This window comes from Rhamphochromis longiceps, linkage group LG9, assembly GCF_057381845.1.
Source record: "Rhamphochromis longiceps isolate RC_006_pf linkage group LG9, R_longiceps_female_GT1.1, whole genome shotgun sequence".
Lineage (NCBI taxonomy): Eukaryota > Metazoa > Chordata > Actinopteri > Cichliformes > Cichlidae > Rhamphochromis > Rhamphochromis longiceps.
The window spans coordinates 30,239,839-30,382,980 of NC_140565.1; the positions used below are offsets into that span (position 1 = coordinate 30,239,839).

The 143,142-nt window shown below is 41.2% G+C and overlaps 1 protein-coding gene across 4 annotated transcripts; it reads left to right on the plus strand.

The window, feature by feature from the left end:
- Positions 1 to 15,411: 15,411 nt before the first annotated feature.
- Positions 15,412 to 111,995, plus strand: LOC146662517 (cadherin-20-like). 4 transcript variants are annotated; one of them, XM_085419201.1, is made up of 13 exons: positions 15,412 to 15,728; positions 51,665 to 51,762; positions 86,022 to 86,325; positions 89,929 to 90,223; positions 90,526 to 90,645; positions 95,875 to 96,042; positions 97,481 to 97,668; positions 98,088 to 98,341; positions 105,232 to 105,368; positions 106,913 to 107,034; positions 107,289 to 107,406; positions 109,315 to 109,566; positions 111,451 to 111,995. In XM_085419201.1, exons 3-13 carry the CDS (start codon positions 86,107 to 86,109, stop codon positions 111,969 to 111,971), a joined length of 2,394 nt encoding a protein of 797 aa, XP_085275327.1. In that variant the 5' UTR covers positions 15,412 to 15,728; positions 51,665 to 51,762; positions 86,022 to 86,106; the 3' UTR covers positions 111,972 to 111,995. The 4 variants fall into 4 exon arrangements, with proteins under 4 accessions (XP_085275327.1, XP_085275326.1, XP_085275325.1 ...); XM_085419200.1 differs by lacking the exons at positions 15,412 to 15,728; positions 51,665 to 51,762 and adding exons at positions 78,118 to 78,477; positions 83,788 to 83,923; XM_085419199.1 differs by lacking the exons at positions 15,412 to 15,728; positions 51,665 to 51,762 and adding an exon at positions 78,118 to 78,477.
- The last annotated feature ends 31,147 nt before the right edge of the window (positions 111,996 to 143,142 follow it).

Genomic DNA, 143,142 nt, shown 5'->3' on the forward strand with positions numbered 1-143,142 from the left:
TGATGACACTGCCGAGAGGCAACATATACAAATTAAAAAGTACAGGGCCTAGAACCGACCCTTGAGGCACACCACATGTCATTTTATGGATCTTAGAGGAGCATGTATCCATACTCACCATAAAAGATCTGTCAGAGAGATAGGAAGTGAACCAGTTGTGTACAGCACCAGAGAGGCCCACCATGTGTTTTAGTCTGTTTAAAAGAATAGCATGGTCTACTGTATCAAAGGCTGCGCTTAGATCCAGTAGCACCAGGACTGAGAGCTTTTGGGCGTCCCAGTTACATCTAAGATCATTTAAAACCTTTAGGAGAGCCGTCTCTGTGCTGTGGTTCACCCTAAATCCAGACTGGAATATCTCCAGGATCTGTCTATCATTGAGAAAATCAGTAATCTGAGTAAAAACAAGTTTTTCTAAGACTTTACTTAAAAATGGTAAGTTGGATACAGGTCTGTAGTTATTAAAATCATTACAATCCAAATTGCTCTTCTTCAGAAGGGGCCTCACCACCGCCGTTTTAAAGGCAGCAGGGAAGACACCCAACTGAAGAGAGCAATTCATCATGTATAAAAGCTCAGCCTCAAAAAATCCATAAAGTGTTTTAAAGAGTGAAGAAGGGATTGGATCTAAAGGACATGTGGTGGGTCTCACTGTGGAGAAAACTTTCTGAAGGTTCTCAGCATTAACCAGGGCAAAGCTGTCCAGTGTCTCCTCAGGTACAATCGAGCCCTCAGATGTGTTTACAATCATATCGCGATTAGATAAAATATCAGATCTGATGGCGCTGATCTTTCCCCTGAAGTGGTCTGCAAACTGCTCACAGAGCGAGTCTGTGGGGGTTCTTTTGGAGCTTTTAAAATCAGGGTTAAATAAATGATCTATGGTGGAAAAGAGGACCTTGGGATTATTTTTGTTATTACTGATTATTTTGGCGAAGTATGAATTTCTTGACTTCCTTAATGTATTATTGTACATTTTAAGTTGCTCGGAAAATATTTGATGGTTGATATTATTTTTATTTTTCCTCCATCTCCTTTCTGCTGCCCTGCAATTTCTTTTGAGTTTTTTGACTTCTTCGTTTCTCCAGGGTGATGCATGTTTTACGTTAATCTTTTTGGTGGTGAGTGGAGCAACGGAGTCAAGGCTTTTCTTCAGTTTGCTGTTAAAATAACTAAAAATCAAATCGCAGGGTGCAGGTAAAATCACAGGGGGGCATTTGACTAAAACCCTGGTAAAATTTGCAGCCACTTCAGAGGTTAGATAGCGCCTCCTCACAGTTCGCACTGAGGTCTTCCGCTGAATAAAACCGGTGATGTTAAAAAACACACAGTAGTGGTCAGAGACAGCCAAGTCAACAACAGAGGACACGCTGGTGGACAGCCCATGGGTGATGACCAGGTCCAGAGTGTGTCCTCTGTTGTGAGTCGGCTGCGTGACGTGCTGGATAAAATCCAAACAGTGAAGAATGTTTAAGAATTCTTTTGTTGCAGGGTCAGAAGGATTATCTATGTGCAGGTTAAAATCACCGGTTAAAATTATCATGTTATATTTTGAGTGTATGTTTGTTAAAAATTCTGAGAATTCCTTGATAAAAGCAGCGCTGTCTTTAGGTGGTCTATAAATTGTGACAGATAAAACTGGAGGGCTGCTGAAAACAATAGCATGGAATTCAAAAGTGGTAAAATGATCAAATAAAATTTGTTTGGTGGTGAGTGTGTTGTTGGCTAAAGATGCAGTCCCACCACCTCTCTTACCACTTCTAATAGAAAAAGAGAAATTAAAATTTGGTGGGGAGGCCTCAGTGAGAACAACTGGTGCATCCGAACCCAGCCATGTTTCAGTTAAAAATAAACAGTCAAGTTTATTATCTAAAATTAAATCATTAATAATAAAAGACTTGTTCGACAGAGAGCGTACATTTAAAAGTGCCATACTGATTGAGACTGGTGGATTATTGACAATAGAGTTGAATGGATGTTGATATTTTTGAAGAGGCCGGAGGTTATTAATGTTTTTGGAGTTACTGGATTTATGATAATTCTGTTGCTCTCTGTTTGTGATTATGACGGGTATTGTGTTGACTGTGGGAGAGAAAGGTCCTAGTCCAGAGTTTTGTGTATTACTGTTAAAAGTGGAACAAATATAGGAGCTGGGACCAGGGGAACATCAGTCAGTGGCAGACAGTGGCGATGTGCGGGAGTGCTGTACGCCAAATGCCAAATTGGCGGACAGCAAACGGCGTCCCCAGGCGTTGAGGTGGAGCCCGTCTGCCCCCAAAAGATGCCTCCTCTCCCAGAAGGCATCAAAGTTGTTAATAAAACCCACGCCGTGGGAGATACAGGCAGAGGAAAGCCAGGTGTTAAGGCTGAGCAGCCGGCTGAAATGGCCTATCCCTCTGCCACAGGTGGGGGTGGGCCCAGAGATAAAAGCACTCACCTGCAACTGACCAAGGAGGCTGAAGAGTTCGAGGAAGTCCAACTTCAGCAGCTCAGATTGCTGTTTGGGGATGTCATTGGTGCCGATGTGGATGATGAGCCGGTTAACCTGTGGGTGGGAAGCCAGAATGTTGGGAATTCTGTCCACTATGTCGACAACAGTGGCTCCCGGGAACGACAGCGTGAGCGCCCCCCTCATCCGCACGTTCCTGACGATGGAATCCCCGAGGACCAGCGTGGAGAGAGGAGGTGCCACCGAGGGCTGTTGGCCATCTGAGACGCCCGCGCCGCGACACCGGGGGTGTTCAGATGGAGATGCGCCAGCCGGACTGCGTGAGTGACTCCCAGGTAGCCGCGCCGTGGGTCCTCTTCTCCGAGGAGCCGGGGTAAAGCACAGCTCTCCGCGGTGGGTTTGCACCACAGCGTCGGGTTGCCCGCCGCGGCTCCGGGGGCGTAGTGGTGGAGATGGCGCAGACCTCAGCGACACAGCGGGATGGCGAGGGCTAGCGGTCAGAGGAGGAAAGTCCACAGGATCCAGGACATTGAATTTATTCTCCAATACTACCGCACCGGAGGGGTAAGGGTGCGAGAGACGGATCCTCCTGCCCCCTCTGCAGCCACCACGCGTCTCAACCATGGTCCATGGCGCTGGTTGGAGTGGAGTGGAGCTGACCAGAGCCTTGGGTCTGGCCCCTAGCTGAAACCAGGAGTTCTCGTCCTTGGCAGAAGCACCAGCGACGCAAGTTGAGAGCCTGTGTTGACTGTTGGCGGGATCTTGGGACACAGCAGCTGGATGGTGCACTGTGTCGGCTAGCTCAGCGCTAGTAGCGGTGGTTTGAGCTTTGCCAAGGAGGATCGTGTCAAGTTCGCATTCAGCCCCCTGGATTTGGTATAGCGTGGATATCCTTTGTTCCAGCTCGATCACTTTTTGGCTCAGGTTGATGCAGCTTTCACAGCTGGATGTTGAGGTAAGTGGTGCCATTCCGGAATCTCGTACCGGCGACAGCGTCAAAAACAAAAACAGACACTGCCACTTTAGCTTACGTTAGCTAAAAAGTCAGTTGTGACGCAGCAAGAAAAGAGTTTTCAGATCAATATCCAGCAAATGCAAAACCAAGCTTTCGTCAGCCTTGATAACTTTTAGCCGAGCAAAATATCACAGATCCGCACGGAGGTTACGGTGGAAGTCTACCTCCTCTTCATGTGAAGACTTATCGAAGTGTCTGAAATGTAACATTCCAACTTCCCCCTTAGTGTGTTTCTTGGGCAGCTTAGATAATGTCACTTCAGAAAAGAATATCGCCCATATGGTTTTCACTGCCCTATGCATAGCCAAGAAAACAGTCCTCATGAACTGGAAAAATAAAAATAACCTTAATTCTAACCAATATAGAAATTATCTATTAGATTACATTAGTCTTGATACAGCTTCTGCCACCACATCAGATCAATTGCTCTGGGCTCCTTTGATCAGCTCCATCACCTAGTGGGGGTGGGGGGTCATAGTTTGGTCCCGCCTTCACTGTTGTGATTGGTGTGGGGGTAGGGACAGGCTTAGGGCGTCGGGGGGTTCCCCGGAGGCATCTTCCTTGGGGGGCTCAACCCGGGGTAGCGGTCACGTCCGGTTAGGGGCTCTGTTGGCGCTCAGGTGACTGTTTCCTCGCGGCTGCGTGCAGCGGGGCTAGGGGAGGGTCTGTGCTGACGGACGTGGGTTACTGACCTGGTAGCCTGGCTGCCCCTGGGTGGGTCCGGGATGGGCGTGAGGTTCTGGGGGCGCTCCGTCTCTGGGCTGGGGCCCGGGCCGGGCCTCGGGGGCTTGGGTCCTGGTTGGTGTGTTGCCGGGGTTGTGGGCGGGTGGGTGCATGGGGGCCCAGCCCTGGAGCAGGGTGCCGCCGGTGCATCGAGCCACCTGGGGGGCTCTTCAACTGGTGGGGAAGATTGTCACATCTTGCAGGAGCTTTCCTCTCCTCAGGGGCTCTCTCTGCAGGAGGGGGAGATACAGGAGAGGTGGAAGAAGATCTCAGCCTGGGTGTTTATTGTCTTATGTAGTCTGGAAGAAGAGTGGATGGTGGGGTGGGTGCAGTTTTCTCTGTGGTGGGGTTGGGTGGACTGTCCCGGGCTCTGTGGGGCCGGGAGGCGCTGCTGCGCTGGGCCCCGGTCTGGATGGGCCTGGGCCCCCTTTCCCTGGCGGGTCGCGGAGTATGGGGGTGCCTACTGGGGTAGGCGGGGGAGCTGGCCCCAGGGAGGGGTCACTTGGTGGTTGGTGGTTGGTGGTTCTTTGTGTCCGGGGATGGGCGTCCAGGTACACACCGGCTCACTCCTTGGTGGCCGCTTATCGGGGCCTAGGGCCTGGGGCTCGCTCGGGCCACTTCGGAGGTGGGGTGCCCCCGGCCTCTCGGCCTGGGGCTCGGTCACTCAGGCACGGCTGGCTGCCGGCGGAGCTCATGGGCGCGTCACTGCAACTCCCCCTGGCTTCTGCTCCGTGGCTGCTGAGTGAGCCCTCATCTGGGACTCTCCTCAGCTCTTTCTGGGACAGTGGCGCGGCTGCCCCTCTGTTGGTCTTCCTTGGTCTCTTGTGTTCTGGGGGCCTCTGGATGTCTGGAGTCTTGATCTCCTCCATACCTGCTTCATACCCTGGAGGACGGGGCTGTGGCCCCCCCACACCCTCTAGCAGATCATTACATGAAGGAACCTTATAAAAAAAAAAAAAAAAAAAACAAGCGCGTCCATGCTCACAGGTGTACACACGGGTGATCACACCCACAAACTACACCCTTTTTGGCTCCTACCTCAAAGCACACTGTGTTCTGTTGATCTTATGTGCTGCACAATAATGTTTAATATTTAGTATTTACTGTCATATTCCCATATATCATTGTGATGTTGTTTATTCTATTACTCTTGTTCTCTTCTGCTTGTTTTCTTTTTTCTTTCTCAGCAGGTGACCCAGGTGATCGATATACGCATTTTTTTTTCTTCTTTTTTTTTTCTGCTCATTCTGTTGGTTTTTGTCTTTTGCCCTTCTCCCCCGTCCCTCTTCTCAGCTGTTTCTCTTTCCCTCTTTCTTTCTCCCCTTCTTTCCCCCAGTCAAGTCTGTCCCGTATTCAATAAGTGAAAATAAAATGAACAATAAAAGGTGAATCAAATGGACCATTACGGCAAGGCTGGGATGGTCAATTTGGTAAAGTAAATCCGTTGGGCATCTTTCTTTGCCTTTAGACAAAAATTCTGATGGCAAAAGAGCCAAACGGGACAGGCAAAAAAATAAAAAAATAAAAAAAATAAAATAAAATAAACTGTGAAAACACTGGATGTTTTTCTGTTTTCATTAATATGTACCTTGAAACTTTTTGTTGTGTATTTTTCAAAGCTTCAACACTCAGTGAACAAGAGCTTGATTTGACAGGTTCTGCACAGAGGCTTCTAACAGTAACAAGGAGCTGAATCAAGAATCAGACAGCCAGGACCGGCAGCCACTGCACATGTCCATCACAGAGAAAATGGCAGCTGGCCCAAAAAGCCGCCGTCAAAACGCCAGCCAGTCCCCAAACATGCAACTGTCACGAGGAAAGAACTACAGCTGACAATTAGGAAGCTATCGTCATTCCCAAATCATTCTTATATGAGATTAGCCAGTGGTCCAGAAACAGAGGATGGATTTTAACCAATCATGTTCAATCATTATCGCTCACTGATGCTTCACAGAAACTTTAACCACCTGTCAATCCCGGAGATTTGGTCATCAACCACGACACCCTAGGGGCATCTGGCACATCCTCAGTGCTTCCTCCATGTGACTTTCAGGGAAACTGCAATGTCCCTGCACAGCGGGCAAACCAGCAGGGAGATGTATGATGTCATTTAATACCAGCCTGATCTCTGCACATCTGCATTAACTCACAGAAGATGTGAGAATTTGAACGAACAGCTTTATGTTGCTCAGCATGTTTTCTGTCTGGATTGATGATGCCCGATGCAGTGTTGTGTCAAAATACTGGATTTTATGGCGACAGTCAACATAAATCTCTACAGTGGAGTGCATCTGCAGCTACTGGTGACGGGTGCCACAGCACACAAGTTGTGGTAGGAGCAGCAAACTTCACAATATTCAAGCCAATCAAAGAAATGTTGATTTAGAGTTTTTAGTTTTCAGTTGTTGCTCATCTGCAAGCTGCTTTGGAATATACCTCCACCCCAGATCCTTCTGCTCACACTGTGCCAGACTTAATTAGTATCATATCTGTTGACAGCAATACCTTCCGTTTTCAGTATGTGAGTTTTGCCTATGCTCTCTGAGCCATAATATAAAATGCAATAAATCAAAATAGCTTTATGTATACAGAACTTCAACAGTAGCTCTGACGACAAAAGCCAGATCACTTTTGTTTGCGAGCTGAGACCTTGGAATAATCAGCAGAGCCCCCTTCACCAATCTAATTAAACACCCAGGCACAAAGGATTTATAAGTTATTTATTTATGGGATAAGCTCATTGAAAGCTTTAAAATTAATTTGTGACAGTTTAAAATCTTAGTGTACGTTTGTCACGGCAGGAGTTATGTGGTGATGTTTCTTGGTGCCAGTTGAAATCTAAACATCTGAATTAGCTGATGTCAGGCAAGTGAGCTTTGACTGATGATGTGGTGAAAATCATTTCAGGTTGAATGAAGACTGATTGGATGACATTTAAATTTTTTTTATAAACATACAATTTTAAATTACTGGAGAGGAAAACAACAATTTTCTTTTGACTGTAGTAGTCCGGCATGAATACAAGACACACACTACAGTGAATCTTCAGATTCTAATTGATACTCTTTGACCACTACAAAATCTCTGCTCTAATAAAGGCTTTCGGTTGCTTCTGACCTTGTTGCATTGTAAGATCTTAAAATAAATAGAGCATGCAATGTTATGAAAATGTATGAGCTGAGCTGAGAACTTCTTGCATTGTTTTATTCAGAGAAAGTTTGTGAAGCCTGAAGAGGGAACCCTCTCACACAGGACACGAAAGAAAACGAACCTTCAAAGTAAAACTGCAAACAATCAAAAAGACATACTAAGAATGGAGACAAGGAAACACTCAAGGAACAAGGCACAAATCCTATGGAAGATACATTTAGGGAAACACTAAGGGCATTAAATCCACAGGAAATAACAATCTCAAACTGTGGTTTCATGCACAAGCTGAAGGGAAATAACTCTAGAAAACGTAAGATAAACGGTAAAAATTCTAATTCAGTGAGTAGCTTCTGTACAACTGTAACAACCAAATAAATAACCTTGGGCTCTGTGAATAAGACACTTGAGAGTTTTTTTTTTCAAATACATCTTTTTAAATTAGTGAGTAAAAATGAACCTTTTAACAAAGAATCAGTGCCATCAATATTGAACTCGTCCCCTGCAGCTCTACTAAAGTGAAGAACAATTTATAGTAGTTAGTAATAGAAAGCCTCACCAGTGAGTTCACCATGATCGGTCGTTTGGAGTGGAGGTCGTTTGGAGTGGAGGGCCCACTCCTGAAGAAATTCTATGACTCTGTTGTGGCTTCTGCTATCTTTTATGGCGTGGTCTGCTGGGGCGGCAGCATCTCTGCTGGGGACAGGAAGAGACTGAACAGGGTGATCCGAAGGGCCAGCTCTGTTCTAGGATGCCCTCTGGACCCAGTGGAGGTGGTGAGTGACAGGAGAACGGCGGCTAAGCTGTCATCCCTGATGGACAACATCTCCCACCCCATGCAGCAGACTGTGACAGCACTGAGCAGCTCCTTCAGTGGGAGACTGCGGCACCCACGGTGTGGGACGGAGAGATTTCGCAGGTCTTTCCTCCCCACTGCTGTCAGACTCCATAATAAAGACTTTAACTGATCAAGCACACACATCCATACATATGCAATAATACTAAGTGCAATAATCCTTTCTGTCATCGTTGTATTTTTACTCAGTTGTATATAGTATTTGTATTCTATTTTTATCTTATTGTATATTTATTTTATTTTATTCTACTGTATATAGTATTTTATTTTATTCTATTCTGTACAGTTGTGTACTGTATTTATTCTTATTGTATTCTAATTTTTGCCTCATAACTTTTGCACTGTCCACTTCCTGCTGTGACAAAACAAATTTCCCACGTGTGGGACTAATAAAGGTTATCTTATCTTATCTTATCTTATCTTATCTTATGATCGGCAACTTTTTCCAAATAGTTTAATATTGAGTTAAGGTAAGGTTAAGGGTTAGGGTTAGGGTTACCCTAACCCTAACCCTTACTAAGGTTCTTTCAGTCAGGTTGATGTTTGAACTTTGATGGGGCCACTGCAGCACCTTGAGTCTTTTTTTTTCAGCTCCAAAACAAGCCCAAATCATCACCCGTTGACCACTGTGCTTGACAGCTGGTATTAGGTGTTTGTGCTTATATGTTGATACGAACTGTGGCCAGAACCTCCAACTTGGTCTCATCGTTACAAAGATCATCATTGAAGTCATGTGGTTTATTCAAGTACAGCTTTGCAAACCTAAGTTGTGTTGCTATGTTCTTTTCAAGAGAAGAGCATTTCTCCTAGGAAGCCTTCCAACCAAGCCATCTTTATTTTTTCGTATTATTGTACTGTCATGGACTTTAAGAAGCCAAGTGAGGTTTGTAGAGTTGTGGGGTTTTTGCAGGTTCCCTGAGTATTGCAGAGTCTGACCTTGGGATAAATTTGCCAAGAAGGTTGCCGACTGTCTTGATTATTTTTCACTTAAGAATAATCTTGATGAGCAGCAACAATCATTGTTGTCTGTCCTGTTTTGTTGTTGTTGTTTTGCATTTTGTTGACACATACCTGAATACTCCAGACCTACAAACTGCAAAAACGTCTGATTTTAAAGAGGTGCGCACTCTCGCTGATGATCAGGTGCATTTGATTAGCAGCACCTGGCTGCTACTTTTCAGTCCTATGGAAGCTGTAGGGGTGTATTAAGTTTTACACCCTTTGCTTCCACTTTTGGATTATTTTGCATGAAACAACACTGTTAAATGTCACGTGTTACTATTCATCTGAGATTAAATTATTATAAATCCTATTTAATTATATGCACACAAAAGGTGTACTGTCTTTTTACATCACTCTATATAAATATCAAGTAAAACACACACTTATGTATGTATATATATATGTATATGTATATATGTATGTATATATATATATATATATATATGTATATGTATATATATATATATATATATATATATATATATATATATGTATATGTATATATATATATATATATATATATATATATATGTATATATATATATATATATATATATATATATGTATATAATATGCTTATTTCACACTTTCTTATTTTGCAGAAAGTCTCTGCCTACCATTTCATATCTAGACTACAGTATTTTGAGACAAGTTAGACAGACTCCACAGGTCAGGGTTAGGAAAAAATGTCAGCAACAGTGTGAGAAAGATATAGAAAATAACCCGCTCTGCCCTATATTTAATGGCTCCTCTCTTTGACACGTTCTGTTTCTGAAACTCTTGACAGCTTGCACCAGCATCGTCTTCATTTTGCCTTTTTTCTATTGCCTTTATTCTTTATCCATCTATATATCTATTATCTATCTATCTAGGTCTTACTTCTGTTCCATCGCTGTCTTTGTGTCTTCCACGCTGCTCTAATTGTTTTCCCACCTCACTCTCCGGGGATGTGTAGGCATGGCCTTGTTATCCCGGCTGATCGATGTGATTTATAGGTTTAGGGAGCGAGACATGCAAACTTTCTCATCTCCCGGGGATAAACCGGGGAAATCAATCACATGCTTTCACTTTGTGTGGGCCAATTCAGACCCGAAAACTACTTTCTCCAAAGACTATCAGGGAAGCTTTTCAAATCAAGCTCTTTTCTTATCCCAAATACTCAATTTAATAATCGTACTCTGAGCTGTTTTTTTTTTCCTTTTTTATCCACATCTGCTAAAAATATACCTTTATTCGCTTATGACTGAAGCACATTTCTTTCCAAACGTACCATTTTGTGATTGTCTCTACAGTTCCGCTGATTAATATCCTCATGCAACTGTACTTTGTGCTAATTTGCTATGATGCAGTTGGCCTTCCTAACATTATCGCTTTGGCCCTCATGAGGACAGCAGAATGTAAAATACTGTAGCTGTGGAGAAATAAATCCACCAAGGTTGGATGATAACTGCTGTCATTTTTTAACAAACATTTTTTTTTCTTTAAGGAGCTCGGCTTCATTAGAGAAAAAAAAAGGAGCATCGCAACTGAGTCAGGCACACATCGACTGTAGATTTGCAGCTTGTTTTTTTTTATCGATCTTACACATGACTCAGGCTGATAAAGGCTTCAGGATACAACAGCACTATCACATACTGTATTGGATTAAAGATGGTGGGATTTTTTTTCTTAAGTCTCTCTTGTCCTCGATAATGCATCACACTGAGTACCTGTCAGAAAGGTATGTCAGATAAGCCACTGGATCAATACCAAACAGTTAAGCATTCAGAATCAGCCTTTAGGCTCAGCAGAAGAGTTGTAATGTTTGATGCACGTACTAAAAAAAAGAAAACATCCCCATCAAACTCAGCAAACACTTTAAAGAATATTAGAAAATAGGAGGCAGAAGGATGAATATATGTCAGTCTGATTTCAATCTGCTGTATATTTTATTTTTGTCAATGCTTCTGCAGTAAAACACAGTAAATGTCTCAGTATGGCTTTGCTGAGAAGGAGGAGAGGTGCAGACACCAGCACATAACAGAGCGGGCATCAGAGACCAACAGCCATGATTAAGTCGGGCATAGCATAAAATTTGCCTCCAAATTTGCTTGCAGGCTGTGTGTGCTTAAATACTTGACATTTGCCAATTGGAAGTGTAGAATAACTTTGGCTTTGTGGCCTGCTTAAATTTTTTATCCAGGCTGATTATGCCTCAAATGAGGAGAAAATCTATAATATTCTTTTCACATTTGACTTTTGTGACCATTTGTAAATTTGAAAAATACCAAATATTGACATTCAAGCTTGTCAGAATATAGCCTATGGCTCATGTGTCTATATATAAGCCAGGTTTTAATAATAATAATAATAATGATAATAATTTTGGGAACTAAGCAGAGCCGAGACTTTAGTCCTTCCATAAGCAACAAGTACTTGTTTCAGTAATGCTGCTTTATTTGAGCTTTTCCAGGTTTAAAAGAGTGAAATCTAACAACCACACAGCATGAAACAGGAGACACAGTTAAGTGGAATTTATGGTCCAGTGAAGCCAGTGGGCTCGCCGTCCACTCCACTCCAGGGCCTGTCCACCTGCCTGGAGTGAGGTCTGTAGTCAGATGGAGCCAGTGTAGAAGTACGACCGGTCTTTGGGTCACTTTGCTCGAGGTGTAGTTGGTCGCGGAGAATATCGAAATTATAACACACAAAGAGAGCGAAACCGAGAGATAAAAACAATGAAAAGTGTCACTGCAGCTGCTTTCTGTACTCGTCGTGCTTTGCTTTGCTTTATGATCTTTTAAGATATTCAAAGGTGGTGGAGACCAAAATAGAGCAAAACCTAAAGTTTCTATGGGTTTCTGTGTGAACAGAAAATTAGATATTATAAGTTTATAAGATTCTGCTGCCCTGAAGTGAACAAAAATAAATTCTTCTTCAATAAATCAAACACTTTTTGTCATGGGGTATATCTGCTTTTTCAAAATGCTTTCACAATTAACTTTGGTTTTCAAGCCGTCTCCAGCTTGTCGTTTCTCTCTTTTGAGGCATCATTGATTCTCCAACATGCACTTTCACTTTGTTTGTTACATCTGCACGTTGGTGGTAATGGCTTGTTATAATAGCTTTTGATGCCATGCAATTGATCAGTCGAACTAGGATTTATGTCCTATTCAGATCAAGTGGGATGGATGGTAGAGACGGAAAGGATTTCCATGTTGTTTGTCTAAACATTATATACTATGTGTTGTGCACAGACAATACATCAGTTTGGATATACCAACAACAACAAATCTGATGTGAGGCACTCGCAGTGTTTGGTTTCAGGTATTTGCATTGCATTACATGCCACATTGGACACTTTGAAGGAAAAATTTGCTTTTTAACTTAAGGAAACAACATTTACAAGTCAAAACCTGCTGAAACTACCATGACTTCAATGTGCGGTATAATCTTCAGATAATGGTTCCAGGAAGTTATCCATAAAACATGTGGAAAGCAATGCATATAACACGTGAGCTGCAGCAGAACCCTGCAGTGTGTATGTAATTCATTTGCTCCTGCTAGAATTATGTGTCAGAACACCAGTAAGCTTAAATATTGTGAAAATTCCCAGACAATGTGAATAATGTTGATTATCTCTAGAGAATACCAAAGTCAACTTCCTTGTATTAATCTTGTTGTGGGAGAAAAAGTCAGGTTTAAAGGCCTGAAAGTGAAATTTTGATGACCAGACTACTGAGGGAAGCATCTGTGAAACAGGCGAGACTCATGGTGACAGTAGCCCAATGAGAGAAAAACTGATGACAGGGTGTTACAGGACCTAGAGGATTTTCTGCTACCATCTGGTTGACCAACATGACATGGAACACTGCAAATGTTTTGTCAGATGGTGCTGACATCTCATAGATACAACTCATAAGGTGTTCTCTGGCATCTGTCCCTCGACACAACAACCAAAGAAATGTCAAGAAACTGGTCCATTTAAAGGCTGGAGGGGTGGCATTGAAGTAATTTGCATGTTTTGGGTTTTACACTTTTCTTGCTGTTTTCACTTCCCTTTTACTGTCACAGTAAGGGTTAGGCATTAGGCACCAAAAAATTGCTGTAAGTTTTGAAAAGCATTTTGTTTTGTTTTTTTGTTCTCAAACATCCACCCATAGTGATTAAATGTGATGCTAAGAGCTCATTTTTTGTAAACATTGATTTGTGATGAGTTGGGCGTGAGAAATTTATCCCGGTATTACCAAAAACAACATTTAACACTTTAGGGAGGAGGGTGGGCTGGACTGCCAGTTACCACAGGCAATCAATAGGTATTGTTCATTGTCATGTTGGATACTCGTACTACAAGTTTCAAAGAATAAGGTCTCAGATGTATTTTGCCAATACATCTGCAGGAATATATAGTAGATTTGGCAGTGTGGTTCTATTCTGTGGTCTAGCATGGAGCACATGATGCAGGGAGTATGTTGACACCAATAATCCAATTAAACAATGTTAATTCTGTTAATCTGGATGCAATGGTTTCAGTAGGAGAAACATTTTATCACTTGTCCAAGTGACCTCTTCAGTCATCTAGCTTATGGTTACAATCAAAACCAGCACCATTGCATCACCCGTGCTTCTTAAATTGAAACCCATTGCAATACAACCAGCATAACATTGCATGAGGCAGGAAGAGTATCAAAGACCAGATGATGTATCAGAAACCAACAACACTGATGCTGATTAAGTCAGGTGGAGTATGAAAAGAAGAAGGTGAAGGTCAGGTGGGTTGCAAAGTGGCTTGTAGGCAAAGGAAGCTTAACTTGGCCAACCTTCTACATATACGAGCTGAATAAATTTCTGAGACTAGTTTTAGAGTTTGTTTTTTTACACTTGTGTCTATATAATCTCAAAGAGAAAATCCTTAATATGGTCATTCCCAAGCTCCCAAGGAGAAGTGGAGAGGAAGGTCAGCTTAAATAGAAAGGAGCTAAAAGGTCTGGCTTCAGGCAGTTAATCAGCCGATGAACTTCACCAAGGCTTAGTAGACAATAAATACGATAATAAATTATTGTTTTAAGCTGGGACTCGTGCAAAGCCACCCTAGTAGAGACAAAAATATAGACCTAAAAATAAGCATGCTTTAAGAACACCTTTAACAATACCTTCGTTTGTTAGTGGGAATGAAAGCTAGGAAGTGTATTTGCTGGAAAGCTAAGTGCAACACAAAGATTTAAAAAGTCCCTATAGATGACAAAAAGGGCAACAATTGCTGCAGCTGCTGCTGTTATTGCTGTGGCATTGGTATCTGAATCTAAAAGGAGGTGTGTTTTCAAGCGATGTATAATATGATGCAGAACGGGCCAATGCCATTCAAAGTACAGCAGCAGAATTGTCAGCGGGGTTAAGGAATTGAAGCTGCACTTATCTCCGGTGACTTGACATAAATTGATGTAAGACTTTAAATCCGGGACTTCTTCAGACTTTGATTCGGAGGCATATGACGAGCTCGGCTTTCATTTGACTCATCGGAAACGCTTCTGAGCCCGCGGGGACATGAGCGGTTTGATTTTTATCTGTTTTCCAATGACTCAATACCTTCAATTAAGCCCAATTAGACTTGTTTAAGGACAGTTAATTATTAATCAGCCAAGGGAGAAGCAAATATTTACTTATTCATCATACATATTTCTTGTTTTGTTCATGATTATTTTATGAACCAATTTTCTTATAATGTGGAGTCATGTGTGCTGCATTCTAATGTAACAGGCTGAAGTCTGCTGGGGATGTTCGAGCCGCAATCCTTTAACCAAGCTTCAGACGGTCTGTTGATAAAACCCAGTAAAGAGAAAAGACCACAAAGTTAATAGACTATCACTTCCCCTAAAAAGAACTGATTGTGCTGCTCAGGGGGGTCACATACACAGTGAGAGGGGTTGCAGCCAATGCGAGAACAAAAGAATAAAGTGGGGAAAAGTGAGTGGAGCGAAAGAGTGTATTTTGAGTCCTGCGGGTTAATTCAGTGCCTTTCAGCCTCAATTGCCGTGTCTAAACATTCATGAGCCGTACAGGGATGGATGAAGGGAGAGAGGGAGGGAGAAATGAGGGGAATAGATGGAGCAACAGCACAGCGCTCAGACACAAGAGGGAGAGCTGTGTGTGAGCTCATCCACAGCGCTCTGAGCAGGTAGAGCGAGCACAGGACACAGAGAGAGAGCGTGCAGGAGGAGGAAAGTGAAAGAAGGAGAGAGAAAGGGAGTCTGTCTCCTCACCTGAAGATTACTTTGTCTCACACTTCATTCACCCCGAGTGCTGGAAGGAGCAGCGAGGTAGAAGCTGAGTTCATCAGGAGTTGCCAGCGCTTGCTCTCTGGTCTTTTTCTTTTCTTTTTTTTAAATCCCCTCTTGCCTGGTTTTCCCTGCGCAGGGGGTCAGCTGGACTTTTCTCTGCAAGAAAAAACCCACAGTGGAAAGACTGAGATAGAGAAACCAACACGTCGGGAGGGAAAGTGAGAAAATTGCAGTAAATCCCAGTGTCTGCGAAGGAAAAGAAGTTCAGAGAAGCTCCAAAAGGTAAGGATTTTAATTTATTCCTCTCTTTTCCAAATCGTCTAATAAAAACATAATTATCAGAACAACCTGTAACAAGGTAAGTCAAATCCTTGCATTTTAAGAGCTTGTGCAGAGTGTGTCTTTGTGCAGTGGGTGTGTATTACAGCCATCATTTACGGACTTCGAGGAGAAGCAGCAATGTGCACTTGCGGCGGCAGGAAGTTGACTCAGGAGGATGGGTTAATAATACAAGAAAAAGCAGAGGGACAGCTCGAAGTACAGTGACAGAAACAGGGGAAAAATACATGAGTGTGAAGGAGAGTTGAACTGAACGACTGAGAAAGAGAGAGGGGAATAGGAGGAGGAGGGATAGAGAGGAGTGGCGGGGGCTCGCTGGCAGCCAATTCAGTAACCAAGGCAGCTGACATGAGGGAGAGCCAACAGGGGGACAGTGGGATTTCTATTTTTCACCCTTGCTGAGATACGCCGGGGCTCTGCCAAGTCCCCTGCCTCATCCCCCATGGATAAAGATTCCATTGTGTGCTGCTGTGACTGAATTCATTAAGCATCTACATGTACTCTCCTCTGGCCGCACTACTCTCGTACGCTCCTTCCTCTCTCCAGCTTATACTCACTCTACACGACCGCTCCTCCTCTCTCGCTTTCATTGTAGTCTCAATTGGCCCAGCTCAACTTGTGTTGCATCAACAGTTGTATTTTTTCCCCCAATGCTCTGCAGTGGATGATACTGTGAACACAATTTTGCCAAGAATGACCCCAAAGTTTATTTAAGCCTGGCTTCAGGATGCCACATGGGGTCGCTCAATGTAGGTGGGGGGTGTGGAGTGGGGGGCATGGGAGATTTATTAGATGGCAGCTTGGGAACTTTGCTGGCATTAATAACAAGAGGGGCTGTGAAATCCTGCTAAAACATGAAAGAATGCAACATTACAGTGGCTACCAATTATATCAGTAACACCTTTATACTACAGTGGATCACATAAGTGTGTTTTTGTGTTCCTTGGTCTTATTTAGCTCATGTCCACAAAACTGCTTTTGTTTGCTGTCATCAGTTTTTAGCTTATGTCTCAGGGCAAAAGCACCAAAACGCCACGTGATGAAAATAGCAGATTTACAAGAGCTTATAAATAGATGTAAATGAAAGCTAATGCTGTTCTGTTTTTTTTCTGGGTGTTTGCATTTGCTAACAAACAAATCAGTGTGTTGCTTGCAGCTCGTTTGTGCTGCCCCCAAGTGGACAAAAAGCTTGTTGCTGTAGGTTTCGGTTGGTGTTTTACGTTTTTTGTTACGTTTTGCTCATTTGTGTGGTCAACTCACACACACACAGAAAAAAACAAAACATTATTTGATAACTGACCTAAAGATTGCTATTGGTTGTCAAGTAATTGGTCCGAAAGAAAAAGATGAGTTTGCCTGCCAGCAAGCTCACGCTAAGGCTAACAAGAAGAAATTCATTAAATTTAGAGAAAAGGCAAAACAATGCACTGAATTAAAATTTATCTAATAAAAAATAGTCAATAATTGAGCTCAGAGCTGTTTTATCATCCCAGAATTGTTTATGGCAGCATATACATTGTGGGCTCTTTTTCTGCCAAGCATGCCATTTATTTTCTTCTACGCACTTAGGCTAGTCCCCCGGAGTTTATGTTAATTTCTCAAACTTTTATTCGACCCCATCTCTGACTTTAGGGAATCTTTAATTAGTTTCTAGAAGCAGTGACACTAGTGATTCTTGACAACATTAATTAAAAATTGTTTTTCTTAAAAAAAAGTCACAATTTATTCAAAAGGTCACGCTGAAAATGAAGGTACTGCTTCATTAAAAAGGAGAACGATTGAAGTAAGAGAAAACACAATTCAGATGTTGTTCACTTTTTGTGCATTAGCCTTTCCCTGCCTTTCTCTCCACACTGAAGACCATGTCATCACCCTTTAGGTAAAAGGCTAGTATAGCCTTTATGGGCTCCTTATTGTTTCCAAGTTGTGAGGCGCTTCGCTTGTGGTGAAATCAATAGCCCAGTAAATTCTTAATTGAATGACTGCAGGGCTTGGAGCCTGATGGTGCTTTATGGGCTACCAGAAGGCGCCTTTGAGAACAGACAAAATAACAAGGACCCTGCTGGCATTGTTGTGGTCTGGGAAGCAATGTCATGTCAATCAGCCAGGCCTGGCAGGCAACAGCGGCTGTGGGACGGCGTTAGTGCTTGTACACCTGCCATGTTATGCTTGAGTTGAAGCGGGTGTCACTTTACCTCTAATTAGCTTTTCTTCCTTTGAAATACTTTTTATGGCTCATTTGATCATCACGCAGTACATTTCAGTGCTATTTGACACCGGGGAGCCGTGTCACAGGTACCGCTGCTGTGATCGAAGACAGAAAACCGCCTTTGGGTTTAAAATTTGGAACACGACCAGATATGTTTCGTGCACAGGAAACACCCGTGTGGTATTGTGTGGTGGTGCGGATCCTTTTGTCATCTGTCTGAGCTACGGATGGATTGTCTTGACCTCGGGGCGCTCGCTGCCACTTCAGCAGAAACAAAAGACTACGATGCACACTTTTGGCCAATTTGTTAAATGTCACACTCTTTTAACACTGCAGTTTTTCACCCATCAGTTTGTTAACTAGTTGGGATGAGACAGTTATATGCAATTTTTAATCAAGTCCAAATCTTCAAATATTTTCTTTATTCGGAATAAAAAAGCTGTTTGCTAATTGTTTTTTTATTATCCTCAACAACATCATCATCATCATCATCATCATCATCATCATATTGTAACAAAATAATTCCTCAAATCTGGGATAAATATAGTATTGTATAGTTGATGCATTAAGTAATAGCATGAAAACTGGTATTCTCTGAGCCATTCTTGCTCAATGGCGAAGAGCTCTTTTGGCAGAAGAGCTGCTCTGGTAGTCATAGAGTGCTGAAAAGCTTATTTCATGCGGGTCCTGCGTGAGCCAGTTTCTGCAGCTAGTATCCAGCATTAGTTCTCAGCTCTCTCACTCTCAGCTGCAATCGGCCAGCTAGAACAGGTATGAAAACGGGCAGAGCTCCATTTGCTTCTGGTGTTTATTGCTCATTGCTAGTCGTGCTGAATATCAGGTCATGAACAAAAGCTGCAAACTTCAGAGAAACTCTAGGCAGCAGAGTCTGTCACGACACCTCTCCTTCACATATTTAACACACTCCAGCGATGTGCACTAAGTTGCTGGGTGTTATCTTTGAAAGTGAATATTGCCCGTTTTTGTGGGCTGTTTACTGATCTGAACCCAAAAAAGGGAAAATACTAAAACTATTCATTTAAATGTGTTTTATGTTTTGAACCAAATATCCAGAAACCATAAAATGATGAAAACCGATTTGGTAAATGGTGTTAAAACAAGGCTCTTTACTTCATTCTTTAACGGCAGAAACAATAGAGCTCACACCGGTACATTCAGATTTGATGCTTTAGGATATATTTGCTAACTTTGTGTTCATTGCACTTACCAGTACATAGCCTTATCCATACCAGCCAAGTGCAATAATATGCAAAAACTGGAAATATCCATAGAAAACAGGCTGATGAAAACCAGTTTCATTCAACAACCTCACACCGGCTGCGATTAAAAGAGAACATTTTATAACAAACTGTAGCAAAGAGCAGGACTACTTATGCTTTGGAATTTGCATTTTCTTTACAAAAACAGTCACAATTTACAGTTTAGACCCTGAACTCTAAAGTAGGCAAAGTTTCTCGATATTTTGTGTCCTCGTTAGCTCGATTGGCACCATGTAAGCAAAGAAATTATGTATTTCTTAAGCCACACTGGTGTGCCTTGACGCACCATTGGGAAGCCACTGCATGAGGGGGCACAGCTCAATTGGAGGTCAATCCATAGCAGGTGTAGCATCTTTTATGTAAGGGATATCATGACAGGAATGCAATAGGAGCTTGGTAGCACCCGCAGCATCCATACGACAAACAGCTACATGAATATATGTGTAAAATGTTAATGCTGTATATATAAAGTATACACATATAGCGTGACTACTCAATGGCACACAGGAAAGCCTGACTTATGTGGCAAACATTTATAATAAAACAACCACGATCAATACTGTAATTTACACCACACACACTTTTTTTAAAGCATACCACTCAACAGCACCGTTATCTGGAAAATCAACAATGATCCAATAACAAGCATACCGCAAAGTAAACAAACACGAGACAACAGCAGCTATGCACTGGCTGTTATGAAAGCCCGATTTAATAAATAGCCATCCATGAAATAGTCTCGAGCTCTACTGATTTGTCTCCCGAATATGATTTCTCATTTGTCCGGTCTCATATGTGCTCATTATCCTTTTCCCTTTATTTATAGGGTGAAAATGGCCACCTTCAAAGGTTGAGGCCTTGGTGGTGGATCTATTTACACCAGAGACTCAAGTTTAAGTCTTCAGATTTCACAGATGTTCACACTCCATTTGCATTGGGTTTTTTTTGTTTGTTTGTTTTTTAAAATATATTACAAAATAAAAATATGTCACTTGGTTAACTTTAGGCATTAAAAACTACAGGGTTAGGTTTAATATAGAAAAACTACCGTATTTTCCGCACTATAAGGAGCACTTAAAAGCCTTTAGTTTTCACAAAAATCGACAGTGCACCTTATGAATGAATTCTGGTTGTGCTTATTGACCTCGAACCAATTTCAGGTGGTACACGGCACTCAAAAATCTGTCAAAAACGTTTCAGTACGACTTTGGTAAGCTATGAAGCCGCACTGCTTGATGGATTGTCAGAACATTACGGCTACCGTAGTCAGGAGCCTCGCGGAGTAATCTGGGTCCAAAACTCCGTCTGCTTCAGGTCCCAAAGTCAAACAAACACTGCGGCATCACTGAGAGGTAAAAACTGCCTAAATTCTTTCATCTTTAACAAAATGATCAGTGTTGCTGCTTTACCAGGTGTAACAATTAAGTTTAACATTCAGGCATCCGTGAAAACAGGATTTATTAAATTTGACGGAGTTAGAAGTTAGCAGGAAGTTAGCTCGCTAGTTTCCACCTAAACATGATATAGCATGTTCTGACTGAGAGATTTCTGAAATAATTAAAACGTACAGCTTTGCTATCACTTCCAACATAAATGAAGACAGAAAACTAAACAGCAGTGACGTTTGTAGGGTTACGGAAGTTGGGCTAGCTGGTATATAATGATGTGCTACCTGATCGCTAGCTAACACAGCTTTGTTAGCATAATATAACCAGTGAAGCTGGAGGATGAATGCTAATGCTTGTTTCGCTTAATGCGCCTTATAGTCAAGTGCGCCTTATTGTCTGAACAATACAGTAGTTGGTTGAAAGTCACTAGGGTTGGTTTTGGCACAAAAAATTAGTCGGTTTGGCAATAAAAATGACATGGTTATGTTTAGGCACTGAAACTACCTGGTCAGATTTTGCAATGAAAACTACTTTTGTACAAGAAATTCCTCTGTTTATGCATTACAAGGACGTAGTAGATTTTGCAATTGGAAAAACTTTGCTATTTCTTTACGAAGGTCTTCTTTAAAACCTAACAAAGGTACTTTGGCTGTAATAATGTGGACTAAAAATGGCCCTTTTTTCGCTTCATTGAAAAATCCCAAATCGGCGTTCGGATAGATATTTACAGTTGCACCTAACTAAACCAAAATACAATTTGCACTGTTAAACATCCATCCATCCATTCTTTTCCACTTATCTTTATCAGGGTTGAACCCAGGCTGGAGCCTATCCCAGCGATCACAGGGTGAGAGGCGGGGTACACCTGGTCTGTCGCAAGGCTAACACAGAGAGAGAAACAACTATTTACACTCACATTCACACCATTGGCAATCTAGAATTACCAATATCACTTGACAAACTACATGAAAGTGGTTTTATTCATTGGCTTCTCTGAAATAAGATGTGGATATGTGGTTCTCTTTGATCACTCCACACTCTATGATCACTTCACATCCCCAGAGACTTTGGACAAGTTAAACTTGGTGCTCTTATTCAAGTTAACATTTCCAAGTTCAGTAACTGTCAGCTGACAGGTTGACAGTTGACAAGGTTGTGCTGACGTTGGAAATGTAACTTTGTTGTTGGCTACATGTACTGCTACAGTTTCACAAAGACGTTTTTGTTAGAGTTTCTGCTACAACCAGTTCTGCCCGGGGAGATGCTGTTACTGTTTCAGCCATGATTGCTGGAAGCAGTTGTGCATCTACACCTGCTTATGATTTCAAACAAATAAGCAAAAAAACTTTAGGACCTCTGTTCCTGCACCACATTAGCAGTCAGAACCTGCACATTGCCAGAAGCATCTGTTTAGCGGTTAAAGAAGAGGCACATAGTGAACAAATGGACTCAGGCAGCTAGAAAGTACAACTACAATTTAAACTGTCAGTGCCAACACAGCTAATATAGCTCTGCATCCTTAAAGAACACCTACAGCAAGTAATAAGTCCATTCCCATGGTATTCAGAGTTTTTAAATACAGAAAATATTCTCACTTTCCACCTCAGTGTATATACACTGCTATATTATCCATCGCTTTGTGCCACATGTGTGCACACAGCTGATAGTTTGGTTGTTCATTGGAACAAATTCTTCAATACCTGATCATGCACCAAAAGATGCAGGTTTTCATTTCACTGAGCTGGTCCTGCAGCTCCCTCCAAACTCAGATGGTGAATTATTCCATGCCCTCCTGAGTTAAAGAAAGCAATCATGTTTTTTTTTTCTTTCTTTTTTTTCTGGGACTGACTCTCAGGCAGTGGATCTATTTAAAATGAGAGTTGCTTACAGTAATAGACAGAAACACCTCATCTTGAAAAATTAATTTGAATTGATTCCCCGTAGTCTTTCCCCCCACTGGTCTGACAGGGTTTTGAGAAGGAAATTTTCAATATTCAAGGCCACATGTAAAAATCAATGTCTAAATGAAGCTGATCGGAGATATGAGCTTTCTCTCTCAGTGGTCCTCACTGGAGCCAGGAGGGAAAACTGAGCACATAAACTTTCCTTAACTGTTACATTGTAGAGCCCGTAGAGCTGTTTTCACAGAGTGCTTGATAGATATTAATCAAACATTTGAGCATTTGTGAACCATATCCAAAGCCCACATATTTAATTCAATTCAGTTCAGTTTTAATTATATAGCACCAAATCATAACAGCAGTGCCTCAAGGTGCTTTATATTAAGTTAGAGACCCTACAGTAATATGTGATGTTCAGTATGTGTGTTTCTGGCTTTAGCTAATATTAGTTGATATTAGTTAACAGTGTTGGTCAAGTTACTTGAAAAAGGTAATCAGTAACTAATTACTGATTACTTGCCCCAAAAAGTAATCCCTTTACTTTACTGGTTACTTATTTTCAAAAGTAATTAATTACTTAGTTACTTAGTTACTTTTTTAAAACGTGATTTACAACCTGAATAGGTAATAAAGCGATAGATCTTTCAGCCCAGTTCTACTTTTTCTGCCTAATCCATCATATAAAATGGAATCAAATGGAAAAGTATCATTTTAAAACTTGTTTTATTAGTTTTAATCTTTTAACTTTATGCATCAAGCAAAAATTAAATTGGATTACTGCCCATCTCTGTTAATATTAAATATGCATGTTTCTAACATTAGCTAAGTTTTGCTAATGATAGTCAAAATGTTTCTGGCAAAATGAACATAACGAAGAAGGGCAATCACTCAAAGTACACCTGACAGAATTGTAATTTAAATGGTGATTTTTGAAATAAAACAAAATGTGAGTAAAAAGAATCTCAACTTCTCAGCTTCTATGTCTATATTTTTATCAGTTCATTCTAATGATGTCTTCTGGAAAACAACATTTTGAGTGGTATTCAGGGTACTACAAATCCCTATGAAAATCCCTATGCAGCTTCCTTTTACCTTTAATTTCAAGGTGAGTGGCAGAATTGGGAAGATAATCATAATATTTCTAAGTCTAGTTAGAAAAACACTGGTGGGGGTTTCAGGCTTAGATCATGGAGTTTACAACACAGGCTGGTTTATGAAGAGCTCTCACAAGGGATAAGAGTCAACAGGATGATGTCAGACTGGCTTACTAATGCCAATAGAGGATTTGAGGAGACCATCACCACAATGAAATTTCACAAGTGTAATTCATGCAACAGGAAATGTGTTCACTGTAAACCTGTTCAAACATCCTATCTGCTCAGTTATCACACTCTGGATTAGATCATCAGGAAACAAATAAAACACCTAAACTATAATCTACAATTTCATCAAAAGCAAACATCCCCTATTTAATTTTTTAACAATCCATCTTACAGGCATAGGGAAAAAATAAACAGCCAGTCGACCTTCAGAGAGGGCCAGAATGATCATCGCATTGCTTTAGGAACATAGTTCGACCTTGGTCCTGGCAGACAGTGATTACATTTTATTGGCCCCGAAAAAAGGAGCCCGATACTCACCAATGTACTCTGGCTGAATAAAATGGAGTGAGATGGCGAATGAATTATAGTCTCTGGAGTTGGTGTGCTCCAGTCAAATTTTTCTCATAGCAGTGGAGGGGATGAGCTACCATAAATCTGACCCAGACATCCATTAGGTTTCTGTACTCTGCAGTTCTCAGCATGGTGCTACTCTCTGTGAATTTCTGGTGCATTTTTCCCATACATGCAGTACGTAGTGTGCTCATATGGCTGTGCTCATTTTGCTAATGAATTACTTGAATTGTTCGTTGACCACTTTTTGGATTCAATCCATAGACTCATTTTTACAGAGAGAGAGACTAAAGTAAAAGGAATCCAAGGACACTTGGATAATTTTCAAACACAGACCCGTAGAAGACTAAATGCTAACCAGAGTTAGAGCGAGATCTCTAACACTACAAACAGCATGATGCACCACCAATTAGCCAGCATTTGAAAATAGTAACTATTTACTGTGATTTGACACACAGCATGATCAAAACTGATCTAGTCTATTAAAAAAAAAAAAAAAAAAAAAAGCAGGGGCATGTTTCACCAAAAAGCAGCAAGAGCAAATTCCTGCTCCTATCATAATGCTTCATTTCTCCAAAATGATTTAAAATGTACTAAAATGTACTGCAATACATGCAATACATTCGAACTTTCAAACATTCACTCAATATGATTTGGATTTTATCAAAAATACATTTAGATGCTGTGTGTATAATTTCCAATGGACTTTTAAAAGCAGGAGCTAAAAATTTCTAGATGACTTGGAGTAATAACCATAAAATAATGGCTTGGGTTTATACCAACTACTGAATGCCTGGCAACCTTGGGGTTAAACTGATCACCCACAAGATATGTTATTTATTTAAGAGTTATTTTTCTATATAGAGAACAAAACACAATAAAGATGTCAACCACAAACATAAAAAATTATGTAGCTTCCAGAGTGAATTCCTTAACCTAAAGGGTTAGAGAGCTGTGATTCTACAGAAACGTGATACTAAATCACATATCTAATTTAGTGAATACATAAATGTTTGTTGTATAACTGGAGATACCAAATTGCATTCACATTGTATTTTTAGCAAAAATTCTGTAAAAGTTCACAAGTTATTAGTGTGCTTTGAGTTGATATAGACGCCCAAAACTACTGAAGTCTTTCTTGGCTCATGGGTGAACTTTTCATTAAACACGAGAGGCAATAAAAAGAAGATTTATTTTCTGAGATACATTGTGCTGCAACTGAAGCTGTTTTCACCTTCTTTTCATGTCCAAGCTTGATGTGAAACTTGTTACTACAGTCCTAAGCATGAGAACATTTCTTTTTGCCCGTCATCTGTTCTCAACTTCACACGTGTGTGTGTGTGTGTGTGTGTGTGTGTGTGTGTGTGTGTGTGTGTGTGTGTGTGTGTGTGTGTGTGTATTTGAATCAGCGCCGATTGCTCATGAAATACGACCTCTGGAAAAGTTTCCTGTCCGCATTCTCCTCTTTGAACTCCAATCCATTATCTCCAGGTATCAAATCCATCCCAACAGGTGTAGTGTGGTAAATGATACGGGCTTGTGGCAGCTTGCCACAGATGCAAGGATGAAAGAGAGGATCAGGTGTCCGGTGTTGGATGCTCACAAGCACACATATACACAAGCATACCGTACACATTTCACAGGGCCCCTATATTGCATTTATCACCCGCATCATCTGTAGTTGTGAGACAAGCGTGTTTTCTTTTTTCTGCAGAATATGTACTCAAGGCTTAAAGATATATATTGTGTTGTATGATAGTTTGCTCTCTGATTGGCTAGAAAGCTTTTATCTGAACTTTCCTCGAACATTGTTTTTCCTTCATATCCCGAAGCTTCCGATCGATACAGCAAGGACCATGCAGACAAAGTCAGAAAACTAGACGCTCACATGTGTTTCTTTCCTGCTGTTTGCAAAGACGAGCTACTTGTTTGAGGTAGAACAATAAATCACTGGAAGTGAAATAGTTGTAGTTCATGCACTCTTCCCAAACTCTGCTATAGCAAATAATATCTGATCACAGTGTTGATCTGTAAGCAGCCCTCAGATATGTAGTCTGAAATTCTCCTGGCTGTGTCTCGTTAAAGCAATAGCTTTTGGGCTTTTAAGCTTTAATACATTTTTTAAAACACGGTGTATTAAATGCAGGCATCTAGCTGGTGAATGTAGTCAAGCATTTAGCAGACAAAGAGACAGATTATTTTTTTTATTTTAAGCCTCTAAATGCACAGCAGAAGACTTCTTTACATCCAGGTCCAGCTAAAATGGTAAGAAAAGATTTACAGAACAGTCCGTAAGAGGTCTGGGAGTCACTGTTAGGCATCATTTGAAGGTGAGACCTCCAACCTTCAATGTTTGTTGGAGGTCTTATTTTAAAAAGCCATGAATCTGAGGAAAAAGTTCCAACTAGAAGTAATAAAATAGTATTTTAACCCTTTCCTTGTAATTTAAGAGAAACAATTTCTCTTGTCTTCTAATCTCTGCCTTACTAGAGCTGCCTTTAAAAAACCTGGAACCTGTTCTTATGGTTGTCAGACAATTATTGATCATCATTAAGGGTATAGGGGAGGTTGTCTAGTCTTTTTGAAAGAAAGAGTCAAATATTGCTGAACTCATTTGCACACGGCTAAATAAATGTTGATTCATTTTATGTAACAGGTGTTCTGACTGTACAACCAAGGGTCATTCTAATAATGATTTATAGCGTAGACAAAACAGGGGTCAGTTACATCTTCATGTGTTTTTGCTGGCATTGAAAAATTACATTAGATTTTATTTTACAGAGTGTATAGGTTGCAGTCTCTTTCATCTATAAAAGGTTGCTTCAGCTCATCGAGGTTTTTCGGTATTAATTTATGCACAGCTCCTTTAGGTCCCACCACAGTATTTCAGTTAAGTTTTCAGTTTATTAAGAACCTTGACTGAACCACTGCGCCACCCTTATTCTTTACTATTTCTGCCATTATGTTGAAGCTTGCCAATGGGCTTGGGATCACTGTCTGGTTGCATGGCAAAGTTTAAGCTGTTAGCCAGATGTCCTTACATTTGATCCTGTATGACTTCATGGTCAACTTAGTGAGTGCAATGTCCTATGGCTGCAAAACAAGCCCAAGAAATCACCCATCCACCAATTTACCCAACAGTTCGTATGTGGTGTTTGTGCTGATTTACTCTGTTTGGTTTTCTCCAACCATGTTGCTGTGCACTATAGCCAAACATCTCCACTCTGGTCTTGTCTGTCCAAAGTGCATTGCTAGAGAAGTCTTGTGGTTTGTTCAGAATCAACTTTGCAAACCTAAGATGTGCTGCCATGTTCGTTCTCCCAGAAAGAATATGGCAGAGAGGACGCGTTCTCCTGGCAACCCAAACAACTTCTAATTGTGCTGTCATGAACTTTAGCTTTTCACAAGCTAACTGAGGCCTGTAAAATCTGAGATGTTGCTTTTGGTTTTTTACAGTTTCTCAGTGCATTGCAACCTCTGACCTTGGGTTGAATTTGCTGGAACATCCACTGCTAGTAACCCTGTGGTGTTAGCACACACCTGAATGCTTCAGACCTGTAAACTGTGAAAGCTTCTGATCTCACATAGGCCTTCACGTTTGTTGATGATCAGTTAATCAGGTATATTTGATTAGCAGCACCTGGCTGCTACTTACCCTCTTAAATCCTGTGGAAGCATTAAGTGTGTACTTTACAGGTTTTTCACACTGCATCCACATTTTGCCTTAGTTTATGTTAAACAAACAGTGACATGGTGTAATATGTCAAGTTGTTGCTCATCTCATTTTAAGATCTGCTGTGGAGATTATTTTTTTTATTATATTCTGATACGTAAAACCTTAGAACCAAAAGAGAGTGTACTTTCTTTTTCAAATGTACTTTATAAGCTGGTGCAATGTAAATGTTATGTTTGAGGCTGGCTGCCGAGCTTCAAATGAATTAGTTATAGCTCATTTATGCACCTCAGTTCGGCAGCTACATGGAGATTTTTTGGCATCAATAGGTCCCACCAGGTTCAAGAGGTGATTGTCATTCTGCCTCTGTCCTGTCCTCCATATCCCATCTTCCATTTAATTTAGCTCCTCATCTTTTTAATGCAGCCTGGGGAACATGCCAGAATGATCTATGGGATAATCTGCCATTGCATTTAGCTGTCGAGTTTCCAGAAACTGTGCTTCACATATGTAAACAAACCAGGGTGATTAGGTCCGCTGGCAAGTTGTCCCTTATGGACATCCCTAATTCAGCCAGCAAAATGGCTGTTCCAGGCTGTTAATTTCTTTATTTACTTTCAGTCTCACTCTACGCACCAACACGGATGAGCCGTTTGATCTCACTCCACTCAAGTTAAAAAAAAAATCCCTACCCCTGAACCGCAGGCACACCGCTCCCCTGAAATCACTTCAACACCCATCCCCTCCCTCTCCCTCCTTCCCTCCTCCTGGTATCATTATTCTTCCCTTTGAAATCACATTACCTGTGTTCTCTTTGTGAGCTGAGGAGTGTATGCTAGTAGATGAGACAGAATGGAAAATGTAGAGGAGGAGTGAAGTGAGGAAATAACCACAGCTTGAGTTTTATATCACCCGTCTACAGGAATTCCCAGTCAAGTGGGTGGATCAGTTTCTCGTCTTCTTTTATTCAGGGTCTCATATGTCTCCTGAGGAGACTTATGTCTCGTGTGGTTGCCATGAAATCAAAAGTAAAGGAGAACTCTTTAACATTTCCCAGGAAGCATGGTTTTGATGTCTCACGGGTCAAAAATGTCTAGACATCTAGATTACATCTGGCCCGAATTCAGTTCAAAAGTGGATGTTTGGGGGTTGTTTTTAATACAGTATATATTGAATATATCAATATTTAACGGAAACATCACTTTGTTTTCATTACATGAAATCACCTTATGTAGTCGACATTGCTATCATGGCAGTGAACAGCTGCCTATTCAATCAGACACAACATTAGCAACATTATCATTAAGCTCACTGATTTTCTGCCATTTTAGTGGTAATTTTGGACATTTACTGGTTTAATTTTTAGTCAGTGAAAAAGCTGGTATACACAACACTGTACACCTGACATAGAAGATTAAGAAACTTTTATGCCAGATACAAACCTTACAACATACCCGGGCTTTGTTACATACACCTATCTAATCAGCCAACCACATGGCAGGAATTTAGTACATGAAGGCATGTACACGTGGTCGAGATCACCTCCTGAATTCCCACCTGAACACTGAAATGGAGATGAATGGCGATTTAGGTGAGTTTAATGTGGCATGGTCGTTGGTGCCATGGCTGGTCTTTTTCATAAACTGCTGATCTACTGGGTTTTACCCAAAGAACCATCTCCAGGGTTTATGAGAAAACGTGCACTGAGCTACAGTTCTGCAGGTGAAAATGCCTTGTTGATGCAAGCAGTCGTGACAGAGCACCCAGATTGCATTAAGCTGATAGGAAGCAAACTCAAATAACGCTCGTTACAACCAACGTATGCAGAAGAGCATATCTGAATGCAAAATACGAACTTTGAAGCAGATGGACCAAAGCTACAGAAGACGACAATAAGTGCGACTGCTGTCAGCTAAGAACAGGACACAGGGGCTACAATTCACACGAAAATTAGACAACAGAAGATTGTAAAACTGTTGCCTAGTCGGATGAGTCTTGATTTCTGCTGCAACGTTTACATGGAAGGGTCAGAATTTGGTATAAACAACATAAAAAGCATGGATCCCTCCTGCCTGATATCAGTCAGTGTTTCAAACTAGTGGTGGTGATGTGCTGATGCAGTCGTGTGGGAGATATTTTTTTGGCATCACTTTGGGCCCCTTAGTACCAACTGAGCCAATGCTGATTTTTATAATAATATTAATAAAAAATAATAATAATATTGGATGTAATTACTTTGTACACTTTCAAGGACAGAAGCACAGTGGTTTGGCATCCATTGTTCAGTGAAAAACTCTCATGGCCGTATGTTTGAGTAAGCGTCTGTCTTGTACAACAACCTACAACCACTTCATCAAGTGGAACCAGGATCCATGTTTGCAGTCTCTTCAGTTCTTAAGTCCTACCTTTAAATATTTGAAGAACCAGACGCAAATTAAGAACAAGGAGATGAGAGGCTTTGCGGTGCACATGCAAGAATAGGACAGCATTCATAATGAATGTGCTTCGGCTCCCGCTCTTGATTTATTTCAAGGCGAACGAGCACGGCAAGTGAATAAACTTGTTTCACACGTTTAACATGCAATGTGAATAGCAATTATTTTTCCTGATCTGGAAATGCAAGGAGTGATGGTTATTTAAAAAAGAAGAATTAAACATTTCATTTGTCAGTGAAGAGTTCAGTAGATTCCAGGTGTGCAGTCTACTATAGTATTTTTGAACTCTTAGCCACTTTCCCCCTCTTCCTGCAGAGTATGTCAACTTGAGTTTGTCATTTCTGACATTTCCCAGAATATGTTTTTGAAAAGTGCCAGACAGCATGCTGCATGCAGTCGGGGGTTACAGTCAGGAAAAAAATGGGAGTCGTGTAGTGCGTCCATGTCTTGTAGCTGTATGGCACCATGGTCTGCTGAACCCACTGTTGTTTGAGAAATTGGTCTGTGTCTTACAATAGATTTTTCTCCGTATGATGCTTCAAATGGCTGGGGTATTTTACAGATCACAACCCATTTATTTGGAGAATATATGTTAAAAAAAAAAAGAATACAGCATCACAGATTTTAGGATGGACTTTTCCTGTGGATAACAACATGTCTTTTCAGAGATTAGACATGGAATTATCTGCCTGGCATGCTGGTTACATTTTTCAATCTCCGGTGGTCAAACCAACCAAAAACTAAAACAATAATAATAATAATTTCCCCCTTTTTGTGTTTGTTTTGTGATGGGAATTGAACGTGTCTATAATCATGAGAGAGCTGCTATTTTGAAAAGCAGCTCGCAGCCTTCAGAGACGTGTTTTATTGGCTCGGTGGACGCCCTAATCTGTCATTTCACCGACAACAGCTTTACACATTTGGCGTCGCTGGATGGATTTAATGTTTATTTGAGCCCCTGAAGTAAATTACTTCTCAAGGTTTATTTCCTTCTCCAACAATTACCCAGCTTCGTATGCAACATTTTCTTTGATTGCACTGCAGCTCTGAAACTGTAATCTGCAACTGTACATGATGATCTGTATTCAAAAACACAAGGAATAGAGTGTGTGTGAAAGAGAGAGACTGCAAAATGTGCCAAGAAAAAGTGAGGAACGTTAAGATGGTGTGAGTCAGGAAGAGACAGCAAGACAGAGACAGACATATGTAAACAAAGCAAGCAGAGAAAAAGCGAGGTGGACGCCTGCTGAGTGTTGGACTGTGGAATTGTCTCCTCAGCTGCTGGCTAAGTCTGTCATCTGTTCAATAGTTGACTCAACATCTGGTGAATCCTGCATAAATACAGCTCTCTGAGCCACCGACAGAGAGGCAGCGAAGGATATTTAAAAGCTTATACACTCGACTGGGTGTTGTAAAGCACCTACACAGAACAGCAGAAGCCAATGATGGAGTATTTTCAGTGCATCATAGTCAATTCTGGTGGAAGTAATGCATTATAAAGCTGTAATCTCATTACTCCTTTCTGTAACACAGTAATGCAGGATATTAAAGCTCTAATTTTAGTTATCACATTACACTTACTGATCCTATCGACAGGTCGTGACTCAAATTACACCCACAGCATTGTAAATAATTGTGAAATATCATACCTGTTTAAGTCTTATTCGTTTATGGGAGTCTTTGTTCTCGCCCCTGCATTACAACAAGGAGCACAGAAGTAGAGGATACATGCAGGAAAAATGAGAGGCTAATAGCCAGAGAAACAGATTTAACTTTGTTTTATTGGCTCAATGTGCATTTTGCAGGACTTAAGGACGCTAAATGAGTGAGTGGAGCTTAATGACTTTTTCCGGCTCCTGGTTCATCTGAGATCCAAGTCTGTTTTAATCCTGGGTTTATTTGTTGAGTTTAAACCATGGATGCTTAGAAACGATGGACAAAGATATCGTAGCATGATCTGGCATAGCAGTTTCACCAGTGAAGGCAGTTCTGACTGAACGTCTTCTTGTTTGTCATCTTTTTTGACACTAATGGGGACAAAATTTTGAAGCAAAGAAAATCATGTTATATCCAATTAGATGTGAGACTAGCAAGCATTACTGTAAACTGTTTTCCAAGGTCACATATCAACAGAATATGAATGGAAATTGAAACAGGACAGTTTTCCCACAGACTTCCACAGCACTGTGCAGAAGTCTTGAGTCACACCTCATTTCTTTAAATTTTGTTTCGTGGTCTTAAGCTACAGTTTTTGAGGTTTTCTGAAGGTCTTTCAAAGTTTTTCTTGGGACATTAAAGGACCCGTCCCGTCTCAGCAACAAACTGTCCCAACTTCTGCAACAGCCAGAAGGTTCCGCACCATCCAGGCTAAAACAAAGAGGCTCAAGAGGAGCTTCTACCCTCAGGCCATCCGAGCCCTAAACTAAAACATGTTTTAGGGCTCAAAACATTTGTACATAATTCACTTACTGTATATAATGTTCTCTTTTTTGCAGAGTCGAGGAGCATTTCAGGACAGATTTCACTGCGTGTTGTACTCGTATAACTATGCATGTGACAAATAAAGAATCTTGAATCTTTTAACCCAGAACAGACAAGCAAGGAAACCAATTCCAAATTCTCTAGTGAGCTTGACAAAGAAGGCAGCTGGACTTTTTTAGGTTTGTGAAGTTCTTTCACAAAATATAAGAAATCAAATTCACTTAACCTGCATTCTCTTTAATTAATGCATTCAGGTTTAAGGCCCAACCCATCATCCTATATGGGATATAGCCACCCATTGGCTTGTCCCTACAAAGCAGAACACCAAACAAATGTTTTATGCCATCTTGGCATTGTGAAATCCAATGCAATAAGCAAGGAGTGAATCAGATTGAGAAACACTGCAGGGGAACACTGCAGACCCTTTGGCTAACAACCTAACAGTCAAGAGTCATAAGCCTTTTAGCAATTACAATCCACACCACAGTTATTTTGACCTGAAAGTAGTGTTCACAGAGATCACAGAAGAAGAGATGGCAGGGCCATTTCCTTACAGACGTCTGTATAACTGTAAGTTTTTGGCAACCAAGCCCTTTCAGCTTGCAAGCAGGAAGCTTCAGCAGGCTTTAACAGCTTTCAACCATCACATTATAATTTATCTAGGAATTGCACTCTTCAGTTAATAATTACTTTTTTGTTTGATAAAAGGGTGGCCAATAAATCTGGAGCCAAAGTGAAATCAAAACAATCCACAAATTCGCACTTTAAGTGAGCGAGCAGGCTGTGTTTCATTCAGCCATCAGGGCCATCCTCAATGCATTAGGCTGTCATTCTATTTCTGGGCAGTGGGTAGAGAGAGATGTCCTATATCAGCGCCTGTTCAGGCTGGCTTTATGGGAGACCTCCTCCTCTTGCAGTTCAAGTCAATTGTCAACATGATTTATGGAGATGTGAGCTATCTCTAGACTGGCTCCTCAATCTTCCCCCTGACGAATTGGTACCATTGGCCCATGCAACTGCCGTTTGTTTTCCTCACTGGCCAATTTTCATCCAAGCTGACAAATTAAATCTGCCATGTTTTTGAGGAAGCTATTTTCCCCTCCCTCCTCCCGTTTTCCATATATGACCTGCTCCACAATTACCAGAGATATGAGATTGACACCAGCGTATAAACTTTCCAGAGCAGTTTAGGAGTCTAACATGAGTAATATCCGCACTTTTAATGGAGGTATAGTGTCATAACGTTTAATGGGAAGGAACGTGGCTAGGATGACATGCATCTCTCAAAGACACGCACCACTTATTGTCCCAATCATCTCATATGGCTCACCAACACCAGTACTGCCTGATTAATGCGACTGGCTTTTATGAGCAGGATAAAAGGCTCTGCATATTACCCAGGCAATTATAATACCTGGGAAAGTCTACTAAAAACAATGGAAAGCTCATGCAATCAACTAAGTGACAGTAACTTTTTAAAAAGTTTGGCTATTTAAGTTTATAATTGACTCCTCTCCACGACCACTAAAAAGGAAATGAGAGTCCAGTGAGCAATCAGCCATATCTTTATCCTGAACCTTTGTTGCCCTGCTCTGCCCTGACCTGCCTGCAGATTAAGGGAAATTAACAGCCAGTGGCAAGGTGGCTGAAAGGTTGGAGAGAGCTGAAAAGCCAGCAGGTTTGACCCCTGCATCTACAGCCAATGAGAGTCCCCAAAAGTAAATGTCAATATTGCTAAGAGGTTTTAATCCAGACCCAAGTAAACAACATGCTACTCAGTAGTTTAGTAGTGTAAGGGTATGTTCTCAATAGTGTAGCTACAAAACCATGTGGCATTTGTGTGGCTTAAGGGGATCATAACGGTATTCATCCAACATTTTTCTCTAAGTTTGTAGTTTCATGGTGGCACTGTACTGTATGTAAATATTCATGTGATCACGGTGACATCACCTGTTAGTAAAGCCCCTTTGGTTACCTTTGAGGTATCTTGAAACAGATGAATACCGCTCTAAGCCTAGGCCGACCCTAAAACACATCTTGTTTATTGTCCTTTTTGAATCTAAATTTGACCATAGCTTATAAAATAGACATCTTGTTATGTTTAACAAGTAGCTAAAGTTTCCATAGACTTCCATTTTACCAGTTGTGAAACTAGAGCAGTCGACGTATTCTTCTATATCGTTTTCAATGGTGAATCCACAGATTATCCACTGGTTTGTGAAGTCTTTGCTGTTTTGAAACCAGATATGATGATCTGTCACTTCTGACTGGCTAAAGCCTTGTCAGTCACGAATCTTGAGCCAATGAGGATACCAGGAATAGTCCTATTTTCTGAAACTTGAAATTACCAAAATTAGTAAATTGCACTTATTTCTTCCAAAATGAGACACTGGGGCAATAAACTCAACAGGAAATGTTTACAGAGGTCAAGTCTGAAGACATGCTTAAGTATTTTTGCAATCACAATTTAAAAGAATGCAGGGTTCAGGCTATTCTGCATTGGCTTCACTTTTCAAAAAGTTTACACATGAGGTGTTTGGAAAAGTAACCAACTGATCCAATCAAAATCAGGCAGTATGGATCTATGACTCGTATATAACATTTAACAAATATTAGGAAATTGTTTTGTGTGTCTGAAAGAAAAATATATCAGCCAGTATATCAGTTTTTTTTTAAAATAACCGTATATATGTTTCAAAAGTACTATATCAGTCGGGGTCTAAAATAAGTACACAAGCAAAAAGACAACATTCACGAGACATTCTTGAGAAATGTGTTAAAAAGACCCCCATGCTTACTTTTATACTACAGCTGATTAAAAAGCTATTTTGTGTTTTGTTTTGGGTTTTTTTTTTCTGAACACCCGTTATTCAGGAGAAGAATGGAGTGCCCCCACCAGTGGATCTTGGTGGGTGTAACAACCAATGTAGTGACTGACTCTTTTTAGGGATTTTATTAATGTCAGCACAGGAACTTAAAAACAAAGAAACTCCACAATAATAACTTTTGATTTTTTCAATGAAAATGTGTTTAAAGTGTGCAATATATAGAAATTGTTACCTATTCCATGCATAAATGAAATAATATAATTTATTATCATAGCAAAAAACTAATGCAAATATTAAGAACATTTAAATGATACTGCAAGCTCTATGTTTATGTTTTGCTGTTGAAGACATTTACTCAGGGGAAAAGCTGTTTTTCATTCTTCAGTGTGAAAAGCATCTCTTATGAAAACAATGTATGATTCCTGCACAGGCAGAATTATTAAAAATGACTGTTCACTTTGCTCAAAGCCTGCAGATCCACCAGCAAATACTGTCAGACTTAACCAAACAAGATGCTAACTGTCAAAATTTAGGATATTTTGTATGTTACTGCTCAATCCTTCCACTTCTGCATGAGGCACAAACAACACGCACGCATTACGCACAATCCCACTCAGGACCACCACCATCCACAGCGCCAACTGAGAGGGAAAGGTGGGGCGGCAGTGCTTTCTGATTTAGTCCGCACAATGTGGAGGAGTGATTTTCTCTGAGGCACATTTGTTGCTTCTTTTAACCCTGCGAGGGGGATACACACCCTCCCAAATAAACCCAAGCCCTCCTCCTTCCTTGCTCCAACCTCCTTGCTGCTAAGAAGATTGCCTGAGTTTTTCCCGGTGTGATTGGGGCGATAACCACTAATGGATTTGGAGCCCCGGGCACATTAAAGAGGAGAAGTGTTGGTGAATCTTGTTTTAACTTCAATAAGAAGGAAGCACTGGTAAAAATGTTAATTCAGTGCTGTAAGGTCAATATGATCAAAGCAAGATTTTAAAAAGGTCTTATGGTTTTGCATCTGAGGATCTCTTTTATTTGTGATTTATATCTTCTGTACAAATCCCTTGAATCTTCAGGATAAACAATAGTTAAGCGAGGGCAAACATGAAGATATACAGCCATAAATCTGCATATGCACACGCCGAAGACAACAAATGTGTACAAACACTGGCATGCTTGCACAGTACTATCTGTACCTCATTGTCATGTTTAACAAATGTGCCGTCAAAGATGCACTTTAAAGATGGGACATGTCACAAGGGGCATGAGAGAAGCCCGCTCGCCTGGAGGTAACAGAGACGAGCGGTCTGGAACAGAAGGAAAGGGAGGAGGAAGTAAACACAACAGGCGGCAGCAACAATCCTTGACATTTCGCTATGAGCACATGTCTTAGTTTCTGCAGAATAAATCATCTAAACAGCTGAGGAACGATAAAGATCCTGCAAGGTGGCGAGGGAGAACTTTGGGTTTGGGGTCATGGAGGAAGTAGGTCATTTTACATAGGTCTAAACAGGACAAAACCAGCAAATGCCATGTTAAGGTGATTAATTGGTATTAAACTTGTAATATCTTTGGTTTATGTAAGGCAAAAAAACATAAATTAATTAAGAAATATCTGAAAATTAAAGAAAACTATTCAGAACAAAATGTAAAACTCCTCAAAACTAGAGAAAGCAGCTTGACTCCAAATTCTAGTTATTTTAAACTACAGTAAATAAACCAAAAATAAAGCAGATTTTTGTCTGTGCCTTCTATAATTGTTTGGAAAAGATTGAAGTTTATGGTTGGGATTATACAGCAATCTGAGACTGTGGAAAAGCAGGAAATATATTATCATGTTATTAGTGTTATTTGCACGAGTCTGTGCTGTCATTGTTTCTTTGAATTCAGTGGTAATTTTTCCCTCCCTATCTATTTGTGACCACATCTATCAATCTATCAAGTCAATTTTACTGACAACCACTGTCATCTCAAGTACTTCATACTGTAAGGTCAAGGCCCACAAGACTAGAAAGAAAACCCCAACAATCAGACAATCCCCTATGAGCAATTGGTTGGTGAAAGTGGGAGGGAAGAACTCCCTTTCTATAGGAAAAGACCTGCAACCGAACAAGGCTCAGGTTCCAATATCTCATTGTTGTGATGGGTTGTGAATGAGGGGAAAAACGAGAGAAAAAAGGAGGGCAGTGAGACAAGGACAAAAGACAAACAACATGAGAGAGAAGGCAGAAATTAATGACACACAGTAGTGGCAAATAAGTCCTCAGTGCATGACGGGAAGTCCTCCAGCAGCCAGATGCTATAGCAGTATAACTGAGGGATGGGTCAGGGTCACCTGATCCAGCCCAATCCAATATTGAAAAACTGCTTTACACTGCCGTTCTCTCAGATAACGCTGGCATCACTGACATAAGGAGCTGTTAGGTGTTGTTGCCTTGAAATTCACCGCAATCCTGGATGCTGAATCCTGATAATCCTTTTCCATTACATGAGAAAATTTGGAGGTGGGCATTACCTTTTGTCTGTTACAATATGTCATCATACTTCATTACCTGAACCGCGCTAGTATTGGGTTACACCCCTTTTGCTTTCAGAACTGCCTCACTTCTTTGTGACATAAATTCAACAAGGTGCTGGAAACATTCCTCAGAGATTTGGTCCATATTGACATGATAGCATCACACAGTTGCTGCAGATTTGTTGGCTGCACATCTGTGATGCAAATCTCCCAGGGGCCTAAAGTGTGCCAAGAAAATATCCTTCACACAATTACACCACCGCCGTCAGCCTAAACTGTTGGTACAAGGCAGGATGGATTCATGTTTTCATGTTGTTCTGACCCCATAATCCAAATGATAGATAGATAGATAGATAGATAGATAGATAGATAGATAGATAGATAGATAGATAGATAGTAGTTGATGGAAGTAGGCGTGGTCTTCTTTTGTTGTTGCCCATTTGCTTCAAGGTACAGTGTGTTCTGCATTCTGATATGCTCTTCTTCATACTTGTTGCTACAAGTGGTTATTTGGATGTTCTTCTCTGACCTCTGGCATCAACAAGGCACTTTTACTAGGAGAACTGATGCTCATGGGATATTTTCTCTGTAAACCAATGATATGGTTCTGTGGGAAAATCCCAGTAGATCAGCTGTTTCTGAAATACTCAGACCAACCCACATTCAAAGTCACTTAAATGACCTTTCTTTCTCATTCTGATGCTCAGTTTGAACTTCAGCAGGTCGTCTTGACCATGTCTACATGCTTCAATGCACCGAGTTTCTGTAATGCTATTGGCTCAAACCTATATAAAGCTGGCATAGAAACACACTTGGACTCTGTTAAAAATAGTAATTCAGATTAAAAAAAATTCAATCGATGACAAATACACAATAAAAACACTGGATTTTATTCATTCCATTGTCTTTAATCTGAATCCACAATTCCCTCAAATATCTCCTCATATTGCCTCAAGACAAGTTTCTGAGTAAATATTTTCCTCCTCGGTCCATCCCTCACACAGTGAGATCTCCAAACTTTCCAGCCTCGACTCCTCTGCTGATGTGAGGCTCAGGCTTTGAGTAAAATTAGCATAATTTAGAGCGATTGTGCCTTCCCCACAAACTTCTTCCCAACGTGCTCCAGCGAGCCCCCTCTCGCCCTGGCTTGCTCTGATCCGACGTGTATACAAAGCACAATGTTTCGGAGGCTTGTTTTTCTTGTTCTTGAGCTCCACAGAGGAAAAAAAGATGAAGAGGAGGCAGGGCAGATGTCAGAAACTTATCCAAACATCATTGATTTCCATGGGTTCTTGCTGGAGCTGGACAGAACAAGCAGGAAACCTGTCAGGATGATTAAAAATGATATGAAGGCGCAAAAAGCTGTCCGCCCACACCTTTCCAGCTTGCTAACACATATTTCCGTTCAGTCCAAAAGCCTTTAACAAGAGAGAGGTACTTTGATGCAGGACTCTCTGGAGTGTTTGTACACGTGAAGAAGAAGAAAAGGAAAGAAGCAGGCATAGGCCAGAGGAAAGAAATAATTGGCCACACTGGTCGTGTGTCCAGCTCTAGACCCTGTGTTGACTACACTCCTTCTTCTGTAAGTGTTTGACCTATCTGCCCGTTTGAAAAGCTCTATCTAGGTATATGTGCACCTACTGAAGCATGAAAGCCCTCAGAGGCAGCGTGTTAGACAGCCTGAATGGAGAGAGGTGCAAAGGGGGCATACGAATAGGATAACAGGAGGAGACCTGTCGAAGAAAATACCCATCTGGACAAACAGTTCAATCTAGCAGCAAACTTTTCCAAAAACAAGTGAAATAATCAGACGCTCGAATGAGATAATATCACTGCTTCATGGTTCGAGGAGAATCAAATGATGCAATCTTGACGCCACAGTGATATAATGTCACTTGTTTCCAGAAAACAACTGGTGCTGCATTTAAAAGCAGTCTCAACCCCCTGACTGATTGTTTTACTCCTTTTTAAAAAAAGGATGCAGGCTCTGCTGTCTGATTTCACTAAATGACCCTAAATGAACCAACAAGTGCTTTGCCAGGTGTTGAGATCAGCGACTCCCCACCAGCCTCCTTGTATTTTGAAGTGTTCAACAAAAGAGGCAGGTGCTTTTGTGCTGCAACAGATGTCAACGACATTTTATTTGCAAGCCAAAAAAACAAATGAGACAAATGCTGTTTTACAGCTGCCTCCATGATCACAGATTTTTGCTGTAATTCTGCTGCATCTCTGCTTTAATTATAGACTATATTAATCTGTCAAGGAGTCGACATGCATTTGGTCACTGGAAGATGGAAATTGAAGTTAAAAGCATGTTTTTAAAGGAATTTAAATGTTAAAAAAGGGGGGTCTGTTATGCTTTATTTTCTCTCATAGATACCCCGTTAAGATGGTGGACATTCGCATTAAACACAAAGTAAATTTCCAACAATGAGCTCGCTGAATGTGTGAGAGATCCCTGACTTCAGACTGCTCCAAACAGCTTTTTTTAAACTCATGAATCCGTATGATCAAAGAGAAAGGACTTCCTTATTTGATCTGAAGCACATTCTATCCTCCCACCTACTAGAGCCAATGATACCATATTACACAGATTCTTAACTCAGAGAAGACACTTAACCTGTGGAAGATATATTGTGAAATATTGCGAAAAATTGAGAATTCTGCAAATCATGTTCCGAAAGGTAAACGCTGTCAATATTTGTAATGTTAATTAGACAAAGTGTGTTCGTCTCACCTCGGCCATTTTTATTGCTCCAAAATAGGATCATAAAGCACACAGGCTGGCCAATAATGTCAGTAAAACCTGTCATAAATGTTGCATGCACCTGGCAAACTGAACTGTTTGTATTGCAGTCTAGCCCAAGTTAACTGAATGCGAGCATGTGGGAATATTGGACTGTAACAGGCATTCTGAACGTGAGAAAGCAAGTCACCAGTGCTCTGAGATAATGAGCTGTTGCACATGAACCCCGCAGCCCGTGACGTCGTCCAGGTGTTGCAAGTTAATGCAACCCTTTTTTTTTTCTTTTTTTTTTTTGCCTGTCCCGTTTGGCTCTTTTGCCATCAGAATTGTTGTCTAAAGGCAAAGAAAGATGCCCAACGGATTTACTTTACCAAACTGACCATCCCAGCCCTGCCGTAATGGTCCATTTGATTCACCTTTTATTGTTTATTTTATTTTCACTTACTGAATACGGGACAGACTTGACTGGGGGAAAGAAGGGGAGAAAGAAAGAGGGAAAGAGAAACAGCTGAGAAGAGGGACGGGGGAGAAGGGCAAAAACCAAAAACCAACAGAATGGGCAGCAAAAGAAGAAAAAATGCATATATCAATCACCTGGATCACCTGCTGAGAAAGAAAAAAGAAAACAAGCAGAAGAAAACAAGTGTAATAGAATAAACAACATCACAATGATATATGGGAATATGACAGTAAATACTAAATGTTAAACATTATTGTGCAGCACATAAGATCAACAGAACACAGTGTGCTTTGAGGTAGGAGCCAAAAAGGGTGTAGTTTGTGGGTGTGATCACCCGTGTGTACACCTGTGAGCATGGATGCGCTTGTTTTTTGTTTTTTTAAAAGGTTCCTTCATGTAATAATCTGCTAGAGGGTGTGGGGGGGCCACAGCCCCGTCCTCCAGGGCGTGAAGCAGGTGTGGAGGAGATCAAAACTCCAGACATCCAGAGGCCCCCAGAACACAAGAGACCAAGGAAGACCAACAGAGGGGCAGCCGCGCCACTGTCCCAGAAAGAGCTGAGGAGAGTCCCAGATGAGGGCTCACTCAGCAGCCGCGGAGCAGAAGCCAGGGGGAGTTGCAGTGACGCGCCCGGGAGCTCCGCCGGCAGCCAGCTGCGCCTGAGTGACCGAGCCCCAGGCCGAGAGGCCGGGGGCACCCCACCTCCGAAGTGGCCCGAGCGAGCCCCAGGCTCCAGGCCCCGATAAGCGGCCGCCAAGGAGTGAGCCGGTGTGTACCTGGACGCCCATCCCCGGACACAAAGAACCACCAACGCACCGATGTCTGAGGGGGTCCGCCACTGGCAGGGGAAGTGGTGGTGGGTGGAGATAGGCCTCCAAACCTTGGAGGGCCTGAGATGTCCCCAGAGAGGTGGCGCCTGACACCCAACCTGACATATAGACACAGACATACAGGCACACACAGATACAAACATCCATTCCCACCCTCATGCTCTCATATGCACTTACTCCACACTCAACCAACGTGGAGACAGACATAAAGAGACGCTGTACACACGATCACACTCCCCAAGCGTACTCTACAAACCGGGTCTAGGTGCCCCCGCCCCTGGAGGGGGGAACTGCACCCAGACCCAGGTGGTGTTTCCCTTTTCCCTGCGGTGGGGGGAGGCAGACCGCCCCGACTCCGCAGCAGCAGGAAGGCTCCACACTCCAGACCGCAGTCGGACGGCCAACTCCTCCTTCTAGCCCCCCTGCTCCAGCAGGTCGCAGAGAACGGGGGTGAGAGAAGACTCCGAACCTCCCTCCACCCGCTCATTGTAATGTTGATGCATGTGTGTTCTAAGGTGCATTTAAAACCCAGGAGGGCTTGGAGCTACCTGCCAGAGAGCAGCAGGTAAGCGCATGGTCCCTCCTGCTAGCCCTCAATGTCTACGTGTATTTAAAATTGAGAGGTGGGCAATGATGCCAGGGGTGGGGTGTACACCCTGATGGTACTTTGGACTCCGTGTATCGTGCCCACCCCCAAGATCCTATATGTATGTGTAATGAGAGTGTGAGTAATGTGAATGTCTAAGTTGTGGGATAAAATTGAGGCAGAGGCAGCCAGAAGGGGACAGAGGGGGGGGGGGGGGGGGGGGTAGCCTCCTCTGCACCCTGGTGACATACCCCTACTCCAAGGCCCTGCATGTGTGGGTGGTTGTGGTGGAGCGGGAAGAGGGAGGCAGCTGGAGATGGGGAGGGAAGGAAGGGAGGGGCAAGTGACCCCTCCCTGGGGCCAGCTCCCCCGCTGACCCCAGTAGGCACCCCCATACTCCGCGACCCGCCAGGGAAAGGGGGCCCAGGCCCATCCAGACCGGGCCCAGTGCAGCAGCGCCGCCCGGCCCCACAGAGCCCGGGACAGTCCACCCAACCCCACCACAGAGAAAACTGCACCCACCCCACCATCCACTCATCTTCCAGACTACATAAGACAATAGACACCCAGGCTGAGATCTTCCTCCACCTCTCCTGTATCTCCCCCTCCTGCAGAGGCAGCTCCTGAGGAGAGGAACCAACCCAACCCTTTCTTCTGTTCGCAAACATTCCTCGACTTTAAGCTTCACTTCTCTGTGAGCCTCGGTACTGTGAAAAAACACTGTAACTGTCTGACATACCTGGGCTTTTGTGTTTTTTAAAAAAACAAGAAAACCCACCATGTCTTTGCACACGAAGGATGTGAGGTGTACGTGATATTGTGCTATCTTCTTTGCTGGTACTGAATTAGGAGATGTGTCCAGTGTTAGTTAGATTTTTGGTTGAGCTGATTTAACATTAGCTTAGCTGAGCCTTATCTCAGGGCAGTGGTGTTCATAGTATTCACAGAGTAGTCTACTTTCAGATGGCACTCCTTCGTCCCATCCCATCCGCTGTTGACTTCACTAGGAAAAGAAGAAAAAAACCTCACAGTGCCAAAGTGAGATGGGTCTCACTTCTTACTTATCTTCACGCCCTCATCCAGGAACACTGACTTCATTTTATATTGCTGAGCATATTTCAGTTTTTAAATTAAATACTTTATTTTTCTGTAATTTTTGCTCATTTGAATACAGCATAGCTGCACTGGTTTATTTCTATTGCTATTTCCATGTGTTCCTGTTACTATTATTTAGTAGCAGCGCATTAAGAATCAATCATGTTCACCTTACATCCCAGACAAGTCACGTCTGCTGCTTTTAGAAGTCATTGCCGACAAGGATCAGAGAACATATTGCAGCATTTAAGCACAGAGCGTTCTTTTATTCATCGGCTATCCCTTCAGCCTTGCTTCATTTCGGATGTGCTGAGAAGGGGATTGAGACCCAATATTGGCTCACCCCACCCTCCCTCTACAGTACTTACAGAAGGACAAGAGACATGGCAGGAGGTTGAGGATTGGAAGATTCAGCTGCTGTGTAGCATTAGGACTCACATTCCCAAATAGATTAGAAACAGCATCTGAGGTACACAACAGGCCTCTCAGGGATCGGAAATACCTGGCGTGAAGAGCTGCACTTCAACATTCGAGTGTGTCTGAGAGCTACAACTGCATATGAGCCTCGTGACCTGTGGCAGATGTGGAATTGGACGTAATGAGGGATGAGAACAACTCAGTGCAGACTGGCTGATGGGCTCGGGGGGGGGTCAGAGTGAAGGATAGCAACCAGAGAAGCAAACGCGTCTCTCAGAGCTCATCAAAACACCAAGTTTCGGATGAGAGATGGAGTATCCTGCTGTTTTTTAACATGGTGACTGTAGTCGTTATACGGATGAGTAGAGCGGGAGGTGGACAGAGGACTAAATGAGGAGTGAAGATGTAATCATGGTTGGACAGCTGTGGAGGATCTGAAGAGGCAGATGACTCTACAGCTGTGCTGTTACAGTACTTCAGCTTCATTTTTTTGAGGTGTGTAGCCAGAGACTGTCAACAACCTTCTCTCAGAGGTAGAGAAAAGTGGTTCTTTGCAAAGTTTAGTTAAAACCACAAAGACAAGATGGGAGCTCCTGTATGACTGGATGAAAGGTGCATGCTGTCTCAAATTGTATGAACATGTTTTGATTTTTCCTGATCCTAATGGCTTCACTGATCACTCAATTTTACACTATATACCAATTTATCAAGTTCGCACCAAGATAGCAGTGTTATTCATGAGTAGAGATGTTCAAATTGCAGTATTGTCTTTCAGTCTTCCATGTTGTCTTCCCTGCCAGCTGCCTGCACCAGTACCAGTGAGCTCTAATTACATTACTGATAAAACTTAATGTGATGTAGAGATGTTTGAAAAGTGCTCCAACTCATTCCTGAATGTAAACACAGACAAACTAGTCAGAGTATCTCATGACAGAGACGCATGAGCAGGATTATCTGAGAATGATGCAGCAAAATGTTGTTGAGTGAGTGGTTTCTTCACTTATTGTGGATAAGTGCAGGAAACATTTTAACTTGTAATCTGTTTAACTATTTTTTTCCCCAAATGCTCCAAAAGGTTTCTTTTGTTTTTTGTTTTTGGTGTAAATGTAAAGTTTGCAACTATAGAAAGAAATAATAGCCATGTACTCACATTCCTTATGTTAGTAAGCTCTGTGATGATTAATATAACCAGTAGTATGAATATAACCAGAATCTACTGGTGCTAGCATGCCTACAGGCTGGACGTTTAAGCTTTAATCTGTTTGAACTTTTAGACACAGTTGTAAAGTTTGCATAAGCTTACTCGGGCAGATCGGCAAATACAAATAATGAAAATGAGGCAGACAGTAAAGTTGTAGATTTTCACAGCTGTGCTTTGACCCCACCCTATGGGGAAAAAACACCATTAAGGTGGGGTTTTGCTAGTAATACCTCATTTCATTTGATTTAAAAAAAATATTATTTTTATTCATCATATAGTGAACGACAATATTAACGTTCAGGTATTTGTGTTATATTTGTTTTATTTTAGGAGTATAACATCCGGTCCACTCCTAAACATGTGCTGTGGTAAACCTAAATGTAATTTGCCCTTCCGGTCACATGGAAGTGGTGTTTTACGTCACCAAAAACTGAGCTTTTAAAAATGTCTTCCAAGGTGAAGAAACTCAGTCTCAGCCAACTCAGTTTCTGCTTTTAGATATGTACGAGGAAAAACAACATTTTATCTTAGAAAGTCAGATGTGCGAGTCTCTATCTACATTTGAGACAAACTGTGCCCTTGTATTGTTTGATGGCTTCTGATTGGCCAACAGCTATATGGTTGGAGTTACATAGCAAAAAGCACCTCCCATGGTGTGCTAAACAGGTACAGGCTATATGGCTGGGATTTAATGTAGACAGAGATATTTTTGAAAAGGAAAAGTGGTCAATTTTAAAACATATCCATGCACTTGTACATTTATCTTTAGGTGCATGTAAATGAGTAAATTCCTCCATTATCACTTCACGGGTCTTTTTAGAAAACATTTGCTTTTACTGTCATCGTCTTAGCCATTAATTCTAATGTTTATGGCATTTTGCCCAGTGTGTTCCCTGTGTTGATTTTGCTCTCAAGGACTTTATTTTTCTGTCATTTTGACCCCCATAAAAATCAATGTAAAATGAAGAACTCAGCAGTCGACGCTGTTATATCATCAGTCAGAGCTAGTGAGATTTGATTGATAGACAAATACACAGGGAATGAATAATAACAGCAGGGCTGGATGGGCTGGTGATTGGATACTGAGTATAAGGCAGAGTAGACTTGATACATAGAGAACTGGGAAGGTTGCTGCTTGTGCAGATCAGCCAGGTAACCTCAGATGAACTGAACATAAAGTTCAGAGGGTGGACAACTCAACCAAACAGGCGAAAAGAGAAATATGCAGTGGATTTCAGGCCTGAAGAGCACAGCTGAGGAGGTGAAGGGCTCCACACTGGGGTAGAGCCCAGTGGAAAGTCAAAAAAGAGAGACTGGCTGCAGGTAGACAGCGTGAAATGTTTAGAATAATTAATTTATTAAAATGAGTTCCTTAATTTGTTGGAGCCAACTGTGTGGTGAATTTTAAAGGAAGACTCTTCAATTTGTTCAAGTGAGCACTTTGATTTTTATGCCTTGTTTATTTTTGTTTCACTGAACTTAACTTTTCCATATTTTTGCTGTGTTGCTTGTTGAAACCTTTGATATGCTTTGCTTTTACACCTCTGAAACGAATCTAAAATTTGATGAAAATTAGCAACTTTAAATGGTAAATGGCCTGGTAGGTATTTAGTGCTTTTCTACTCTGATTGAGCACTAAAAGCCCTTTGTGTAAGAGCTTTAAAGCACACAATCACACTCTGATGGATGCATTTGGGCAACTTGGGGTTCAGCATCTCAGCTGAGGACACTTTGACAGGGAGACTAGAGGAGCTGGGGATCAAATAATTGACTTTCTGATTAGCAGATAACCCACGTCCTCATGAGTCACAGCAGAGATTTCCTTTCTTGAAACCTCTTTCTGCTATTGGTGCAGAAGGGAGTCAAAATGATAAGGGGGTAGTAAAACACGCTGTTGGGCTTAGGGGACATGCACAGTTTCATATCTGAAGGGTGGGACATCATAATAAAGTTTAAAAGTAAGAATTAAGATTTGAAGGGAAGCAGAAACAGGAAGTCTTTGGCACCCTATGAGCCTGCTCTGTGCCAGCTCTCACTCGCTTCAGGCTCTATTACAGCCTTGACCAACTCCTTCTGTCAGGCCAGATCCAACCATAATCCCTCTGTGGCACACTGAAGCCAGGAGCTTGGGGCTGGGAGCATGTTTAACATCTCGAGTTCTCTTATTCCACTATGGGGAAAGCCGTCTTGGCATGACTGCGCTCCAAGATCAACACAAGGTTGACGGCCATCTGGTCTACAGCGCTGCAAATCCTCAAATGGCAAATACCACCCACAGCTTGGGCTCTGTCTCCCCAACAAACACAGCAGCAGCAATAGCAGCTCCAACAATCAGTCAGTCAGGCCGGCGGCCTCAGACCAAACGAGGGAGATTAGATCAAACAAACGCTCCCGTGTGTGGGAAGGTGGCACGTCTCTTTAAACAGAGAGGTGATTGGCTTTGTGTTCTTTTATTTATAGCAGCGTTTATCTGAGGGAGGAATAGACTCAGTGAAGGCCGCGAGGCTCAGTCATCCAAGGGGACAGGGTTTGTGAGGCAGTCAAGGCTCTCCACACCACATGGAAAGGGGCTGTGGGCACAAGGGTACTATTATCCTCCTTCGTCGACATGCCCTCTCTGGATAATCATTTCTACGAGCGCCACTATAAATCACTTTTAGTGCAATGGAAACATCTATTGTGATTGCCCGCCCTTCTATTGGCAAATGTCATCATCATAATAATACCTGGGAGGGTTGGCTTTACTGTGATTATGAGCACCATGCTGATGCGGGTAGGTGCGACACCAAATAAGTGAAGAACATCCTCAGGGGGCGGATGACTTTTATACAGCAGTGACACGCTCATGTGTTCAGTATGAAAAGTTCTGTCGAGTACAAACAGAAGGTAATCCTCAATCATCTGCTTTTACTCAGTCACTGGGATTAAGTTTTGTCACGTTGAGAACATCATTTTACTTTTATGGCTCTGTCACAGTAAATCAGCCACTTAGTGATAAGAAAAGCTTTGGGTCTTTTTAGAGGTTATGAAATAAAACACATTAAATTTTATATAAATTGTATTCAGATAAAATTTTATTATGGCTGTGGTAAGGTGTGAGTAGGGACTGATTGAACCCAAAATTTAACCTTTAACCTCCTAAGACCCGAACTCTTCCACAGCATGCATTTTTAATTTCTCTTTGATATTTGGGCTGATTGGGACCCGATAAATGTAAAAACAAAGAATTACCAGATTTTTTTTTTGCCTGATTTTTGTTCTAAGAAAAGTTAGAGGCACATATGAGGATATTCGTTTAAAATTTCGATAGAACAGTAGCAGTATAATGTCCTCATAAGTGGATATCAGGCCCCTGTAGAGCAAAATTGAGTATTTTGGTCTAAATAACCCAAAATGTGATGTTCACATATGTGGACGCCAGGTCCTAGGAGGTTAAGCGTGTAAAATGAAGCCACAGGAGATGAAAAAGAAAAGCTGCAGTTCCATTAATGTCCACATGAGGCTGTCTCTAAATTTGAGTCGATCTCCATAGACGCCAGAGTTAAACTGCCAAACTTTACAGGTAAAAAAAAATCATATTTACAGCCTGCAACAAAAAGCAAATGTGCCTATTGTGACCACTTTTATCTTTCTTAAAACGCAACAAATTATATTTTCTTGTATTTATTAATTTTTGGTGCCATTTTTGTCCGATGTCTCGACATACAGAGCTGTAGCTATCCCCCCAGGTCCTGACAGCATTTTTAATCAACAAAAAGCAGACTGCTGGATGGTTGAACTGTCAAAGCACTTTTTTAGGTTTAATTAGCAGGCATCTGTTAGTGTGCATTGCATTTGCACAGTTTATGAATAATAATAACAATAATAATTCTGGCTCCAAATAACAAACAATGGCCAAACATAACCCTAACACAATAATGTGTTCACACCAAACATGAAACAAAGGAATTCAATCCCATTAAAAATCGCATGGCACCACCACCTGAAACTGTCAAGCAGATTATATGGATTGTTCAGTCTTTTAAGTTTTCAGTGGCGAGAACAAGCTTACATAATACACATAATTGAAATACCGCAAGACACTGACATAATTAACGAGCTAACCATGCTAACGCGTTGACGCTGTGCAGCCCTCGCACGGGGCGATCCGCGTTAACTCGCTGACGGAGATTTTCCGCATTAATGCGGTTATGGCGTTAACGTCATTTTGACGAGATTAACGCTGACAGCACTAATCCCAACACTAACCGAAAGCCAAGAATTTAAGAAGAACAAAGAACCCCAACCAAAATCGGCCAGTTACCGTGGCACGGACTGCCGGTGGGATGAGGATTTCAGTCAAAAGCTGAAATCAACTACAGAAACATATTTTCAGAAGCAGTCATACAACTTTACTGGCTTTTAGTCAAGCCCTCCTCTGTTTCCCTGATCTGTCAAAGTGCAAACCTGAAAAAGACAGCAATAGCAAAGCTTGTCCTCTATTTTCAACTGTTGGTCTGACCAGGCGAAGGCTGACAAGTTTTTTCAACACAACAGGAAATGTTTAACTTGCATGAACAGTTTGCTTTACCTCACTGGAAAGACTGTAAATAATCACACCTTCATGTTTAGTGTGAACTCACCGTAGGGCTTCAAAACTAATCCAAAGCCATCTTTTGTATACATTCTTTGATTGCACCTACTCACCAGAGTCCCTTCTGCTAATGTACAGCAGCATAACTCGGACAAACCACACACAGAACATAGTGAACCAATACTTTTAATTGCAAGTATTTTTCAAGTATGATTATAATTAACACATGTTGTGTTGATTCTTATAAAATAGCATAGGAAAAAAATATTTATACTTTTATGTAAGTAGAGGATAGAATGTGAAGACTGCAATTACAGATTTGAATGTTTTAAATAAACATAGCATCTGTTTCCCAGTATGGAAGTATTGGATAGTTATGTTGCATTTTTTACATTTTGGCAATTAGTTTACCAGAAATCTAAGAGAAGATCAGTTAAACTGCATGGCAAAGAAAAATTGTCCTTAAGGCCTTGTTGCTGCTTTTTCTAGTGCTTTAACTGCATTGAATGACCTTCTGCAGGAGATAGTGTGCTCCTTTCATGGAGATAACCAACTGTCATTAATGCCTGGATGGGAGACTCAACCCGTGCATTGGTTCATATGTGATTTATTTTTTTTTGTTTCCTCTCTGGTCAGTGCCTCTGACCTGCACTTGCCTGTTAAATTGCTTAGAATTAGCATGTACGACAGAACTGGGACACATAAAAGCTGCTATTTGCTTAAGTCCAATGTGCCGCGTCAAACAGGCAAATCTTATGAGCTGCATGCAAAGAAAAAGAGAGAGAAATATCTAAGTTTGAAACCAGCTCCCAACAGTCTTTTGTAAACAGTATCTTCCAGGACCCTGATGTCAAACATTACCAAGCACAGAACTAACAAAAGGAGTTCTGTTGTTTGGGATCTGGGATGCATCAACTGCGTTATGTGTCAGCTACCAGTGTAGTTTCCTGCTCCCCTATCATCCTCCCCCCCCAAACCCATTACACCTATCTTATCGCATTTTCCACTCCCAAAGCTTTGCAGTCACATTTTCTTTACTTGCCTTCCTAAAATTAAGGATCTTGCCTGCCTGCCAGGTTAGCTGCTCGTAGATCAATCCCCTGCCTGTTTAGTTAATTGTCGGCAATTGTGAACTGTGTAATTCATCCCTCGACGTAATCCATCAGCTGATCGATCGTATTGACGCACAGGAGTCTTCCTGTTTCGACGTGTGTTTATCACAGCGGTGTGGAGAACACGTGTGGAGAGAGGCTGATGGATGTTTGTCATGTTGATGAATATGAAACAAAGCACTGAAGCAAGGCATACGTTAACATGACTGTGACTTATGCTCACTGTAATATTATCAATTAAGTTTAGTTTAATTGTTTTTTCTAGGACACTTAATCACACTGAGGCTTATATAAAATATAGATTTTTTTTTTATCTGCTGACTCAAAATCTTCAATCAAAATCCATGTTAGAAAAGCAATGGACAAACAAATAATTGAAAACGTATATGCTTTCATTATTTCATATATGAAAAATATTCATATTCACTCATTCTGAATGCCTGATTGTGATTCTTTGCTGTTTTCCTTTTTTTTAGACACCCTGAAGTCACCTGAAGTCGGTTAAGGTTCACATTTCGGACGGCGCCATCTTGAGCTTGACATCTTGAAACCAGGGACACGGCAGACTCATAAGGTAAGGTCGCCACTCCTTAAAACAGCCTTCTTTATTGTCTGTGTTACTCTAAATTGAAAAATAATTTCCAAAATGCACACCGTGATGTGTTAAATAAGGACTGGAATTCATGATTGAGACCATAAATATATTTGTTTAAGTGTGAACGAATGAACATGATAACTGCCATGGTACAGTAATAAAACAGAATACTTTTAATGACGAGTATTTCCAATGCCAGCTACTAAGAGCAGCAATGTTTAAACATATAGTCAAATATTTGCGCACATCCTTAGTTAAAATTGCTAAAACTGATGAAAAAGAGTGGTTCGTGTGCAATAGTAACCAGACCAGCATTATTTGTTGACCTAAGCTAAGAACTTGGGAAGGGATACTTTTATTTTGTGGAACAAGGAATATTATTTATCTGAAAAAAGTCACCATAACAACTGATCACTAAATGAAAATCTGTAGATACCAATTAAGGGGCTTTTTAAATAAAAATATTGTTTGTAATCAATGATGGGAATAACAGCGTTACAAGTAACGGCGTTACTTTTTTCAGTAACGAGTAATCTAACTAATTACTATTCCTATCGTTACAATGCCGTTACAGTTACTAACAAGAAAATCCGTTACTATTTTACAACAAACAGACAGTTGAAGCTGTGTTCAGTTTACCGCATCTTATCTCAGTTGCAAGGAAGTAGCTGTAAGTAATCTGGACGCTACAGCTTTAAGCAGCTGTGCACTCCCGTGGACGGTAATCACGATCACTGTCTAGCACAACACCTGGAGCTAAGGAGGCAAAACAATTGCATGAGTGCTGCTGTTTGACTGAGGAAGAGTAAAGTAGTCGTGGTAAGCCAATCACATGACCACTTAAAGACAAAGCAACAAGGTGATATATACCAGTTTTTAAATTGTGTTGATAAGCCACGTAAAACCAGAGTCATGATAAACAATATATATGCGGCGTTTTTTCCTGAATAGTTTTGTCACGTTTACTGTCTAAGGACAGCGCAGCGAGACCTCTCTGCTTATGAGCTAAAAGACAAAAAAAAACAGGGGAAGTTTTAGGAGTGACGGCAAGAGAGAGAAAGACATTAGAAAAAGAGAGAGAGCAAGTTTTGAGATGTGTGATTTAGCATGTTTGGAGTGTGTAGTTAATGTGTTGTCTTGTGTAGTTAGTGTGTAGTGTTGTGGATAGTTTTGTGTTGTGTGTCAGAACAATGAGGCGACTGCTGTCTCCAGGTAGAAACAGGAGTGATACACCTGCTGCTGTCAGACCTGCAGGTATCAGGCTGTGATGTTCTCCTTTATAGTGGACAGAAATTATTTTTTTGGAGTGGCACAAATAATTTGTGTGGCATCTTATTGAATGCAGAACAGCTGATTGTTCTGTAAATAGTTTGAAATGGTTATTTAAAAAATCAACGTAAACATGTTTGTGGTTCTTACAGTAAAAAATATAACTTTTCTACTCTGATTTTATGTTTTTTGTCTGATTTTAGATCAACTGTGTTAGTACAGTATGTCAAAATGAAAACATGACTGTAAATTCAGACACGTTAGATTGTGCTGAAAAGAATGATACCAAACAAGGCAAAGGAAATAGTTTTTAAAGGTAAAATGTTGAGGTAAAATCAAAAGTAGTTAAAAATGGCCAATTATACCCTGGACCCCAGAGGGTTAAACGTTTTTTAAAAGTAACGCAATAGTTACTTATCAAGTAATTACTTTTAGAATCTTGTAACTCAGTTACTAACTCAGTTACTAGTTAGTTCTTCAAAAAAGTAACTATAATTAATTACTTTTTCAAAGTAACTTGCCCAATACTGTTTGTAATAACGTTGAACAAGAAATTTGAATACATCACTTTAGGTTTTGGGAAAGTGAGGACAAGCTATACAAGTTTACAACTGATACTTTAGCAGCAAGTTGATTTTAAAATTCACAACTGTAACAGCACCTGGTTTTCTTTCATGCGGAACGGGTATCGAGACAAATTTGAATTGGATGATCAAGGACAACCAAAGGCCAGTTTTTACAAGTGGTGTCACAAAGCATTTATAATGAATTCTAAGCACCTCAAATGCAGGGTCTGTTCAGTGAATGGGTTTCACAATTCTTAAGTTTAAAATGCTCACACTCTCACATGTGACAGCATCTGTTGTGCCAGTGATACACACAAGCCCACAGCAACAGCTCACGGTGTGAGCAAGGTGATGCCATGCATGCATAAAAACGGAATTGAATAGATTTCCCTGCATTTGCAGCACTGTAATAAAGTATTTATTTAGTATTTTTCTTGATTTCTTTTATTTTTTTTTTACCTTTTTTGTCACACTTGTCGCACGTTACAGCAAATAAAACAAGCTTTATATCAGACAAATAAATAAATATATATTTATAGTTTTTTTGTTCATTTCTCAATGATGATTTCATTTATTATTGAGAAAGGGGTTATCCAAACCTGGTTATAAAATGGCCAGCTTCCCCCTCCGGTTAAATCATGAATTCTTTCTAATAACCACATGTTTTAAAAAAAAAAAGCTATCATATCAAAGTTTCACCCTCGAAATTCTTCCAGTTGTGACAACCCTTATTGAATGCAGAACAGCTGATTGTTCTGTAAATAGTTTGAAATGGTTATTTAAAAAATCAACGTAAACATGTTTGTGGTTCTTACAGTAAAAAATATAACTTTTCTACTCTGATTTTATGTTTTTTGTCTGATTTTAGATCAACTGTGTTAGTACAGTATGTCAAAATGAAAACATGACTGTAAATTCAGACACGTTAGATTGTGCTGAAAAGAATGATACCAAACAAGGCAAAGGAAATAGTTTTTAAAGGTAAAATGTTGAGGTAAAATCAAAAGTAGTTAAAAATGGCCAATTATACCCTGGACCCCAGAGGGTTAAACGTTTTTTTAAAGTAACGCAATAGTTACTTATCAAGTAATTACTTTTAGAATCTTGTAACTCAGTTACTAACTCAGTTACTAGTTAGTTCTTCAAAAAAGTAACTATAATTAATTACTTTTTCAAAGTAACTTGCCCAATACTGTTTGTAATAACGTTGAACAAGAAATTTGAATACATCACTTTAGGTTTTGGGAAAGTGAGGACAAGCTATACAAGTTTACAACTGATACTTTAGCAGCAAGTTGATTTTAAAATTCACAACTGTAACAGCACCTGGTTTTCTTTCATGCGGAACGGGTATCGAGACAAATTTGAATTGGATGATCAAGGACAACCAAAGGCCAGTTTTTACAAGTGGTGTCACAAAGCATTTATAATGAATTCTAAGCACCTCAAATGCAGGGTCTGTTCAGTGAATGGGTTTCACAATTCTTAAGTTTAAAATGCTCACACTCTCACATGTGACAGCATCTGTTGTGCCAGTGATACACACAAGCCCACAGCAACAGCTCACGGTGTGAGCAAGGTGATGCCATGCATCCATAAAAACGGAATTGAATAGATTTCCCTACATTTGCAGCACTGTAATAAAGTATTTATTTAGTATTTTTCTTGATTTCTTTTATTTTTTTTTTTTACCTTTTTTGTGACATTTGTCGCACGTTACAGCGAATAAAACAAGCTTTATATCAGACAAATAAATAAATATATATTTATAGTTTTTTTGTTCATTTCTCAATGATGATTTCATTTATTATTGAGAAAGGGGTTATCCAAACCTGGTTATAAAATGGCCAGCTTCCCCCTCCGGTTAAATCATGAATTCTTTCTAATAACCACATGTTTTAAAAAAAAAAGCTATCATATCAAAGTTTCACCCTCGAAATTCTTCCAGTTGTGACAACCCAATTATTTTCTGACATCTCATAGAAAGAGCACAAAACAGCAATTAACAGAACTAATAAATTTTGATTACTCGATAAGAAAGATGAATATTAGTTGCAAAACTAATCCAGCAGTCCTATTGTATCTTGCTAATGAAAGAAACCTGAGCTCACCTCTCTTGACAGACACACTGTGCTACAGAAAACCTGAAACTGTTCCAAAAATCATTGTGTGAGTAATGAACAGGATAAGGCCTGAGACTCGTTTTTTGATGGAGATGAATTACCGAGAATGAAAGAAAGAAGACAACGAAGGGGAAAAAACCACTACAAAAGCAGCAGAAACACCGACTGACAACCCAGACTCGGCGCTCAGATCTCAGAGTCCAAGTCTCTGACAACACTGATGGCAGTGTCTGCACTGGGTGACAGGCCCGATCCATTTGGCGCAGCGCGTGAAGACACAAACACAAGCTGTCTAAAGAGAGTAAGGTAGACTTCAATCAGCTAAAAGGTGATAAAACATAATTAATTCAATCACCCACTCAGAGGACAGGGAGGGTAGAGGAGAGAGAGAGGCTGAGAGGAAAGCAAAAACCTGGAGGGATGCATTCGCACGGGCACGTTAATGGGAAACTGCACTTACTTTCTTTCAAAGCCCTTTCTACCTATTTATCCACTACTCAATAAGGAGCTTGCATCTGATTCTGTGTGGTTTCACAATACAGCCATTAAACACACAGTCGTTCAGCAGCGCTTGTGCATGCAGATAAAAAAGAGAAGGGATCCATGTTAATATAACTCATACTTAGACACCTTTATTCATTAACAGTAACCCGGATCATGATAAATGACTAACAGAGGGGACAAGTGCATATGTATGCCTGCCTGCGTCGTCCTAAAGCTGCCCGAGAGACCATTAACACCTCGACCAGTCCAGCTTTCTGTATCAGGGTCAAGTAGGCTGCGATTAGTCCACCACAACATGCACCGCACCTCCTCGAAAAGAGCCTGAAAAACAGGTTTCAATAAAAGCAAGAGCATCAGATTCCTTCTTGTCAGCCTGGTGTGAAATATACACCAGGAAAATTAGTAGTTTGTGTGTGAAGGTAGATGACAGTGAGAGACGGAGATCAGAGAAGTGAGAGTGAATCCGTGAGGGGAAGTAGATGTTCATTTCATGAAGTATATTCCTGAGAAATGGCGTACTGGTGAAAGTCGACTCCACTTCCCCAAGGCACACCGGTCTCCTACAAGAGGAAGGTGTGAGGAAGGAGAACAATAGCTCCTCAAAGGCAGAGTCAGGTTTCAGCACAATTGCTGCCCGCAGTTATACAAGGCCGTTACATCCTGTCTCCCATGACAACCAAGCCCCAAGCTCCGGGGATTGGCCTCGCCGGTCTTACCTGACCACAGCAGGTAGTCGCTACTAGAGATGAGCTGATGACACAAACAAGCTCCTATTAACAAAACATTTAGCTTTCATTAGTTTGACATTTAAAGTCCTCATACTTCCATAATTTAGCTGCCAGTGGCAGCAGTTTCTTATCAGCATGTTTTGATCCTTTGTAGGTCTCCACAAATCAATATTAATTAAATAAATATTTCATACTCACAGTGAATCAAATAACAAATGTTAAGAAAGGGCTAGTGTGCAGTTGATGAACCCAGAGAAAATTAGGCTATCAGACAGTCTCTGAATTTAACATTGAGAACAAAGTAATTTGATTCCTAAATAAAAACATTAAAGATGCAAAGGAAAACTGCTGTTACCCGTTAGCCCAGTCTAACAGCAAATCATGAAACAATCTGTTCTCGTTCAGTAAGTAATATAATATCATGTACTTTATTGTGTCCTAAGATGAATTTGTTGTGCTGTTACAGAAGTTGCTTTAACACAGAGTCAGTAAACATGGAAAGAAAAGAGAAATTTCAAAGTGCTTTAATTTTGCAAGTTCACCTGCAACAATCGAAACATGAACTGTTTGGAAAAGCGGATTTCAAAATCAGAGAACATCAGGGATAATTATCAAGGAGCACAGAGAAGGAAGACACAGCTTACCAAGGTGACCTGACAATGACTGAGACAGTGTTTAAAAAAGGTATACAAAGCACAGCTGAAGACAACGTAATGAGACGGGTGGAAGGTAAACTTAACACAAGACACAGAGAACAATAGCTACCAAAATAAAACAGAAAGTAAGACACAACTGAAACAAGATTAACTTGAGACAGGAGACACCAAAAGACAAAAATCACAGAGACTGGAACAGAATGGAACAAAAAAGGGAGCAAACTAAGTACTACCTGAAAGTCACAGTAACAGAAGTCTTAACAAGACTAGAAAATAAACCATAAAGAACCCATGAAATACAGAAGATATACAACCACGAGTGAGTAAAAACAACTCTGTTAATAGAAAACGAAATACTGACTAATTAGGACACTCATGTAGTTCTTTATGTTTGAAAAACCCACAAAAAAAGAAAACCTTAATACAAGGCCCAGGGACTAACAAAAAAGCCTCTGTAAGAGCACAAAACGAATTCAAGGAGGCAAAATACCGCACATGTATTGTCACATGGACACAAAAAGCATGCGCTACAATACAATACAAAGTTTTATATGGGTAATGTTTTGTCTAGAAAACTAGTATTATGTGTTACATCCTACAGAGAAACAAGATCTACAAGAAGATTGGGAAAAATACAAGCCGCATAATCCAGACACAAAAATACTCGATTTTCAGAAACGGTGTATTTATAATCTGCTGCTCTTTAGAGCTGATGACTCAGTCTGTTGGCTCAGTTCTAAGGACTTTGAAAATATTTGTCTCTGTCCAATGCCCCTAACTGTCTGCTGCAGCTTTATAAAAGCATAATTAACCTTGTTAGCCATGTCCAAAACCTACAAGCTTACACGAAATCTGCTATTCTGTCTTGTTAAAGTACTAGCAAATGGCACAGATAACCACCTGAATCCACCTTGCCACCTTCAATTTGCAGATGTGGGACTAAAAAGAACATAGAAGTGCTCACGTTGGCATTGTAAATCGTAACAGCTGTGAACTTACTAAATCAATAGTTCATTTGTATTCGCGCACACGTGTTAGCATAAGAGAACTGAGTTCACTTGTTACAGTGTGGTTATCTGTATTTTGGGGGTTTTTTTGTGAAAGCAAATTTTCCTCTGGGATTGTAGATGTTGTCTTTGATATGAGAGCAATTAGATGAAAAAGAAAAATTGAATAAAAATTGAATTGGGTCTTGTGTGGATTGATTTTATGTCACTGATGATTAAATCTTAATATCTAGCGGACTCGTAGATCATTTTAAACTCACTTGACGCAGATTAATGGTGAGGCTTGTTTGATTTTTCTTTTGTTTTGGTGCGACTGAAATAACATGTAAACTGACATCCACTAGATTTACTTTCGACCTGATGGCAGATTACAGCATCGCAGTCCAATGTAACGTAGCTGGCATACAGGACGGCACGCTATAATCCCGTTACAAGCTGGTTTGTTGTTGTTTGTATAAACCCCTTATAATCTTAATATCTGCCGGTCCTGCCATCATAATAAATAGCTCCTATCAAACTGTATCACTTTCTAAAGCTGCTTTGTCTGTTATGAGAATTTTGAAGCCGTAATAAATGGAGATAAGGCGGGCCACATGACAAAAATCCCCATAAATTTGTTTTAGGGACAATTTATATAATGATATGGATGGTTTCCAAAGACGACACACAGCTTTTGTTTCCTTTTGTGCGCTAGTGGATAATGTCGCTCATCAAGAAAAAGACCTGTAAGAAAAGCGAGGAAGCATTATAGTTAAAAAGAGACACAAACAATGAGACAGAGAGCAGAAGGGAAACACAGAGCAGCTTCTGTCTCAATGTGGATAATTACATTTCTACCTTTCTCTGGCAGTTGCATAGCCTTAATGCTCGTAATTAATTTCATTATTTTTGGCCCTGGCTGTTGAGTGCAGATTAGTTCTCTCTGAGTTGTGGGGATAAACACACAGTAATTGCTTATTACTCTCAGAGCCCACATTAGATTATACTAAAGCCAATGAATTAGAAAATATCCAATCACCTTTAGCTAAAATTCAAAACCCGCTTCTGTTATTGCCGGCGCTTGTTTTCATTTGTCCAATACATCCTTCACTGTGTGTGGATCAACCTGTAACGATGCTCCAGGCCCAGATACTCTGAATTACTTCTGTATTTGTTCTTTTAATGTCATCTTTTCCTGGCTTTCCCAAATTTACTGCAAGATTACTCACTTAGAGACTTTCTGCATAGGTCTATATGAGCAAGAATATAGTAGAAATACAGGTTTTGATGGTTTTTTGAAACACTGTTCTCTCGTATAGAGCAGCAGTGTTGGCAAAGATGAAAAGCCTTACTCAAAGTGGACCTCCGTGGTTGTTGCTTATCAGCAGCTCCCAACTGAGATTTTACCAGCTGGACTCGAATTGAGTGCCTACTGCTTTTAATAGTGGCTCCCTGGCATTTGTTTAATATTCACCGGGCTTGTAAAATAAGTTACTCTGTGTTTGTCACTAATTCTTCAGAGAAAACTTTAGGAGGTATTAATAGTGTGAGAGCCAGAGAAGCTTTTTTTTAATCATCCGACTAATTAATTCTCACCAAAGTTCTCGTTAAGTTAAAAATGAATTTATGATTAACCACTTTACACCCACACATCTGTTTTCACTTATGTTGTTTTCCCTTATGTTGCTCTTCCCTGATTAGATCTCACAACTTCAGCATTCCTGTGAGTTTTCTTACACTTCAGAGCAAAACTGGTGGGACTGACAGGGCCATCGGAGCTGTTATTTGTTAATGAAAAGCAAGAGGTGATGGAGATCCTCCAGATCCTCCACTGGTATCCACCGGAGCCAGGTTGAAACCCATGTTGGTGCCATTCCTTTGGACATTCAGAGCCTGGACATGCCACCTGAAAATCCCACCTGGGCTAGCACGTGCAACTTTACACAATGCTATAACAATATGTATTAACAATTAAAAACATGTGGCCCAGCAAGCCATATATTATTATCATTACCTCCTTTATTTAAACAAGTACTCTCATTGTGATCGAGAACTTAAAAGACACCTATACAAATACACATATACAAAAATTGAGACAAACAGCTACATAACAAAAGGACACATATACACAAATGTTTGAATAGCTGCAGATGAACTAATGCAACCTTTAAAATGTTCCAGTGAAGTCAAAGAATACAGCATCACAGCTGTTTCATTTATAGGCAGCACGTTATTTAAATCCAGTTTTTCCCATTTCAGTATGAACAAGAGGTACAGCTAATGTTAAAATGTCCTACAAACTGACATAGTAAGTACTGTATTTAAATTCAAGCAAGGAGTGGAGGTAAGGCTTGAAAATAAGCATCATACAATGCTGCTCTTTTCAAGTTACCAGGCGGAACCATCTTTCTTATTCATATAAGATGCAAAGGTGACTAAGAAAAGAATCGCCAGTGATGAATCGTAACACACTGTGATGCACAGAATCAAACGGCTTCAAGGTGGATATAGAAGCACGAATATAAACAATATCACCATAATCAAGTGCAGACTAAATCGTGGCTTGTACAATGATCTTACGACTAGTGAATGACAAACAGGATTGGGTTCTACATAAAAATCCAGTCTTCATCTTTAGTTTTCTTGAGATTACGCCCACACATGAACAAAGATCAGGCAGCTACGTCATTAACATTATGACACTTTTATTCTAAACTACTGCGTAATCCAAAAGCACATAGTTCTTCTTATAAAAAACAAAAAGACTTAGTTTCGAACATTTTTACCGTCACTACTGCTCACTCTCCTTTTCACTCTCCTAAGAGCCCTAGCTGATATTCCTGGCACTTCCCTCCCTCTTGGTGCGTAGTGGGGAATATTTCATAATTTTATTTTTGTTTTTCTATTTATACACAACTTTTGAAGAAAGTACTTTTTGCATAATTGTTTAAATTAGGTTTTAGACACTCTAAAGCTTTAAGTACTATATTTTTTTTTAAGTATATTTTTGGGGGCTTTTTGCCTTTTTTTTTTGATAGCGCAGCAGTGACTAGATCAGAAAGCGGGGAGAAAGAGGGAAGACAGCACAGGGCCTTGGGTTTGAGATTAACCCAGGCTGGTGGATATTTTCCAGGGAAGGTTTGCTGTGGTTCAACCTCAGCCAATGACAAGCTGTTGGTAGTTTCGAAAGAATCAGATCACAATAGAAGCAACTGGAGGGTGCCTGAGCTCCCCCTTAGAGACAAGGTGACGAGTTTGGTTGTTCAGTAAGATAAAGTCACAACTTTTAAACATTAAAAACACCAAGTTGACGTAACTTACTTATTGCCTCCTAAGTGAGGTGTTTTGAGGAGGTCTCAAAGAGACCTCAAGATTATGCCTCTACAGCTGGAACACCTAAGTGTCCTCCCACAAGAGCTGCTGGAGCTGGCTAGGGAGAAGGAAGTCTGGGTATCTTTGCTTGAATTGCCGGCCTCATGACATGACAAAAATGGAGGGATGTTGCCAGTCAATAACAAACTTTGCTTAAAGCTACGTGTTCTGCAGAAAGCTTTATGCAAAAAGTGGACGTGGATTAAAATACACAAATGAAGCATGAGTAATTATATCGGTGATGCAAACACGGTTAAACACAGAAATGGAAGGATAAAAGTGATGTGAAGCAACTAAAACCACTGGAGTTAAATACAGGTGTAGGGATCCAAAGTTAAAATTTATCCATAGGAACAAAAGCTAGTAGCAATCCAAAGCAACTCTTTTCTAAATTTCAAAAAGTATCCTAAAATATAACTTTGCAGTCACTAGTGTGGCAACACTTGGACATATCTCTGACTCAGAGCTCAATATGTGGTTACAGAAATGTGCTTATCTGTCACGAACAGGAGAAAATCTACCTGAGAAGCACATCAGAGCACAGGCTGTTATGAATGGGTCATAACTCCTGTAACAAGATCTCTGCAGAGAAACCTTGTGTTCCATCAGGCAGGGTGAGAGTTTGACGGGGACTGAGGACAGGACTTCTGACAGTGCTTCTTTTGATGAAGCCAGTTTTCAGTGTGACTCAGTGAAAAGCCAACATAACGAGATCTAGTAGTTAGGAGGGTAGGTGAGACAGACACCCAATGGAAAAGAGAGGAAAGATGAATCACTGTGGCAACAGAAAAAAATGGTGCTTCAAAGAATATTCACGCGCCTGCTCTCGAGGTCCTCATTTCTGCATCGTCGTGCTTTGTTTGTTCACTTAGGAGCTACTCGCCAGAGATTTTTTTTCCCTGCTCAAGGGTTCTTCAGGGGACTAGAGCAAGATTTTAATGATAGAGGGTGTCCTGTGGTGTGTGCTTGTTAATCTGATGTTGTCTTATGATGATGTGCTGATGACCACAGTTCTAGTCACAACCCTAAAAGGATATTCTGATAGCATAGGTCTAGGTTTAGGATAATCATAGATGGTGACTTAGGTTAAAGTCCAGTTTACTTCACCCTGTTTATTTCCCATTATTGAGTTGACTGTGAACACCTGCAGACATATAAGACCAATTCAAGATGGTTTACCAGCAGCTTATAAACTTTCATGAACAGCCTTTTCTTTCTTAATTCTCTTTTTATAGAGACATTTTCTCCCACGTTCTGTCTTTTAGAGAAAAAGGATTTATAATAACTGGGAATTGCAGTGAGACCAGGTGTACCCTGTCTATCATCTATAAGTTTATAGTGGCATAAAATACAGATGCTATTTATTATTTAAATACTCAAAATCAAGGAGTGGACAGCTGAGGACAAACACGGCGGTTCTGTGAGTTGTCTGTCTACCCAACACCTGACAAGGAGCCACAGTTAGCTTTTATCAGTAAGCAGCTGGACTGTCCTTGAGGTCTTTTGTGGAGACAAAACAGAAGGCACCAAAACAGTCAGGTCATCATGCTTCACGCAGGTTCCACAAGGACTGAGATGTCAACTCCACCTCCCGAAAAATCTAATCTAACTTTGTACTCTCCATCACCTTTGTGAAAAAAGTAAGTCGTAAGTTAGTAACTAGAAGGCAAACTGTTTATGGTCGATCCATATGCATACAATTACACAGTGACCAAAAAAATCAATAAGCACAAGCAGTAATATATGGAAACATAGAAGGCAAACAGATTATCTGACAACTGATGAGGGAAGACGTAAGACTATTTAGAGACAGAGCTGATGAGACATAGGGCAAACCACAGAGTACTTCAGTTGAAGACAACTGGACTTGGAAGTCTTTCTTTCTTTTCCAGAACTGAAGGAACCTTTTATGGGATTGCTCCCATGGAAACAAACCAGCTACTTTAGTATTGGAACTGCCAACATGATTCAGAGACTACTCTCCAACTGGTCAAGGAATATACATTTCTCTGAAGAAATGTGTGTGACGGGTTTCTATAATTTACTACAAAAAACATGACTGAAATTGCACTTGAAAAAAGGGGATTAAATATGTAGCTAAAGTTCTTGGTTTCCTCTAGATTATTAGGGAGAAGTCTAATCTCAGTTCATTTTGAGTTGTATGGAGTTTTAAAGGTTTAAAGTTTGCAAGGTTTTGCATCAGCCACAATACAAAGCAGATAAATGTATTTTTAAAAGGTGCTCATTAGTTAGTTATAGCATCTAGCATGGCTGCATTAATCTGCTACAAGGCCCCAGGGGCAAAGACGAGGTGCTGGTTCTCTCATTAACTGCCCATTACTCCCACTCCGTGCGCAATGTTTTTCAGTAATGGAATACCCCCTGACCCAAGGTTGATGGTCTCTAAACTTGATTTTTGACACGGAGATCTGCTTAAATATGTCAGCTGATACTGCACTTTAAACCTGAAAGTTGATCTTACAGCACAGGTGAACACGTCGGCTAATAGTGGGTTGATTACATATCAAGCGCAGAATGGGCCCCATTATCGTTCATTCGTAAGGAGTCGTGTTTGAGTCCAACATTCACTCTTCTTTTATCACTATCAGATTATAGAACTCCTAAGGGGGATATCTCTCTCTTTAGCTGATAAATGCTCAAATATCTTCAATCTGTTTGGATGCAAGTTTGCTAGCAGTCACTTTAGCAATAGGCATAGTTGTTGAATCTCACTGATGTGACCTTATTAGTAGTTTTTCATTTACAAAAATGAACTGGGAAAGTCTCATGCTCCTGGTTTCTTCTTTAATGTTTGTGTTATTCCATATCTTTGTTACTTTCTTCTTCTTCTTTCTTTGCACTTCTGGTTTTTTTTTGTTTTGTTTTGTTTTTTTACTTTTTCAACTTTTTGTCCATCTCCTGTGACTTGACTTGTTTTCTTTGGGTGCAGTTGAATGCTCGGTTTTGCTTAGGAAGAGTTAGTGAAGTTATCATGGATTTTTGAGTTTCAGTATCCAGCCATAATCACAACTGTATGATATCTAAAAGAAGACTTATTTGGCTTTTGGAATATGTTCTGCAAAGTCTTGGCACACAGGATACCAATGATTGACATATGACCTGGTAGTAATTATATTAGAGGGTTACCAACCCAAGTTAGTCTGGAATGAACGATCAGCTTCAAAGCTCTGAGTGTAGATGCAGAGCGAGACCACATTTTCTTATGTATGTAACCCAGACAAATTAAACAAAAGAGATTTTTTGGAGCAAGTAGAAGTTAAAGTTGAGAGAGAATTGGGTACTTACAAATGGAGGGAGTTTTTTCTTCTTTCCCCATTGTTGCCTTTCCCACTGTTTGTACCCCCGTGCTCATAGGGGCTCATATGATTGTTGAGGTTTCCTCTGTATTTTGTCGGGTCTTTACCTGACAATATAAAGTCCCTTAAGGCACATGTTGTTGTGATTTGGTGCTATATAAATAAAATTTAATTGAAAATTGAATTACAAATAAGCAAGATAATTTCCACTGTTAGCTCCAGCCGATTTTCTTTGTTGGCAGGCTGACCTGTGCTGTTTCTGCTGCTGCTGCTCTGGGGTTTACTAATCCTTGTGGATTCTACAATATATATACTGCATGATGTATGCAGGTGTTACATGAGCAATCACATCTAGTTTCCAGCCCCTGCAGTTCCCAGTAAAAACTAGTATAAAGGTGGACCTTGGCAAGCGTTACTAAAGAACATTGCCAACTTAAATTCAAATTAATGTCCCCTAACAGAGCCCTTCCAGAAGCTACTCTTGTTACTCAGCACCCATACTAAAATGCATTTAAAGCACTAAATTAACTTGCTTTCAGCGGGACATAAAATCTGCATGTGCAGGCCTATCTAGTCAAATCTGATATAAAACGCTTAAAAGTTTGCTGCGAATTAAAGTAACCCCGACCCCTATTAACCTTTAGTTCTCCTTGGAAAATACAGCAACTGTGTCTTTGTTGTGTGCTGAGCTAGCTAGATTCTGAGGTTCTGTGACCACAACTTTCGTTATATTTGCGTCTGCTGACACATGACAGGGATGAGAAGTTAAAAAATGATGTGCAGAGTGTGCAGGTAGGGCCTGGGGTGACATTATTTCCTCCATGGCTCGCTTGACAATGTTTTGTATTAAACTGTCTATCAGATTTAATTACTCATTAACTGAAGGTGATGTTCTGGATCGCTGCAGTCCACTTTAAACCCTCAATCCAGATACAAATACTTGTACAGAATGCATGGAGGCATGTTTAAAAGCCAGACTAAATTTCTTCTGAAGGACTGGAGGAGTTCTGGGCGGCAGCAGCCTGGCCCTGCCACTAAAGGTAATAGGGTCAGACAGCTGCATATTAGCCGCGGATCATCTGCTTTGACACAGCCTTGGATCTAACTGGCGGCAGCAACCCAGATCCCATACCTGTCCGAGCAGGCATATCCCAGAACTCGCTGCATATACAGGGGACTCAGTTGCATGCCTTTTCCTCCCCAGCTTCCCAGGTACACTTCACGCCTCGTGGATTCTCCGTGCGGGCCTCATCTTCGAAGACATCCACACTCTCTTCTTGCGAAGGTTGGCAGATACATGCAAAATGCACCGAAGCAGATGAGTTGCAGAATGTGCTTGCTCTGATATACAGCACCTTCTCTCCAACCACGTGTTTTGTTAGAGGTCCATAAGTCCCGAGGAGATGGGAGGTCTGGCCATTTATTTCACAGACACTAGAGCAGATCAGACTGAGAGAGCTCCCTCTCCCCACGGCCCCTCATTTGAACAAGACAAACACAAAGCCTGTAATTAAAGATGTAACAAAAGCTCTGTCAATTGTTTTTCCTCTCATCTCCGCTGGCGTGTCGCCTTGCATTACGGCACAAAGCTTAGTCTGGCGTGCTCCGGGACTGAAGGCTGCTACGCAAGGTTCAGCTGTCCTCATATCCACTTGACTTAAAAAAAATAGCCCAGTGCCCCTTTGAAACAAGAAACACACATTCATTTGTGTTCTTCTTTTGTTTTAAGCTTCATAATATCAGGGATGGAGATAATGAAATCCTTTGGAGCTCACAGTGATTTATATTGCATGACTGAGCAGTTTGGGATTTGTTGTCTCGCTCAAGGACACTTTGAAAGCACGCATGGTTGTTGATGGACGTATGCTGGCTGTAGAGGGAATTGAACCTATGAGCAAACTTGAGTTTGTTTTTCTGCTTAAAATATTTCTTGACGACAGAGCTGCTCTGAAAGCAGAGATAATCTAATTGATTACTGGACAGAGTCGAAGATCTGCAGTGGTTGTTGAAGTAACAAAAGATACAAAGGGGACAACAAAGACACAATAACTTGCATGTTTTTCTGCTTCGTAGGAGACCACTTGGCTTTGATGGAAGGTGCATCATCTCTTACTGTCACTGTCTGTCAAAGGTGTTCATTTGCAATTGGATTTGGAAGGATAGTGTTACTGAACTCCTATAAATCATCTTCACAAAGCACTTATTAAATTAGGATAAAATTCAATGCACTATCCATTGCCAGCTCACATCTCTTACAACATATTAGACAATTCTGAACACCAAATAAATTAAAAACCTAACTACTTCTGTCCTTTTACTCCTGGAACTACACCTGCATGTAATTTCATTGTCACTGCAGCAAGGTGAAAACACTGGAATTCAGCAAAGATTCAACTTTTATTTGCAGAATGTGCAACAGAAAATTACGTTTAATAAGTCCAGTGCATCAGAGTCCAATAAGGGAATTCAAACGCCACAAAGGAATTTGACCAGGAGCAGACGTTGTGACAAAGACAGCACTACATAAACACTGACGATGAACTGGGGATTACACACAGAACAAGACAAAACCTTGTGGTGAAGTCAGCTAGGAAGCAATCCTTTAAAGTAGGATATAACAAGTGTTGTAACTACCCTAGAAAACAAAGGAGTGAAAGAAACCCAAGATAAACTCTTAGGACAGGGTCTTTGATTGATTGATTGATTGATTGATTGATTGATTGATTGATTGATTGATTGATTGATTGATAATACTTTATTCATCCTGAGGGAAATTGGGTTAAGGCTGCCAGCCTTGCCAGCGCCATCTTACCCTTCCGACCATACATACATTACACAAACATCACATGGGGAAGACAGGTCAGAGAGGTATAACAATGGAAAATGCACAACACGAGGAAAGACGGGGAGAAAAAAGAACTCCCCCCAGACTCAGCTCCAACAGGGGGATCAGTTTGAGAACAGAAAAAAACACTTCAGCACATGAATCATCACATCTCACAACATAGAAGACATAAGCTTCGAAGGCATTTGGAGGGGATGGGGGAGTGAGTTTAGGTCTGTGTCAGTGTACATACATATGTGTGTGTGTGTGTGTGTTTTGTGTTCAACCGAGAGAAAGTGTCCCTTCACCCGGTTAAGCACAAGTCAACAATCTTCGATCAACGCGGATGGCCTTGAAGGAGGAACAAAGAGTTCTGACAACAATCCTGTTATCATGGAGAATTTTGTTGTTCCAGCCAGCTTCGACCTTGGCAGGCCTTCAGCTGGTGCCAGTGGGATAGCCGCATGAGTGAAGATGGTGAATGTTTGGGTTTAGTGCGAACAACTGCATCCAATTTTTCCAGTTGGACTAATGTCCATCACTGGTCACCAAGTCTCTCAATTCCCGTTGTTCTTCTCCAAGATCTTATCCATATTGCTTTCAAAACACAGTCTGAGTACTCACAGCCCTGCCAATCGTCTATCATGTCAGCCAGCCTTATGAGATTTTGAACAGCTGTAGCCGCTTCTTGTTCTAAGCCAGGTCCGAGCCAGCTCCAGTCAACCAGAACTCTGTTATCGTGGTTCCGAAATGGTAGATGTCGTTCAATGTCTTCCATCGAGAGTGTCGCCAGACACACGACGCAACCGAGCATCGAGTACCCGGCAGCAAACGTCTCCGCAGGACAATCGGGCTCTCCCAAGCCCAGGAGGGTGTCAATTCCGTTATGAGACCAGTTGATCAAATCCATAATTCTTCTTTAGGTTTTAGAGAACAAGACTGAGAAACTCTTTGAGGGTTAGAGAATAAGCGAGACTATACAAAAGACATGAGAAGCCAAGCAAGATAAAGATAAGGGAGAGGGAGATGGAGAAAAGTGCGACCGCCTCCATCAAGAGCCAAGAGAGAAAAAAGTAATCTTTGTAATCTTTATACTGCAGAAAAAACAGTCTAGACTAGAGCATGTCATTATAGCAAACCTACAGCTCACTAAAGGGTCAAAGTTCTCACTGCCAGAGTTTAGGTTTGTCATCACCCTTACCTTCTGCCCACTGTCTATCCTCTTTACTATCCTAAAATCCCCAAATAATTCTCAAAAAAAAGCATCTCTATGAATGAATATCTGCATATATGGTGGAATCAAAGGGAAATGGCCAAGAATTTTAGTTCCCTAAGTTTTCTGATTCCACTTGTAGTCTTTCAATTTGCATTCTTGCAAAAAGAAAAGTGTATTATGAGTGTGAATGTTTTCACCAGAAGCAAATCTCAAAACCACTTGTGTCATCTGATAGTAATTTAGGTTTTTATTAGCTCTTTCATATTTATCTCCATTACTAAGCAAACAGGACGTCTAGAACCTAGATGCCCTGAAAAACGCCGCTGCTGCCATGAGTAGGCAGACTAGCTGATGGGCTTCCTGACTGCTCGATTATAAACACAGATGAGTTTTGGAGCTCTTTGAGATTAGATTCGATTGATGCTCCACTGCAGAATAAAGTGCAAAACTTTGATGTGCTTTCTGTGATGCATTTTCTTGATCTGTTTATAGGTAATGAAATTTACCATTACTGAAATAGGTTTAGGAGATGGTTCATGCACTGGGTCACTTTTCCAATGAACTTTAAAGTCCCCTGACACGATTCTGCTCCTAATAGGCCATGTCACACTGACTCCCTGACTTCAGCATCTCTACTAAATTCGAAGATGTCAATTTGGTGAATGTGGAGGTATCATATTATCCCATTTTGTGCACGGGGGATGAATTCTGGATTAATTTTCCTACAGATAATGCCAAGATCAGTCCCAGAAGTGTCACGTTTAAAAAAACTCATTCATGGCAGCAGCCAAAGTGATGGCAATTAATTCTGACTTTAGGAGCGTAGGCCTGGTTTCTTCCACGTTCGTCAATACCAAATGTTTCCACATCTCAGGATAGTTTTTGTCAGCTCCGTAAATGAGGTATTAAAATTCTTCTTTGCTTTCCGTGGCTGTCTATCCAGCACAAAAAAGACTGTTCTTTAGAAATAACTGATGGTGACGTCTCAGCTACGCCTCCAGATTCAGCAGCCCAGATTCCTACTTCGGTGTAGAGCTGAGCACAGCAGTAGAGTCATTAGAAGAGTCAGAGAGAGATGATTTCAGATCAGTCTGTCACCAACCTCTGGGCTGTGAACCGGGCATGGAGTTAATGGGAACATTATTAAATCAGCTAGAAAAACAGGTGCCAGATTTTTCCACAAATCAAGCAGCACTTCAAACCTTTGTTTTCCTGTGCTCCTTCACTTTTGCCTGTTCACTCCATTTCCATTTTCTCTTTGTAAGAATCAGTGTAACTATACAGTAAATTCATTATTCAGTATGCACTAGACGAAAACCTTTTACTACAACTTGAAACAGACTGCCAAAAACATATTAATTTGTCTTGAAAACACTGAAATAGAAAGAAACTGGCAGCTTTCTTGCCAGTTCAGTTCATTAGTTATTTATATGGCACCAATTCACAACAATAGTCAAGTCAGGGCTTTTTAAAGGGTAAGCTTAAGCCCTACGTTATAGATAGAAACCCAGCAATCCAATAATCCGCTATAAGAAGCACCTAGATCAAAATACATAAAACTACACTGAAAAATGAAATAGTCCTGATTAAATTTGTCCTTGTATAACTTTTTTTCTTTTTTAGCCAAAGTAGCTTCTCAAGCAATGAAAATGTTATCCTTTCAGACATTTAGCCCACAACCTTCAGACATTCATGTTTCCCAGAGGGTGAACCCTAACGAGTGCTGTAATCCTAAAACATTTGCCCTAAAGCCACCGTGAGGTTGACATTTGCCATGAATAGAAAGGTCAACTTTCTAATAGATAACCATGACATCTGGTGCAGGCATTCATGTTCCCCTGAGGGTGAACCCTAATGATTTTGGTTATTAGTGATTTCCCAATCACACAATTATAGGTTTCAGGTTTGAAGAGAAATGCCTCAGCAACTGTTAAGTGACTTGCTATGATATCTGCTTCAGACATTCATGTTCCCCAGAGGATAAATTTGAGTGACTATTGTTTTGTCTGATTTTGTTTTACTTGATAACCATAAAATGTTATATCTATTCATGTCCCTTTCCGGATTAGGGTTGTTTTGTTAATTTGAGAATAAACATCCAAATTTTAGGATGATTTAGTTATGATTACGAGTATAAAAACAATTTTACTACAGACAGTAAAAATAGTGGATGTAGCGTAAAAAACAGGAAGTCATTAGCAAAGGTGAGGGTAGAATCCTTGATTTTTCAGTCAGATTCACCCCTTTTATCGTCACATTGTGCATCCATTCAAATATAGTTTCACTATAGCATGTATCCCAATCTACAATTGCGTCGCTACCCCTTTATGGCAAGCAGTGATATTCTCTGATTCCATTGTTAGTCGCTTCAGTCACTCACTTCATAGTTGAGTTCAGCTTAGGGCTTGCCCACTTTGTGCTATTCAGCTAAATTTTAGGGTCTCTTAGTAGGCTACCTAATTAACGAAATTTTTAGCTCATCCAGCCAAATGGCTGATGAGCACTTATGATGTTGAGGCATCATTTCTCCGTCCACAATTCACAAAACATTACTTCTCCCACAGGATTGGTAAGAATTTCACACTTATACACAATGATCATCTAATGGGTCTTCAAAGTCGCATTTGTTACTTTCATGGGCACTTTCTCATGTTCCAGGTAATTGCTACTTCTTATACATTATTGGTCAGACTTTAGTGAAACAAGATGAATTTGTACCGGATTTGACTGTGTGGGTGCTTCCTTGACTTCTCAGTGGATTTTAATTCCTATTCGTTTGTGCAATACTGCCAACCCATGACAACAAAATCCATCACTTTCTTTCTGTACATCACAGATTACATTAACCTGTGACTTGAGTTGGACTGTGAGTCAGACATTTCTGGTATTTTTAGCCTGAGCATGTCAGCATGCTCACATTAGTGTTACCTTTAAGCTCCAAATGTGACTGTTGTAAACTGGTAGCTCATTTACAATTTTGAATGAGGGTTTTTGACTTCACTATATGCAAGCTGAAATGATTATCCCTTAATTTATAGCTGATTATTATATTCAGCTCCCTGATGCATCACTATTTACTGTTATCTGTGCTTTACCTCTTTCTGTGTCTTGTTATTCCCCCCTTTTCGTGCAGGAAGTTTGACACTAATGCCGTTTGGCGTACACTGCAAGGCTGCACAGAGGCTGGTTGTTGCTTATGAAGCTACACGAAACCAGACACACATATAAAATATGCGAGTACCTTTTTATTCCGTAGCAACTTGAAAAGTCACCAAAATGGGATTGTTCAACTTAATTGTTAAGTGCACTGATGAAAAAGTCATGTTCTTTGGCCAATCAGCAAGCACTCCAGCGGGTGGTGAAAGAAGCTGGCAGAATTATTGGAACAAGTCTGCCAGAGATCAGTAATATCTTCCCCACTCGCTGTCTGAGGAGGGTGCACAGTATCCTGCGGGACCAACATCACCCTGCGCGCCACCTTTTCCATCTGCTGCCCTCAGGGAGAAGGTACAGGTCTATACAGGCCAGAACATCCAGACTGGCCAACAGCCTGTATCCACAGGCTGTGAGGCTCCTGAACTCTCTGCCCCCCTCTCACGGACAATAACCATATCCAACTTCTTAATAGCAATGAACTGGTCTGCATTGGTGCATCATATCTTTATTCTCTTCCCCCTCCTGCCCCCCCCCTCTTTCTTAAATAGATAACTATCATATCTGATATCATATCTCACAGTACAATAATATTGAATGGGTTGCATTGTTGTATTTTGTCATGTTTCTCAGGTCTTTGTCTGAATTTCTACGAACATTATTGCTAAGGATTGTCTTATTGCATTGGAGTCACACTGGGTTAAATATGTACACTTGGGTTTTAAGGGGTATTTATTATTTTCTTCTTTTTTTTGGGTTGTATGGAAGCCCCAAACGCAATTTCATTGTTCTTGACAATGACAATAAATAAATAAATACTAAATACTAAAAGGGTTCACTGCTGCAGCCCAAGAATCTCTGACCTCCAGACAGTCTGTTTGCTAGAATAAAGCAGCAGGCACAGCTCGGGTTTTTTGGGTCGTAGACCTTCTGAGATGAACGGGTCCTTTGAAGCTTTTAGTTGCCAGGTGACAGGGGTAAAAAATGTTATGCTGTGACAGACCTCACGAGTTAGACTTCAGCGAGGACTTCATAACCAACCTAATTGTTTTCATTTTTTCCGACTAACGAGGAGTCAGCCAAGACTGGGCAGCACGAGTTTTAGAAGATGATTCTCTGTTCTTCTTTTTGGATTCATCACATTTATTTTGCCGAAAAACTTTTCATGCACAAAGCTTTGAAAGGAATCACTATGATAAGCAGAGTTTGTTTCAAGGTGGAAGAAAGTGGCGGATGGTGTTGTTTAAACCCCCGCTGAACTATTTCTTTTTCTCTGATTAGTGGATCAGTGTGGAACTACAAACACACAGAAACCTACAAAAGAAGGCATTTGTCATGTGTGTCGCTGCCTCTGGCATACCTAACATGTAATGGAGCGCGCACACCTAATTGTTATTTTGTTTACTCTAGGAAGGGGAGATCAGGACTCAGACTCAGTCAAACATGCTTATATCAGCGTCGTGAGAATTTCTTAACCAGAGATGTGTGTCTATTACTTCCACTAAGTCCTGAAGAAAATATTTTTTATGCTTATGCAAAAGTTACCAGATGCTGCCAGCGTGTGATTTAAAATACTGTTGAACAGGATGCTATTTTTCATTTGGAGAAGCATGTATTCCGTTCTTCTTTCTATATTCATTTTGTTGGCTTCGTGTAAATAATTAAGCAGGAGTAGCATTGCAGACTGGATACATTCATAATTCAGGCATTTCATGTTCTGCACGCATTCGCGTTTGTTGCTTGCATCAGTCACAACGCATGTGCGCATCCTTAATTCCTACTTCAAAAAGTTGCTCCAGTCTTTCAAATTCAGCCTCGCAGACAGGGTCACAGGGACAGAGCGCAGAGTAGGGGTTATGGGGAATGACAGAACTAGGAGGGGTAAATATCAGAGCAAGACACACTGTTCCTGAGGTTTGTGGTCCTGCTGCTTCGAGGCCCCCATGTCTCCTCAGCTCCTGTCAGCTCATCAAGGCCAAGTCGCTGCCTATTCCCGCTGGAATACCGCATCAAACAGCCCGGGGAGCCTTTTATCCCAAACAGAATGCCGCCTCTTGTCACAGCGGAGTCTCTGCAACAAGGCGTACACGGATGGCGAAGTTTAACACGGTGGAGTGAAAGTCAATACCCTGCTGAGGTGGCGTAGCTCAGACACGAGAGGGGGAAATGGTGAAAAGGTCACCGGGAAAATGGGATCTGGAAAGAGGCAGCTTATCTGAGACAATAGCACGAGAAGCAGGAAGCCAGATGAAGCCAGGCAGGCAGGCACTTAATGTCACGGTTCACTCTTTCAACCCCGTGCCAGTTCTGATGCCTCACAATTAAGGCCAAACATCTTATTTTTGTCTTTTCTACCAATTACTGTAAAGGTTACCGCATCTTGGCTTGCGTACACAAATCCTCCTTCACATGTGTGTGTGTCTCTCTCTACAAAGACACAATGACTTCCCCGTCTAATTTCCCTTTGTTTCGACCCGTAGCCAAAATCAGACATGAAAAGGCTTGACTGTGCACCCCAAAGACACAGAAGAGCTCTTTGTACTCAGGCTTGTTCTGCTCCATGCCATTTCTAATCTCGGGCAGAAGGGAAGAGAGCTGCTCCTCTTATCTTAGATGACATGGAGGCTTTGCTCCCTCTCTCTGGAGCTCTCTCATCTTGTTCTTCTGAAACCTAACCCTCTTTCATGCTTTCTCCTTGTGGTGGTTGTGGTGGCAAAGCGATACGCTGAGTGAGACTGGCTGAATTTTGTTTAGGTTATTCCGTCTGAAAGCTGTTACATGATAAGTGAGAGTAAAGAAGCCGGGTTTTACCTTCCCGGGATGGTTTTTTTTCCATCACTTCTTTGGACCTTAGCTTTGTCATTATTTTTTAATCGGCTCTCTGAAGCATGGCAGTATTGAGAGCCGTTTGAATGTGGAAGACTAGGGTTTATCAAGTGTAGGTTTCTCTACTTTCCCTTCTAGAAGGGTGGCCTTGTGAATGTCTGTCTCCCAGCCAACCCAAGGCTTTTTCTGAGAAACAATATTTGGGCTATCTGAAAAGTTCTTTTCAGAACTCTTCAGCTTACACAAAAGATAGTGCTGTGTGGATGCAGTCGGAGAGATGGATGCAGCCAATTTCTCCTGGAGAGCACTTTTACTAAAGCAACAAAAAGAACCCCCTATGGCTCCAACCCTTTCACTAATAGATCACTATTAAAACCAAACAGTAATTTTTAACTTAGAGAAATTTGGTTTTATTTATTTATTTATTTTGGTTGTTTTGTGTCATCACAATGTGGTGTTCAATTGCAGTCAACCTAATCACTATCCCGTGAGTGCTCATAATATCTCCTTGTATTATCTAATATATTTAGTTGTTTTCTTGTTTGCACAATAATTACAGAAACATGAAGTGCGACATGTGACTGCGTGGTAAATACATGAGAGATGGAGCCTGCAGACCAGCCATTAGATACAAAGTGATGCGCAGCAAGCAAACAGCTTCCTGTGTGGACGGGGCTTTACGTTGCATACCTTTAATACTTGATCGAATTTAAACTGGATGAATAAGAAAATCAGCCCAGAAAGTTTTTTTTACAGTGGAATATTAGCTAGCATAGGTGTCAGGGGTTGACTCACTTTTGAAAGCAGCTCCTGGTGGCCAATTGATGAACTGCATTTTATAATTTTGGGGGTTGTCACTCATTGCAACATCAGTCAGTTGATTGTAAAATGTTGTAATCAAGAACAAAGCTAGTGTGACTGTTTCATGTCATTGTGTGTAAGACAAACAAAAGGCAAGCAACAAAAGGAGGAATCAATAATGCAGCTTTGTTTTGAGTTGCTTCTCTAAAGATTGGCGAAAGACTGAAAAACAATCAATAAAGCGATTAGTGGTGTGGTACCAAAACCTTTAACTTCTCTGCAAGTCTAACAACCATGACATCCGCTTTCCTCACGGACGCCTCCGTTTGTTGTAAGTTGTGGCAAAAGGTGCACTGAGGTGACACAACACGTCACGGCTTTTAAAAACGTTTAGAGAAGGCGTACTTTATCCAATGCATGAAAAGCAGCGTATCCTTATAACATCCCGCATATCACAACAGAACCAAAGTCTGGCAACATGCAGAACATAGCTGTATCCAATCTATTTAAACAGCAGGTCTGGGCCATTGTGACGGGTGCCCAAAGGGACCTGTTCTCCAGACGTCCACCAACACAGACAGAGGCCCTTCCATAAGTCCTATAGGTTCAATTTGTTCTGCCAATTATTATCCTCTGCTCTGCCACAGTGATGGAAGGTGTTGTTCAGTGTGCCTGAATGCCACCCTCTCCAACAAAGAGGAAGCCCCTGCCTTTTTTCCGGGGGTCCAGTCAAGCATTCGCTAACAGATTGGCCGGGGCGCTAACCAGTCAGGTCTTCAAAGAGACAAAGACGACGGGGAGGGCAGCAAAGGAGGGGAGAGGGGTCGGTGGTGAAGAAGAATGACCTGCCAAATGAGAAAGAAGACATATTGAAAGGGACAGAGTGGGAGAGAGAAAAAACATATTGAACCGATGGAGAAGTGCAACCTTTTGACCATCTGGCTCGGTGGGTGACAACAGCCTTCATCTGTATTTTTAGAGCTGTACAACACACCAAATTACTCTGTCAGGAAGATTAAGGAGAGTCAAAGGGCTGTCGAGTGGAAAAAAAAAAAGAGCAAAGTTGTCCCAGAGGGAACAGTGGATAAACTTTGCTCCATCACTTTACTTTGTCTGTAAATACAATATGTAAACAGTTCAAACTGTGTAATGAAAGAGGAAAATAGGAAGCCAAGCAGCTGCCTAGAACACTTTCTGTGCAATATATTCTCATTTCTGTTTAAACATGGTTGAGTACATCTCCAATATGATTTCACTTTCGCTGTCCTCCTCCTGAGGAGAAATATGCAAGAGACCCGACTCCGAGAACCTCTGCATTAATTCCATGATTGCTTAAATGAAACGCTGCTATTTTCTCTCTGTCGGCGCTAAACAGGGATCAGATCTCCGTGACCATGACTAATCTTCCGCTGCGCTTATTGTGTGTATTGGTGTGCGCCCGATTTTTTTCTGGCTCTTTTTGCCAACTTGGAAAACTAATTGCTTTGATTCTGACCGCGCGAGCAGCGGAATATAATGCAGTGTAAAGCTTCATCTTTCATGCCCATAAATCCTTCTACAGATCCAGCAGTGTACAACACCGGCTCATTAAAATGCATTAGGGCAGGTTTGCCGGCATTTTCCTCTTTGTCCTCCATCCTTTTTCTGCTTCTAGTCGGTGATCTTGCACCCCTGGCAGTTGCCACACTCAGCCCATGTTGTTCCACTCCACACTGGCCACTTTATTCACTTGCAAATACCCCGAAATGAAATGGGTTGCACGCCCCTCCACAGCATACTATCTACCACCTACCTCATGCCTCTCTCGTCTCATTCCTTCATCCTTTGCTTGCTTGATTTTGCACCCCCCCCCCCCCCCCCCCCCGCTGTAATTTCACCCCTGTCCTGCTCTCAGAGCCCCCACCGCTCCCGTCCTCTTTCTCCACCTCTTCTCTACCCACTGACCAAGGTTGTAGATTGCTGGATTACGCTGGAGCCGGGGGGAGGTCGTCCCACTGATTGTAAAGAGAGGGACAATTGGTCCTTTAGTCTGATTGGGTTCCCAGATAAGCAACACCCGGGATGAGAGTGTGCAGACAGGCATGAGAGGCAGAAAGCAGTGGAGACGGAGTACACAGGCAGCACCAGAAGATCTATATTTATTTATATATACGGATGGAGAGAAGGGAAACTTTATAAAGAGGCCAGTGAGAGACGGAGTGTGGACTCGGGGTGACTTTAGGGAAGCTGATTCACTGCAGGCAAAAGCTCTCACAACTTTTACAAGGCAAATTTAGCAAGCGCGCAGGGAAAAGAAGAACAAAGAGATAAAAGGAGGAGAAAAACGAGCAGAAGGAGGAATAAAGTTAAAAAGGTAAGGCATAGATTTTAGTGTGTGCGTGTGTGTGTGTATGTGTGTGTGACTTTCACCGGTCACGTTTTGAACTGTGCCAGTAACACTTTCAAGCTGTAAACAGGGTACAGTTAGGGATGGTGTAGGTGCCACTGGGGATTCCTCAGCGATAACTGCACCCTCCGATCAATAGTTGGAATTTCTTTTGGTATGCATTAATTAATAGGGAGTGCTTAGAGAAACACGCATGTGGCTGTCAAAAGTAGGTCGTGGTGAGTATTTTTTTAGCAGAGGAGGGGGCACAACAAACTTTCCGTAGCTCCAATTCTCAGCACGTCTGTGCTGTCGCTGCTTCAAACAAGTCATGCCGAAGGAGAGGAATGCCTATCTGCTTTTAAAGGACCACTGTTTGGCATTCAGACCTCATTCGACAGCCTGAGTCGAGGTTCTAGTTTCTCAAGATGCGGGCTTTTTTTCCCTCCCCACTATCAAACCCATTAAGCTATCGCCTCTCTTGTAAGGCCCACAAATAAGATACTAGATTGGCAGGTGCGTCCTCGCAGGAGCTGACCGGCTTTTCTTGCCATTATCAGAAGCAGGATTCTCTGAAAGATGAGCATCGAGCGCTGGAATCCAAATTCACAACACCGTTCAGGTTTCTCAAATTACATTTCCAGCACAGGAAATGGGCCTAACGAGGAGCGGGGGCTTCTCCAGCTGCTAATTTGAAAGGATCCGTCCCCAAGACGCCGCGGTTTAATTTGTGACACTGATTGCAAACTTTTCCAGATGACGCTTATGAACTGTGACATCATTTCCATGCACCAGTGCCCGGGATGAATGCCAGTTTGTGTGATTTAATTTCTCAATAAATGACAAGGCTCCTTTTATGGCCTCTACTGAGCGATGAATGAACTGAATGTGCATCGAAGGAGGAGATAGAGGCTAAAACTACAGTAGAGATGGAATGAAAGAGCCTTACGGAAAGTTAAAAATAAGCTGGAGCGGTACAGTAGCACAGATGTTCAAAAAGAGGGAAGAATGATGAAAGGGTGAATAGATTAGTTTTGTTACCAAGCTTCTGAAGCTCAGCCAGAACACAAAGAGAAGCAGAGTGTGGAGGGAGGGAGGAGTAATTAAAAACACCTTACAGTAAATGAGCTGCAGGGAGGGAGACGCTCGTTGCGGCGCAGCGGTGGCGGCGTGCACAGCTGCACGGGCCGAGCATCCCACAATTAAAGAAGCGGGTTCAAAGCCGGGCCCACGCCAGCATCTGTGTCCTGAGGGGGTCCAAGGTTGGAGGAAGGAAGGCGAATACAGGGTAGCAGCCTGATGGGCACACACACACACAGGCATGCTGTGAACTTATATTCATACCAGCACACAAACAACTGTGTGATCTTGAGAGAGTTCGGCCAGATTGCACACACCCCCCCTCTCTTAGCTCGATGCTGCCTTTGAAGGCTCACCCTGTGAGCCAGCTCAGGAAACTGGGTCTTTGCTCCAGGCAGTGACGGTATAGAAACCACAAGAAGTGGTCAGCTTTATCCACACACATACAAACCACACCAGAGGCCACGCTGAAGTAAAGGCCTGTTTATTAAAAGTTAGCGCACGCAGCAGCCGAGTCTCCGTTTAATTACACGTAAATCAGTAAATAAACATTCAGAAATATACAAAAAACGACACTTCTATAGGGAATACAGCCCGTCACGCTCGGCCCTGGAAGTAAAATTAGATTCAGAAAGCCCTTCTGCATTTTGTAACAGCAGCCGCTCGGCTTATTGTGTTCGGCTTAGTGAAAGACACTTTCTCATGCCGGTTCTGCATCTCAAAAAAGTGCATCAAGGCAGCAACCTCGCCTGGGTCGGCGATATTCAGACCTTCCACATGACCATCGCTCTTCACCATGCAAAATCAATTGTGGTTAACAAATTGGCCGTGACGTTTTGCCCTGCCGGGGTGGGTGGATCCCTTTTTCATGGGTCCACCCAGTTTTTAAGAACCTTTTTCCACAGTCTGGGAGGCCTCTTTTTAAAGCTGAGGTGAGTGGAGCAAAGACATGGCCACTGTGAAATTAACACTTAATAATGCTCCACATAACACTTGAACAGGGTGAACCCATACTAATGTGCCACACACTGAGCTGGCCCCTGGTAACCTCACAAAGTAAAGGGTTTGAAGAATTGAAACGTTTCTGGAAAGTATTTAATAGCATTTAAAATCAAATTAGCCACATCTTTTTTATTATCGACGAATAACTGGCCTATAAAATAAATAAATATATGAAAAATGAAAAAGATGACTTTCGAAATGTTTTTAATATTGCTTGTTTTTTACATAATGTAAAGTTTAGATCCCAAAAACAAGTTAACTTTTTGGAACTTTCCCTCAAAAATAATGAGGTTCCAAACTTGGAATGTCATGCTGTCCGAGCTTTGCTACAGGCATAACCAACTATGTGCTAACTTAGTGACTAAATAGTAGCTTTGTTGTACTTAGTTGTGTAGTATGTTCTATTTTGACAGGGTTGAGTCAAAGTGAACACAGTGTGTTGTGTACTTGCCAGAAGAAACTTTTGCAAACATTTGACTGTGACCGTCACGCTCGGTACTACCTTTTATAAGCTTTTGCAGCTTGTTGTGTCTCTCTGAACACTATATTATTCTATATATCAATATAGATGAACATTTAATACAAAACAACACGAAACAACACATGTAATGTGCAGTCTGTAATTCCTGAAACTACTTGTAGGTAATGAAGCATGCAATTTGGTATGGTTGCTATGGGCTCAGCATCTGCAAGCCTCTAGCGCAAATTTTGTCATGCACAGTATCCGTGTCAGAAAAGCTATGCAGATGCTTGATTTTTGTTCTGTAAACTTTTCACTGCTGTGATTTCCAGAGGGTGGGCCACGGCCCCCTGGAGTACTGTGAAGGTACTGCAGATGGGCAAAGAGTGGCCATTTACAATAAATATGTATTGTTTAAAGTCTGTTCACTGAAAAAAAGAAGCTTTTAGTCTATATGCAGAAGTGCAGAGGTAGTTTTTAGACAACGTTTTTTCCACCTAGATCGTTTAACTGATTGTTAACTGGTAAAAAAAGAAAGAAAGAAAAAGGACACTGAGTTACCTCCAACAGCAGTGTACCATTCAGTTTATATGCTCTTAAAAGAGTAGCATGAAGTAAAAATGTAACTTATTTAATCCTATTCATTCATTTTGAGAAACCTCTGTGCACAGGAAAATAAAAACGAATGTCAAGAGGATGCCAAAGCAACAGGTGTATAGAAATGTTGAACAATCAGAAACCTGCAAATAATAACCCTATGAAGTCTGACATCATGAAAGGAGTTAAAGACGCACGCGTTTGAGGCAGCGAGACAACCTTCAGTTTCAGCTTCGTTACTGAAACTTTACAGAGTTCTCAGTGACCTAAAAGGCGGCTTACATGCGGACGAAAAGACAAAACATGGAAAAGACTATATGGTTTAGCAAAATACCAAATACATATGGACACGGCCTGTAAGGTAAAACTCTGAGGAATCAAATAAATTCTTCTATTAAAGATTTCTTGTGGAATCCTAAAAGACTTTTGACTAGAAAGAACTTAACTTGGGAAATAAAGCTATGTCCTCTTCACCTGCTTCTGTTAATTTTCTCTGGGGTCTTCCTCTTTTCCTGCTCCATGGCAGCTCCATCTTTAACTTCCTTTGTGTAATAAATCCACTATCCCTTCTCTGGACATAACCAAACCATCTCAGCCTTGCCTCTCTAACTCTGCCTTCAAACAGCTCAACCTAAGCTGTCCCTCTGAAAAGTGTGTTGATTCAAACCGGATTGAAACAGCATTGATGGAAGCTAGCAGTTCAATGGTCAGGCCTCAGAAGCATTCCTTCACAGTAAGTCTGTGATTAGACTAGTTTTCAATTACAGCTAGTGCAGTTCCTCCATATCTCTTCTTACCTCTCAGATTTATCTGGTACAAATTTACATGCACTGTATTTCAGGTGTTTTCTGCCTGCTGACACTGAAACCTTTGCACAAGTACCCAAAATGACCCTAAAAGTGTCTCCAAAAGCCTCTCGTAACTAACTTTCGGGACTTCTTAACTTTATGATGGCTCAGTCGGGTTTAACACCCACTCCTATGAGCACAAGTTCCACCAGTTAGTTCACCTGGATGGAGGTGCTTTCTGAGTGTATTCAAGCAGCAGTGACTCAGTATGAACAGGTGGAGGTACAGATTCTGTCCGTCAGTCATACCGCAGCAGTTTGTTTTCCTCCATTGGAAGAAATCACTCACCTCACTCCCTCACGCAGGAACAGTTTGATATAGTCTGTTGTTGTCAGATCGCAGCTAATGGAGCAGCAGGTGGACTCTGAGTACGATGATACGACAATATGGTCTATCATTTTCTCACACCAGCTGCTCCCTCTGACAATCACTGTCACTCATTTTCTTCCTCCAACCCTTCCTTCCAATGCTTTCTTTCATTTTAAGACAAACACTGGACAAATTGGATGTTTCTGTAGCTTCTTTTCTATTTTGATTTGTTATTTTTCTTTTGAATACAAAGGCAGATTTTTCCACTTGGAGGAATGCTTCAGCCCGGTGGGAAAATACCTCTTTGCCTTAAGTCTTGCAAAGCTTTTTCATATGATTGCTCTGCCGCCCTCCGCCTAGCTCCTCATCCCCTCAACCCTTCATCTTCCCATCCCCTTCTATCCGCTGTTCACACCAGCTGCCGTTTTGCTTAAACAGGTGAAATGCCATAAGATTAACAGAACAGAGATGTGAAGAATGTTTTGCCAGCACAATTGCGTAGCATGTCACCTCATTAGGCACGACAAAATGGAGCAAAATGCCCGGGTGCAAGCTGCGACCTTTGAGGGGAGGAGCCGAAAGGGGAGGAAGGTCTGGGAGCTAATTTGACTTCATAATGGCAACCAGTCGGCTTGAATAGGCAGAAAAGAGAGGAGCAGCGAGGTCAAGTGTCAGTCGTCCTGCCAAGCGGCCCTCGCGGGGATTGTCTTAACACACACACACACACACACACAGCTCAGCCTCCCGCTGACAATGCAGCCACGCCTCCCACCCTTCCCTGCCTTTTGTGCCTCTTCAACAATGATTAACTGAGTTTGGCGATTCAGGGACTCCACGGCAGCACAATGCACTCTCTCTTACAAAACATAATGGAGTCAACCAATGAGTCAAACAGTCTCTCTTTCTTCCGTTGCTGCAAACTTTCTGCTAACAGCCTCCTCTCTTCTTGCTTTTCTTTTCCTTTTATCCCCTCCCCTCCTCGCTCCCTTTTTCTACTTTCAGACCTTAAATCTGCCTATTTTCCCCTGAGCTCATTAATGCAGGAAGATGCGGGCAGATGCAGCCGTCCTCCTAATACATAAAACCAGGATGCAGATGGGAAGAGGCAGCGTAGGTGCCATGCGCTGCATGTGAAAAGGTATTGATTAACTCAGATCAATACCTTAAAAAGCATCTCCTGCAAAAATTCACAGACGTGACCTCGCTGATCTTAAGGATTCCTGTGATGCTCGTATCAAAAAGAGCAACATGGAGGAAGATGGTATTTAGAGGCATGAAATCCTGCAACCAGGCAGCACCATAGGGGCATTCAAAACCTGCGATATGGAAGGAAGAAGAAAAAAAAACGTACACAGCACACTTGTAATGAACGGTGTGCAGCGCTGAAGGGAGCTTGTTGAACACGGTGTGAGTAGAGCTGAGCAGGGGTGTTAACAGAAACACTACAATCTCAGAACATCACACCCCCGGGTCTTTTACAGGAGGTGTGAAGGAGCTCACCTCTCCTCATGACAGGAAGAGGAGGAAGGAAGAGAAAGAGTGTGCTTACACTTGCTGATGTTTTGTGTCCCGAGCTGGAGGGAAAGAAGCTGGAGCTGGTGCTTCATTATTTCTGTTATCTCCTCCAGGCTCCAAAACCTTACATTGCTTTAACATTTTTAGGGGAAGTTTGGGCAATGTAATATGAAATGTGCAGGCTTTTGTATGACTATATAATATGAGATAAAAGATGAAATGCCTGCATATAAAAGATGGAATTAGCCACCATTAGCAACAAATTAGCTTTTTAGGTGACTCCATCTTGGGTTTTTGTAGCCAAAAATAACCTTGTTTGTAAGAGAGGGTGGAGTGCTACAGCTACTGTATCACACAAACACAGATACCTGCTAATTGCTGCTAAGAAACAAAAATAAAGAAGTACGATTGATGGACAGATAAATGGATTAACCGTGCAGTTCCTGAGTCCTTTTCCTTAGTTGGATGCTGTGTAGCTAAGAGTGCTAATCAGTATTAATTGAAGCACAGATTAAGTTAACGATAGAAAGCAGTAGTCTTTGTTCAATAACAAATGACAAAACAAATTTCCCACGTGTGGGACTAATAAAGGTTATCTTATCTTATCTTATCTTATCTTATCTTATAATTACAATAACAATGAAGTGGAAAATGAAGCCAGCGACAGAAACTGCAGTTCTAGTGTTTGCCCAACTGCAAAGTAAACTAAACTTCTGAATAGCATGAGTAGGGTGAAACTTTTTCTCACTCATCCACCTGCATGAGTGTAGCTGCTGTTACTGACAGGAATCCTGGCATCTGCTTGGGCCCATCCACTAATATTGTACTGGACCTCTCCACGGTGTGTTTGTGCTGTTGGTGCCTTTTCGACCATTTTATGTGACTAATATTGCGGCTTGCTGTGTCGTGCAGACCATCCAAGAGGTCTGTGCATTAACTGAAATGAAACGTTTATGGAGGTTGCTTTGTGGAGGAAGCTGATAAATTAGGCTGACTAATTTTTGCTGCCAGCCTCAAGTGGCCATAAGAGGAACTACAGTTTTAGTGACTTCATCTTGTTGTCATGACTATTAAAGCTGGTTGGCTGTTGGCCTAGCTTGGTACTGGTTGCCTTACTATTAAAATTTAAAAATGCACCTGCCAGTGCTTCTGATGCTCCCTACTTTATATAATACATTCAAGTAGAAATGACAAACAGTGGTTTGGAAATTACATTAGTCTGTTCAGTTCCTGAATTTTGTACACCTACGGACTGATTTGATGTACTTAAATGACCCATAAAAACCACAAAAGGTCATCTTCATTCTAAGGCAATCCTCACTAGAGATGTTATAGTTACACATACCTGTGACATCAACAGTCTTTTTGTTTTCATTTTATAACTTTTAAAAAGAAAAAATACAGCACAACGTTTATTTGGTTTACCTAAAAGCAACAAAAAAAAATCTGAAGAACATGTACCCATTCTCCTCATTTCTTTTCAACTCCACATTGCCAGTACAAGAGGAACCCTCTCATTCAGCCGTTATAAGGCTCACACAGATACACAGCTCATCATAAATCTACAAAAGCTCAGTAGTAGAGAAATAATCTGGAGTCAGTGGAAATGTCCTTGTTGTATCCCGTGGCACTGTTGGAGACCTGTGGATGACACATATTAACAGAAATGAATGTGTCCAGAATCTGAGACTCATCTGTGCTCTTCCTTTTTTCTCTTCCAGCAGCCACAAAGACGAGACCCAGGAAATAGCTCCACTTGTCAAGAAAAAGGGAAAAGTCTTTTCAAATACTACTCCGTGTTTCACGATGGGAGACCGAGTGCATCTTCCAGCAGTTGCGTGGACCTTGCTCCCCGTGGCTCTTGGCATTTTGACCCTTCTGCCTCATAGCCTTCTGGGTACGCCGGCAGAGGAGGAACATGTAGGGAGCTCAGCACTGCTGCAACGGGCAAAGCGAAGCTGGGTGTGGAATCAGTTCTTTGTCCTGGAGGAGTATACTGGACTGGAACCACTTTATATTGGAAAGGTCAGTCTTCACTATAAGTTGCACTTTACATGTGGAGGTATAAGATGCAAAGAGTGTGGGTTTCTAGCCTTGCAGAGAGCATGGTTTCTAAGTAACCTTTGAACTGATAGGTGCTGCAAAGTGAATTTAACTCCAACTCCTTCAAACAGAGCAAACTAAAAGATCTATAGGGGAGCTCTACTGCTGGAGGTCATCGGCAGCTTGGCTAGAGCTGAGCACATGAATACAAAAAGAGAAGATCATGGGTGGGCAAAGGCAAGCTTCAATAAACACAAGAAGAAGAAAAAAGAAAAAGAAATTCCAAATTTAATCCCTGGATGCACTGAGTTCTTCTGAGAGACAGCCTCTCTTCTGTCCACTTTGAACCAGAGCCAAACAGCAGTGATTGAGTTAATTGACTCGAACCGAAGCTTCAGTCGGTCTCCGTTTCTCAGAAGTGGACGGCACATCTGCAGCACCGCTGACATGCTCTCACAAGAGCAGAGGAGAGGTGCTCACAATGGAGCACTTTGATTGCTCGCTTGCTAAAGTGAATTGAACATTTGATCAATAGTTGTAATTCTAGTCATCATCGGCAGAGAGAAGCATCATTTCTGCAAGCTCAAACTTAAAAAAAAAAATGCCATTATATCACTAAAAAAGATTTCTCTGGAAAGAGAGAAAGCAAAAAAATAATTTAGTGTCAAGTGCCTGCACAAATCTGAGTCGATTTAGGAGCCATTTCACTGAGTATTACTCTCACAGTATAGAAATTGTCTGCAGGAGCACATGTTTTCTTTTAGTTTCAACAAATACAGAAGTAATAATGTATCTAAATTTAAACAAAATGCTCAAGCCTGCTATTTTTTCTTACTGTGAAGCCAATTTTAACCAATTTACGAGCAACAAACAAGTATTATCAGTGCAGCTAACACCACAGACACTATGAAAGATGGATGTGAAGCCAGTGCTTATTGAAGTCTTTCTTTTTTCTGAACTCAACCACCAGGTTTGGGTCATTCTGAGTAAAATATTAACTCAATTGTGGAAGTTTTGGTCTTTCTGAGAATGCTGATTGGCTAATGACTTGTGATTGATGAATCACTCACTTATCACAGCTGGTTTCAAAACACCAAGAAAATGCTTTTTGCTATTCCTGAATAGCTAAAAGTATAAAGCCCCGATTTCAGAACTACCACTCCCTCAATATCCCTCATCAGCTTTTAAAGCACTGCAGTATTAACTGCTCATCCTCAGAAATCACCCTTTGGGAGTGATGCAAACCTGCTTTAATTAGTCTTCTGGAATAATTTCACTACCACCGCTTGGGAATACTGAGGAAAATGTCAGATTCCTAAAAGCCATGTGCTTATGCAGACAGAGAGATCTGCAGGAAAAATATTACTTCGACTTAAATATGGCGTGAAAAATTTCCATACCGTGTTTCTCCTCATCTCTAATTTTTTCACACTGAATGGATAAAGTGATTCTAACAGGCTGAGCTACAACCCAAAGGGCCACTCAAGTCCGGGGCAAAGCAGAAGATGTATTGCAGCCTCCGTCCTTAGTTTGCTTCTCCTCAGTTCTCCCTACCTCTGCTGAGGAACTTTGTATTCAGAGCCGCTGGGTTGTTGGAGGTTTGGGGGTTTGGGCCAAAGCTGAGAAGGAGCAGGTAATTGATAGCCCGAGTGTCAAACTTGCTACTTTCAAAGGCTTTGAAGGAAAGGAGGCACTGGAGCCGGAGAAGGTGGATAAGCAGAGGAAAGCTGAGCCTGTGATATATCACTACCAGACACAGGGCTAAAGTCCACAATGAGGTGCTGATTAGGAAATCTATTCTGGGCTGAGCTGGGCTTTGCAGGAGAGCGTGCAGGTGGGCATGTTGTCGGCAGTGATAGGAAAAGCTGTATTGTCTGCTTCTCGGCAATGAAAGATATTGTAAAAACTACTAGTGCATTATCACTGGCATAACAAGTAGCAAAACTTTTAGCCGTTCAACCACCTCGGCTCGGCCCCAGATGAGAAAAACAGCCAAAGGAAGTGTGTCTTGAAAGGAGTGTTTGCAGATTACATCAAATTACATCAGGAAAAGCTTAGATCCATGTGCCAAAATCATCACATACCCACTGATCTGAAGTGGGCCAGACTGGGAACTCTATTGGTACATATCCTACATATCGCAGAAAACATTCAGTGAAAAGAAGTTTAACTACAAATTGTAGTGCAGCGCAAACCCACCAGCATAGCTCGACATGCTTGTCAACACAACAAATTACAGGACAATGTTAATTTGCAAAAAAGTGCTGAATTTATATATCTATTTGTTTATTTGTTTTCTTTTTTGTTTTTCTTTTACTGTGACAAAAACTGGAAATTTTCTGTTATTTAATGTAATACGAACAATAATAAGCAATTTAACTACAACCAAAGTACTTTGATGCAGTACAACGAGCAACGTGAGGTCTTTGCCAGTGAGACATTCTGGCCCCACCCGGGTCTTAGGTTTGACACCCCTGGCTGAAGCCGTGGAGTAACCTCTGGGGCTGAAAAAAGATGAAAAAAAACTGATAAAGCGACATCACTTGAATTATGTTCTTCTGATTTTATTTTACCTACTTTTGATTCAGAGCGTATCTTATATTCCATTACTGACGAGAGAAGAGGGAGTAAAACGGAGCAGGTGGTCAAATGAAAGCTGTTAATGAAGAATCATCTTCAGCAAGCAAATCATCAGAAGATCAAAATGAATCCCTGACAAAGGCAAAGATACTTTAATTCATCTTGTTCTCTTGAATCAAAGGTTTGAGTGCGCTGCAGCAGATTTTAGATAACAAATTACTTACCCAAATTTGACAATATCCATGAAGCATCACCTTAACCATTGTCAACAATGCCAGCATATGCATTGATTTTTTTTTTTAACCTACTCAACCTACTTGCTATTCAAACCGTCTCTTTGTTAGGGCCAGTCAATAAGACTAAAGCTGTTTACAGGGGGAGGGGCTTAAATGGCTTGTTTCAGACAGAGAATCCAAAGCCCCTGACAGAGCCCTTCTAATAAAAGCCCCAAATAAAAATATGGAGCTGGAAAGGAGCACAACAAGTCCACTTTAAGAAAGTTACCCTGTAGCTGTGTTGTGCACACTGAATCTTGGCTACTCTTACACTCCTAACAGTCAGGTTGCAAAAATGTGAAATAGCAAATTTTCATCACATACTTTACTGTTCTTTGATAACTTGACTAATTCCCTAAATAGGGAGCCACGTTGTTCCAGGCATGTACTACAGCCTCTTTTCTTGTGTATCCTCATTTCTGGGTGTGTGGTTTTTTTCTGCAGCAACTATAACACATGTTTAGTTGGACTGAGATCATGAGGTTGACTTGGACGTTGCTTCATTTGTCCCAGTAAAGCTGTTTGTTTGTCATTTCTGTATGCTTAGGATCGCTGTGCTGTTGCATTTTTCTAAAATTGGAAGATACGACCTAATTATCATTCCCAAAACATGTCAATGCCCTAATACTTTTGGACTGCACCATTTGTCTGTTGTACTGTCAACTTATGACTGGTCTTTCATGCTGGTCATGAGAATTTCACTTTTAACTAACAACTCTGAACCGCACAGCTCCACTCAGACATGGACAAAGGTGATGGCTCCATTAAGTACATCCTCACGGGGGAAGGGGCGGGCACCACGTTCACCATCGATGACAGCACGGGGGACATCCACGCAATCCAGAGGCTGGACCGAGAGGTGAAGGCTCAGTACATACTCCGTGCACAGGCCCGCAACCGCCTCACAGACAGGCCCCTAGAGCCCGAGTCCGAGTTCATCGTCAAGATCCAGGACATCAACGACAACGAGCCGAGATTTCTAGATGGCCCATACCAGGCGACTGTGCCTGAGATGTCCAAAATAGGTAAGCAGAAGGAAAAGGAAAGGCGGGCGCATGGTAGGAGACAGAAACAAAAATGTTCTCTGTGCATGTTTGTCCATGTTTGCAGCCATGGCGAACAATAACAAAGTGCATAAAAGCCCTTCAGAGTTGACGCTGTTGCTTGTTCTTACAGCCTCGTTTCCATCTGCTTCATTCACAATTCATAAAGATACTTTTAAAGTAAATAAGCACAGTTAGTTTGTGTCTACAGATGGAGAAATCTCCACCTAAGAGGATGCTTCCTATTTATAACTGCATCATCTCCCGCTAACCTCTGCTTCCAGGAACATCTGTGATCCAGCTGACCGCTACAGATGCTGACGACCCCACATATGGCAACAGCGCACGTGTGGTCTACAGCATCCTGGAGGGCCAGCCTTATTTCTCTGTAGATGCCAAGACTGGTACGAAGCTGCAAAACCACTCATTGCATGCAGAAGCTGGAAATTTCAAGCTTCACCAGCTACTAACTATTTTATGAGCTCCATATGAATTTGTAATTACTTGGAATGATGTCAGATGACCCGATAAAGTCCACAAACTTCCTTAAGATTTATTAACAGGCACCTACCACCTCTTTTTTAACACTATATCACACTGATTTTGTCTGATTTTAGCAGTCCACACCCCTGTGTATACCAAACCGACTTTGAATGTAGGAAGCTCAGCATGGTTCCTGTTGTTGCTATGAGACTACCGAACACTTGTCTGAAACGCGACGCAACTTGCCACGTCTCTAAATCCTGGCACCCGACAAAAAAAGAGCTCAAAGTGTGACTTTTCTGTTGAAAATGAGGACAGAATAAGACAGACGGCGCCTCATAGCATGGAGAGCAAACGCTTGGAGAAATATAAAATTAAATACTATGTATTTTGCAGTATACTTTTAACCATCTTGCTGGTTTCTTCTCACCTGCTTTCTCTTTTTTATCTCTTTCCAAGCAGCAGTTGAGTCCCAGTTACCGGCTTATATTTTGAGTATTTTCTTCTGAGATGATGAATCCATCAATGGTGACAGAAACATACAATTATTTATTTTTTAAGTCATTTTATTAGTAAAGGACTATTTGAAGTTTTTGAGAAACCTGCTTTAACCCGCATCCTGTTAGCCTAGCTTAGCATAAAGACTGGATCAAGAAACAAACAGCATACTTGGCTTTGTATTATGTATTTCTTGCAAATGCTTTTGATCACACAGCTTGACCTTCTTCATTTCAATCAGTACCAGAAGTAATTAAAAATAATTATTAGTATACAGTAGATAATAAAAGGAAGTGTTGCACCCTGTACTTAAAGCTAAATGATATAGGCTACTACATTTGACAAAAGTCAGGGCCCCAAACTTATGTGTGGCGTACTCCCTTTGGTTGTAGCGAAGATTTAAAAAAAAAAAAGAAGCAGTTTTTGGTTTACGGGCAAAAACTGAGTCACTCCCCCGAGACTCTCACATTAAAATGTCTGGCTTTATAGCAGAAATAAATACGTTTACAGCTTGCTACAACCTGTCTGTATATTTAGGATAATTGTGCTGTTGTCTTGATTTAAAACTGCAACCTAAGCACCTGGGTTTTTTCAGGCTTTAAGTTTTCTATTATTGCTGTGGCGACCTTGACTTGCAGCTGGAAGCCACAGCTTCACTTTCTCTAATTTGAGTCACTGAACTAGATTTTGTGTCTCTTTTTAGTGATGTTAGTGCCTTTTACCAACTAATATTCCATTATGTTGCATACAGTTAACTAATTAAATGTTGTCAAGTATGCAACTACACCATTTTAACACTCCTAGTGTCACACATACATTCATACAGTGTTTTTATCTAGACATAACATTACACACATGAAGCACTGGGGTAACTAGCTGGTTCAGCATCTTACTCAATGGTGCTTCAGACCATTGATGGGAGGAGCCAAGTATCCAACCATCCAACCAGCCACAGCTGCCCCCAAAAGACAGGAAGAATAATGCACGAATACTAACTGCAGATAAGAAACAGAGTACAGCAACATGGAGACTAACCAGGGACCTCAGGATGACAACAGACGATCCCAAAAAGGGAGACAGGAATATTTACACACTGAGGGTGTTTAAAAAAGTGGAGACATTTTTGGTAGTGCACTTCCACCTTTGTGTATTTATCATTTTCCTGTTTCAACATGACAGTGCTTCAGTGCGTGAAGCCAGCGTACAGCATGGTGTGGAAAAAAACTGGACTTGTTCAGACAAAGCTCTGACTTTGACCATCTAACAGCTTTGGGATGAACTAAATTATCAACCCACAAGCGTGAGAGACCTCTCCAATACTCTTGGGTCTGAATTAGATCAAACTACTGCAGCCAGGTATCTTTTCAAAGAAGAAGAATAAAGATTATTGGTTGGCCAGCGTGTTTTACAAAATAACAGCATATAAAAATAAGGTAAACATAACTTGTAAAAGAGGAAGATTTCTTTAAACCTGTAGCTTTCTAGGATGTGGTTAAAGGATTTACTACCATGTCCAAAAATCCATTAGTACCTCTGGCCAGTGTTTAACACAGCTGTCCCGTTTCTTTGTCAGCACAGAATCTGTTGCCAAACCGCTGAGGGTGCACTGCCCATCAACAGCCAGTCAGACTACTGCTACCGCTGCTGCTGTAGGTCGGCTCTGCAGCCATCAATCAGCCTCACTGCCTCGACTATAGGCACAGCTTTTATTGGTGCTGCCACAATGTACAACTTAAACACAGACAGCCTTGGAGCTGCCCGCAACTTGAACTCCTTTTCTGATTCTGTAGCACAAAACTTTTACCTTGCATGAATTGTGCTGCAGATTTAAAATAAAAGCAATTGAAAAAAGCACGCAAATGTGATTCAGAGAAATTAGGCTGTAAGCCAATAGTGAGGTTGCAGGGTTGAGGTTGGTTACGTGCACTTTAACTGTGCAGCTATGCAAAAAAATACCTTATTTAATCCTCTAGAAGCAACAATTTCTTACTTTTCTTTGCTCTCATTTTCAGTTCGAACTAAAGTAAATGTGATTATTTCCACTTCTTGATTAGGACACTGAGTGATAACTTCATTAGGAACACCTGTGCATCTGTGTAATTATGTGCTCATCTGATCACGCAATCATGTGTTTGCAGAGCAAAACATTAAAGTCTGCAGATAAGTCCGAATGCTTACTTAATCTAAACATAAAACATCAGAATCAGGAGTAATGTGGTTTTTCTCCAACTGCTGATATTGTGAGATTTCCACCACAGCTGCTTCTGGAGTTCAGTTAGGTGAGAGGTCAGCTGGCAGACCGGTTGGAGCTGGCAGACAGTAGCATAGATAACCAATCTTCACGTCCGTGCTGAGAAAGAAAGCATTTGAGTCAGAGGTGGACAGGCTACAACAGCAAAGGACCACATTGAGTCTGACTGAGGCAGCAGAGGTCACAGACTCACTAAAACTGGACAAAAATGTATCTTGGTCTGATTAGTCTCCTTTTTGTCCTAAAGCTGCAGATAGCAGGCTCAAATCTATGGTCAGAGATGATGTTTTCAGTACCACAGTTGACCTTTTCTAGAAGCAAGTCACGTTAAGTCAGGTACTGCAAAATTATTTTGAAGTCCACTAAATATGAAGCCACAAAGTTTGATTCTTTTGACTCAAAATAGAATCTAAAAAGGACATTATTACATCTTCATGACCACCACCACATTGTTGTTATTTTTTTTTTCAAAGTCATGGTAGTCTTAGGTGCTTGAAGGCAACTCTTTTTTTAGGTCCTTGAAAATGATATCATCGATCAGTCGCCTACAGATATATTTTGAGATCCCATCTGTTTCAACTCCCATTCACATCTAGATGCATCTGACCCTAATAACTCTCATGATAACAGCATAAGTCAAACCTCAGGTCTACTTCCAAGGTGACAACTCCACCAGGGTTTAACTGGCTGAGAATCCCATCAGCTGTTAAAACCTAAAACCTCTTGGATGAGAAATTGGCAAATTGTATGAGTGCAACACCTATACCTGCTAATTAGTGCTAATTAACTAGATTTTCTCACCCAAACTGAAACAAAAGCTTCTTGGGCAGGCTGTTTTTAGCAGCGGCCAATATTATTTGTCAGGTAATTCAATTAGGCGGTTCAGAGGTCCAGTTCGTTGACTCCCATTAGCAGAGGTGAAGTCTACCAACTACCAAAGACAGAATAAACAGGAACATAGGAACATGATGCGTCTCACTGGTTGGTGAAGTCACGCTATAAATAAATCAAAATCAATTAGCAAGTGAACGAGTGAGCATCACCAGGATAACAGTCCTTTCTGACCAATTTTTAATTTGGCTACATCGTATGTACTGTCTATGGCAAATACCTGTGCATTCATCTGCTTGTGCCAGACAACTAACTCATCCAGGTTGATGATTCAAAACGTAGTGCCCTTTGTAGAGAAACTATCCGTAAAGGCCAGAAAAAATTTTTTATATCAGGCTATAAAGATGTTTTTGAAAGCTGCAGCTTTTTGCACATCTGTGCTAACTTGGTCAGTGTCTGCTTGTCCCACAAAAGCTCTGGACAAATGCAATCTAAAGTCATGCTATGGCTACAACAGCAAAGCAAAAAGAATGCTTATCAACATTTCTACCACATTAACAAGTAGATATGTCTGCTGCTGCACAATTAAAATTGTCCCAAACCTCTGCTCTGTGCATGTCTCAGTGCAACAAGATGATTGGCTTTCATATTTCTCAGCTTGGGCGTTGATTGACTCTTTGTGGTCTGGGACATTTGCCTGTAGATTTTGATTCATTATTATCTGAATACCATGTCTCCCCTTAAACGTTCCTGGTCATTCGCATGGTTTACAATCTCCTAATGACTGCTCTCAGCATGATAATGCACCATGTCACAAAGCCAAAAAAGTAATTTGAACCTGGTTTCATTAACATGACAATGAGATTATTGGGCTTAAGTGGCATCCACTGTAACGATGCACAGATTGCACATATGTCCGCAGGCACAGTGGTTAATCTGCATAAAAATTAACATTCTGAAAAACAGAGGATGGTTTGTGAGATGCATCATTAATGAGGAAAATATTAATTATGATTTCTAAAAAAAACATTTTTCATTTTTCATCAGGCATAAACTAGACTGCCATTCTGCTAGCTTGCACAATTTATAATTTAAAAACAGTGTACAGTTGCCATAACATCATATCATACTAACATATTGGATATCCAAATGAGAAATAACAGTAATGTGTGTTTGGGTGGGGGACTCTAAATTAGAGAAACTAATTAGTTGTGGTGTGTGGTGCGAGGATGATTTATGCATGCATGTGTATTAGGATGACACTGGACTCCTCTCAAGCCCCCCAGGCACCAGCAGATCACCTTTTGTATGTAGCAGAATGCACATTTACTGTCGACTTTATTTGGTACACCTTGCTAGCGATGGGTTTGAACTCTTTTTGCCTTCATGACTTGCGTAAATCTTCATGTACAGATTCAACGAGATGCTGGAAAAATCCCTCATGAACAGACAGAGATCAATATAAAATCAGTTGATCATCAAGGTTTTACGTTCATTTCAGGACACCATCCTTTGGCTGTTTCACCTCAGTCTGTGTCAACTGACCTTTAATTTGCCTCTCTGTTTTTAGGCGTGGTCCGTGTGTCCCTGGCAGACATGGACCGCGAGACCAGAGAAAACTACACTGTGGTCATCCAGGCGAAGGACATGGGCGGGCAGCTGGGGGGGCTAGCCGGCACCACTACTGTCAACATCACGCTCAGCGACATCAACGACAACCCGCCCATGTTTGACCAAAGTAAGCAACCCTCTGCAGATGTTTTTCTTAGTTTTATTGATTTTCTACCTGAACCCATATCAGCCTTGAGGAGGAGCAACATGTACTTTGTCTCAGCAGCTATGAAACAGCAGCGTGTGATATACTGCAGGAAAACTCCGAAAAGAAAAAGAAAAAGCCTCTGAGTATATACAAACTGTGCAGCTTTGAGCTATGACTCCCTGAGGTAATGAGGGCTGAAACAAAGCATTACTTTAAATGTCAGAAGATATTCTTCCAGTGAGCTGATTTGTCCAACCAGCAGTCCACAAATTAGCTCTTAATTTTTATCAGACAAATGACTGAACTAAAAGGAAAAACAAACAACCATTTAACTTCTACTGCAGTAAACACTTTTTTTAATCTTCATAAGAAGTCCTCTTTTCAAAGTTAAGTTTTGGAGTCTCTGGAGAAAGCTCAGATGTCGTTCTTTAGGAAGACCTTATCATGCAGTTTTGTATATTTTTATGGTTCAGCATAATACTGATACTGTTTTATTATTTTTGGTAAGAAGTAGGATTAAGTCTCGATTTTGAGCCAGTTGGTGTTTTTGCTTTCTGGAAGCTTGGCCTTAAAATGATGCTGACTTTACACTGAACTCTGCCTTGTGCATTATAGTACAGCCTGAGCGTGCTGCAGCTGAGACAGGCCAGGAACCCAAACTCAGAGCCCTGAAATGGCCCTGAGATCACTGTTTAGTTTCAGGGTTGACACCTCACTCGTGGTGTGCTTTGTGTATTTTTAAAACTGCCCCCAATAAGAACTGTGCAAAACTATTCATCTCTACATCTATCCACTTCATTTCTCTGGAGAACCCAAGCCATTAGCCCCTCTGTCCACTTCTAGCCACCAATCCCCAGTCATTTACCCTCTGGCCTCCTCCCTCCCTCCCTCTTCTCCTTCTTCCCAGCCACCAGACGCCCCATGCTGTCTCTTTCAATATACCAATTTCTACTTCTCTCATTAGGTCAGGGGTTTGTCTAACTGTCTGCGGTCATCTCGGCTTGGCCGACCGGTGGCTTCACTCTTAGACAAAGAAAACACCCAGCGCCCACTTCCTCCTCCATCACCAGTCCCCAAACCAATTAACGCCATCACTCTGATGGAACTTTGATCGGTTGTGAAGAGCTTCAGGGATTCCCCTCCGACAAACACAATGTGCAAGCGTTTCGCTTTAAGGCTGCGGGGAGCTCCACAAATTGGGCAGCTGTCACCTCTTCTTTGAGGTTAAATGGTAGATGAAATTCAAGCCGACCCATGAGACAGTAGATAACCCAATTGTGAGGCGTTTATGGAGCCATTTATTTCATCCGGCTTGAGATGTGGTTTGGAGACAAGAGGAGCCGAAGAGGTTTGGCTCCCTCTAGAGGACTGAAAAGTGAACCCGTTTGATTACACTCATGTTAATCTGTGTCTTCAGGGCTGTACCAGATGAGCATTCCTGAGTCGGCTCCTGTGGGGTCGGTGGTGGGACGCATCTGGGCGAAGGACAGGGACATTGGGGTCAATGCTGAGATGAAGTACAGCATCATCGATGGGGATGGAAGGGACACCTTTGACATCAGCACCGACCCTACAAACCTCTTTGGCATCATCACAGTGAAAAAGGTACAGACTAAAGATCTGTGATAGAGATAAAGATGATATTATGATATAGATATTAACTATCCAATTTCTTTTTTTTTTTTTTTAAAAGAAACAGTCCATTTTTTATCATTTACAAAAGGCTGAAAGCCTTCTTTGTCCTACACTCAAAAGTCCCTTCAGGAATCTATCAATTTAATTTCACCTTGAGTGAGGGAAAGATCACATTCTTTTTGCAGCATCTCTTCAGTAAATTCAGCACTGAAATAAATACTTAATATTTATTTTTTTATTTTGAGCTGGACAGTTCCTAGCAGATAGGCCCAGCGTTTGCTGATTTTACCATGAAATACCAGCAGTTTAACCTTTTAATCTCAATCAACGTCTTAACCCCAGAGTTCTTTTTTAAAGGTTTAAAATCTTTTTGTGTGTTACCCCATCAGCCGCTAAACTTTGAGATCAAGCCAAGCTACACTCTAAAGGTGGAGGGAGCCAACACCCACTTGGATCCGGCCTTTCGCCACCGCGGGCCCTTCAAGGACGTCACCATCGTGCATGTGAGCATAGAGGACGTGGACGAGCCCCCGCTGTTCGACTCGCCGGCGTACTACGTCGAGCTGCCAGAGGACGCAGAGATCGGGACTATGGTGAAGACCGTGTCAGCGAGGGATCCGGATGCTGCCAACAACACTGTGAGGTGAGGATGACAAATAAACCACTCCAGATTTTGTGTGCTTCAGTAGTTTTGCAGTTTTACTGCAAACATGCTTACTGTGCAAGAGTTTAGTCTACATTTTAAGCATTTAAATAGGTCAATAAATACCCTTGATACGACAAAAAAAACCACCTCAAAGGCAAAGTTTCTATTTTTTGTGATAATGCTCCAGTTATGTGCTTCGTATGGTTTGATTTAGCAGAATTTCTGTGCAGATGTGTGACAGAAACAATCTGCTGAAAGTCCTCTTTGTTGTTTCTACTGGCTTCAGATTTTATGCACCAACACTGTAATATATGTAGATACAAGATGCTTGATATAAGGTGTGGCCTTATCTGGATGTGATGCTAGCAGTCACTGTCTAAACATGGACTGCACAATCTGTATCTGAGGATTTTTTCTCCATTCTTGGATAAGTGTAGCCTTCAGTGGGTGCAAAGGTCACTGATTGAGCCTGATGAAGGCATCAACCCAACATGTTCAGAGACACAGGGACTAAATGTTGGCTAGAGAAGTCTGTATATGGCACAAGCTTAGGTTGGAATGCCTCATCTCGGTAGCTCAGATTCCACCAGAAACAATCAGATCAGGTATGGTGCTCTCATGGATATGCATGCCAACATCCTGCATGCCAACATCCTGCATGCCAACAGCCCAGCCTCGATCAGCTTCTGAGACCACTGGCTTCAGAAGCAGTAAACTGAACCAATTCTGAGATGCATCAATGAGTTAATTTGTGTTCGGCAAACAAATTATCCATCCCACCATTGACTAAAACCAGTCAACTGGAACCAAGACAGACTCACAGAATGTGTTTGGGTTCTCTCAGAGATTAAACTTATGCACTGAGAGGTGAATTTAAAACAGAAGTTAAAAAAAAATTCCCACTCTTCACCTTTAAATATGGATATTTTTTAAGCAACTCTTCTATAAGCTTGGAAACTTATAAACCAAAATGTATTTAAAATATGTCGGTAATTTTCATTAATTTCATCACAATTTTACAAGCGTTGTCAATTCATTAATTTAATAATGTAATAACTGCAGTCTATCTGGAGCATCATATTTAGTTAAATCTGCATTTTCATTAGTTTAAAGTAAAATAAGAGTAAAGTAACCTGTTTACCAGCAGGGGGCAGCATCACAACACAACTCACAGCTGGCTGCAGCTGCAGGCTGATATGACTGAGCTCCCATTTATCCACATGTATGTTCAGAGCAGGACAGCTGACACGAGATAGAGGACTAATCTGTGTAACAACCAAAGACCACGCAGAAGTAGAGACGCTGACGACGTATGTCATTTATTTCAGTCTGGTTTGTGCTCAGGTAGAACAGATGTTGCGTGGTGCGTTGATCGTCCAGACTGCACCTTTCATAAAATAATTAGACATAAAGCCTTTTAATTAGGCTATTAATCATCTGAAGGAATGAGCGGCTGCGGGGGTGACTGAGTGCTTCACACAAGCTGCACCTCGTCCCAGCTTTCCCTTTTTTCCACCTCGATCAGGGTGAAAAGTAAAGATGTAGATGACTCCTGTGTGTGTTTGCTGCTCACTTCATCCGTCTGCACGGACACTCAGCAGTTTAACCCGAGTGCTGTGTCAGGGTTTTCGTCCTCTTTCACTCATAGATATTGACTTCTATTGTTTCCCCCTTCACTGACAGGTAACACGTCATGCAACTCACCTGTATAACAGTACTGCAAGTCTTAAGTCATCCCCCATTTCTTCATATTTTGCTAGTGAGATGAGGAAATAGGTGATTTATTTAAACATGTCCAAATGTACATGGACATACATGTGCATACCTGCAACACATGCAAAACAAAACACAGAAAATATTTACAGAAACAGTTTTGAGGATCCTAATGAGCTTGAGAGTCGATTTCTGGTAGGAGCACCTTTATTTTTCAACACAGCCTGAACTGTCTTAGGAAAGCTTCCTTATCATTTATTTAAGTAGTCTTTAGGAACAATTCTCCAACCTTCTTGAAGGAAAAGCTCATCTTTGGATGTTAGCTACCTTCAGATGACCCCAAACTTCTTCTGTAATGTGGAGGTCCGAGCTCTGAGGAGGACAATCTACGACTGATTGTGTTTTTCTACCCAGGTATGATTTTACTGCACTGGCAATGTGTTTGAAATCATTGTCATGCTGAAAGATTTAGCCATTACTAATGAGATAGATTCCAGATGGTGTTACATGTTGGATACAAATCTGACTGTACTTCTTTGTGTTCATAATTTGATCAATTTTGACAATTTCTCCTGTCTGTAAAGTGGGCTCAAACCACCGTGTTTTACAGATGGCTGTGAATGTGTATGAATGTTAGATAGAAAGCACTTAAGGACAGAAAAAAGTGTCTGTATGAATAGGTGAATGTGGCAATGAGCCATTTCTTCCTTTGTCCTTCATTTTCACAATCTTTTAAGGACACTGCCATGCTTAGATATATCAGGTTTTCAGCTAAAAGCTCTTCAAGAATCATCTTGTTGGTAGAAAAATTCTATTTGACAGTTTGACATCTTTCATACATTCAACTAAAGAAATGGGGAAATATGTTTATGCGTTTTTGCAACAGGCTGGTAGTGAAAAAGTGGCTAAGGAGGTGGTGGTTCTTTGCTAAGTGCTCTGTTATGTGTAGATGCAACACTGGTTCATCCCTTCAGTTAGATGCCTTTTTATCCTTGAATGACTCATAGGTCAGGATTATATGGTTTTAAAATATTCTTACAAGGACTGGACAGAAAATAAGTGAAAAAGCAGCCAATGTCCAAAGAAAAGCCTGGAGAACTATTGTTCAGGACACATTAAAAAATACTCTCTTGGCCTAGAGAATGTGTTTTATTTTTGGTTTTTTTAAATGAACCTCATAGCAGAAAACTGATTTTTTTTCTCCCCCCCATTTCCCTAAAAACAGCCCTTTTGTTTGCTGTTTGAAGACTGAGGCTTCTTAAAATCACAAGATGCAGCCAACGCTCATCAATGAGGTTACCATGTACTGCTGCGACTGAAGTGGCTGCGGTATTCTGGAAGTTCTTAGTACAAGTTCAAATGCATCATTCTTTACTGACTCACTGTTATAAAAGCCTGCTATTTATTGACAGTAAAAGTTGTTTTTCTTATTATGGCCTAGTAATGAGGACCAGGAGACTTCTCGCACATGTCTGTCTATGATCAGTAAAAGCTGAGCTTGTTCACTTGAAGTTCTGAAGCTGTTGAAGAAGCTTGTCTCCAAAGAAAAGAACAGAACAAACAGTCCATCTTCTTTTTAATCAGCTTCTTTTTAACACTTCAAAACAGGAAAGAAAAATTTGTGAAACTTCACAATCATTGGTTAATGATTTGTGTTCAACTCTAACACTGGATAATCCTCCTTAATGACTTTTAGAGTAAGAATTTGAAAATGAGCTCAATGTTTTATTTTATATGGGCTGACACAAGTGGCCGAGTTTATAAAGTAATCCTCGTTTACTGATGTGACAGAGAGACTAGCAAAAGTAACTCTAAGACTATTTTTTTGCTATGGGAGATCTACAGGTAGTCATCCAAGGTTTTGATGATTAATAAAAGACCCAATCACGACCATCAGCAGAAAACTGATTTCTAATATCTGGAAGCAACAGGATTCAGAGCAGCTGAAGTTGCAGTCTGAAAATGTCGTGTCACTAAAATCTTCAGGGCTGGACGAGCATCAGTGAGAGATTTTCAAAAAGCGAGTTTTGGCAATGGGAGCTGCAGATAACTGAGGAATCGGCTGTTGCAGCAACAGCAACATCAGATGGCAGATAACAACAAGCAGCAGGTGACCTTCAGTGTCTCTGTCTGCCTCATCTGTCATCTCTCCGTCCTTTCTGCGCTGCAGCGTGACTGGCAGATACATCTGCATGCACTCACCTCACACTTTTTCACCTGCTTTTTCACACACACTGCCCCCTCCCCCCCTCCTCAGGACTGTGGACCAGTGATATTAATAGAGATCCTTCAGGGAGATCCTCGCCAGCGGCAGACATGCCAATCACGACCGTTTCCTGTCGGCAGTCAGTCAAAAACGCGCACAGCGAGCAAGTCTGCAAGCACAGTCTGCTGCTAATGCCTCAGTGTGCCAGCAACAGACTTTTATTAAACATTTGATATCTGCATCTGGTGATGATCACAACAGCATGTGTGTTAATTAGTCATTTAAAGGCAAAAATATTTCTTCCTTCAGTATGTTGCCTGTGTCAGTATGATGTGATGCATTTAATGCGCTTCTACGAGACAAATAAAACTGGTCATATTTATTAAAAGAGAAGACTTAACCAGGGCAAGTTCAGACTAAAATATCAGGATTTGCAGCAGTGAAAAACAAAGCATATGACAGGTTACATGAGGAGGAACTGTGGTACTACATGAAGAAGTTATGAGTGGGAGAGAAAGTGGTGCTAGACATGAACATGGACAACGAGAGAGTGATAAGATGTGCAGTACGAGTGACAGATGGGTTCAAGGTGGGGGTAGGATTACATATATAGATATCTGGTCTGAGCCCCTTATTGTTTGACAGGTTGACAGATAAGGTCAGATACAAGTCTACGGTGAAGACTGGTGTTTGCAGATGACACTGTGATCTGTAGTGAAAGTAAGAGAGCTGCAGAGGTGGAGGTATGGTCTGGAGAAAAGAGGAATGAATGTCAATGGAAGCAAGACACAATGCATGTGTGTGATGTACAGTTAGTGAAGGTACCCGAGTTTAAAAACCTCTGGTAAATGTAGCCGCTAAGACTGGTGGACCTAAATCTTCACCACCACGTCTGGTATACATACAAGCGAAAGAGGGGAGTGGGTGGGTCAGCGCTCAGGGCACAGAAACTAAGCTGGCTTCAAACACCATTTATTTCCATAATAAAAAAAACACAGCCAGAGTCACAAATACAAGACAAAATTCCCCGTATACAATAAAAGTAGTGTTGCAACCCGCTAAAAACCCTGCCGGCAGAAATAACTATACAATATTAAAACAAGGCTAAAACATGTTTTCCATATACTAAAATTACTCTCCCATAGTCCCATAATCCCACAGTCCAGCCACACATGGGCGAATGGTCCTTATATGAAGGAGACAGGAGAGGAACTTCTCTTCCAGTATGGTAAAACTCGTCAGCAACAGACCAGGGAGGGGGCTCCTATCGCAGACCTGTCTCCTCCTGACAGCGCGTCGCCGCACAGTCCCGCCCCACTCCACACCTGAACACGGCCTCCCTCGTCTCACCGTCAGATGCAGGCAGAGGGGCATCCCTGCCCTGTCGTGCATTGCAGCCATCGCCACCCACTGTTGCCGTTCCTGCCGTTAGGACTGGATCGCCGAACAACTCGCGGCGCCCCACAGTCAGGCAGCAGTTCGTTCCACACACGTGCGGGGTTGCACGCGTTCCTTTTTCGCCTCCTCACCCTTCGTGCGTCACTCCTCTCTCCTTTGTCTCTGCGCTCACCATCCCCTTTAGCAGGTCAACCTGGCGGCTGATAGGCCACCTTGGGGAACGCCCCCACCTCACAGGTGCCTACAATTATCTGTTTAGTCCACAGTGGGTTAAAGGAACATGGTACAACATTAACACCAATATAAATATGAGGATAAAACCATGCAGTATAAATATCAATAAACAAACATGCAATATAAATATCACTATAAAATCATGCAAATAAAATCAACACTATGTACCAATACACAGATTGATAAAACATAAAAACACAAATTTCCGCTGTGTGACATAAACAATCCAAAACAATGGACGATGCACAAAAGTGATGAAGGAGAGGGTGCTGGCAGGGTGGTGTGGGTGGAAATGAGTGTCAGGAGTGATTTCTGACTAAAGGTTAGCAGCAAGAGTGAAACAAGCAGATAGAAGGTCGAGCTGGAGGTGGCAGAGCTGAAGATGCTAAAACTTTTATTTGGAGGATGTTGAAGATGGAGCTGCCAGACAGGAGGAAAAGAAGAAGGCCTCGGAGGAGGTTCGTGGATGCAGTGAAGGAGAAGATGTGTTATATCTGCGTGAATGCATTGCTCTCAAATCAAATTATAAAAGTTCAAAATAGCACAAAAGTGGGTTTTTCATAAGCTATTATTGATCATCTGTGCATGCTAGTCTTGCCTCAGCATATGAGAGATTTTCTGCTCAATAAGTGCTGTCTAGTATTCACTGCTCCAATATAACTGCAGAAGAAAATCTTACGTCACTGACGCTCTGTTATACCATCATTTTAACGTTCCTTTAAGGAATTTAACAGAATACAGTTTACTTTCCTTTTTTTCCTTATGTTTGGAAAAAATGAAAGTGCAACAACATGCAAGTTATCATCAGATCACAGATTTACACACATATGCTTGTTTCCTGGTTGAAACACACATTTGCGGCTCTTCCAGGTGAGAGGAGAGCATGGCAGTGACAGGTGAGCTCCATCTCTGTGTGAATAAACTGGTTTATGCTCCACAGCCTGGAAGAGGATGCGCTCTTCATCCCTCTCCTCCTGTGTGTGTGAGTGTGGCCGGTTGTTGTTGTTGTTGCTGCGTGTCTCTCTCAAAAGAGCGTTTCTGGAAAATGGCCCACGGTGGCAGGAAACGAGCCAGGGCGGCACTCTGCAGGTCTGCATGTCCCAACATGTTGGAAGTTTGGCAGAGGATGCAGATACTCTGATTAAGTCTTATCTGGAGCCTCTTCTCATAGTTCCCTCAGGAGTTTCCAGCCTGCATCTTATCACACACATCCACGCGTGGGTCACGCACTGGATTATGTGTGCTTGCATGCATTACCCTATGAACCACTTAAAATTACACAATGGTGCATTTTATTTATCACTGTTGTCATTATGTCATCATCTTGTGTCACCAGGTACTCCATCGACAGATCCAGTGACCCCGACAAGTACTTCTACATCGAAATCACCTCCGGGTCACTGATGACGGTGCGCTCGCTAGACCGAGAGGAAGTCGGCTGGCACAACATCACCATCCTCGCCATGGAGATGAGTACGTCTTATACACATGCAAATAAAGACACATCTGGCTGTAACTGAGTTCTGCTTTTGCTGCTTTTATGCCATTACAGTGTAGTCTCTATTTAAAGACTAAAGTAGTTTTTGAACAGCATGTGCATCCATAGGTGGTATGGGAGCACTACGTGACACAGATTAGTGCTAACATTTCAAAAATATAGAAATCAATCATGCATACAGTTATCATAACCTGTAAAACTGCAGCTCAAATTTAAATAACTGTTTGAATTTAAGGACTTAACAGCAGAAAACTGTGAGATTCATTCAGCGGCTTTATGCAGAAAACAGAAACAAACAGGTGGATGGAGTAAACTTGAATGAACGCAGACTGACTGATTTTTTGAGAACAGGTCTTGCAGAGTTATGTAACGCTGAGCAGGAGATGCCCCGCAGAGCCGCACACAGCTGGTAGCCCCGAAAGTCACCTTCACCCCTCCTCCCTTTGCTTTGTTTGTCTGTTTGTGCCTTTGTTTGGTAGACACACCTTAAAGGAGATGGTAATTGAATTAATGACTAATTAAAGAACTTCCCGCATGGTGGCTAATTAAAGATGTGACGGAGACGGAAAGGGCACAGAGAGGAAGAGGGAAAAAATTTCAATGTACCGGAACAAAGCAAAGCTGACGATAAAAAACTTTCTCTCTACTTCACAGTCCTTATTTTCACTTCATACTTTAAAAATGAGTAGCTTTTTATATGTTGCTGTAAATTCAAGAGCAAAAATAACGAGGAACTCACATGAAATTGTAACTTTATAGTTGTGATATAAGTATTTTTAGACCTGTGGACATAAGATTACTGAGATTGAGCCATGTTTGTGAAAGGTATGTGTGTTATGATGTGTCAACAATTTTACATTAGCTTCTTAATGACAAACTTGTGTTACTTGTAATAATGTAATTGAGTCCAAAAACTGCTAAATGTCCTAAATTAAACACAAAAAGCAGTCGGACACTAACAATACTAGTAATTAAAAAGGTGATTATGTGAGAACTGAAAGCATTAAGTGAAATTTTTTTTAAGAATTTTGACAATGTGTTTAGGATAGAGTCAACACTTTGTTACCAAAAGTGATAATTAATTTGGAGATTGTGTCAGAACTTTAATTTGTTACACAGTGTAGTTCAATTTGAACTAAACTAATTCGTAGATTATTAATTTACCAAATCTTCAACTTCAGCAAAGTTGGAGCACGCTCACTGCAGTGAATATTAAAGCACAGTAAGACCACGTGGAGCTTTGACCTCGAGAGCTAATCTCACACCTCTGATGGATGGATCATGTGATGAAAACTGAGAAAGTAGTTACTTTGCACTAATTGTGTTTTCACAGCTTATTACACAGCTGGTTAGGGTATGCAAATGGCAGGCTGTAATGGGGAATAACAGGACTGTAATCTGTGAGGATCCTGCTGAGCTCCTCCGTAAATCTTTTACAGCAAACATGCTGCACCTTAGGATTTCTCAGAGTCATTTATCTCCGTCCATCAGCCTCTGACCAGTTTGCGTTTCCCTGCAGATAACCCCACACAGATCGCAAGTGTGTCGGTGGCTGTGAGGGTCCTGGATGTGAATGATAATCCTCCGTCGCTGATGCACTACCTGGAGGCGTATGTGTGTGAAAATGCCAAAGCAGGGCAGGTACGGAGACACCAGTTTGCATCAGTGTTTGGAATAAGTCCCTGTAAGTCATTAATGATGATAAAATACTTGTATAATTTATATTCTGGTGCTCTTAGAGTAAAATCTGAGACACATTTTATACCACCCTTACCTGTACTCCAGAAAAACACATTTTTCTCCACTACATAACATCTGTTCGACTATCATTTCTTGCTGAAAGTGAAATAAGCCATTAGCAGATTTTAAATATGACTTTCATGTCTGTAATCCAGCTGATCCAGACCGTGACAGCAGTAGATCCAGACGAGCCGCTTGGTGGGCAGCACTTCTACTACAGCTTGGCTCCAGAGGCCGTCAACAACCCTAACTTCACCCTGAAAGATAACCAAGGTACACGTTCGGTCACGGTTCTGTGTCATGCACGAGTTTTCCATGCAGGCTAATTTGATTTCTAGTGAGTTGGACCAGTAAAATAAGATCGCTGTTTCTCCTTATCTATGGAAGAGCAGCATCCACAGTAAAATATGTAGTATGGAAGTATGCAGCCCAGCAGTAAATATTCATGGTTTTTACATTTTAATGCAGTCGTGGTAAAAAGCAAGTACAGCTTCCTTCTGTTCTAAGGTCTTATGAATCAGGACATAATTAAAAATAATCTGCAAGTCAAAATTTTTAAATTATTATTAAAATACAACCTCAAATGAACTGCAGCATGTGTGTTTTTTTAACAAAAACTACACTGTATCACCGCTTCTTTTTTCGGCCAGTCTGTTGTAGAGTTGCTGCTGTATTTGGGATCATTGTCCTGTTGCATGATTCAGTTTCGATGAAGCTGCCAGACATATGGTCTCAAAACTGGCTCTAGAATACTTGGAAGTGGAGGCAGATACTCTGGAGTTCATGGTCAAGTCAAGTACTGTAAGGTGGCCAGGTCCTGTGCCTGTGCCAAATCATCACCCCTTCACCACTTGGTATGGGGCGTTAGTGCTGGCATGCTGTGATTGGTACTTGCTGTACATTATAGCCAAACATCTCCACTTTGGTCTTTTCTGTCCAGAGGACATTAATGCAGAAGTCTCGTGGTTTGTTCAGATGCAATTTTGCAAACCTAAGCCATGCTGCCATGTTGTTTTTTAGAGAGAACAGGCCTATACCTGGCAACCCTGGCAAACTAACCATCTTCCGTCTTCTCCTAGTTGTAACAGAATTTTAACATATAGCATGTTAACTGACACCTGTACAAATTGTTAAAAACCCATCTCAATTTATTTGAGCATTGCACAGTCTGACCTTGGGTTGAGTTTGCTGGGATGTCCACTCCTGGCAACTTCCACTTATGAAGAATCTCTCATTGCAGAATGACTTCAGATTGTTTGAAAAAGATTGTGTAACTTTTCCAGACTAATGTCCAGCGATAGTTGCTTCTATAAGATCATTGCAGATGTCTTTCCTCTTTGGGTATACTTAGTATTCACCACACATGCTGTGTTTTGGCTTCATTTTTCCTAAATCAGTTATGCAAATATGAAGTGTCATTTGTATTTATCAAATTTTAGAACTTGCTAAGGACTTTTAATTCCTTTCATTAAAACACACAATTCACATTCTTATGAATCTTCATGTTCTTGATATTGTTAAAGATGATTCTTCTCAAATATCTTCATTTACTTAATAAAAAATATAATGAAGGATTCAGTGTTTCTCCATTATAATTACATTCTAGGGGCGTGGGGAAGGGAATGCAAAGCAGAATTATATTTATAGTAATTTAGAACAATCAGATAATTTTGCTAACTTTTTCTCCCTCAGGCTAGACAGAAATATTGCACTAAAGGATATTTTAATACATAATTTTAACTACAGTAACAGCTGTAGAAACCGTGGGAGATGATCAAATGTATGTGAGGCTATTAACTCATTCACTGCCAGCGATTGGCAGTGAATGAGTTAAACCCATTGACTCATTCACTGCAATTGACGGCTATAGACGTCAATGGCAGTGAATGAGTTAAAACTCTTTTTTCCTGCTATATATTGACAGTAAAGATCAGTGTCTTGAAATAAGCCTCTGTGAGTAATAGGTGTGATATTTAGTAGCTTCAGTCGACATTTCCTCTTCACAGCTGTGCTCGTCTTCAATTCTCACCACCATCCCATGACTCCTCCGCGTGTTCAGTTACCCTGAACGCAGCACATACATGAAACCCTGCTGCTATCAGCTACCTCACACTAAGCATCTTATTGTTGTATTTCTGAACACTAACTTGATCTTTTTGTGACCTCTGTGTTCGCTTCCAGACAACACAGCGTGGATCCTGACACGCCGTGGCGGTTGGTCACAGCAAGACCAGACCGTCTTCTATTTGCCCATTTTCATCTCGGACAGTGAGCAGCCGGTTCAGAGTAGCACCAGCACGCTGACTATACGTGTGTGTAGCTGCGACCAGGAGGGCAACGTCATGTCATGCAACGCTGAGGCCTACAGCCTGCCCGCCAGCCTCAGCAGGGGGGCTCTGATCGCCATCCTGGCCTGCATTTTCGTCTTGCTGGGTGAGCTGCTGTTACGATGATGTGCAAATAACCGTGTCAGCTAAAAGCTCACAAAGCCTAAGTTTAGGTGACACACATAAGTGCTGCTGCCCTACATGGTTTATTATTCTTACATATTAAAGGGAACGAACGTTTGAGTTTTAATATAAAGAGAGTGCCAAAAACTGCAGTTCCTGCAATGGCCACTTGAGGCTGGCTCCATGAGACAAGAACCAATGCCCTTAGACTTCCATGCTAACATGCCAAATTTTAAGCATATTTACAGTCTGCTACAAAACAAGATTTTATTATCTATAGTGAATTCAGATTAATGACCTAAACCTACCTGAAATTAAAGGACAAAGCACTGAGAATCTGTAGTAAAACCTTCCACTATACTTACCCTGAAGTGTCCTGTGTAACAAGTGAGATTTAAAGGGATAAGGGTTAGGCATGTTTAATATTTGTGAATATTTATAAAATGTTGCGTTTGGTCTCCATTTTGTGGTTTTATCCTTGAGTCCTGCAATCGCTGTTTTAAAAAAGAAAAACATTGGTGAAACAGTTGTCCCTGATTTGTCCAATCATGCTCTGCACAAACTGTGAATGTCATGTTGGAAACCCAGCACGACGAGAACCTTTTTCTGCACCGAAATCTTCACGGTTCGTCTCATTTTGGACGCCTGTCTGATTGACAGGTCAAACGTGAAGTGCACAAATGCAGAAAGACATCATGCAGCTGCCGTAAACTGCTGGAATATGTGGCTGGAAAACATTTTCCAAGTCAGACCACATTTTAATCTCCTGTTGTAGGATGTGAAAGAACCAGCTGAGGGCGAGCCTCAGGGGTAGGAGCGGGCCGTGATTAAAATCACTGCCGCACTTTGTTTTACACCCTGACCTTTCAGCGAGTCGGTGTGCTACTTTAAATATTTGTGATACCCCCTCTGAAGAAGGTAATCAACCCTGAAGCTGAACTTAAAAAGCAAAGTGCGCAAAATATGCAGCCTGCCGAGAGATCTTAGATCACCCAAGACGTGACACAACACAACAGCCGAAGGCTAAAAAGTCTGTTTGCAAAAAAGGAGGCATCTCCCAGTGTGACATCAGCATTGTAGGATTAAATATGGATTTATTTTCTCACCCTCGCAGAAAGTCTAGCATTCATTAGCACCAGCTGCCCTGTAGCATCACACTTTCAGTTCCCCAGGGGACGATACGGACCCGCTTTATCTCTCCCTGCAGACCTGTAGCTGCGGGTAGGAGGGCTCAGCAGGTTGACTCGCTCTGCTGCTCTGACAGGCAGCAGTAAATTTTCTTAAAACATCCTTGCTCGCCTTCTTGTGAATTTTATTTTTTTCCTCGTAGATGCAGTAATTTTGGTTTTGATGGCACAAGCGTTTCTTCTTGAACACTGTTGATGTATTTGAGCTGAAGGGTTATGAAATAGTGTTTTCTAAAAATATCTTTATTTGAGCTTTGTATCAGTTGGTAATGTTTTTATACTTGCTCCTATTCCCAGAGTTATTCACATCTATGAATAATTAACTAAGTAAGTTGAGTCCTTATTATAAAAGTTAAAAATCTATGCACTCCTTCAAATATTCCAAAGCCATCCAGCGGCCCCATTGGAGCCTTTCTGGACCCCCGGCCTTATGTTTGAAAACCCCGGTCTTGACCTTTTGCCATGAGCTATAATAGACTGTATATAAAAGATGGGAGTCTATAGAGCCACTAGAACTTCAATTGTTGGTTTGTAGCTGCAGAGGTCGAGGCTTGGTTTTACATTTTAACATTAAAACACCAAGAATTTTAAAAATGAATAACCGTGTCTGTCACAGCATTTACTTAAACCACTGATTCCTTATGGCCTCTATACTCATTCATTTTTTCCCTTTATAACAGTGATGATCCTGCTCATGCTTTCCCTGCGGACCCATCGTAAGAAGCCCTACCTGTGTGACGAGGAGGAGAACGTGCATGAAAACATCGTGCGCTATGATGATGAAGGCGGTGGCGAAGAAGATACCGAGGCCTTCGACATCGCCGCCATGTGGAACCCTCGTGAGGCGCACCACCATCCGGGCAAGATGAGACAGGACATGCTGCCGGAGATCGAAAGCCTGTCCCGATACGTCCCTCAGGCATGTGTCATGGGCGGCGGCAGCGGGGACAGCAATGTTCACGGATACGTGCTGGCGAAGCTCCTGGAAGCCGACATGGACCCGTGCGCCCCGCCTTACGACTCCCTGCAGACGTACGCTTACGAGGGGGAAGGCTCTGTCGTGGAGTCCCTCAGCTCGTTGCAATCTGGAACCTCAAACACCGACCATGAGTACGACTACCTGAATGACTGGGGGCCTCGCTTTAAAAAACTTGCTGAGATGTACGGCGTGCTGGAGACAAACAGTCCTCCACTGTGGTAGGACGACGGGGCCTTTTCCTTTACAAACGGATTTTTTTTTTAAAAAGACACAGAAACAACCAAGAAGTGACAACAACAAAGCTGAGATGTACTCATGGCCACATCCATGACTGTTAGAAATCAAAATCCTGCCGAAGCCTCTATTCTCCACAGCCTTGAAGGCCTGCAGCAGGTTTTAAATCTACCCCAGAGACGGGCTTCACAGGCAGGCCGAATCTGGCAGTCTCTTGGGGGCCAAGCTGAGGAACGGCTTCAAAGCACACGCCAACTTCAACTGCCTGACCCAGCCACAGGCAGAGCCCCTTCGATTCAAGACGCCGAGCAATTTATGCCAGAGATGGGCTTGAAGAATCAAAGCGAGGAGTCGTTGCTGCAGTCGTGTTTTTGTTCCATCCGTGGCAGGTCTTAATTTATTTCTTTGTTCCACTTGCTGTATTTATATGTTCTGCTAAGTTATTTGGGTCCTTCAAGCCGAGACTGTACTTTAAGCCTCTGCCATGCGAGGAAATCTTCAAAAGATCACGCATACGTTGTAACATACATGATGTAACTGCCTTTGTTTTCAATCCGTGTGAGAAGCTGCATCTCTAAATGTCATATGACGTGCTGCGGAGACGGCGATGTCGTAGTCCCATGTGGGGTTTCAGAGTTAATATGTTTACTGTATTATTGTTTTTGTACCATTTTTAAGCTCTTTGTATTGTAACTCCAAAACATAAAGCAGGTATCCATTCATTAGGATGAGAGGGAAGCATTTTATTAAAAAAATGAAATAAAATCTTGGATTTGTCTTAGTGGATGTTTAAATCTCATCTGAGACATGTGGCACAGCGGAAAGAACTACATGTGGACAAACGCCCGACCGAGTCGCCTTTCATTTTGGATCCACCGCCGTGCCAGCCGGAGTCTGGTGGCAACGAGGCTTGATCTGTCCTGTTAGAGATACCGTGTTGCTTTTCTGTCCCCACACAAATGTGGCTTAATCCTCCGATCCTGTGGACTACAGAGACATTGAGAACCTGCATCAAGTGCCAACTGTAAAAAGGACAAATGAAAGACATTTTAGAAGAAGGAAAGAATAAAAAAAAAACGTAAATCACACACAAACACCAAAAGGATTTTCCAAACTGGGAGAGATGTGGAGGTAGATTTTGATAATTCAATTGGATGGAGTTTACTTGAAATCTATGTTGTGAGTCATGCTACAGTAAGTGGTATGTGAATGTAGATATATTTTGTATTCTTGGTAATAAAAAGTCAAAAATGGGTGTTGCCTGCCTTCTGGTCTTCATGTTTCTTTGTTTCTGTGCACTGAGGCTCAGTGGGTAATTCTGACATGCACAATCTCCCATTATGCAGTGCAGAGTCCAATAAATGAAGAGTTGCATGACTAAAGGCAGAACGTTCTGTCTAGTCTCTGCAAGTCCTGGTCTGGACTCTTCCATGTGCACATTTGAAAAGAAAACCTGTGGAACAAACAAGCGTCAGCTAATCTTTCATGGGTCTCTTAAAAAACGGTGGAAGTATCCACCATGATGTCATTCACTGGTGTGTCAAGTCCCATTCTGAACATCTGACATCACCATCTTAGCTCTTTTAAAAGGGGCGTATCAAATGAGGGCTGTCTTTTTCTCCTAAATCTCCCACTTTTTTCACAAAGTTGCCTGTGTCTCCCTTGGGAAATTGCCACTCTTCTCATTTTCTAGTCAGGTTCAAATTTTGAGGGAGGGGGTTCTGCATCCTCATACATTTTCAATGTTTTCCTTGTATATTTGTCAGTTTTTGCATCAAATGCCTTTGCTGCTTTCTTCTTGTTGTCATTTGCTTCCATCACTATAAAGTTGCCACATTTCTCTATCATAATTTGAAGGGTTTTTTTCTCATAAAGTTGCAGTTTTTTTCCTCACATATTTTTCTCTTCCTTTAAAGTCACTTTTTTTTCCCTCTCATAATTTGACATAAAGTTTTTTTCTTGTAAATCCATCACTCCATTGTCCAGCAATTTTCTGGTTTCTGGATTGAAACCATTAACCAAGTGGCTGGGTGGGGTCATTTAGGATTTAAGCTATATTTCTGTGTACTATTGTGAAATTAATTGCAATAATCTTTTACTAAATCAGTCTTTTTTCCCTACAACTATTTTTGTGTTGTTCTAATTTGTAATCACTATATTTTCACGGCCAAGAACACTAGAATCAATTTCAGAGATACCCTTAAATAAAACTAAAGCAGGCATGCAGGACAGGCTACTTTAAGGGATTTTAAGGGCACAATGTTTGAGGCCCAATTACCCTCTGATGCTGATCTCTGTGACTGTTTGATTGGACAAACAGTTGGTAACTTTTGGAGGAAGGTCCACTTTCAGTCAAGTTTGGTATAAAGATCTAGCGGAATGCTAAAAATGATTAAAAGCTATAATTAATTAAATTACAATAATTTAGATAGTAGAGGTAGTATAGTCTAAATACTAATAGAGACATTTGAAAGCATATTAGAGCATAGTAAATGACCCTGATGTGTAATTTCTGTCAATAAAATAGTTTGGTTGGTTGACAGTTAATGTACTAAAGAATCTGAGAAGCCACTTCCAATGAAAACTTTCTAAACTGTGACATCATGCTGGAGTGCAGTGGCATACAGGTTTCTGACCAGCCTCTTTCCTTGTGTTTTTCTGTAGTCATCTTTGCAGCTGTAGGTTCAATATCTGAGATAGTTAGGTCACCTGCAGATGGCTGCCTCCTTCCTCTATCACATATGTTGGGTCTGTGGGTTTCTCCTCTACAACATTTTTGCATACTTTCAATTCCAATTTACCTTGAGATGACACAGTTTAAATAAAACTGAATTGAGCCCAGCCCGGGCAGCACGGTGGCACAGTGGTTAGCATGTTAGTTTGCTCGTTCTCCTCATGGTTCCAGGGTTCTGTCTGGTTCTTTCTGCCCAGGGTGTACCCCGTCTCTTAGCCTATGGTAGCTGAGAAACGACCACACGACCACGATAAGGATAAGCAGAAGAGAAAAAACAGATGAATCCAGTCCACATCATAAATACGCTTGTGCCAGTGGTCAGAACAAGACTTGCAGGGAGCAATCTTTTTGTAAACATGCCCCGTGAAGCGACGATAACAGTGGAATGAGGAAGACAACAAAAAGTTCCTCTCTGAGCATCTTTGTCAGCGTAATTTGGAATAATAAACTGCTTCTTTGGGCGGCGAGGAGCATTATGCAGTCCCCCGAAGTGTGACAGAAGTGTAAGTCCCTGAGAAGATAAAGCAGCTATTTAAAGTTGCAATCATATGCTAAATTGTCCTCTAAAGTGTTGCTGCAGATGATTCGCTTTTCATTACAGTTTCTCTCAAAGCGCTTAATTTGCTTGACTTATTTTGTTTTGCAGCGATAATGCTCGGCACTGATTAAAAGCTCATCCCACACACCGCCTGCTGTACCTGAGCCTCCAGCCTCAAAAATCGTTCCATCTGATTGCTCTCACTGTAACGTTTACATGAACCAATGGAATATTTGCCAATGGTAAATCAATCAATTATAAACAAGAGGCTCCACTGAATTGCTAATGTCAATCAAAATGAAGAGAAAGGAGAAGCAAAACTAAAGAGGAGGGAGGAAGATGAAGGGAAATCAAGAAGTGGACGTTGAGAGAAAGGAGAAAGTGATAATCTACACCTCAAGGTATTTTCCACTACTTTAAAATTTCCATTTGTGTTGTCAAAACAAATAACAGAAATAACTGAAATCAGTGGCTCTGGCTTACCTGCTGGGTGGCACTCAACAGTGAAATTGCACAGCAGATGAGCCTGCAATATTTCTTGGATTTAAATTTAAACTTGAATGAATTCATATCCTCTTCACACTGAGCAGAATGCTTCAATTACACAGCGGGGGTTTTCTCTAATTTGTCACTCTTTGTTTCAGCATTCAGCACTCAACAAAGGGTTTCCAAATTTTTTGTTCTTTCCCTATCTTGCATCATATCTCTGCTTCAAAATAAGTGTTTTAAACTATCGCGACAATCCAGTGCAGACTTTGAGGTAGTGGCTAAATAGCTGCCGCATACAGAAATAATTAGCAAGCATTGAAAGTGGATGAAAAAATGTAAACAACACCAAATCGAGGTTATAACTCTAATACGCCAAAGCTACTCAAGATTCAGATTTAATGACAGAAACAGACATTTGTGGCAAAAATAATAACAGATTATTAAGGGACTCCCCGAGGAGGGGTAAATTGACAGGAACAAAATTCAAAATTTTCTCTTTTGTTTTTTTTTTATTTGAGAAAAAGTGGCAAACATATAGAAATAAAGTAACAAATTTACTGTCTAGTAAAGCTAGCTACTCTATTACCACACAACTTATCAAAATCCAATCACTTCTGGCGTCAAGAATTTAAGAAAACAATAACATCTTTCAGAGGTAAGGGGCTTTGTAAATTCTGGCATGTATTTTCAAAGACAAGAAGGACGCTCCATCACTTCTCACTATAAATATGCAGTCAAAAACATCTGTCAGCACATAAAACTCATGTCTTCCAGTCTCTTTCCTCCTCAGTGCCCTCCTGTACACTTTGCCTTGTTCTGCAGCATAAATTAAACTAACAATCCCTCCAGCCTCTCCCATTCACAGGCCGCCTCCTCCTTCCCATTTGCCCCACTGCCAGCCTCTCCCAAGGCCATTTCCAGGCCGAAGTCATGCCATCCGAAAGACACTGAGGGGGTAATTTGTCTTAAGCTCCACTGCTCTTTCTAACAGACGACAGAGCTCAAACGGTGGAAGATAATAAGATGGCTTCCAGCTCTAATCCTGCCGAGGGTAAACTGCAGCAGACCCACTGAATCATCCCCTATTGCAAAGTTTAAAAAAAACCCACCACACACACACACACACACACACACACACACACACACTACGCTCTGCTGGAAATTAAGGGGCGGAAAGAAAGGCAAACTCCAGGCCCCTGGAGAGAAAAGCAGGTCCGACCCATTTGACATGTAGAGTCAGAGAGCGAAACATATACAGACCCAATCGCTGCCGGGCTGCCTCCCTCTGATCCCCTTATCTCTGCATCTCCACCTCCTTTATTCACCCACAAGTTCAACTCTTAATCTTTCTTTCACTCAAAAGTCCTACATGTTTTCCATTACCTTTTTTTCTCCCCCTCTTTCTACATCTTTGTCTCCCTTCCTCGGCCCAGCGATGGGTTATTTCCACTTTATCTCTTTAAGCTGCAGCAGAACATGAGCTTTTGCCGTCAGGGTGTTTTGCTCCTGAGCGGCACATCATCGCCGTCTCAGAGGTTTAGAGGAACTTCACACTCAGCTGAGGATGCTTGCACATAGTTTTACTTCCAAGCAACAACCTGCTGATTCCTCGTAGCTTTTATTTTTCTAGCTGTTTTTCTCACATTAAGTTTGTGGAGTTTATTGGCCATTACCACAGGGCCTGCTCCCACCCTTCACATAGACAGCTACATTAACTTTAACATTCAGCATGTTGCTGGTGAACCATGCAGGACTAAATCATGTGCTAAATAAGTATGGTTTGGGGAACCAAATGTTTCTCACCCTATGATGGCAAACAGTGAGGTAAATGTGAACTAAACCCTGCTGCTGGCCTGGGGCTTGCACCAAATAGGGTGAACGTACTTCAACATATTCAGGATATATTTATCCAGCTTCATTTATCCTATCAGCCGAAATCAGGCTGAGCATAAAGGTCGTTTCCCCAACGTTCATCAATTTAGCTACCCGTATGTTTACATGAAAAAGTAGCCACAGGAGCAGCTGACCAACGGGAAACATCTAGCAAACATTTAATACAACATAATATAAGTAAAAGCAACACAGCTGCTGCAGTCTGAATGTCTTTGAGAAGAATAGTATTAAGTGCTGTTTAAATATGTGTGACCTTTAAGCAAAAGCTACTATATCAATAAAGTTGAGACTATTTGAAGCCAAACAAGAAATCTATCCACCCACATTGGCAGCAGGCTAAAGCACAGTATTCCAGGCGTTCTTCTCCCAGCAATCCTTTCTAGTTCCTTGTGGGAGGTCCTGAGGTGTTCACAGGTCAGATGATATATGCATACATATAATTTCTCCAGTGCATTCTGGGTCTACTCCAGGGATTCCTCGGAGCTGAGTATCCCTGCAAAACCTCTGAAGGGAGACAAGTGCCGCTTAGTCTTCCTGTCATTTCCCCAGATCTCATAACCACGGATGAGGGTTGGAATGTAGATGGATTTCACCTTTCAGATCATCTCTCATTTTAGTATGACAGTCTGGTACAATGCCTGCATCAGTGCTTCAGTTTAGTTCACTGGTCTAAGATATACTCCACCTAAGATCCCAAGACCCTCAACCCAGAGGAATGTGATCCCACAGTTCCCAGTTACAAATCCTCTCCACTGAACTTGGATTCAAGTGTTAGAGCAATCGACCAGAAAAGGGTTTTTCCTAATCAATATCCCCCGATCTTTTAAGACATCCTGGTCTGGAGAAGTAAGCTTTGGTAGGAAGTGAAACACCTTGGTAATGCTGAGTTACCTCAATAACGCAAAGCCTGCCTCATATTACAGGCCACTGGAGAACATTTGTAAGTATTTTTGAATTTTAGAAAGTCTAGCCATACAACACCACATTGAATACTCATTACATTAAAAGATACATTTTTAAAATAAGAATTTGTCTTTTGCTGGATGCTAGACTAAAGCCATTATTGATTGAAACATCAGTCTGATAACACGAGCAGCTTTTTTAAGACCAGCTCAAAGTGAAAGCTTAAGCTTTAGTGTCTTGCATCTTAGAACTAAGTCGAAACCCCGAATTGTGTCCTGATTTGAGGAACATTAGGTTAGAGCAGCCAGACACTGTGGGAGCTGTTACAGAGTCGCCGATAGCAATGCCAGAAAATAATGCCAAATAATCTCAGGAGCTCCTCTTGTTGACGTAACCTCGAGAGAAGCACTGGGCCACAGCCAGTGAGAGCAGCAGGCTATACGAAACACAGCTTTTACATGCATTTTCATTAATATTGTAAGACAAATAATCACCAGTGCAACTTCTTTGTAGCTAAAGGAGCCATTAAGGGAATTGGGCACTTGACTATGAAGCCATCCATGGACCATTTTCCTAACCATTTATCCAACATGGGGTCACGAGGGCCTGGAATCAATCTCAACTGTCACTGGGCAAGAGATGAGTATGCCCTTTAACAAGCTACACCATTAAACGTACAAGTGCATCATACAAATATTTGCCGAATAAATTGTTATGTGTCAGGTAAAATCCCTCAGCCTTACAAACATGGTTGAGATGTCTAGTTCAGTGACTGGAATTAGTGGTGATTAGATCTAATAGTTAGCTAATAGCTCCAGCTCCGTGTGTCTGCAAGCTCTCACATTTTGCAAAATGTTTACCTTCATAGCAGACCAGTAACTTTAAGCCAAAATAGGGTGTAAATGTGCTTTTTTATGCTGTTAGGATAGACATTTTCACATGGGAGTGTATAGGGATTAGCTCACTTCTGGAAGCAGCCTTAAGTGGCTATTAGAGAAACTTCACACTCGGCTGCAGACACTCGCACTAGCTTTACTTTCAAGCAACAATCTGCTTGATTCCTCTCAGCCTTGTTTTTTGTTCCTCTGGGTGTTTTTTCTCCCATTAGATTTTTGGTGTTTATTAGCCATTATTGCAGAGCCACCTCAAATCCTCCACGTAGACAGCCGGCGTCACAACATAAACATCTAACAGGTTGCTGCTGAATTATTTAGGATTAGACTGCATTTTAGCTACTTGACAAACAAGCATGGGTTTAGGAACTGAAATATGTTATCTTTCAAATCAAAATCCTCACTTTTTGATACTTATTAGATGAACTGCAGTTTTTGGCTTTTTTTCCCCTGACAAGCATGTCTTTGAACCATAGGAGGAAACCCACACAGAAGGGAACCAACCAAGCAGAAGGTCTGTATCCAGAACCTTTGAGCTGTGAGGCAAAGGGACTACCTACCGCACCACAGTGCTCTCTGAAGGCAGATACAAAGAAAACTAAACTTGAGACTTTCTGGGCTTTGTTGTTGCAGAAATAAAAGAATCTGAGGCCTCTTGGTGTGCCTGAAAATTGCAGTCGATATCAAAGTGCATATTGGATTAATCTGCAGTTCACATCAGCGAACTTCAGTTCACATTAGTTTCAGTTTGCTGCTCAAGGCCAATTTCTCCTACATTTATTACTTTTAATGATCAGAAGAAAGTGCTGCTCTCACAAAAACTCAGTGTACAGGATCCATTCTCAGCTTAGAATAAAATCTCTCTATGACAGTTTAGGACATAGGTCATGACTGGTTGTGCTGATCTAATAGACCTATCGCTAAATTATTTCTGCATAGAGCATGAAGTGAATATTAAATAGAAGATTTCAGAACTCTATCAGCTGCTATGCTGGAATCTTACTGACATTTATTGTTGTCTAAATTTAAAACAAAAGCAATATTAATATTTTAATCACTGTAAAAATATTTCACAACATTTTTTTTTCTGTTGATATCTGAATTAAGACCAGTTAATCTGTGTAAGAACATCATGAGCACACTGACATCTGCACTTTGACATCCTGCAAAAAGTTCCAGGACTAAAAGTGAAACCACTGGAGAAAATTCATGACCCTTTACGCTAAGAATAAAAGTGGTACTAAATTGTAGTAATCTCAGACACTTATGGCCAATTCATATTTTCTATCTTTGTCAATGTGACGTCAGCTTTCTTAAGTGCCCATGTCTGCATGCAATACAGAGTTAGTCACAATGAAGACGGCCTTCACACTGGAATATTTCTAACATTTTGAGTTATTTTCCAGTGTTAGAAAATCAGCACTGCTCAGTGTTAGCCATTGTTAATCTTCAAAACTGACTAGGTTACTTTTAAACATATAACACTGTCAAAAGTGTTAATTTAACACTCAACAGTGTTGTATTTAACACTCAGAGGTGTGGACCCATATAGACACTCTCTAGTGTTAATTTAACACTGGAGATTTTGCTGTGTGGTTATGCTAGAAAATATTTTTTTTGTTAATAATTTAGTTGATGTTTTAATTGCCAGTGTCACGCAGGTAGAAAAGTTAATATTTTAGATTTTTGGAAAATGACATGTATTTTCTGGAGCATCCTTGTGTGGTCTTTGTCATTTCAAAGAGCCTGTGAGAAATCAACCACCAAAATCTAATTTACTGTTCTTTTTGACACTAATTTACATGACTGGGAAATGAGAACGTGCATAGCTCCATAGTCTAGTGCATAACACGTTTTGCCTGGCAAGACTGATGGTTTGTTTTCCGACTGAGACATAAGCCCAAAGGCGACGTGTCAAACATCTGGTTGTGTAAAACTGCCAAATCAAGCCTGTTTAGCTATGCGCATCACAAGGGAGGAGGACAGAACAAAGAAAAAGAAAACGAGACAGCCACAAATCCAAAACCATTTGAAAATGGAAACCTGAGGAGTATTATTGAGTAAATGCTTGAACATTTGATTAAAGAAAAAGACAGTCTTGCAGGAGAAAAAAAGGAAGCTGTACTGAGTGGACAGGTGAGTCATTAGCAGATAGAGAAGAAAACACAGACGAGACTAATCAGGTAGGATGGTTAATGGTTATCACGGAGAGAAAACTTAACAAAACTGATATAAATGACCTTCCTTCATGACAGTAAAAATGCTGAGTTTGGAGTGACAGACTCAGCTCATGCCCGATGCCTCATCCACTACCAGAGGACACCTTGTGCAGAGCTGCTTTTGAGAAAAAGCACTTTCGATGACTTTGGAATGAGGACAAATGAGTAATGTCAAACACAAGCTCGAAGCTTAAACACTCTGCATTAGGTCACTTGAATGTCACTGTATTTAGATAAAAACTCTAAAACATACATACAGAGGAGCCAAAACTGCCAAGCAGCATCAAAGCATCCGTCCCGCTTCTTGAATAAAAAAGGAGAGACAGCAGCAAAGTCCTCACACACAAGAATGTATAGGAAAGATGTCACGGATGGCGGCTATCCTCCAGGTAGAGATGACAGAAACATGACAGAGGAAGTCATGCGTGTTTTGTTTTTTCCTTTATATTATAAACTCTAAAAAAAAAATTCATGACAGAAACAAGAATTTCACTCTGCACTTCAAACTGTTTTGATCCTGCATTCGCCCCCGCCTGCTTTGCACGTTTTGCTATTAATGGTGCTGACAGACACCTTTCATCTCTGAGAGTCGGTGGGAGGCGAGCCATGACCCAGGAGGTGTAGCTCGATCTATCAAAGGCAATGATTAGAAGAAGCGATACTTCCTCTTTTCATTTTGCCTCGCAGTGTCCAGTTTGTTTGCTTCCATCATCCCTGTGGATCCACAAACAGGATCTGACAAATTGGACTTGGTACACAGTGTGCTGGGTATCTGGGACCTTCACAATGAATGCTTGTTTGTACAAAGAGGAAAACAGCAAGAGGACTGGAAGGAATATGGAGTGTTTGTAAAGCTGGCCCCAAGACGATAAAGATGATGATCTTTTGGGCTGATTTGTTTACCAGCCGTCTTCCTTCTGTCTGATAGCGAAGATGAACCATTTGTGAATGTGACTTTCTTCAGAAAATATTGCTGGTTTAACAAACAAGCAGCCTCTTTTTTAGCATCTCACTAACTCACCATCATAATTTGCTTTCTCTGTAGTTTCAGATTAGGACTTAAATAAATACTGCATGTGCAAATCACCAAACCTATCTTGCACTGGGACCACTGGGACAAATCTTCTGCCACCCACCCAAACTTTAATGACAGCTCTAAGCATTACATGAGCCTGAGATGAAGTATTTCATTCTTTGTGTCTTCTGATTCACAGCTGTCTTGATGAGTTCTCCATCTCCATCACTAGGCTCAAAAATAGGCCAGGATATAAATGAAAACATTTAATCAATTGTTCTATTGTGATTTAATTTCTTAATATGTATTTTATGGTCTCTTAACATGAATAAAAAACAACAAACTTGTTTGTAAATACAGAAATCAGTGGAAACGTGTCACCTACAATCATGGGGGTTAAGCTGTATAACTTAATAATTAATCTAAAGAAAAAGGGCCAAAAAATGCAGTTCCTCTAGTGGCCACTTGAAAGTGGCTCATGGTGTAAAACACGGACTTAACTTCCAGGTCAAGGAGAAAATAAGCCAATAAGGAAATGCCTAAAACCTAATGCATTCACTCTGAAGGCCACCGGATAGGAAGAAGACTTCTGGCCTTGTGGAGTTTTGCAGATGTGGCCACTAACAACGTGACTCATATTTTAGAGAGTGGTACTCGACGAAATGGCAAACGCTAGCTGTGACGACAAAATCAGTATTCGCTGACTGGGTGTGGTTGCTGGAGGTTGATGGCACTTGCAGGAAACTGATTGCAAGTGTATACAAGCTGTTGCTAGGAAAAAAGTATATTCCCCAAACAAAATCTCTGGAAAAAAAAATTTGTTTTAATTGCTTTGGTTTCTAGAGTATTTCTGCGTTACTGCTATCACTTTTTTGGGGGGGGAGGCAGGAAAGCAGGGAAAGAAGATGAAGACACACAGCAAAGGGCCACGGATAAGATTCAAATCCAGGCTGCTGCCTTCTGGCCATGTCCCATACGGCTGCCTGCTCACCCACTAAACTAAACTGGTACTGTTTTGAGTCACATTTGATGAAGTTTAACTAACACTGTTAGTTGGCAAGTATTTGCAGACAAACAAGGAAAAACTACAGACAACTATGGAAATCTGTAAGCAAAGTCTGTTGTCCAGTACTTCCTTTGCAATCCAGTTTATCATGGCCAGCAATGTCCAGTAATCACCGGTCAGAACACACATATTTCCCAAGCATCCAGTGGTAGGATCAAATCCAATATGGTAGACAAGTCGTGAGAAATGTGTGCATGACTTCACAAAAGAGGCCCCAATAGAAGTCCATGGGAAAGAGATTTGACTAATTTGTGATTGACCTCTGTGAAAATTCTCTTTGTTTGTGATCTCAGTGAGGGATTTGGAGTCATATACAATAGTAAAAAGAGTATTTAGTAAAGCACTGTATCATGTTTCAAAACGGAGGATAAGCTGTAGTATAACCAGATGCTCATTGGCTAATGACTTGTCAATCACAAGCTTTCAGGGGTTTTCTTTGGTTTAGTTTTTTTGGTTCTGTTTTTTTGGGAGGGTTTTGCAACCAACATGGTGACAGGGTAAACACTCAACTTGAAGCTTCAAAATGGGACAGCAGAAACCAGCGGGTGATGTCAAAGTAACTACCCCTACCTTTGACAAAGTGAGTCAGTCCTCATAAACCCCATTGTTAATGTGCCTAGTTTGAGCAGTAAAATAAACATGATCAAAGTTTCTGTTCTATTGTATATGGGATGAATTTTTGTGATAACTCAATCTGTATTTTATTGAGGCTCAAAACCAGTGGCACAACAGCTTTTTCTAGACAGCTGTGTAGACATAAGAAGCTTTTGCTTCTACTAATTCAAATCACTGAACCGGACGGTTTATTGATGGACTGTTTTGGTTCCTTCTGGAGCATTTTAAACCTCTGCCACTAACTTCTAACCGTATACCTTCAGAATATTGAAATTTAAGCTTTAGAAATGTCCCCTTTATCCAAACCACCATGTGAGCTCTCAAAATCTTTAAAGATAGTTTTACTCTTTTTAAGAAAACTGCAACAGTAGCAACTGTTGACTGTGCTTCAACATGGCATGGAGCTGTTCCAATTTAAAAATGTAAGGTTGTAATCATTTTTCCCCCGACATATTTTTTTTGTTGTAGTTGTTGTGTTTGTTTATACTGTCAGTTTTATGAAATGCATCTTAGGTTTTAGACTATGGTGTAAACACAGGTTAACACGGCTTGAGGAAAATTACTATCTGTGTGGAAATGGAGCATAGACAGCAATTTTAACATTACAGCTGATTTCAAAGCCAGTTCACATCAGCAGATGATTCATCTGATTCCCTTCTGTGTATCCTGTTGAAAAATCTGATATGCTAAGAACCCTACATTGCCTGTCCCATAAGTTACTCCTGCCCCTGTGAGCTACTTTGCAACCCACCTCAAAATGGGCTTTCATGCCTGACTTGATATCATGTAGACAGATTTGTCTGCATAAGACTTTTAAAGATGTTTTGACAGTGATAAAAGTTCTGGGCACTTTGTGGGCTTGCATAGCTCAAAGGTCATTAATTAAGCACTTTAATGGGAACTACACATAAGCTGTTACACATGCAAAAACTGAATTATGATCATTTTACTTGAGAGCAACTAAAGCACCCAGAAGTTCTGTTTCATTTTGATCTGCAGGTTTTCATTTCAACTTCTCACCTCAGCAGGTGATTCCTCTGAAGAAGATTTGAGATTTGAAATTGAGGGTGTGCAAATCAGTGAAATCAGCAGTGGAGTCTTTGCCCTAAATTAAATCCTGCAGACTCTCAGTGGTGCACGGCTGTCCACCCCAGAGGCCAAAGCCACTGAGCACAGCAGGTTTGATATCAGTTGGCTGAAGATGGATGGAAGACGTGCAACTTGTGTACTTTTGGTCACGCATGGATCTAATTCCAGCTGTGCAAGCACGAGCTGCAGTAAAAGCACATCGTGCATTCGCTGAAGGAGCTGGGCTACATCCAAACACATTATGCTTAGGAGAGCACAAGCAAAACCATTGTTAAAATAGTAAACTAGCTGAAAACACAAAGCTTTTTAAATATTCAACTCAGCATCTGAGAAGCAGCTTTTTCTTTCACTTTATCTTCATTTCTTTGTAATATTAAAGTAATCTTAAGTGGCTTTCACTTTGTAAAAGACTCCCAGAACTGTGAGTTCTTGCATATATTCATCACATTTTGTTTGCAAACAAGAGCAAAACACAGAACCATATTTGCTGAATTCCTCCAACACTGAACTGATTTTTAAGCAGCTGAGTGTGAGAGTTCAACAAAGGGTAACCTCCATGTTTCAGCTCCCTGTGAAGTGCCACAGATATCCAAATTTGAGTCTACATTTTTTATCTTGAGTGCATTGTCTTGCCTTTAATATTCTGCCAGCTCACATTTTCTACATGGAGAGCTGAAAGATCTTACTTTTAACTCTCCCTTGAAATTCCATGGAGGTGACAGCCACGTCCATTTAACTTTCAGAAGCTGAGCAGCTCATCTCAAAGCACTTGTCTCTAGCTTTTGTAAAGAGGATGTACAAAGGGGGAAAAAAGAGGAATATGAATTGTTGTGCTCCCGGTGGGAAAAAAGAGAATTGAATCTAAAATGTGAAACATGTTGTGTGGGGCTGAGTTTTATTTGTAGATGCATACAAGGAAGACTGGACACAGGCGAGACTAATGAGGGTGGAGCAGACATTCCCGAAGAAGGGGGGAAAAGCATGCATAAACAAGAGAAGTGAATGTTAAAATAAAACAGAGAGAAACACAGAAAACAACAGGAAAACATGAACAATTAGAAACAGAAGAATACGTTTTCAGGACCATGATATATACTGGTTTATGAAAGGTTATCTCAAGTACCAGTTTGAGCTACAGTGAAATATGAAGATCCACATTTGTTAAGGATTTGCTGTGTGGCAGGCAGGATGTAGGACCCAAATGCAGCACTCATAAACGAAAGAGTAAACTAAAAGAGGCAGCTTTATTTTGGCTGTAAATAACTCACTACAAATACAAAACTCAAACTAGAAACCAAACCAGGAACAGTAACTAGGAAATAGTTGGAAACGCAGAGGGAAAACCACAGTATTGTGAAGGTTGATGGTACGACACGAAAACAAACAGGGGAAAGCTGAGGACAAAAATACACAGGCAGGATAATGAGAGGATGAGGAACAGGTGGAAACACAGCTGGGACTAACCAGACATAAAGAGACAAGGGAAGCAAAACTAGATACACTGACGTAGGACAAAGACTATCAAAATAAAACAGGAAGCATGCGACACAAACAGACGACACAGAGACGTGGAACATGACAGGCAAGCACACAGCGCATGGAGACTAAATGAGGAGAACAAGAAACAGGACTAAGCCTTCACTAGAGACAAAACACCAGGAACAGAACATAGAGCACAGAGACAAGGGTAACTAACAGTGATAGGGAGGCATGACTGACTGGGAAGACACAGGGGATGAACAAACACAGAGACTCAAACACAGGCTGAGATAAAACCAAGGGGGAGAGGACTAAGATCTCTGAGAAATAAAGAAACCCCAAAAACATGAACAACAATAATCAAAGAACATAATTACGAACCCAATACCGTGACAATACTCGAAGAACTCAACAATTCGTAAACAGATTGAAGCTTGTGTAAAACAGTTATTTTAAAATGAACTACAGATTCAAACAACCTGATGAGGTGAGGAAGCTGTTCCAAAGTTTGTGAGCGACATCCTCAAAAGCAACGCAAACGGATCAGTTTTCTAATGATGTTGGCTTCAAAGCTGGTCCCTGCTCCAGAAAACAGGCTTAGTGAAAGGCCAGAGATGAGGGAAACTCTGCACCTACTGGCAGGTTGCTGGCAGGTTCTTCTTGGCCTCATCCTGCTTTGTGAAAAGAGAAATGTTGGAAATTTTGTGCACTTTCCTTATTAATCCAGTTGATGTAGAAGTTAATTTGCAGTGCCTTATGTGGTGAGCGGATTTTGAAAACTCCATTGGATGGAGGGGCTCCTGGGCTAGAGTGGGTAGTCTATCACTTAGGAGGTTGATGGGTCAACTTCCAGCCCCCATAGTCTGCATGTTCACATATTCTTAGACAAAATAGTGAACCGAGACCTTCCCAGATGGATCTATCATATTGTACATATGTGTGTGAAAGTTAGTCAAAGGCTTAGATGTAGAAAAAAATCTGTGAATGAGGCACCTTTTTTACTACAAAAGGGCATTTGTGTAGTAAGAAGGCATTTTGTTTGCTCAAGTTGAGTGGAAAAACATAGCATGAGTACAGTCTACTTATATCTACAGTCCCCTGATGATGACTGAATTGAATGCTACCTTTCACTGCCACAAAACATAATTTATCTAAACATTCTCTGGTCATACATTTCCAATAAACACAGCAGACACAGACATCCGAACAAATTCTTTGTGTTGTGTTACTTGTAGATTTATCTGAAATAAAAGAATGTTAATTGACAGTGCACCTACTTCTTATTGCTGATGACTCTGATTCAAGATCTACTCTGATGCTATAAGCATCTTTAAAAAAGAAAACACGTGGGTGAAATCAAATTCAGCATGGTTTAGTTATGTAAAAAAGCAGAATTGTGTGGCCTTTTATGAACATTTCACTGTGTTCGTATGTTTTCACTGTGATTGATCCTTCGCCTTAGACCTCATGAGTTCACAGCTGTGTTTGTCATGATTGTTTAAATCTCACCAGCTGCTGATGCTGGAGGACGACAACATCAGCTCCCTCCAAAACAAGCACCTGGAGGCCTTTTAGGCAGTAGTTGGAGACTTCAGCCACACTGATGTGACGGACATCGTGCCTAAATTTTACCAGCATGGCACCACAGCAACATGGAAAAACAACACATTGGACCGTGTGTGCACAAACATACGAGGTGCATAAAAAGTCACCTCTGACCCCACCTCGACCTCTCTGACCACATCTCAGTCATGCTGGTCTGTGCTTAATGTCGTCTGTTACAGCGCCACAAACTGACTAACACAGAGGACCATCATTATGTGGCCGAGTGACTCTATTCCTGTGTTACAGGACAGTTTTCAATTCACAGAGGTGGAGAGAGGTGGAGCTGATACGTCTCCAAATGTATTACCCATGTCACCACCGCTAAGACCGAAACCATCTACCAGAACCAGAAACTCTGGCTGCATGCAGAGGTCAAGTCTCTGCTGAAAGTCAGGGATGCCACATTCTGCAGACTGCAGCCGTTAGGATGTGTGGATAAAGGCATGCCTTGAGAGACAAAACGTCTTGGCTTCATACTGTCTGGACTTCTATTTTTTAACTAAAATAACCAAGTGAATTAACAAAAAACAACTGTGCTCCACATGTTGTGTCAGCAGGATTTAATTTAGGGCAAAGGCTCCACTGCTGATTTCACTGATTAGCACACCCTCAATTAGAAATCTTCTTCAGAGGAATCACCTGCTGAGGTGACGCGCTGAAAACCTACAGACCAAAATGAAAAACAAGTTATTTTTCTGGGTGCTCTCAAGTAAAATGATCATAATTCCATTTTTGCTGAATTAATATTATATATAGTAAATCATGAAGATGGCAAAACCAACAGAAGATTATGTGTATGGGCATTAATTGCATCACAGACTAGGTCATCAGTGATACATACCCTCACACACCTTGAGACTAAGGACTTGTATGCATGCCTGCTCTTCCTAAATTTCATTTCTGCCTTCAATACAATTATTGCACAGACTGGTGCAAAAACTAGCAATGCTTGGCCTGAACTCCTCACTCTGCTATTGGGTCCTGGTCTTCTTAACCAACAGGGTACAGCCTGTCAAAATTAAGACCAGCTCCTCCTCCCCCATCATCTTCAGCACCGGAGCTCCCCAGGGGGCTGTGCCGAGTCTCCTCCTGTTCATTCTGCTGACATGTGACTGCTCAGCAAAACATCAAAGCTGCCATATTGTGAAGTTTGCAGATGTGGTGGGATGCATCATCAGCAATGATGAGTGTGACTGCAGGCAGGAGGTAGAAAGACTGGAGAGCCGTTGCAGGGACAAGAGTCTCTGCATTAATGTCAAGAAAACAAACTATCTTTTCACCTCATATAACTATCCAGAAATATCAATAAAAAAAAACCCCTTGAATCCTTGTACTGCCTGGCTGTGCTATGATAGAAGACTAGCTATCTTTTACAACATCTCTGGAGCTTTGACAGGCTAATATAGTCTATATATGAGAAAATCAGAACTTAAATTATTTACTTTACATAAAATGTGAAGTACATGCCTACATTTTTCTTTGAGCACTTGTATCCTGGGGGGTGACTGGCTCAGAAGAGGTCTATCCTGAGATGCTTTCGGCTACTGGGCACTTATTTTGTTCTGTCACTAGTGGTGGTATTGGACCTTGGTACGCCCCTCTACAACCTCTGGTGCAAGAATCTGTAGTTGCTGCCAAGGCTTGTTCCCAATTGTGTACACCTGGCAATGTGTGGATACAGGCATACCCTGGGAGAGACCAGTTCTTGGCTTCATGCTGTCTGGGTTTCTTTTTTTTTAAACTGAGATAACCAAGTGAATTAAAAAAAACCCTCTGGTCTCAGTCTCCACTCTATGGAGTGTGAACTTCTCTCTGTGGAGAATTGTGCTTCCTGTGTAAACACATTTGTACTATTAGACCAGATTTAGAAGAACAATAAATTTACTAAATAAAATGAGGTGTAAAAAGTTGACATTATGTGTAGGTGAGTACATTTCAATGCTGCAGAGACGTGGCCTATATAGATCCGCTACACTGGAACTCATGACCACATGGATGACATTTCATATTTTCTGTCCAATTAGTGCTCAGCAGGGACCTGATGAGAAAATAACTCAATTGCCAGATGCACAGCTCTTCTAAGAATCCTATATATCCTTGGCATTTTGAAAAATCTATTACTGAATCTTGTCAGGAAGTGCCCAGCAGCTGTTTCACGCACACGGATTACACAGGCAAGGTTAACTTTCGCCAGGTCTGGCTTTTTCAAGGAACCTTGAGGGTAAGAAGTTGAGCAGCCATTCCCCCTTGGTGCAGAGTTTCAGAGGTCAGTCATGACGAGCGCTGACACCCTCAGGTGCGGGGAGGAGCTGGCAGGGAAGGGCACGCTTCGGGCTACATCTTCAGAGGAGACAGGTGGAGCATGAGGGCTGTCATCAGTCCAGGATTACTCGATACATCACAGGAGCTGCCAGCTGTATGTCAGTCACTGACACACTTTCATGGAGATCCAGCCACGTGAGTGAAGAGCAGCTGCCTCAGTCTGCACCCACCTGCAGGCAAGTTTATCTACTGAAAACCATCTGTTGAATTCAAGTCTGGATCTCGATCTAACACACAGACTCAACAATGATGTGTTTTAAATAAATATCAAATGTTATAAGGCGTATCTCATATCTGATATTAAACAAGAAAAATGCTCTTAGATATAGTTTTTCTTAAATAATAGAGATGCAACCGTTTGTCATCAGAGTTTTTCATTATTTAAAACATATTTCTAGCTTAGCCTCCTAGGACCCTGCGTCCACATATTTTGGGTTATTTAGACCAAAATACTCAATTTTGCTCTACAGGGGCCTGATATCCACTTACGAGGACATTATACTGCTACTGTTCTATCAAAATTTTAAACGAATACCCTCATATGTGGCTCTCATTTTTCTTAGAAACAAAAATCAGGTAAAAAAAAAAATCTTTTCAACGGGTCCCAATATGTCCAAATATCAAAGAGAAGTAAAAAATGCATGCACGTGGAAGAATCTTGGGAGGTTAATATGGAGAGGACCCAAATGCATGATACTGCTGTCATGGTTTGGGCAGGCTCTGGGTTTTTGCTCTTACGTACTCGTGGTTATCAAGCCCTCTTTGTTTGCTGCTGTGTTTTGGGTTTCCATTGACTAACTTTGTTTCACCATCAGTCTTGTAGTTTGTTCCAACTCTGTTCCAACCCTGCTGCACTGAGGAAATCTGTGTTTACCACCATCACTTTAGGAATCTCCTACCCGTAAGGAGAAGGACTTACTTGAACCTTGCCTACCCATTCTCTGTCGTTGCACCACTCACCTTTCCGGAAGCTCACCTATCCTCCACAAACCCCTCCTGAGCCTCAGTCACTCACACTTACAAATAAGGGTTATACTTGATGTCTACGCTTTACTTTTCCTGCCTTGAGACCTAGATCTCGAGTTTCACACTTGCTCAATATTGAGAACTGGTTGCCTTTCAACAAATCCTTTAAATCTGACTTTGGCACCCTGTGTCTGAATCCAGAGTCCTACTTCAGCCCAAAAACAACAACTGCAAATTGAATTCCAAACAAAAAGCCAGGAAAGATGAAAAACGAGGGACGAGGAAGAACAGACAAGGAGCGGTTGTGGCTCAGGTGGTAGAGTTGCAAGTCTGCAGACTGCAAACCCAGGAAGTGCCCAGGAGGGATGCTACTAAGGTTGGTGGACCATATGTGAAAGTATCGATGGGCAACCCCAAGTTGCCTCCAATCCATTCATGTGTAATTTTGTGAATAAGACTTGTAATAGAAAGTGCTTTGCATGCTTAAGGATCATGGCGCCTTGAGAGTTAAACCAATTGCCCAGATGCCTTAATAAATATCTTTAAAGAAACTGCAAAAATCAGAAGGTGTACCACCTGTACCTGAGGTACTGAGCTACTTGTGCCTAGCCTGGCTGCAGTGACTCAACAGGATTGTAGCCTAACCAGCTGTCCGCGTAACAGCTGATGACATTCCACCAGCTGTTCATTTCATAGATAAGGATACACTCTCAGAAAATAAGGTAACTTACTGTAACTTGGGCAATGCTGTTGTGTACTTATTTATACCCATGTGGATGATACCTCATGGAGACTAGTCTTGAATTTCTGGTAATGGTATTATGTGCAGAAATGGACCTGAAATGGTGAAAAATCAACACACCCAGAGAAACATTCAAATCTACTCAATATCTAACCTATTTTACTTTTGTTTTGGCAAATATCTTCTAATACTGTATCTTAACAGTGTCAATAAACATTTGTCAATGGTTTCCTTTACACTGGAAAAAAATATTTACCTTTTCTTTTCATATTATTATTAAAGACATTAAGGTCTGATAAGTAGCTCTAGGGGGTATACATTGTTTTGACTTTCCACACACTGAGAGAGACTCTGTGTAACACACTGGACCTAAAGTTGCTCTTTATTGCAGGCTGGAGCCTTGCATTACATCTCCAGATCCCCTGGGCCGAATGTGAGCGAGGTAAATAAAGCAAAAACGCTGCAAAGTGCATTGTGACAGCTATGGTAACCAAAAAAAAGAAGCTATATACAGTGGAGTCAATTTACAAATTTAGCCCAAATTGTTAAGTACTCTGAACGGCTTTTTCTTAGATGTTCTCTTTCCTTTTTCTAACAGTACCCTTCATACTGGCTTGTGCCCTCTTTCTGTCTCCCTCAGTGTAACTACAGTCACACAGACAGACTCTCGCCCTCTTACTGACCTTCTGAGACTCCTTTCTCCCAGTGAGAAACATGAAGTAAAGCTTTTCTCCTCACCTCTGACTCTACACCTCTCCAAGAGCAGCCACGCTAAGTCTCCAAAGAAAAATGTGAGGACAGAGGAGCTGGTGCAGACTTCTCTACAAATACTACACTGAAGTTTTCCATTTCAAAGGAGCAATTTTTGACCTTTATTTTTTGTCATAACACAGACTGAACTCTGCTGCCATTAAGGATCTTGCTCAAGGGCAACACAGCGATTTATATGCCTGGATAACTTTGAAAAGTCCAGTCTGAAGCAGGTCTCTATCCAGTTGGTATGTGTCAAGCTGATGTCAGGATGAAGGTGGATTTAGGCGGATAGGAATCTGCAACGTGAGCAAGCATCTTGTCAGGGCACGGTGCATACAGAGCAGCATGATGCATATTCCCAGGATTGCACACATTTGTTTTGAGTTGAGTATGACCTCCTTTAATCCGTCATGCCGCCTCTGCAGCCTCCCCGGTGCATTCATTAAGGCCGAGAAGCGTAAACAGATCGATAGCTAAAGAACAGGTAGAAATGGAACCTCAAATCGGGTCAAATGCAGTCACTGCTCACATGTAATTTACACTGGAGATAATCACAAATGTCAAAAACTGAAACTGGATCATCCAGACCAAATAAGATATAGGATAAATATGAATTAGTAAATTAAATGTAAAATTGAGCAGGTTCTTAAGCAGTATACCATAGACGGTATAAAAGATGGATATAGGCATTGTGAAGTCCTCTTATGAAGTCTCAAGATGAATTTTTTCTGCTGTCGCCATCTTGGCTTTTTGAAAGCTGATATGATGGGTGGAACTAATGACTTATTAAATCAGAAATCATTAGCTAATAGAGAATTCCCTGCATAATCCTCCTTTCTGCCAACAAACTAAATTTATACAATTGACTTCCTGTTTTATCCATTGACCAAAGTGAGTGAGCCCATAAACAAATACTTACACAGGTAAGGACTAAGGGTTGTTTTTACATCGACTACTTTGATTGCTTTGCTGGCCTGTAGTTTTTCCATGTTTGCCTGCGAATACTTGTCAATTTCTAATCCAGCTCTGGTGAAACATGAATAAATGTGACACAAGAGAGAAATTCCAAAGGTTCACCTTTAAAGTTTGTTTCAACATGTGCAATTTTTACTTTGAAGGCAAACCTTCTTGACTTCCAGTTTGTCTCATACTTTTTCAAGTTTTACTAGAGCTTAGAGAGCAGCAAGCAACAAGTCCAACACTTCCATACAAAATGCAACCAGAAATATGCTAGAGGCCAGACCAAGGAGGGAATAAATTTTTTACCTAGTGATAGGTGACTGTCAGATGATTACTGACCTGGTCTTACATTATCCTCATGATTGTCACATGTCCAAAATGGCAGACAAGTTTACTACAATCTTGCAATCTGGTGGCCATTTAAAAGAATGGCGGTTCACTTTTCAAACCATATTTTACACATAATGGTTCAGCTGATCTAAACCGAATACATCCATCATCAATATGTTTCATGACGCCTATACATTAGAAATTTTTAAACCTGATATTAAAAAAAGAACCAACACTGTTTGTTGCTCTACTTTGTTCCACTTAATAGCTTTAAACGTTTAAGCGAACCTTTTTTTGGATAAAAATTGTTATATATATATTTTTAAAGATATTCTTTATAAATCTCTATCAGCCTTTCATCTGATGATGTGTAAACGGTGGTTAAGAAAGAACCACCATCATGACACCAGCTTGTCAAGCCAGCTATTACAACAAAACCTGGCTATGTTAAACTTGCCTCAACATTCATGCACCTTTTATATTTAATTCAGTTCAATTGTATTTATATAGTGCCAAATCACAACAGTTGCCTCAGGACGCTTTATATTAAGTTCAGGGTCCTTCATTAACTGGTGCAAATGTTAACTTGGACTGTTTATCTCCCATCCATCTGTCTTATTAAATGCACATCCAACAGAGGGTTGTGGGGAGGGGCTGGAGAGACAGGGTACACTCTGGACAGATCAGTCTGTCACTGGTTAATTAGCATGCCATTGCTACAAGTCAAAGAATCCCTGATGTTTCATGGCCTCTGATCTCACAGCTAGTGTTTTTTTCCCCGTGTTAAGGCCCCAGTAGGCAGGCTTGAACTAAATGTTTCAGATTAAATAAGTTGAGTGTCTTTGTAGAGGAAGTAGAACACCTGACAGCTAAATCAATGGAAACTAAACCTGATTGGGTGAATATTAAGCACATTCAGCAGGACCAATATATGTGGCTAGTATTTGCTCTACTGGTCCTAAATCCTTCTAATGCTGCTTTAAAGTTTGCAGCCCTGCTTATAACTCAGCATGCTGAAGTGTGTGATAGTGCTAATATCGTCTAGCTAATTTAGCTTTTTTTTAAATCTGCTATACCGTATGCTAATTTAACTTAACATCTGTGTTTTAGCACTTTTCATTTTTGCTTCAGTTATTTTTCCAATGCCTTTTCCAGCTGCACTAAAGCTTTTGCTTTTCTGAGCCAGTTATTTTCAGAACCACTTGGTCCTTTATCTTTAAAGCAATGCATGCCCGCTATTAGTTGTATCTGCTCTCTCCTGTTGTGCCATCAGATCTAAGGATAATTACAGGCTTGTTTCACAGTCTTGAAATTCTTGCCTGTGCTCTGATGTGTCTTTTTAAATGCGGAAACTCGTAAATGCACATTTCCTGCATTCCAGTGGAAAGAGCAGCTCTTTTTGCCCCATTAGGAGAGAAACACAAACACAGATTACAGGTTTTCTATGTTTTACTTTTCCATCTTAAGTATTTATAAAAATTTATCATTTTAGCTGTTTCGTTCTGATGATTCTAGTTATTTTATTAATCCTTTATTTATCCAGGTAAAAAATCTCATTGAGATTAAAAATCTCATTTCCAAGAGAGACCTGGCATCACGGCAACAAAAGTCACATACCACATAGGTATATAACATTTAAAACAAATACAATATCCCATACAAAGATGTGTAAAATATACAATAACAGATCAAATTAAGAATACATTAAAAACAATCACACTGAGTAAAAGAGCTGTTCTCTCGTTCCTTTAAGACAGACTTAAACTCTCCCAAGGTAACCAATTCTGATCATTTCAGTTCCTTCTGCAGATTATTCCAGGAAGCAGGGGCAGCGTATTTAAAAGCCCTTTTCCCCAATTCTGTTCTGATTTTTGGGACAATCAATTGTATGATTTTGTTCGAACGAAGGTTGTATTGGTTGCGGTTTTTACACATATAAACACATAAATAAGATGGAACCAGCCCAAGGAGAGATTTATAGATAAAGATCAACCAATGGGAGAGTCTGCGAATATGCAAAGATGGACATTTAGCAGCAGCATACAAAGAACAATGATGTACACGATTTCCATAGCCAGTAATAAAACATAAAGCACAATGGTACACAGTATCCAACCTCTTTAGGTAGTGGGCAGGTGCATTCATAAAAAGCAGGTCACCATAATCCAATAAAGGTAAAAAGGTTGCACGAATCAAATGTTTTCTCACTTGGAGGGAGAAACAGGATTGGTTTCTAAAAAAGTAACCTAGTTTTAGTTTTAACTTCGACACAAGCCTTTGAATGTGAGTCTTAAATGACAAATTCTGATCTATAATGATCCCTAGATACTTGTAAGATGTGACCATTTCAATTTCAGATCCTTGAATTGTTTTAATCTTAGGAGACGTAGCTAACAACTCTTTGCCATTTGAGAATAACATGAACTTGGATTTCTCTGGATTTAACACCAACTTAAGTTGAGTTAAATGGGACTGAACGACATCAAAGGCAGACTGCCGAAATTGCAGGGTTTGTGCTATTGAAGGGGATGAACAATAAATAATTGTATCATCTGCATAAAGATGAAATGCTGCATTTGACAAATTATCACAAAGGTTGTTTATGTAAAGAGAAAATAGCAATGGTCCTAATATGGAGCCCTGCGGAACTCCTTTGGATACTGGGAGAAAAGAGGAAGAAGACCCAGCAGCACGGACACACTGTTTTCTTGCTGACAAGTAATTTGAAAACCAACTTACAGCATTTACAGATAGACCAATATTGTATCTGCAATGTATTTTTTACATCTGTGCTCCATAACATATAAATGTTAAAGTACTGAGGTTAGTGGCTTATATTAAGCACTTATATTAGACACGTGCTATTTAATGTATGAGCACAAAGTTTATTTTTGTCCATAATAATGTAGGACATTGAATATAAAATAGTTTCTAAACTCATACGTTTTGTAGCAGATTTACTTGAATTTACACAATCCTTCTTATTACACAGTCCTTTTTGGTTAATAAGCATGTTTTCCACATGTAAGCAAACTAAAGACGCTTGTATCCAAACAGCAGGGGCCCTGCAGAAAGAAGTTACCTTCAACTTGTGCTTTTGGATTCGACTCTAAATCTAAAACATGGGCAGGAAGTTATTTTCAGACCGCGGTTTAGTGACGTCAGAGTCAAGGTATTCGATTCCCCACTGGACCTACTTAAGAGAGAAATACACACACATGCACACACCGAAGACTGGGAGCCATTTTGAATAAAAGCTTTCAATAAATTGCATTTTTAAGGACACACACACAGAGGAAGACTGACAGTTGGTAGCGCTGTGGTCAGGTGGTGTAAATGTCAGAGCGGCCCATTCTCAGGCAGTCGGGTCTGATTAGATCAGAGCTGACAGCATGGGCTGACTGTGGGAGCAGGTGTGTCTTTAAAAATACAGTATCTGTGTATGATTGTGTCTCTCAGGAAATGTATGAGGAGAGTGTGTCCACACTGTAATGCTGTGGGGTCTCATACGTATGGAGTAAAATGATTTTAGAGTGTGTATAAAAAACGATGAGGCAGAGACCTGGACGGATGGGCAGATGCAGTTATTTGGTGTGAATGGATTAAATATAAAGGTAAACGTTTCACATCATAATTATCATAAATTTTAAAAAGTCATTTTATCTTTTGCAACTTAGTATCATATGAAATCAATATCTGGGTTATAAAACCTGCAGGAATAGGCTGGCTAAACCCACTTAAAGTTTGGCAACTTTTCATGCTGAATGTATTTATTTATTTACAAATGTAAGGCAAAGTTTGCGGACGACACAACGGTGGTGGGTCTCATTAGCAACAGGGATGAGACCGACTACAGAAGTGAGGTGAGACGCCTGGCCACGTGGTGTGTTGACAACAATCTCTCTCTGAATGTGGAGAAGACGAAGGAGATTGTTGTGGACTTCAGGAGAATGCACACCCAACATGCTCCTCTGACCATTGGAGAGAGTGAGCAGCACCAAGTTCTTGGGTGTGCACATCACAGAGGATCTCTCCTGGACGTACAACACCACAGCACTGGCCAAGAAATCACAGCAGCGTCTCTTCTTTCTCCGCAAACTAAGAAGAGCAGGAGCACCAGCCCCCATCATGTACACTTTCTACAGAGGCACCATCGAGGCATTTGCATTTTTTAATCACTCTCTTATATTTAAATGTTCATTGCTATTTCATCTAGGGTTTGAGAGTAACGAAATTTCTATTCTCTGTATGTCCTGTACATGTGGCAGAATTGACAAATAAAGTTGACTTTGACTTTGAAAAAAAAAAAAAAAAAAAAAAGACCCTACAATATTTGAGAAAGAACCCCAACAATCAGTGGATCCCTAATGAGCAGCAAGTGGTGATGGCGGGGAGGAAGAACTCCAGCATAACCAGGCCCAGGGAGGGACGGCTTTCTGCTGCGAGTGTTTGGGCGGTGAGGGGAAGTGCATGGAGCAGATCCTCATGTACAAATGAGAAATATGAGAAATAAGAAACCGGGAAGGAAGCTGGGGCATGAAACTGAGAATAAACTGGAAGAGGTTTGTCATATTCAGATAAATGTCAGATAAATTATCTCCAATGTAAAGTGAAAGTTAACATGTACTTTGAATTAATATCTATAAAGATACTTATTTAAGTTTAAATCAAGGATCTTATTATGGAGAAAATACATGGATGTGCTGCAGATACATCAATCCATCCATATTCATTCATTTTCTGACACTCATCTGTGACCTGGTCCCTTTAAGCAGCAGATGCCCAGACTTCCCTCTCGCCAGCCACCAGCTCTTCTGGGGACACATCAATGTGTTCCCAAGTGAGCTAAGGTACATAATCTTTCCAGTATGTCCTGGGTCTGCCCCTGGGGCTCCTCCCAGTTGAACCTGCTTGAAATACTAACCCAGGAAGTGCCCAGGAGGGATGCTAGTCAGCTCCACTGGCTCCTTTTGATGAGGAACAGTGGTTCAAATGACCAGTCACCTCACCCTCTCTCTAAGGCTGACCTCAGACATCCCTCAGAGGAAACAAAACATAATTCCTGTTGAAATTAACTGCAAACTTGTGGGGGTTTGCTATGAAACTGGTCTGAAGGGAACACTGATAATTACTTTACACATGCTAGTAAATACCAGCAGACACAACTGTGGCTGAGCGATTTTTGGAGGCAAGTTTGAGTAAACTAACCCTTTAAAGTCTGGAACAAGTTGAGAATATTTATGGAGCAGTGTTAAGATCTTTCGAGGGGCCTGAAGTGAGGACAAGCAGACAGACAGGCGGGCTGATGACTCTGACAGTGAGGGATTTAATGAATATGGCTGGCACAGCGTTTTCCCCACAGCTGATGGATTAGACGAGCCAGAATGGGGCCCGTCTCTTAGCGAGCATGCTTCATTTCAGCAAGGAATGAAAGAAACAAGTTTGGTGTGCGTGTCTGTGTATGTTGTGTGAGGGTGGAGCGATGCAGGTGTTTGCCTGAGTGTACGTGCGAGTGTGTGTTTGCATAATTTTGCTTGTCTGCTTTTATGATTGTGAGCATAAAAAATGCACGGCTTGCAGAAATTGGCTCGCAGGCCTGTGTGATGATGGCACAACAAAAGGTTTCTACAGTCAATACTCCAGTGTAGTCCAATAATTCGCACGGGGCCATGCATCGCTGGGAACTATCTGAATCAATAGGAGCGTCAATAAATTAAAGCGGCGATGGGACAGTTGAGGAAATACATCGCCAAGTGGCAAAAATGTCAGTGAAATGGAGAGAGCGAGTGCTTTGCTCCTCCGCTGGCGCAGACAGAATTAATTTCAGTTTATGCCTCTTTGAACTATCTAAACACACACGAGCATGTGGGTAGGGGGGAGAGCAGACAAATCCAGAAGCATATTCCTGATGTAAAAATATGCTAATGAACATCTCTGCCACCTGCAGCTGAGGTCATCTCCGAACAGCATCGATCCCGCCAGCCTGTTTCACAGCCTGTCTCGAGTGACGGCAAATAATCTGCACTGCAAATCTAATTAAGAAATAATCTAATGGAGGGTGAAGTGTTTCACCAGCGGAAGGATTCACCCTCTTGGGACCGGTCAGGATTGATGTTGTGTTTATTGGGTTTTGCTGAATTCAGGAGATTGATATTGCACCTTTTTTGCTTTGGTACGACGTGGGGAGAAAAATCTATAAAGGATGTCTGGTAAAGATATTAGCCAGATGGCTGTGCCTTTCTATCAGTAGATAATCAACACAGGCTCACACAAGATGGGAAACAAAACCCAGTGGGACATCAGGATGAAGACACTGAAAAAGACAAGAGGCTCCATCTGTGGGCCATTTAGGGCAGAGTGGAAGAGCAGTGATTCTAGCCATTACGGGCACAGTGGGAGTTTACCACTCTGAGTGGAGAAAAAGCTGGACAGTACGTCACGTCAGGAGAGGTTACCTGCAGTTTGATGGACTGAGAGTTGAAGAAGAACATCCAGAAAGAAATAAGTAAGTCCCTGCTGGTGTTCAGTGTATTCAGCCACCGTCCAGTCTGCCATGGTGACTGATTATAGGTTTCCAGCCTGCAATGAAGAAGGCAACACCTCCCCTGGAAGGGAAACACAAACACTGAAAGATAGATGGAGGACTGAAGGGATTATGACAGGTCTACGTGTAATAACCCGCCGTACATGTTGCCACTAGAGCATCATAGAACTTTTAAGAAGCAAAGTCCACTCTCCAGTGTAGTGAATCAGTGAATGTTTCCACGATGAGCCAAAAATAAAGTGTCACAAAGCAAAATATATGATGTAAAGGACAGGCTGGATGAACCCAAGCTGGAGAAGCAGTTAAGAGGATGGATGGATGGATGGATGGATGGATGGATGGATGGATGGATGGATGGATGCATGGATGGATGGATGCATGGATGGATGGATGCATGGATGGATGGATGCATGGATGGATGGATGCATGGATGGGCAGCGTGACAGGATTGTCAGGATTGTCATTTAAAATAAAGCTTTAACTTAAGCTTTCTGCTCCATTAAACAAGCAAACTTTAAACTTTAAATAGGGGAAGGGGATGAAAACTATACATGATTTAAGATAAAAACATTAAGAGTACAAACATTAGAATAAATAAAACTAGAGTATAAACTGAAGAGAACGTGAGACTTACATAAACATAACAATTAGGTAGAAACAGTAGGATTATAATTGGTAAATTATTGGCAAATTATCAAACTCCTGCAGGAACGACTCTATCCGAGGATACTGACATCTGTTGTCTTGTTGCTGTCTTCCAAACAGAAGCCTTTTAAATATAAGAAAACAAATTCACATCATCCCTCAAGGTCTGCCTTTGTTTACTTTTTATCTACTGGGTTTCACTGACTGACAATAAACCCGGTGGAAACACTGCTAGTCGGCAGCTAACGAGATTTTCAAAATAGTCCCCACTGATGTTTGCATAACCTTGAAACAATGCCATTACAATGTATAAAAACAAAGGCTTTGTTTTCCAGTCTTTATTTTTCTCATAGCTCTGTTTTTAATCTTGTATCATAGAAAATAGGCATCACTGACTGAATTTGCCAAATCATTTCGTCTATTTTATTATCCCCTGTCGTCATCTAAAGGCAGAGAGGATTGAAAAGATAAAGTATGAACGGTGTGCCACAAAGACCTGAAGCCAGTCGTCGGTTTATACTCCAAACCACAGAGGTCACACTGACACAAGCTATTCAGCTTTTCTGTGGTTTGCAGTAGTGTGTGCGTGCGTGCATGTGCGCGTGCATGTGTGTGTTGCTGGGTTTTTATGCTGGGTTTTTCTTCTGTTCTGACTGAAATATCATCAACTACATCACCAAATGTAACAAGGGCAAGAGAACATGTAAGAGCTTCAATTAAGAGGTTGCAATAGTCAGTCTGGGCCACGTTCATGAGTTCACAACAGGACTCTATGAAGTCATGTGAAGAACTAAGTACACCCCATGATTCAGTTGCTTGTAGAGCCACCTTTAGCGGCAATAAGTTCAATAACCTGAAGTAATTATTTTCTGTATGACTTCATCAGTCTCTCACATTGCTGTGCAGCAACTTTAGCCTTTACTGGTGTTGGCCAGAGGGGCCGATGGCGCGATATGGCAGCCTCGCTTCTGTCAGTCTGCCCCAGGGCAGCTGTGGCTACAACTGTAGCTGCCTCCACCAGTGTGTGAATGTGAGAGTGAATGAATAGTGGCATTGTAAAGCGCTTTGAGGGCCCAGAAAAGCGCTATGTAAATGCAATCCATTATTATTATTTACCTTGGTATTTACAGTGATGATTTAGTTCATTTCATCCTTTTCTTTCTCAGCCATTCAGTTCTAGATTTGCTGCTGTGCATCCTGCTGCATGATCAGATTTTGGCCAGCCTTCAGCTGTTGGGCAAATGGCCTCACGTTTGACTCTAGAATATTTTTGTATAGAGCCACTCTTTAGCAATTTAACAAAATAATCTGGACCAAATTAAAACACTGATGCCCACTTTCCTCGCTGAAGAACTGTAA

Bases quoted from the DNA above. Each gene is read 5' to 3' on its own strand.
- LOC146662517 (XM_085419201.1), top strand. From the start codon at position 86,107: ATGGGAGACCGAGTGCATCTTCCAGCAGTTGCGTGGACCTTGCTCCCC. The intron at 90,646-95,874 runs GTACGAAGCTGC...CTCTGTTTTTAG, and splicing joins CTCTGTAGATGCCAAGACTG to GCGTGGTCCGTGTGTCCCTG. The intron at 96,043-97,480 runs GTAAGCAACCCT...CTGTGTCTTCAG, and splicing joins CCCGCCCATGTTTGACCAAA to GGCTGTACCAGATGAGCATT.